This window comes from Cyprinodon tularosa, unplaced genomic scaffold, assembly GCF_016077235.1.
Source record: "Cyprinodon tularosa strain WSP-4 unplaced genomic scaffold, ASM1607723v1 ctg22, whole genome shotgun sequence".
In the NCBI taxonomy this organism is placed as follows: Eukaryota; Metazoa; Chordata; class Actinopteri; order Cyprinodontiformes; family Cyprinodontidae; genus Cyprinodon; species Cyprinodon tularosa.
In genome coordinates, this window is record NW_024038821.1 from 1,932,312 (window position 1) to 2,068,293 (window position 135,982).

Below are 135,982 nucleotides of genomic sequence, written 5' to 3' on the forward strand. Positions count from 1 at the left end.
ATGCTCAGCTGTTCTCCTGGTTTCTCCGTCAAGCCAGGCGCGGTTGTTTTGAGCTTAGCAGCGAATGACTAATGCTGCGTTCACACTGGACGTAGCTGGCGCGACAGAAGCAGCGAGTTTACATGCAAAGTCAATGGTTGACGCGCGTCAAGGCGCAACAAAAGGTCCCGCGGCGCGTTTTGAGCACCAGGCGCAGCACGTCTGAGCAGCTGAAGCAGCGCATCGGGCGCGTTTAACGCAGGGAGAGAGACACAGCGCTGATGATCACTCCTCTTAAACAGTTTATTGACGCCTAAATTAACTTAAAATGCAGAAATCTGCCGGCAGAATATGCAGTTTGGATTATTTAGATGAAAAACACCTACCAGCTGCCGCGGTGAACCGCTGCTGATGAAGGGATCCATACTGTCGGCGCCCCGCTGGTATGTGGGGGTCTGAGCGGCTCCGACAGAAAAAAAATATGGAAGGCAGGATAATAATCTGAATGAACTGACTGCACTGATTACGTTTTCAGGTGTATTTTCTCACTTAAACACATATTAAAACTACTTTATTCCCACTGATCAGAGCAAATATAGCTGCAAGGCAGAGAAAGGATAGTGAAGCTCCGCCCAACGCGCGTCAGAGCCACTTTTGCACCGCGCAGCCAGAGCAGCAAAGCTGCTTCAGCCACGCGTCAGAACTAAACTGGTACAAGCAGTAAAAATGAAGCAGCAGACGCGATTTTGCTGCTTTTGCTGCGTGAACGTAGCATAACTGCACAAAGATTGCCACTGTGCTAGCAACGAGAATGCTTTTAACTGGGGGGTGTAGCAGTTCTCGCCGTAAAGCAAGACTGACTCTCACGAGACTTCTGAGCCTGTGGGTGCGGGTCGGTGCTCCTGCAGTTGCAAGTGCGGTATTTCCCCCACAGACCACCAGGGCGGCCGAGAATACCTTTGTTCAACCTGAAATGACTCATTTAGTCATCCATAACGTTATGGAACACATTAATTAACTGAAAAAATGTTGCATAGTGTCCCTTTAAATTGCAGAACTGGGAGTCAAGACTAAACAATAACCAGTAGAGCCAACATAATTAGCTTATCTTTACACTAATCCATCACATCTCACAGCTTGTGTAGTTTTTATGTGTAAGGTGAGCTAAAATTCCCCATTTAATAATATATAATACTGCTTCCAAATTGATGCATATGTGGAGCAGTCAACCAAATCCTTATTTTCACAGAATTGCCATAAAGAAGAAACTTAGGAGTTAAACAAACCGAAAATGCGGTTTCCTTCATCTGAAGTAGGCTTATGATTGTGTCCCATAATGCTTTGGGCCTATGAGCTGTTGGCAAAGTTTCCCCCCTCTATCTTGTAACATTCATTTTTGCTCTAGAACCCATGGATAAGAGAGGATATAATCTTTGCTAATTAGAGGTACTGAGTTACAATCCCTCACATTACTTGAAGCTAGGAGGAGGTTGATTAGGCTATAGATTATACTTCAGGGTTAAACAAAAAAGTTAACCGCTTCCCTCAGATTGTGGTCAGACTTTGTCTAATGATGAGGGTTTTTAGATTCAGGCTTCATCTGTGGTAATGGATGCCCCGCCCTGGCTTAATGTAGTGAAGATTTAATGGCGCTCTTCCAACTTAGAGGGGCAGAAACAGATCTCACTTGGTGTGTTATACATGCATTATAGTTTAGAAGTTTGAGGAGAGCTCTGCTGGGGAAAAGGATGATATCTGGGTTTACCTGCAGGGCCTGTTACCTTTGCACCCCAGGCTTGAATAAGCAGAAGACAACAAAGACATCAGTGTTCTAAAAATGCCATTTTCCAGGTTACAGCAGAGCAGGTTCCTATCCCTTCATCCGCTCAGAATACTAAAGACCTTTACTGAGTTGCAGAGTTCCTTCTTTTTACAAATAACCAGAGATGGCAAAAGTACTCACTTTCCGTACCTGAGTAAAAGTACAGATACATGTGTTAAAAAAATACTCTGGTAAAAGTGGAAGTACTGATTAAACTTCTTTACTCAAGTAAAAGTAACAAAGTACAGGCTTGTAAATTTAATTAAAGTATAAAAGTAAAAGTAGAAACCACTTTTTTTATGCTGTTGCCTACATTTTAAATGGATGTCTGCCAATAGGACTAGATCTCCGTTGTGTTCATTTTCAATCATCTCGCCGTCCATACTACTATGCTAACGCCGCCGCCACCAAGCTGCAATGATTACTGCCGAATCTGTCGATTCATCTTGTAGTGGTGCGTCAAATGCAATGTAGATTCCCATCCAATTAGATTGAATTTGGTATTGATGACGTGAAAAATAATAACAGTAACTCCACTGAAATGATTCAAAACTAAAGTAACGAACCAATTTTTTTAAAATGTAAGGAGTAGAAGCAAAAAGTCGCCATAAAAATAAGTAGTAAAGTAAAGTAAAAATATCAGAAAAATCTACTTGAGTACAGTAACGAAGTATTTTTACTTTGTTACTTCCCATCTCTACAAATAACTAAACCCAAATGAGGATGTTTCTTTTTTTCTATGAAGTGATTCACAGTTAAAGCAACATGAAGTAATTATCATAAAAAGAGGAAGAAAAGAAACTTGACTGAGAAAAACTTTTTCTACATTAGATCAAAAAGAGGAAAAAAAAAATGTTGAACTGGTGTCATTAAAAGCAGACAGGGGCCCCATTATTACACAAGACCTCTGCCATATTGCACAACTTCAGTGAAAATGTTAACCCTCAAGTGTTTTTGTTAACCTGGTTAACAACCAATAGGAATCACTCATTCTATAATTTCAGAATCAACAGACTGTAGTTTAATAACCTTCTAAACGCTTAGTAAAGTCCATCACTGAGACATATGGTTGTTTCTTCTTCATCTTAAATGTTACGCAGCTGACAGCCTGTGCAGTCCGCTGCTATAATCTTCACTTCTTTTCCACATGTTTCCTGTGCAGGAATGCTTAGTGCAGCTCAGAACGCGTACAGTGTGTCTGTGTGTGGATGTGTATTTGAGCAAACACAAGAAAAGCAAAAAGGAAGGGAGAGGCAGAGTGGGAGTCAGGCAAGGCATATCCAAGGGGATTAAAACCTAAACCACTGGATATTTTTGACCTTGAGGGCAAGTGGGTAAAAACAAAAAGGAGCCAGGAGAGAAAGGAGAAAAATAGAGAGATAGAGGAAGAAAAGAACAGAGCTTTTAGGGGGTGTGGGGTGGGGGTGGGTGGGGGCAGCTGGAAAACCTCTAGAAGCCTCTGCTGAAACCAACCATAAAATTCCAGCTGCAACCACAAAAGCAGGATGAGGACTGACAAGGGTGCCTCCTGCCCACTGTGGATGTGTGTGCAAGACTGTGGTGTGCGCACGTTCACTTGTGTGATTCGTATATATGTGCCAAATGTGATTAAAGGGTCCAGGCAAGAGAGGGCCAAGAAGCAGACGAGTGATGCAATCCACGGAAGCAGAGGAGATGACATGAGGGCGGCAGGAAGGAAGGGAGGGAAGGAGGAATTGTTGCTTCTGGGGATCCGACTCTCTCCAGGAATGTGCTGATGGTCAAATCCCACGCAGAGAAGGAGAGTGTTTTGTTCTTAAGAGAAAAAAACTTTTCTGAGGTGACACCTGTTTTATAGAGCTGCAAATAGCAAACAGATGAACAGTTCACACATTGCAAGGGGATAGACATTGAGTCATTGCCGTTGATCTTCAGCGACACAACAACCAGCTTTCCTGTGCGAGCTGATATCTCACGCTGCAGGCTCTCATATGCTCCTCACATGAGAGCAACGAAGTTCTATTTCAGTACCAGCTACACAATGTCCACAAGCACCCACACAGGATCAGTGGGTAAGGTGCTCGCTAAGCCTGGGCAAATAGTCTATTTATGAGCATCATAAGAGTGGGCAGTAGCCATTGAGCTTGTTTTCTGCCGTCTGAAGTGCTAAGTGGTGTATACAGTTACAATAGACATTCACAAGGACAAGTGAAGGTGGTGGCGGGGGGGTGAGGTGGGGAGAAGGAGATTGAGAGAGAGCTGGGAATAGAGATGGCGAGTCAGAGGCCATTTGGAAAGTAATTTCATCTCTGAATGCTGTATATCTTTTCATCAATGAAAGGAAAGTTTTTTCTGAACCAGGCAGAAGAAAAAAAAACATGTCTCTGTTCAGTGAAACGGAGGCCCTTCAACGGGTGAAGAACAGATACAATTCATAGCTAATTCTTATGAAACATTGAAAACATTTTTGCTGAATAGCACTGCTAAGGTAAAGTTTGACTGTGAGATGCAATGATACAGTTTGTGTTTGCTAAAGGCTTACATGGCATCAATACTTCCATTTGTCTGTCTGTCCGTCCATTCATCCTATTAGCAATGGATGTCAAAGGTCCAGGAGGGAAAGATAAACACCCTTTTCCACTAAAGAAATACACCAGTTTCTCTCAGAAATCAGATTCAGATGCATGGTTAATGTAATAAGCTTAAAACAGGTTTTTGTTGTGTACTTTCCATATCCACCTCATATCTGTAACCCATTAAGCTTTCCAGGAATTGCATATGAGACTTGTGGGTCAGCCCTCCTGCGTGTAAATAGGCGGTCTATCCCGGTGCAAATACAGAAAAACATGGGGGAATTTTAACTTCTGCACTTTAGAAAGGATAATACTCAAGGCTACTGGTTAAAGATTGAATGAGGAAGCTTGAGAAACAACCTGTGATGATAAAATACTTGCTTTGTCAAGCCAACTGCTGAGGTAAAGATACAATCTATTTTGAGGATTGTCTCAAGTTTTGTTTGCTTTTAAATCGATGATAGCTCATTACTTTTATGTATAAGTGAGAAAAGTATCACTCAAGCAGAGACTGCAGTCAAGGATGAAAAAAAAAACAAAGTTTCATGTTGTACAATGTGACTCTTTAAAAAGCTGATATCTCTTATATGGCAATCCCAGCAGTTTTTACTGTCATTACACGGCCACAACTACAGCGCAGCAAAAATTACTCTCTGCATTTAACCCATCCCCTTGGGGAGCAGTGGGCTGCCATTTTTTGTGTCATGGAACCAGTTTGGGGTTAAGGGTCTTTGCTCAGGGACCCAGAGTGGCAGTCTGTGAGAATGGGTTTCAAACTTACAACCTCAGGATTCCAAGCTCTAGGCCTTAACCACCAGGCCACCACTCCCCTAATCAGTTGTAGCTCAATGCTTTACGAAGGATGAGCATTTTCTGATAACATTTTCTTTACAGAATCAAATAAACAAACACACTAAACTCAGTTTAGATGCTCCATTTGTCTTGATTCCTTGTCCAATAGAAAATTATCCACCAATCACACTGAGGCAAGGAGAGTATAGGAATCAAGCATTAACTGAATAAAGGTTTAGGAAAATGACAAGAATAGTTATAGGGAGATGGGAGCTGGAAAGCAGGTAACAATCAACAACAGCAGCATCAGAAAACTGCTCTGCATGCAAACAACAACCAAAAGGCTATAAAAAAAACAAAAAACATTTTAAATGCTGGTGGTTGCAGAGCAGCTGGGTAAAATAATAAACTGAGAAATTGAGGGAAAAGGATAAACTAACTAACACATCAACACAGATGAAACAAAAATGGATGCAAAAGTGTTCTTACTATCCTCTGTTAACACCTGCTCCCAATCTGATTAGCCTGGTCTTTGTTTCTCTCTCCCATATATTTACCTAATGTGACACTAACAAAATAAGCAGGAAAAAAACAAAATAGAGAAAAGAGCAAAAATGAATCAACAATAATTGAACTGTACTAAACTCTAGAGCTTGGCTGCTCTCCTTGCACCCGGACACATTTTCTATTGCTCTCTTCTTATTAAAGCACGCCTATTATGCAGTGTATCTTTAGCTATGCAGGGACTGAAGAATATTTGCTAAATAAAAATTCGTATTTGGGTAACATAAAATGTTGTGCGTTAACCTTCAAAATGAGAAGTGGTTTTCAATCCTGCTCCTTGGTATACTGCACGTGTTTTTTTTTTTCCTCGCTGCCATACTTGACTTAAATGAATGGGTGATTATCAGATTTCTGCAGCACTTGATGACCTGCAGAGAAGGAGCAATCATTTCAAAAAAGGTGTGCTGGAACAAAGACCCAACTAAAACATGCAGGGCAGGGGTCCCTAAGAACCAGGGTTGGGAACCACTCAGACGGACAACCATATTAATGAACAAGTTCAGCTCTTTGGTTAATTTGCTTAGATGAATAATTTCACATTCTTAATCTAATTATCTTTAGCCTTTTTTTTTTTCTCACAGTTGAAGATATTGCAGCCTATAAAGTCATCACTTATTTTTCTGCAAAATTAAATCTCTCAAATGTTATCCCTGTAGTCACTCTGCATGCATATACAAGATTTTGCAATTTTTTTGATTCACTGGTTTCTAATGTTACTGTGAGGTTTCATGGATTCAATCAATATTTTGGACTAGTGAGCTGTGGTGGGGCCTTAAGCCAGTGTAACATGAAAAAATAATGGAAAGGATAAAGGAGATATGCTGGGGAGGTTTAGGATATTGGAGATGTACCTGGTGTGTTTGGTGTATTCTTGCTAAATAAACCAAATCTAAGTTCAACCTATGCTTTAGCACTTCATTGAAAACAAAGAAAATGACTGATGTCTGTTTAAATACCAGTCGGAATGCAATGATGTGTTCTTTGCCAGCAGAGTTCATTGAATGAAGGAGAAGATACCACAGAGTGCTGTGTTGGACTGCAGTGTGATGGTCTGGCAACAACCGTGCGGGGATTTGGGCAAGCACAAAAAGAAGACTGTGGTTATTCTTGGACCTCCACTGTCCAAACTTCCATAAAATGTCCTGGTGTTTATCATTACTGGTTGGGTTCGTCTGTCTTGATTATGAGTCAGTCCTGTTCAGAAGCTGTAGAGAGGTCCTGTAAGGACGCTAACTTAAACTCACTGCAATCGTGTAGAGGGTCTTTTACAGCCAGGACCAAACACTGTCATCAATAGAACAGGTTTGCACTTTTTTTTTTTTTTTGTAGTAAACCTAGATTAAATAATCTGTAAACTTTCTGTTACACATTGGATTTTTCTTTTTATCTTTCTGAAAAAATTGAAGATTCCCTAAAAACAGAGCAATCACCACCTAAAGATTTGCATTTTCTTCACCTTGCAGAAAGCATTTACACCTCATCCGTGTCACTGACGACCTGACGATAAATCTAGGAATTTTATGAGCTTGCTCATGCAGCTGGCTATTATCAGAGAAAGGGTGAAACCTTGACTTTCACAAGCCAACACCCTGCACATCTTTGAGTGACATGACACGCCCTTGAGCGATGTAAAAAGTCAACTAATATCGCTGCTGAAAGTAAATTAAGAAGGACATGATGTTCCCCAAAATGACTGTTTGACCTTTTGTGCTTTTAACGATCAGGAATTATCTTTATCCTCATGATAACACACGTCAGGCAGTGATGAATAGAGCTGTTTCCTGTCTGCTGTTTTCATTCTGACAATGAATATCCTGACAGCATTGAAAGCAGCTTTAATATTCTCCTCTGACATTTTTTAGAAAGCAGGACAAGTTATTTTTGTAGTGACATAAATTACAAAGGTAGGAAAACCAAAGATGAACAAATCCACGCTTTGTTTATTATGATTCAGAGTTGTTTTTTTATTTTATACTTTACAGCAAAAAATACCTTTCAATAAAAAGTAAGCTGCATGTGTTCTTTACAAGAAAAAAAAAACAGTCCTAATAAAAAGCTTCAAAATGTATCTTTTTTTTACTAAAATTTATCAAATAAGAATTTTAATACATTTTAGAAAAAGACCTACAACAATATCAGCCGTGCAGATTTCCCAGAATTCTCATAGTCATAAATTGGCTCTATGTTGCAGGATTTTTTAATCTCAATTGACCAACTAGTAAATTAAGTTTCACCTGTAAGAATTATATGTGGCCTAGGAGTATTTTAATAAAACCTGCATGCACATATTGCTCCAGGTCAGAGCTGAAGTCTGCACATAGTTGGTGTAGGTAGGGAGAAGCATGAGTCACCGGAACAGAGCAGATTGAGGGGTTGCAGAAGTCATTAGGACACGTGTAAGGTATACGGCTTTCCTGAGGAAAAAAAAAAAGAGACGCACACACTTGGCAGCTCCCAAACAGTTCCCAGGTGAAATCTTAAGTAGCTTTCCATAACCCTCTGTAATGACAGCATTTTGCAGACCATATATCTTGGTCTACATGCATGCTCCTCACTTTACCTCCTAATTACTGTAATATTCCCACAGCAACCATCTTACTTTTAGTTTCCGTCTAGTTTAGATTATCATGGGGGATATTACTGGTGTATTTTATTTTTACTGGGTTACAAGTAAGACAAATCTATGGGATAAAAAATTAAGAAATGAGATGTGCATGTTTAAAGCCTCTTTGTGTCATCCAAGAGTGACTAATTTCTTGCCAAGAGGTTTTCACAATCTGTTGATAATAGTGATAATTATTGGCCAAATGATAAGATATCTGTGGATGTTTGTTTGCCAAACCTGGGCAGTAGGAGCTGTCATTGTCCCCCATGCTTCTCTGCACAGAGCTGACTGTATAGTTACAAATTTTCCTTGATGTGCAGTGTGGAAAAATCTGGGCGCGGCTGCTAAAAGGACTTCATTTGCCTGTGCGGACATTACGGATGGGTCAAGCATTCACCAATCAGTAATTTTCTCAGGAACATCAAATATTGCTTACTAATCTAAATCTCAAAATGCAATATGGCCACCCTGAATTTAAAGGTAATGTAAAAAGGTTCTAACTGTGGAAATAACTGTTGTTTACCTGCTCATTTAAATGTTAATATACTGATCAGATACATTGACATTAGCTGGTATCATTATAGTTGAATCAAATATTTACGCTAACTGCAGAAAACACAATCTTCTCTCCTCATTAAATCTGACTGAAGGAACATAGGAGGAACATATTTCTAAATACTAGAATTATTGGAGATTTTAGAATATGTTTAAACTTTCTTCCAATTCAATGTTAAATGTTGTATTTGGCTTCCTTTTGAAATTAAATAGAAGGACCAAGCATTCTGTGCTTCCTTCAGTAAACTGCTAATAATAGTGTCCTGAATCTTTGGCATGTTCTTCTTAACAGAACTTGATTGATATTTTTTGTGATGGTGAACAAAGAAGCAGTGGATTTAAGGTCTGCCATTTAACCCAAAATGTTATCACATCATTTCAAACACTGTAAAAACTTTTGTGTCAAGATTTGGTTGTGGTTTGAGGACCCAAATGCAGAGGCAGGGAGGCAGAGGTGAGTTTCTTGTGGATTTAATAAAAGGTAAACAGACAGCTGAGGCAGGAATCCAAATATCCAGAAATCAAACATGGAAAAAAGTCAAACAAACCAGAAACCATGGAGACATCTCGACGAGGAAGACACAGTGAGACGGAGTTGGAGGAAGTTTGACGAGGAACCAGCATTGAGGAACTACACAAAGAGTGTATTTTGGGGTACTTAAGAGAGGACTAACCAGCAGATTGTGAGCAGGTGTGAACAGAGCAGACTGGAAAGGAGTTAGGGAAAAAGGAGAACACAAGAGGGCAGCAGAGGGCTACAAATAAAAACCTGAAAACTGAAATATAACCAGAAAACACAACAGAATAAGAATAAACCAATAAAACTAGAAAACATGGAGCAAAGTAAAACAGAATACTCAAAAGAAAACATAACAGAACCAAGACTGTGGCATAATGATCAGGTTTCAGCTGTAATTGTAGTTGACCTGGTTGTTGACCACAAATGGAACTCATTTGATTTGAGATTAGAAAGATTAAACATCAGAAAAGCTGCATAAACTTTTACTTCATTATTGGAATGATTGCAAAGTAAGCTACAGCAAAGTGTTATTAATTATTATTAAAGCTAAAGTCAGCGCAGGAACTCACACTTCCAATATATGCTATTTATCCAAGTGGACTCTTTTAACTACTTTATTGTGGTTTTATGCAAATTACTATTTGAAATTTTGAGGAATGGAATTGCTTGCTGAGATGCTGAGAAAAAATTTACATAATTCATCTGATTTAAACAGAGTGAAGTTAAAAGATCAATATACAGACAGAACTCAGAACCAACATGATCAGTTTAAAGGAAGCTAAAGGAAAGTAGACCTTAGACCAAAGCAAGTGTAACGTATAAATCAGCAGAGAACAATGAAACCCAGATAGCTTAATGCGGAGGAGGAGTGGAGGTTGACATTGAAACCGGGTTAGTTTAATCTAAAAGAGGGAGAGCAAATCGGGGAGAATTTAGAAGAAAACGGGGCGACTACTTAACACAGAGAGAACACAAGGAGAACTGAACCAAACAAGAAATGATCTACAAACCATCAGAAAAAAAAAAACAAGAATTAGGACGAAAGTAAAATCTAATATGCACAGATTATAGAAATCCGTAAATGAGAAAGAAGCTCAACACCAAATAAAGGACTGGTTGTGGTAAGACATTAACCATAATAATAAGACACTGTGCTTAGCAGCGATTAGAATGCAAACACAGTGAAAACCAAAGTACAAACATCGGTGGATCAGAACAATCACAGCTTCAGATGGGATCACATTTTCAGATTCATAAAGTTAAACCACCTCGAATTAGTTCCCTGACTAAACTTTAATGAGAACTTTTCATTTAGATAAACCTTCAAATCTCTAAAATCCTGTTTTTAATACATTTAATATACAACAGATGAAATCTAATAGCAGTATGCTGTATACAAAAGCAGGTTTTGATAATAAAAGTTTACTATAACTCACAAGTACTCTGAGAAGCTGAAAAACCATCTTTCTGCCAACGACTCTGCCTCTGTCTGGAAAGGGCTTAGGCAGATAACAAACTACAAGCCTAAAGCCCCCCACTCCATGAACGACCGACAGTTAGCCAACGACCTGAACAACTTCTACTGTCGTTTCGACAGACAAAGGGACAGTCATGCATCCACCCACCACAACACCATCCAAACAGATCACCTCCACCTCCTCCTCCTCAGTGACAACTCTTTCCATAAAAGAGAGAGATGTAAACAAAATCTTCAAAAAACAGAACCCCCGGAAAGCTGCTGGACCAGATTCTGTCACTCCATCCACTTTGAAGCTCTGTGCTGACCAGCTGTCTCCAGTGTTCACAGACATTTTTAACACCTCACTGGCGACATGTCACGTGCCAGCCTGCTTTAAATCCTCCACCATCATCCCTGTCCCCAAGGACCACAGGACTTAATGACTTTAGACCCGTCGCCCTGACCTCTGTGGTCATGAAGTCCTTCGAGCGTCTTGTGCTGTCACACCTGAAAGAAATCACGGACCCCCTCCTGGACCCCTTCCAGTTTGCCTACAGAGCCAACCGGTCTGTAGATGACGCTGTCAACCTGGCCCTTCACCACATTCTCCAGCACCTGGACTCCGCAGGAACCTACGCCAGGATCCTGTTTGTGGACTTTAGCTCGGCCTTCAACACAATCATCCCAGCTCTGCTCCAGGAGAAGCTCTCCCAGCTGAATGTGCCTGACTCCACCTGCCGGTGGATCACAGACTTCCTATCGGACAGGAAGCAGCACGTAAAGCTGGGAACACAGTTCTCTGACTCACAGCTCATCAGCACTGGTTCCCCCCAGGGCTGTGTTCTTTCTCCTCTGCTCTTCTCCCTGTACACCAACAGCTGCACCTCCAGTCATCAGTCTGTCAAGCTCCTGAAGTTCGCAGACGACACCACTCTCATCGGACTGATCTCCGATGGTGACGAGTCCGCCTACAGGTGGGAGGCTGACCATCTGGTGACCTGGTGCAGGGAGAACAACCTGGAGCTCAACGCTCTAAAACAGTGGAGTTGGTTGTAGACTTTAGAAAGAGCGCAGCCCCAGCTACCCCCATCACCCTCTGTGACTCCACCATTGACACTGTGGAGTCTTTCCGCTTCCTGGGAACTATCATCTCTCAGGACCTAAAGTGGGAGCTGAACATCGACTCCCTCACCAAGAAAGCCCAGCAGAGGATGTACTTCCTGCGGCAGCTGAAGAAATTCAACCTGCCCAGGACAATGATGGTGCAGTTCTACTCCTCCATCATTGAGTCCATCCTCACTTCCTCCATCACCATCTGGTACGCTGGTGCCACCGCCAAGGACAAGAGCAGACTGCAGTCTGTTGTCTGATGTCTCTTTAATAGTTACTATTTATAGCAGATTAACTAAGTACTGAATGCACCAATGTTGTTTTTCAGTCCATATATTTCTAATATTTCTACTGCACTTATATTCATATGTGATTAAAGAAAAAATTTCAAGAAAGGAACAGATTCATATAATTAGTTTATAAAATATTAGTAATAAAGATACACAGTATAAGTAATAATTATTAAAACATGCAGCTAATGGAAGAAAACAGAAGAAATCTTTTGGCATCTAAAAACCAGATCTGCTGCTGTCTACCAACTAACATCAGCTGGTTTAATATACACTAAAGGCCTATAAGGAGGTTTCTATTACCAAAGTATCCTACACAGTGATACAATAAAAGCAAAGGAAGCCCTTTCACGTATTAGCTTGTCTACTCACATAAGGTAAAAAAAAGAGACTGAAATTGCAGATAAAGTCTTCCAAATAAAAGCATTAAGTGGTGCACTTAATAAAAATTTTCTCTTTGCGCATTCAGTGCAGAATACCCTCACAGACTGCACACAGACCTATCTAGAGTTCATGTTTTTGAGCTGTTGGAGATAGTGGGAGTATAACCATCTATATAAATGGGGAGAACATAAAAACTCAATTCATAAAGTTAATTAAGGAAGGTTTAAGTCAAAGGATTTAAACCCAGGCAGAGGCATAGCCAGAACATTTCTATAAGGGTGGCCAGGCAATAACCATAGTACACTCAGGGTTGGCCGAAAGCGGATAGGCGCCAGAACCTCAGGGTCAAACTATACTGTTCCAACAGGAAAATTAACGAAAACATCCATATTTTCTAAATAAAGCCAATGATTGTGGCCAATGATTATGTAAGGGTGGCCATGGCCACCCCTGGCCCCTCATCTAGTTCCGCCCCTGAACCCAGGACCTGCGGATGCTGCATTTAAAACCCATGAGATTTTTGCTGGAAGGCAAAATGACTGTCAGCAGATACAGTAGTGAGGAAGCTTAGAGCTATTGGTTGATGTGTGTGATACTACTAATAGTGGCCCTACAGTGGTCCCCCCTTTCAAATGTTGTGCAATCCTACTGAAAAAGTCATTTTCCTAGCAAACATTTGATGTTTTTATGTATAAAAAAAGAAATATCAAACATGAAATATTGCTAAGGAACGTGATTCATTTGTTAACAACTAATGAGTGTAATATTTAAAAGGAAATATATATTTTGATGTTTTTGCTTTTTTAACAAGCCTGAAATCTCCCTTCCTGACCAATATGGAGGAAAGTTCTCTCAGCGCAATGGCGCCCTCATGTGGACACTGGTGTCAATACATAGAAAACGTAGCAGCTTTCCTGTTATTTGTGTTGAACGTTACGGTAATATTAGTTTACACCACAATTAAAACCGAAGAGCTGTAATTAGTACATAGAAATTGCAACCGCATTAAACAATCGGCAAATTCCTGCAAATAATTAAATCGATACAATACCAAATAAAAAACGCGTTACAAAATTAGATGTGCTCGTTTTATTTCGGTAACTTAACGCGATAATATTAGCTAGAGTTTTAAAAGCAAACATATGCAGCTTTTATATTCGGCATCTCAGCTAAACGACTCAAATGAAGCATGAAAACCGCGCTGCTAAGTCACCGGATGTCACTGAAGGACTTCAGCAGGAAGTACGGTACTGCTGCTGTGGAAGTGAAGGGCTGCCATTTTACCGAGCTTACGGTAAGAAAACTTTACTCATGTTGAACGGTTAGCTTCCTGCTGCTCGGTCACTGCTGCTCTCTTTGAGCGCTGTTATCCGCTTCTGTTCAACCATTTGTTATTTAAGCGCCGAGTTTTAGTTTTACATATCATTTTATGCCCTTAGTGCGATGCTAGTGCTAGCATTTACCTTTAGCCGCATTAAACTGCATGATCTGTGGATCAGGAGGGGAATGATTGCTTCTGTGATGATGCAGTCCACCAAAAAGCATGTGACTTTTAATATGCATCTGCATATATACGCATATTAGGGAACTTTTTACTGTTAAAAGAGGCAAACATTTAAATACCCCAATGTAAATCTGACTGAACATCTTTATGTCATCTGTGGTAAAAGTGTTTCTCTCAGCAGGAGCCATAAATGGGGATCAAAGTGATCCAGCTCACCTCAAAGTTCCACCATGAAAACCTTCTGGCTTCCCTGCATCAGATGAGGATGCAGGGGCAGCTGTGTGACATAACGGTGCAGGTGGACTACCAAGGAGATGTGGAGGAGTTCCAGGCACACCAGCTGATCCTGGCTGCATCCAGTGGATACTTCCAGAAGATCCTCCTGGCTCAGGATGCAAACCAGGATAAGATACAGCTATCAAACATGCACTCCACGGATTTCTCAAAGTATCTAGAGTTTGTCTACACTGGAAAGATTGAGGTCGCCAGGAACAAGATTGGCGATGTTCAGGAAGTGGCCCGTTTATTGGATTGTGAGGGTCTGTCGGTGGTTTGCGGTGACGCCTTGAGTGCTGGGGTTCTGGAAAGGCCAGAGAGGAAAACCTGTGGTTCTGAAGGTGGAGGCGAATTACCTGCTGCCCAAAAGGAAGAAGAAAAGGTCAAAGCAAAGGAGCAACATCTTAAACGGCAGCTCTCCCCACAAGAGATACAAGACCTAAAAAAAAAGCTGAAGGCGAAAACGTTGCAAAGGAAAACGACAAAGACGATGAGGAAGCTGAAACTGAGGCTCGGGGGCCGTAAAGTGCCCCTGAGGCGGTTGCATGTCTCTACGAAAGATGATTCCCAGGATAAAAACCAGGCTAAGGAGTCGAGAGGCAAGGAAGAATCTGAACGAGAGAATAAAGACGTGGAGAATGAGGTGCAGGAGCATGATCAAGGCTTAGCTTCTGATGGGGTCCATGACTCAGACTTTGGAGAAGATCCACCAAATGATGATGATGATGATCAAGGTGAGTTACTAACGGAAGAGGAGGATGATGACGATGAGGGGAATGGTAAAAGGCTGTCCAAGGCCCAGTTCAGCTGTAACAAGTGCCAGCGCACGTTCCATTATGAGAAGAGCTACTTAAAGCACATCAGGTAACTTGGTGTTTTACCTGTTTTATTAGCTTTCACAGCTCCTTATGTTTTAGGTGATGATTTAGATGTGTTCTCTATCCCAGCACCTACCACGGAGTAAAAGCACACATCATCCACCGCTGTGAAACCTGCTCACAGACCTTCGCCAACAGCAGCAACCTGAAGATCCACGAGAAGCACGTCCACAGCAATGAGAGGCTTTTCTCCTGCGATTCCTGCACTAAGACCTTCAAACGGAAGAAAGACGTTGTGCGTCACAAACGACAGGTGAGGGGTTACGAAACTCAGCCTTAAAGTCCTCCTTAGAGTTGTTTTTATAAAGCTGAACAGCCCTTCTTGCGTCGCAGGTACATGAAAGGAATATGAGGCATGTCTGCTCCGAATGTGGGAAGTCCCTCAGCTCCAAAACTGCCTTGTTGCTGCACGAGAGGACGCACACGGGCCTGAAGCCATACGAGTGCACCGTCTGTAAAGCCAAGTTTACTCAGAAGTCCGCCCTCAATTTGCATCAGAGGTAGCAGGTTATAACTTCTCATTTCTTTACTGATTTCAGCCCTAAGATGCTGTTTCTGTCGATCTTTGCTTAGTAATTAAAATTTCATTTCATACAAATCTGCGGCTTGACTTTTTCCACATTTTGGCTTGTTCTAACCATGCTCTTTTATTATAAGAAAGTAAAAAAAAAAAAAAAAAAAAACAAGGGATGGACCTGTTCTTTTGGTTCAATGTGCTTAATTTTTAAAGCCAAAACCAGGCTTTGTTGGACTACTCTATAAAGCTGGGAACTCAACGCTAATCCAGACATTTTGAATCGAAAAAGCTTCCTGGATGGGAGGAAGAAAAAACAAAGTCCAGTGGTTTGATTTTTTTTTTTAACCTTTTTTTGGAATCACTATGGCCTGAATGACCAAGAATCTTCACCAGCACACACCCTTTTATGCATTTTACTGGGATTTTATACGATATAATCCACAAAGATTAGCACTGACTCCTGATGTGATGCGATTATTCAGTTTTCCAAATTTTTTTTTATTTAAGTCACCCCCCTTTACATTATGACATTCAAACAAAAACCAAGTTACTTTATAAGTCACCTAATGAGTAAACAGAGTCCAGCTATAGGTAACATGATCTTGGTATAAAGACAGACCATTAGCAGACAAACAGCAGCATGAAGATTAAATGGTAAAACATTGTAGTGGCGGTATCATGCTGAGCAGCATTATATTCCTTAGTGATGGGAGACCGGTCAGAGTTGAGGGAAGCGGGAAGCTTTATACCATGCAATCCTGGAAGGGATGGAAGTTCATCTTGTAACAGAGAAGCAACCCTAAAAATGGAGCTGTAGAATGGAAAGGCTTAGTCCAAAGCATATAAATGTGTTAGAATGGCCCAGTCAAAGTCCAGCTCTAAAAATGCATGTGAATTAGTCACAAATTGTTGTTCTTAGATACTTGATGCAATCCTCAGTTAATCAGATCTGAGGGTTTTTATTTTCATTTCATACTAACAGTGGTGTGTTTCTGTGTGTAGGACTCACACTGGAGAGAAGCCGTTTGCATGTGATCAGTGTGATGCAAAGTTCTCTCAGAAGCACATGCTGGCCTATCATAAGAGATCTCACACAGGTAAAGGTTTTTTTTTCTTTTTTTTCTGTGAGTTTTAACGAAGCCATTCGACTAAACTAACGCTCTGTTGATTCAGGAGAAAGACCTTTCATGTGCGAGTCCTGCGGTAAAAGCTTTGCATCTAAGGAGTACCTGAGGCACCATTCAAACATCCACACCGGCTCCAGGCCCTACAAGTGCGATCACTGCGGCCGAGGCTTCGCCCAGAGAAACTCTCTGAACCAACATCTAAAAATTCACACAGGTAAGGCAATTTACGCACACTTTTTATAAAAATTGTTTGCTCTGATTTATGTTTTTTTTTTTTTTTTATTAAATGAATAACATTTTTCGGAATAGGTGAGCGTCCGTACAGCTGCAAAGACTGTGACAAACATTTCACTCAGCTTAATGCACTCCAGAGGCACCAACGCATTCATACGGGAGAGAAGCCCTACATGTGTGGCCTCTGTAAACGCACCTTTACCGATAAATCCACCCTGCGCAGACACACTACGGTGAGTAGGGGTTCTCTCACAAAACAATAGAATAATCCATGTGTAAGAGGATAACACTCTATTCACGCTATTTTCATATGGCTTTTCTCAAACAGATCCATGGCTCGGATACTCCTTGGAAGAGCTACCTGGTTGTGCTGGAGGGAAACATGGAGGAGAAGAAGTCTCCCATGAAAGAAAAGACAGAAAACGGGGGAACAGAGGAGAAAAAGAGCAAAGCTAACAAAGGTGCTAGTTCTGCTGTAGCAGTGGTTCCAAATCCTAACGATGCAAATAAAACCAACACAGAACCAGTGGTGCTTGCGCCTGAGCAGGTCACTCTCCCAGCCGACTGGGCCACCCATGGAACCATTGCGCTGGTCAGCCACGGCGGGGTCGGTGCCATCACAGTTATCCACACAGAGGTTCCACCTGGGACGCAGATCCAACCCATTGTGGCCACCAGAAGCTCAGGCGCCATTTCCCTAGAAGGTTCAGCCATTGCTGTCCCATTTTCTATTCCAGTATCGGTAGCTCAGGTGTTATCCTCTGAGGCTCCTTCCAGCTCTCTGTCCGTCCCCGTTTCTGAGACCTTGTTAGCGTCGGTCTCAGGCCTCCCAACCGTCCCTGCGACGTCTCTGCAAGCCGTTTTAGATCCAGCTTCAGAGCAGAAGCCCACCTCTGAGGAGGATACATCACATCCAGATATACAGACTGTGATCGTTGGGGAGGTGCATGGGGGAAAGAAAAAGACGGATGTCGAGAATGGTGGACAGAACGAGACAACAGATGAAGCAGAAACGACCAAAGATCAAAATTTAGTGTAGAAGAAACTTTCTCTGGAAGACTGTAAACTGTGAAATTAGGGTTCACACTCTACAAAAGAAGGCATTGGTACAATGACAGATAATAGTCTGTGGGCAGACAAACATATTTGTAATATATCATGGATAAAAAAGAATGCAACAGGAAGCATTTCTATAGGAAATTAAACCAAAATGAAAAAAACTCCCATGACTGAACTTGAATATTGTGGCATGTTTAAAAAAAAAAAAAAAAAAAAGATCAACAGCCACCAGAGAACAAAAATCCCTGATTATGGCTCTCCTTTACGTGTACGTCTCTGTGTAGTAAGAGGGATTTTTTTTTTCTTGTCAATGTTCCTTTATTAAGTGTAGTTATGTTTGTTAAGTTATTATTGGCCTAGACTGATATGTAATCATTTAGGACAGCTGGGTGTTGTGAGGTGTTTGCGTTTAGTGTTTTCTAACTTTTATATCTAGCTGTGGTTCCTTCAATGTCAGAGAGGAAACTGGGAGAAGCAGAGGGCATCAGCTACTCCAGGTTTTATCATCTATATTTAATATTCAATGTTTCATTCAATATTTTAATTTTTTTTGCTTTTACTGGTATATTAGAGTGGACTATAGATATTCTTTATTTTTAATACTTCTTATTACCTCCAACTCCAAGGCAAATATTTCTTTTGCAATTTAAATGGGTCTGGAACCAAACTGGGCTCCAGTTCATTCCCAGAATTTGAAAGAAATCAACCAGTTCCTTTGATAAGCTGTGATTGGTTATCGACAGATCAAACACTAATGTTGCAGATTTTTTAATTGCTGCTAAAACCCTAATTTATCCACTGTGGGTTAATAAATGGTTATTCAAGATTGTTTTTCTTTAATGTGACATAAGAGCATTGAAACACATAAACAGTGCAGCCTCTTTGATTTATTTCAATTTTTTTTTTTTTTTTCATTATAACCAAAATGTGGTCCTGTAGAAAATGTAGCAAGCCATTATCCTGCATCCATGTTTTCTCTGCAGGTAGCTGAGACACATTTATCCACGTGCTCTAGGAGCTGTATGTACACATAAATGAGCCTGTATTTTATTTTGACCCTGTGTGGATGAAAGAAAACCAATAAAATCAAACCTGTACACCTTTTTTTTTTTACATTTATATGTAACAATTTTATGCTTCTAAAAATAGGAACATCAATGGAAAAAAAAAATGCTGAAAATAATTAAACATTTATAGCAATTACAAATACCATGTTTTAGAATATTAAACAAGATCCCCATAAACTCAGATACTACAGTATTGTACTTATCTTTATTAATTTAAACAGGCATACATTTAATATCCACAGCCTATTGTTCCACATGGATTAAAGTGAGGACAGAATTTCTGATCTGTTAAGTAAAAACTTGATGTTCCTAAATCTAATGGATGTACACAACACAATGACATGCTAAGCAACTAGCTGGGTAGAAGGCACACTACATCTAAAAACGCATTCAGGTGACTTATATACATAACCCAGATTACAGCCTCAGAAATAAATAGTAAGGGGCTCTTTATTTAAAATTAAGGAATGCTTTTTGGTACATTTAAGCTATATTTTACAGGTGCAAACACATCCTAGAGTTTTAATAAGGTAATAAAGACGTGATTACGTTTGTTCAGATACAAATATATAACAGTCAACACTTGTGCATATTGTTGCCAAGTTTCAAGAGAAGTTCCTCCATGTGGTGGAAAAAAAGTGGCAACAAATTAGGCTTTGATGCGTCATTCAGAACTGAAAACATGGATCTGATTTTTATCTGTTCCACCTAACACCACACAACAAAAGATTGTTGATAAATTACCCAAAATAAAACAGGTTCACACGCACTGGATAACAAAAAAAAAAGATCCAACTAAGAAATAAAGGTAGAAAACATGCAAAGCCTCCTGTCAGTACTAACATTAGATTGCAAACCCTCCCATGGAGGATTTCAGCTGAAAAAAGGTATGCAGCAATCCTCTAATCGAGGTTAGGCCAAAAGGATTTACATTCTGACTGGATTTGGATGAGCTTGTAATTAAAAGAAAATGTGGCGCTTCTTATAAGCAGTGGAAAAGTTTGAAAGGGACTGCAAACACTGCCCCTCCTGCTGCGATAACAGCGAGGGGAAGTGAGGAGTGCGTTGCAGTGTGCGAGTATTTGTGAAAGCATGCGTGATGAAACTGTCCCCTCTGTGCTGCATCCCCTACCCTGAGCATTCTTTCATTTCAGATCCCCTTCATCACCCTGGATGGTCTTTTTGATGCGCAGCAGAAGGGTGGTGTGCCACTGGTCCAGGCGGGAGATTGAGTCAAACTCCTTCACCTGCAAACGGGACAACATGAGTCACACCATAACTACATGGCTTTCAACAAGCACTCTCTAATCACAAATCCCATGTGTCACCTTGCATACTCAAGGTGACACATTGTGGTGGCAGCATCGTGCTGTGGGGATACTTTTGTTTCTGTAAGGGCAGGGAAGCTGGTCAAAGCAAAATAGATGGAGGCTGTGATCTAGGTTCTCCTTTTAGCTTGATCCCAGCCCTAAATATCCTGAGCTGGTTTAGATTAAAGCTTATGGCACAGTCAAAGTTCAAACCTAGATATATTAAGCCTGGTGCATGCAGATGCATTTAAACCAAGATAAACTGCAAGTGTATTGGTTTCCTCATGTGTAAAGCTGGTACAATAAATAAAAAAAAGTTGAATGGGTGTGAATACTTTTGCAACAGATAAAAACGGGTTAAAATAGGAAATATAAAGACTCACTGCTTCTGTGAAGGCCTCGCTGTTCTGCTCCTCATGAGCCTCAAGAAGTTTCTGTTTAAAACAAACACATTAAAACCAGAGAAAGGAGCAGATCAAATAGAATCCTTCAGTGATTAACTCAGAGTTACCTTCAACAACTTGCATTCTCTGGAGTCTGAGAAAGCAGGGAACATCTCTTCATATTTCTCAACAGCAATCTGTTCAGGCAGATTAGATTAAATGTTTAGCCTCAGCAGCGCCATAGATAAAGCCTTGCCGAAGCTTCCAGGTGTGGACTAACCTTGGCGTTGAGCTCGTCAACAATGAAATGACACAGGGATGCTTTAAAAAAATACTCTTTGGCGCTGTACTTCAGCAGCGGGTTGTCCATGGTGTTGGCTCCAACCTTGGGAACATTCAGATCAGGTCAAATGAATCAAAACACGAGAGGTTGATGAAAACAAGTAGTTAGGGATAAGAAGTACACACCTGCTCATAGATCTCTATGGCCTTCTGGTATTGTTCCAGTTGAGCACAGTAGGCTCCCACTTTCAACAGACATTTATTTGCAGAACTAAAGTGAGAAACAGAATACACAATAAAGTCTTAATAATGTAATGTTTCAGTTGTTCACATCTCAGCTACAACATTTATTAGAGCTAAAGGGAATAGAAACATACCAGAGGAAGCTAAATAAATAAAATAAAAAACAGCTGCAATCTCCCCCTGAGCTTCAAGATGTTCAGCAGGACAGAGTTTCCCAGGCTGCTTTGTTTAACATTCCCCTTTAAAAAAATGCAGAACAGGAGCTGCTACTAAAATATGCAACAAGGGATGTTATAGCTGAAGGGATTGGCTTTGCTCATCTTTTACTGTGCTTTTCCAGGACAAAATCAGATGATGTTTTAGGATCTAAAGAGGCAGCCTAGGAACTGATGCCATCCGCAGTGAGGTTTTCAAAAATATTTTTGTGTAGACCAATGATTTTAAGATCAGTCATCCCTTTCTTTTTTTAGAAATAAATCCTCCTGTCAATAAAATATTATTTGCATAGGAAATACTTAAAGGCACACCGCAGACTTTGTGACCTAAAGAGTTGACGAATATGAGTCATTTTAAGTGATTCCTCAGGCCAATAAACGCTTGACACTCAATCCAAATGGGGCTCCCCTCTTGAAATACCACCTATGTAAGTTAGGAGAAGAAACACTGTCGTTGGCCAGGTCTTGTGACGTGGAAGAACACATTGCTTTAAGGCCAAAGGCACTTATATTGTCATGGTGCTAAGGCTTTTATTCTACTCTTTACCGCCAGACAGGCGGTAAAATCCTTTGTCTGCCTGGCTGTGTGTTTCCTGGACAGGGCCGCCTTTTACAGTTGCCTTTCATATCTCTGCTTCTGTCTCCTTGAACCCCAGTTTTCCTCGGCGGATGGCCGCTCACACCAAGCCCGGTTCTGCTGGAGGTTTCTTCCTGTTAAAAGGGAGTTTTTCCTCTCCACTGTCGCTACAATCATGCTTAGTGTGAGGGATTGCCTTTGAGTCAATGAGTCGATGCAATCAACGGGTTTTCCTTAGATAGAAAACTTTGAATCAATTTGACTGGATGATCTGATAAATTGTAAAGTTCCTTGAGATGACCTGTTGTGAATTCTTGCTATATAAATAAACTAAATTGATGCTCAATGTTTAGAATAAGCAAAATGCAGGCAGAGAAAGCTTGCAGGCTACAAACAAAAGCTAACTGAGACGCCCCTTTCGACCCAGTGGCTGTTCGGTGGAGCTCTGCCTCTGGTCCAGCCTGCCCCACCGACGTTCTACAAAGAGCAGCAACATTTCTCACGCCCTAAAGAGCTGAACCTAGACACCTAGCGCGGTCTCCAAACAAAAGACACGGGAGGCTGGCCGGCTGACTGATTGTTTACTTTTGCTACAGTATTGCCACGCTTGTAGCCAATAGAAGTGCTAGATGTAAAAGTTATGAGTCTAGCGCCCCTAGTGTCCAAAAGTTACATGTGTGCCTTTAAGTTGTTAATATTTGATCAAAATAAAAAATCTAAAATATGAGTCTGTTTTAGCTTATTTCTCATTGGCAATGTTCAATGGTGGGTATGTGAATATTTAATAGATTGACACCATACAGAACTGTATAGGGTTAGTCATTTTATATATATACACACTCACCAGTCACTTTATTAGGTACACCTGTCCAACTGCTCAATCACTTAATTCCTAAGCAGCCAATCACATGGCGGCAACTCAGTGCATTTAGGCATGTAGACATGGTCAAGACAATCTCCTGCAGTTCAACTTGAGCATCAGTATGGGGAAGAAAGGTGATTTGAGTGACTTTGAACGTGGCATGATTGCCAGAAGGGCTGGTCTGAGTATTTCAGAAACTGCTGATCTACTGGGATTTTCACGCACAACCATCTCTAGGGTTTACAGAGAATGGTCCGAAAAAGAAAAAAAACATCCAGTGAGCAACAGTTCTGTGGGCGGAAATGCCTTGTTGATGCCAGAGGTCAGAGGAGAATGGCCAGACTGGTTCGAGCTGATAGAAGGGCAACAGTGACTCAAATAATCACCCGTTACAACCAAGGTGGGCAGAAGAGCATCTCTGAACGCACAGTACGTCGAACTTTGAGGCAGATGTGCTACAGCAGCAGAAGACCACACCGGGTGCCACTCCTTTCAGCTAAGAACAGGAAACTGAGGCTACAATTTGCACAAGCTCATCGAAATTGGACAATAGAAGATTGGAAAAACGTTGCCTGGTCTGATGAGTCTCGATTTCTGCTGCGACATTCGGATGGTAGGGTCGGAATTTGGCGTCTACAACATGAAAGCATGGATCCATCCTGCCTTGTATCAACGGTTCAGGCTGGTGGTGGTGGTGTCATGGTGTGGGGAATATTTTCTTTGCACTCTTTGGGCCCCTTGGTACCAATTGAGCATCGTTGCAACGCCACAGCCTACCTGAGTATTGTTGCTGACCATGTCCATCCCTTTATGACCACAATGTACCCAACTTCTGATGGCTACTTTTAGCAGGATAATGCGCCATGTCATAAAGCTGGAATCCCCTCAGACTGGTTTCTTGAACATGACAATGAGTTCACTGTACTCAAATGGCCTCCACAGTCACCAGATCTCAATCCAATAGAGCATCTTTGGGATGTGGTGGAACGGGAGATTCACATCATGGATGTGCAGCCGACAAATCTGCGGCAACTGTGTGATGCCATCATGTCAATATGGACCAAACTCCCTGAGTAATGCTTCCAGCACCTTGTTGAATCTATGCCACGAAGAATTGAGGCAGTTCTGAAGGCAAAAGGGGGTCCAACCCGTTACTAGCATGGGGTACCTAATAAAGTGGCCGGTGAGTGTATATATATATATATATATTAAGGGTGTGCAAAATAATCGTCATGACGATGCATCGCGATTCTAATTTTTGTGATCTACTGCATCGATTCTTGAAGGCAAGAATCGATTATTTAAAAAAAAAGAACAAATAAAATACATTAAACTTATCCTTATTTTCTTATTTTAAGTTTGATAAATCCTAAGATCTTTTTGTCAGTGTGTCCACGCCAGTAATAGTAATATTTCTGTCCAGTATTTGTTTTCATGGCAACACCCCCAAAAGTTGTTTCAATAAATGCAGCTATGAAGGAATTCAGTTGCTTTCAGTTATGTATCAATTGAAGACACGATCCAGATCATACCCAGCCAGTCAGCCATTGGTAAGGGCTGTATCCTTTTCCTACAGTGTTCAGTGAAAATATCGCAAAAGCATTGCGATGCATCGCAATATTTCAAGTATCGTGATGCATCGTGATAGAATCGCATCGTGGCATGTGAATTGTGATTCGAATCAAATCATGACTTCCTTGCCAATACCCACCCCTAATATATATATCCATACATTTTTCCCTAATTAACCAGATCTATGTTATTTTTCACTCTCTTTAAGTAATCCTTGAAATAGTTTTAAATTAATAACTCAAGATATACTTGATAACTGGGTTAAAAAAAGTTACAGAACCAAAAAAAAAAAAAAACATACCTGTTTGATTCCTCTCCTTTGTAGTAGTCTGCTGCTTGTTCATAATGAGCAATTGCCTTTCCAAAAAAAAAAAAAAAACATAACTTTTCACAATTTTTTTTAAACTAAAATATTAAAAGCTGATGAATCTAAATAGATTTTCCTCCACACATCCTCTGACTGGATTACCTTTTCGATATCCACCAGCTCAGACTCATAGATTTCTGCGATACTGATGTGATGTTTGGCAGCGATGGTAAATCTTCCCTGGAGGAAGAGGGAACAGGAGAGCAAAAATCATTACCGACTGGATCTATCAACAGACGCCACGCAGATCAATGAAAGTGTCCTCTTTCCTGCTTAATTCAAGGCACCGTCCGGTAGCATGTGACTTATTTAAGTAGTCGTACACCATAAAAGTAAAAGATGACGCAATCACATTTGGATTTAGGGAAAAGAAAAAGCTAAAATAGGTGAAAAAATGTGATGCATATAAACAGATGATGATGTAAACAGCAAAAGAAATCCCAATCTACATCCAGAGACCTTAATGTCAAATATATTGACATGAAACCAGACACCAATGATCACATTCTAAGTACATCTTACCATGTCTGTGTATATATCGACGGCAGCATTTAAACACTTGATTGCCTCTTAGCAGCATAGAGGAAAGAGGAGGGAACAGTTAGACGGCAGGTTACAGCTATTCTGGATGATGACTCATTTATGTGAAACACTATTTCTTCATTGTATGAGAGAAATGAGCGAGATAATGGAAAATTAGTTATTAATTATTAATCAAGAGGTTTTTTTTATCTTTTACTTTAGGAATATCAGTATTTCAATTTCAAAATTATAGATATAATAATTATAAGATGATATTTCTTTCTAGATAAATGTGGCAATATATACAGTGTTTATAAAGTTTCGATAATGAATCAATAAGAGCCTGTTTCTCACATCAATATTGATCTTCATTGACTAGTTAAAGTATAGATGCAAGAACTACTGATTCTCACTGAGCTTAAAAAAATAACTAAATATCCTGCCTCAGATCTGATGTTATATGCAAAAGGTTAAACAAAACACACAGAAATCATGTTTTCCTCCTTTAGTTTTATTTTGAGTACATTGAAGCATCAAAATCCTTGATATGTAAAGATGTAAAATAGATGAAAAGGTTCATGCTAGCCAGTCTTTGTATGCGTTAACAGCAACAGTCTTACCATTTGGATCAGACTTTTTGAAAGCATTTCCTGCATCGATGAAACTGGTCGCACAGTCATGCTTGTTCTGCAGCTGCATATGCAGACGAGCAGCTTTGCAGAAGGCATTTCCAGCAGCTAAAAAAAAGAAAAAAAGAAAACAGATGTTTCCAAACAGACTCTACAATTTAGCTTACACTCTAACTTCAGCATGTTTTTTGTTTTTTAACTAGACCAATGCAACATGTATAATTACGGCCAAAAAAAGTTTGATCTCACACCCTTTAAAAGAATGCTATAATGTTAGGGTGGACATCCATTTACCGCTCCAGTTCTTGGCCATCTTGAACATGTTGGCAGCTCTGCAGTACATCTCACAAGCCTCCTCCACTTTGTGGTGCCCTCTAGGGAAATAAATAAAAAGAGCAATAAGAAAAACTCTTGTAAATGTATATAAATCATCTTTACCAGTTTTTTGTATAGTTGTAAAAGCACTCAGTTTGATAAATCATGGTATGGGTTTTTAAAAAGATGTCACATTAACATCAGAAGGTTTAATGTGTTTCACTTTGATTTAATAGGATAGATAGTTAAACAGAAGATAGTAAAACATCGCTTTTAAAAAGAAATATTCTTAAAAAGAGGGGGAACCTTTGCATTCAGCCCTCTGGAGTATTACTTCTACAGTTGTTGCAGTTACATTGTTTGTGTCTCTCTCCACAGACTTACATCAAAATATAGAAAATTGTGCCCAAATTGCTACTTTCTGCTAATTTACCACAACTCTAGGGAGCAGCAATTTTCAAAACTTGTAACAAATTATTTCATCTTAAGATTTTTACAGTCTTTTAACTGTTTTTTTTCCCCCAGGATTGACCAGGATATAAACCTATGCATTTTCTGCATACCTCTGACCAAATTCTCCTGCAGAAGATGTCAGTTTCACATCATGATTGCATCTCTGCTGTATGTGTCTGTTGGAATGGTGTATTCAGGCTGATATAAAGTATTATGTTTCCCCTCAAATGTTGCAGTTTTGTATATAAAGCACAAAAAGTACAACTTTACAGAGGATGTTCTTTACATGTTTCCTAAACGTCCTTCATGACTTGTGGGAAACTATATATTTAACTTCTATTCATTCTTCCATAAAGAAAGGATTTAAAGAGTGTAAGACTGTTACAGCTGATTCTCGCACCTGATTAGAATAAAAAAGGATAGAAAATCCATTTATTGTCCCACAATGGGGAAAATCTGGTGTTTACAGCAGCAAAAAGACCATAAAAAAATGGTCACACAAATGTGGACTAGGGGTGTGCAACATAATCGTCGTGACGATGCATCATGATTCTAATTTTTGTGATCTACTGAATCGATTCTTGACGCCAAGTATCGATTCTTAATTTTAAAAAATGAATAAATAAAATACATGAATGGTTGGCGCACATCAGCCAAAATAAGTGGAATACAACTTCCAGTCCAGTAGATGTCACTGTGGATGTGTTGACGCCCGCTGCCTTGTATCACAAGAATTTCCGGCCACTGGATACTGCGACGAGTCATTCAGAAATAAAAACATGGACTGAGAAAATTCGCCCGGCTCCATCACATTTCAAGTCAGATGTTTGGATGCATTTTGCTTTAAAAACAAAGAAGGTCAAAACGAAATTGATATCACGCATGTAATTTGCAAAAGGGGAAATGTCATACATTTGAATGTTTTCATTTCATTGGTTTAAAGGACCACTCAGGCCATGTAAACAGCACTGATTATCCTTATTTTGTTATTTTAAGTTTTATAAATCCTAAGCACTTTTTGTCAGTGTGTCCATGCCAGTAATATTCTGTCCAGTATTTGTTTTCATGGCAACACCTCCAAAAGTCGTTTCAATAAATACAGCTATGTATGAATTCAGTTGCTTTCAGTTATGTATCAATTGAAGACACTATCCAGATCATACACAGCCAGTCAGCCACTGGTAATGGCTGTATTTTTTTTTCTAACAGTGTTCAGTGAAAATATCGCAAAGCATTGCAATATTTCAAGTATCGTCATGCATCATGATAGAATCGCATCGTGGCATGTGAATCGTGATTCGAATCGAATCGCGACTTCTTTGGCAATACCCACCCCTAATGTGGACCTTAAAAAAAGTGTATAAAAATAACATAATAGTAAAGAGTTAAAAGATAATCCATCCATCCATCCGGGCTGCTAAGTGGCACAGTGGGTAGCAAGAAGGTTGTAGGTTTGATTCTCAGCTTCTGCATGGAGTTCTCCCTGTGTGGGTTTTCTCTGGGTACTCCAGCTTCCTCCCACAGTTCAAAAACATGTCTGTTAGGTTAATTGGCTTCTCTAAATTCTCCTTAGGTGCGAGTGTGTGCGTGAATGGTTGTTTGCCCTTTGTGTCTCTGTGTTGCCCTGCGATGGACTGGCGACCTGTCCAGGGTGTACCCCGCCACTCGCCTATTGACTGCTGGAGATAGGCACCAGCACCCCTCGCGACCCCACTTGGGATACAGCATGTCAGAAAATGGATGATTGATTGATGGAAACCGTGTACCTGGAGAATAAATAACCCATGTACACCTATGGACATTTCTACAGTAATAGATATTTGAAAACAGCAGCAATATCAGAGATGTGCAAAATGACAGCAGCAAGTTATTTAACTGACTAAGTTAGAAACTGCAAAACCAGCATGAATGTAACAACTTATTGAGGGTGTGGGGACCATTACAGTCTTACAGCTGCTGGGAGGAAGGATCTGTGATAATGCTCCCTGGTACATTTAGGGTGCAGCAGTCCATCACTGAAGGAGCTCTCCAGTTCTGCAACAGCTTCATGCATGCATGGGGTGGGAAACATCCAACAGAGGTGTTAATTTAGTTAGGATCCCTTTTGTTTCCCTCCTCCTGCACTGAGTCCAGAGGACATCCAATCACCGAGCTGATTAATGGATCTTTGGAGCTCTTCAAATGTTACATTTAGGACTAGTCTTTCTCAACTTAATAATACTGCACAGATCTGTAGGGGGAATCTTATCTTGTGCTGGGAAGTCTGAAGCCTCTAAAACACCTTTAGGGATTAACACACGTTTTACTAAATCAATTAGTTTAGAAGTACAAATCCAGGGATTATCTGGGGATTAAATAATGTAGAGACTATTTTGTCAAACATGTATATGAATTTACGGCAATGTTTTCAATTTAACGGCATTTTTATTCAAATATAACTGATAATGTAGCCAAAAGCTGATTAAATCTAAACTTAAGTTATATATTTTTCTGTAAACAACTCGTTAAAGTAATATGGTAGAGTCAAAGTAGAATATGGCACACAATCACAGCTATGAGGCTGCATGAAACTAGTACTTAAATGCTTTGTTTACACTGATAACAGCTAACCTAGCTAACCGACTTAAATGGTTTCTGCTTCTATTGTCATGTCTATCTAGTTATTTTCTTTTAGTAAATTAGAACAATATTCTCCTGTTAATATTAGAGCCTGGCTCTAAAGAATGGTGAGGGTTAATATAGGCGTCGTGCCAAGTTTGCTGCTGACACTTAACGGCCGTTAGCTGTTCTTTGGTGCAGTGCTGCTGTCTTACCCTCCAAACATCCCTCCCAAAAAGGAGCCGGAGGACTTGACTTTTTTATCAGCGTCGGCCATTAGCTGAATGGCTTCCTTCTCTTTTCCGGAGTTGTCCATTTCTTTAGCCTAATTAAAGACAACTTGCAGCTGCAGGAAATTTTAAAATGTACCCGCAGAGGATTCAGTTGTGTACAGTAAGGATTACAGTCGATTTAGTGTAGGCGTAACCCAGCTTGTGGCTTTTGGAAGCGGGGCATTATGGGAGATTGAGTTATTTACAACGCAAAAACACTAGGTGCTTCGGTAGAAGAAACTACGACTCCCATGGAAAGGGTGGGCTATTTTTATTTCCCCCGCCGTGTTACGTAAAATGTCATTAAAGTTTCGTTTTTAGATTTTTTTTTTTTGTATTCAACCGAACGAATTTCATCTGTCTTTAAAATGATTCCAAGGATTTATGCAACATTTTTATACATCTGGAATTACAAGAAAAGCCCGACAGCTTGCTATTTTGCAAGTTCTCAATCATCCAGCAGATGGCGCTAAAACACCATTAGTGGGTTTCAGAAACTGAACCCCTCTCAACCTATGCATTTATATATGCAGTAGTAGAGTTTGGCAACCTATGGGTAATTAATTAATAGCTAATTTAATGGCTACAAGACCCTGGTCCTTTTGGCTGTGTGACAATGCCATCAGATTTTCCAAATGTTAATGATTTTGATTATGATTAAAAGTTCCACCCTCTAAATATGCTTTACTGTTATATATACAGTTCAAGGGTGTAACGTTGTGATGAAAATTGATGGGGACACTCGGGTGGAGGCTGATGGACCTACAGTTACTTGTTAAAGATTTTCCAAAAATGAGCTCAGATATATATTTACTGAATGCTTTCCTATTTTTGAGAACACAAGAGAACCATAAAACCTGGATATTTATATTTATAGATGATAGAGGGATTCCTATTAGTGCATTACATATATGGGGCCGAAAAACATTAACGTATAAAAAAAATAACAAATACCAGTCGATTCTGATGCCAAAATTGATAAATCCTGCATCACTAGAACGAACAATTTCAATTCCATCCATCCATCCAGAAAAATATGGATATTACACACTCACACACTGATGGTGGCAAGCTACATTGTAGCCACAGCTGCCCTGGGGCTCACTGACAGAGGCGGGGCTGCCGTACACTGGAGCCACCGGGCCCTCTGACCACCATCAGTAGACAATGCAGGTGAAGTGTCTTGCCCAAGGACACAACGACACTGAAAGTTGGAGTCGGGGCTTGAACCGTCAACCCTTTGATTTCAGGGCAAACTCCTACATCCAACGCCACTGTCGCCCCCCCAATATGTTGTTGATATTTTTAAAGATGTTACGGCTGCAGGGGGTCTCTGCTTTTTCTTTCAGGGTCCTGGAGGCAGGCCTTCTGCAGGTGTTATGATTTTTCCCCTGATTGGTGCTCTGCTGCTTAAAAGCTGTCCTGCTGCAGCAGTCAGGAGGCTTTTTTTCCTCCTCTCCCTCTTCAGAACTCCAGTTGGTTTGGTTTGGTTTGGTTTGGTTTGGACTTTATGACTGAGTTTTGTTAGGTTTGTTTTGCGTTTGTTTATTTCTAATTGGTTATGGTTTGTATTAATCTGTTTTGGCATCTTATTTCAGGCAATTCTTTTTTCAGTTTTTACTTAATATAATTTAATAAATTTCCTTTTTCATTAACTCTAAAATCCTTGTGTGGTCTCCATTAATGTTACCCCACCTAACAAGCCAGGTGGACGTAACAAAGAGTAGCAAAACTGAATAATCATTACGTCTTCTCAACAAAATATCTAAATAGTGCTGATACATACACTTTGGGGATGTTTCAGTAATCTATAATTTAATTGAAAGTATAAAACCTCATCATTGAAACAGAAAAGCTGAAGGCGTTGCAAATATAAACAGTGGGCAATGATGATGAACTTCTACCAAAGTTCACGGTGATACTGCTTAGATACAGTCACCAGATGACTTGAACCCTGACACCATCAGTGCTGCTGGCTGATATTGACTGTTACGTATTATTAGCTAAAGGTTAAACCACACATATGACAACTGGTATGTTATTTTTTTCTGTTCCTTGCTTTTTTTTTCTTATCAATAAAAGCTTACAAATGAATAAATATTGATAGTTTTGCATGTCTTGGTGAATTTCACTACCCCTTTGTTAATGACTGTGAGCAAAGACAATACTGATCATGGTTGAGACGTGCTTACCTTCACCGATTCAAGCGATTCCTCTTTCCTCATCATCTGTGCGTCAGTGAAAAATGATGTAATATTTCGGAGCAAAGGATTCCTCAGTCCTTTCATTCCTGGTGACTGTTATCTTTGAACCCTTATTGATCTGACCACCTACAACAAACTGTCATGTGAAACCATTATGGGACAAAACTTTCGTTCATGTAATTTCAGCATAAAATTAGCTTCTATTTTATCGGTCACACAATACAAGAACATTCTTTTTTTGGTCTCTCTTGATTTCTGATGTTTATCATGATGCCCCTAAGTATGAATATAAAACTGTAAATTTCTACAATAAAACAGCTGGCATCCCCGCTCTGCTTTATAACTACAACATAATATTTAATGCTTATTTTTTAAACTCACATTCTGCACCCATGTGTACTTCAGTAAATAATAGCTTTTTTTATTGCTCTTTATTAAAGAAGTGTAACCAGGCATTTATATTATCAGCGCTTTAAATGATGTCAGGTCATCACTAATTAAAACAGTGCCTTTTAGGTAAGCAAAGTCTGATGACGGTTTGAACTTTTCACTACCTGGCAACCCAAACTTTATTATCAATAATTAAGTCTGAGAGAAGATTGTTATCTTTTGTGGTTCAAAGACCTCTGGAAATGAAAGCAACACAGCTGTTTAAATGACCTAATGACACCAAAACTCATTTTATGCCGGTTTCCTAAGAAGCAGGATGGTATATTTAACTGCAATTGAATGTTTGTGGCTCTCTGGAAACTGGAGATACAGGGAGTGTCCTTCACATTCCTGATAAAGCAGCCAAGCTGGTAGATGTGACCTAGTTACCGAGAAATTATTTAACTTACCATTAACTCCGTCACTCTGATATTTGCCTTACTTTGTTTAAAACCCACTGTTCTCACACAGAGGTCACAGGTAGTACTCATACTCGTAACACTTTTGATAAAGTTGTAAGATAATATATATCAATGCGAGTTAAAGATCACTTGGTGCAATTTCATGGATTGCAATGATAGTATGTTTGTCCATAGATGCCTACACCCAATATCACATCTTGTGGCCAAAATATTGAGTTCATAGAAAGAGATGGGACAGACTGAAAAATGAAGAAAAATTGGGTTGCATCTAATATTCATGGTAATATCAGCATTAATATAATACATAATATGGAAGGGCAGAAAAAACAAAAACAGACACTAAGGGAAAAAAAAATCAAGAAAAAACTAAATTAACATGTGGCTATTTATGCATCATCTAATAGCATCTAAAAATATAAAAGAGAGGGGGCATGAGAATCAAGTTTTTTTTTTTTAAACACCGCTTGCTGATTCAACATTAGTAATTCTTAAAGTGTCACTGAAAATGTTAACACACTTTCAAAAATTCCAGGTATACCATGAGCCCTAGACCACTCTAAAAGTACACATGGTACAAGAACAAACATGTTTGTTAAAGCTTCATGCTTGTAATTCCCATGTTTTGAGGCAACGTTTCAGGAAAAGAACACTTATCAAAGATATTACGAGACAAGAAATGGGCAAATAAGTTTATTTACACCTGGGTTAGTATGATACAAATGGTTCAATTACTCATCCATCCATATACATCAACATTTACATACAAGGCAAGCATGCAGTTATCTTACACTACTGATCAAAGACAGATACTATACAAAAATATAACAAATGAAGATAATGTGGCGCAGAGGTGACACAGATTTAACAGGTTGGAAAACGGCCCATAGATTTCTACAAGTCTTTATTAAATGAGATAGCTCATGTTGAAACAAAAAAAAACCTGGAAGAAAGGAATTCCCCTAAGGCTGTGGCTGACGTGGACTTTTGCAAAAACATTCTTCTGCTTTTTCTCAGATCAAGTACATATGAAGCTCAATAAACCAGTAAATAAAAAAATGCTATGTTGAACATTAGCCAACACTCAAAAGTCTTAAGGCTTGAAAATGTGGAACAGAGACTTAATTACACATCACAGTGAGGAAGTTAATCATCTCCCTCTGTGGATTCAAAAGTGCATCAAATCACTCCACTAGAAAAAAAAAGAAACTAATTAACAGCAACCAGCACATTTATCAAATTCCACATGCTTCTGTGTGGTTCGCAGAATTCAGCTTTGACCCAGCACTTTACTGATATGTGATAACACACATCATGTTATTTTATTGTTATACATATGGATAAACATGTGTTCAATGGCTACATGCAGGAAATCAACATTTTACTTGGATCCAGAAACCTGGCTGTAAAAATAAGCACTTCTATGCCTGACTTTACATTTTAACAATTGCTGTTTGTAAAGGTGTAATAGCCTATGTGAAAAAAATAGATATTTCTAAATCAGCTTGGTCTGTTTATGCTTTTGGCTAAATTTCCAACTTTTAAAATTGGGATACAACATGTGAGGAGAGTAGGAAATAAATGTTAACCACACCGGGAGGTACATTGTAATGGAAGAGGGGTGAATCTAGCCAATGATGATATTAATTGTATTTTCTTTTTCAAATGCAAAGAGTTAATTTTATTAACCAATCTTCTTTTGGTCATTCTTAGTGAACATGTGCAAAAAGTTTAATAATATGTAGTTGGGATTCCCTATGAAGAGCTGAGCCCAGAATCTGACTCTGCGCTTCCACCATGAACCTTGGAGGCTAAGCATGGCACTGAGGAGCAGGGAATGGAGTAGCAGGAGCAGGCAGAGCTCTTTAGGGTCTCCTCTGTAATGACCTCTTGCAGGGAGTGTTGCTCTTCTACCTGGAAGATGTCTGGCTCTCCTTGAGGATCACAGATACTAGAGGGGGGAAAAAAAGGAAAGAATTGTTTAGTTAGGATAATCTCCTAATGATACCGCTGCTTTCACATCCAAAACTTCTCTTTGAACGAGAATCTTCAACAAGTAATTGTTCTATATGAAATCAACGTGCTGCAAAACTAAATCTATATTATTAAAATGTACTGACAATAGAAAATAATATAAATCTATACTGTAGTAAGCCAGAGTTAGTCATTTGTATCTTAAGTTTCATACATTTTGCAAGATGAGCAGTTTGGCTTTTAACTTTCTTTACAAACATTTTCTTTACAAACATGCACAGTCCTGTAGAATGATTGCACTGGTTGCTCTTCTGCGTGCAGCAGCTTCAATTGATAATGTTTTATTGCATTCCTGGATATCAACACCCAAAGGTTTCAACACACCCATTCCTAGATTAACACATTGACTTTGGGCCAAGTGCCATTTTACATGCATTTTTAGTTAATTAGCTTTCTGATATTGGGCTGTAAAATCCTGCAGATTAAACTAGGGCAATCCACCATATTCCTGGTAATGAAAAAACACACAAAAAAGAAAAACAAAAGCTATAAAATGTTGTTGACGTTAAGACATGTTGGTTTCTATAAGAATAATATAAATAAAACAAATACAGGGACATGGATTGTTGTCTTAATAAAACCTAAATACTGGAGGAGGTTCAAAAACTGAGGGCAGATAGTCAATAGAGTCAACAGTGAAATCGCCACTTAGTTTAACAGTTTAACACCACTTAGTGTTTGTAACAGTATAATAGTCTTGCATGTAGATAAAGTTTAACTGACACAAACCTTTAAAAAACAAAAAGCTTATAGCGATCTAATTGAAATTATTACAAAAAAAATGAACATTTATAGTTAGGGATGCTAAGACTTTCAAGTTTATGTTTTGTTATGTACTATTCATTTCATTAATTGTATAACAACCTACAAACAGTTGAACTGTCTATATACTGAAAAGTGAAGCATGTCTGTCAAGAAGAGGACAAGCCAAAGAAGCAACAAGTAGGGGAGGGGTAGCACTACATTCCTCAACACTTCGAACAGCCTGAGAGTGTTTGTCATTATGCTACTTTTTCTGCTATTGCATTAAAAGCACTTTAAACGACAGGAACAGTGACACAGAACCAGGAGATAATAACTGTTCATTCAAAGTGCTAATGGCTGATGGCTAGTTTCCAAAACGAAATACTATATGGTCAGATCATCCAACTGCCGTTAAACAATGGAAACTTTTCATGTGAGGAATAAATGCTCCTTGGGTCAAGCTAGTTTAAACCATTGCATATTAGCGTATATTGTTTGTTGCAACACTTGCATAAGTATCCTTTATGCAAATCTAATTAGAAATGACAGATCATCATTCAGAAGGCAATAGAGCATGCTCCAATTTCATGCAAGTAAAGAGCAGATTGATCTTTGTGCCGATACCAGTAAAAAATTCAAACTAAAAAATCATCACAAAAAATGCCAAACCAGCAAAAATGAATGGGGAGGGATTTTATAGCATTCTGAAACCGATACGAAGCGGCGAAACCAGGAAGTGTCCAAGTGTTTATTAGAGAACAAAATGATAACTATGGCAGTTGACCAATCAACAAGGAAGTTTAAAGAGTTCTGCAAAGTTAAAAGATCCTTTCCAAAGGTCACAAGTAACTTATGATAAGTTAACCGCCTCATGTATCATTGTCAAGAAACACTGCTGAGCTCCAGCAGCATTTGATGCGTACGATTCATTCAGTGCGGTCTAGGACAAGGGGTGGGGAATAAAGAAGCTAAGCGGGGTAAAGTGAAGTAAATTAAAAATCACAGTAACTAGAAAGACATTACAGGAATCTGGAGAACTTGAGTCAAAATATGGCAGCAAGCTTTCACAAATTCTGTAAGAAAGAGGCACAGTTAGAAAATAACAGCGTAAAGATGTGTTTTATATAAACCAACCACCAACTTCACTCTGCTTTCTGCAGAGGTCTGCAAAAGTCTGGGCCAAAGTGCGACACAAGTATGGAACAAATGTCACTGCATGGAGATACACAGAAGTGAAAAGGCCTCACCAAACGCCTCTGCTGACTGTTCAGTTTTCTAAGGACCAGAGGGATCTGTTTAACTCCCACGCTTTACATAACAGTCCTGGCAAACCATGTTTGTTCATTTCACGCTCAAACTAGTCGATAAACAATCAGGTCTTTCATTTAAAAAGCAAAGCAGGTGCCAGATGATCCAAAACACTGCCAATGGATTATATAAGTGTAAAATCTCTGAAAATGAGGCTAACTGTTTACATAAACCACTTGAAAAGAGCAGCCACTTGGATCTTGGCTGCTTAGCAACAGCGTTTTCATTTGTCTACAATAAAAGACAAAACCAGAAAAAAACACTTTTTGGAGCAGCAGAGGTAGACTGAAATAAAAGCTTTGAAATCTCATACAACCGTATACTGCGGCTTTAAGCCACATTCAAATGAATTACTTTAATGAAATTTAGATTAAATTAAACGTACAGTTTGTTCTACATTACATTTCATTTTTAAACATTTCAACTAAATGAATAAAATCAAATGGCTTAATTTTAGAGAATTAAAAATCTAAAGCATAACCATGATCCAACAGGCCACTAAAGGGTGTTTCATCTGGAAATGAATAAAGCTAAATGTCCGAAGAAAGCTGATTTTTTTATATTTTAAGGAACGACTGAAAAAAAATCTGCATGCGGTCCGAGAAGCAACATAAAGTAATGACATTTCCACTGTTTGACGTTACATAACCAAATATTGTTTAACCTGACAGAACAGGCTCCCTGTGTGACCACTATTTGAACTCATTGCTCCCGGGTGGAGACAGTAAGGCTAAACAACTCCTGCTATAACAACACTGACTCATTATCCTCATAAAAAGATGCCAACTGTCAACTCTGCTAATCGTAAACATTAGTAAAAGGAGTTTATGATGTAGCAACAAGTAAACAAGCCTTTTGGACAAAACCTAGTTATCTGACAAAAGGCTGTTTGAAGCAGAAACGGTCGGGACAATTCAAATATGTGGCGGCATAATTTTATTCACCAGCAATGCTATCACATTTCCCATATTTCAAATTAAATTGAAGTCTGTGATGTATGCATTTGTGCCTGAATAACACTGTGTTGTTTTTTTTTTATTTTTTATATGTAATATGAACCCAAATAAAGAAATATAAATTTCGATATGACTTTTACCTATACTATCCAGCCCTATTGCAGAACCAGACTTTTTAGCAATAAAATAGAGCGCATTAGAGATTCAGAATACAGCTGGGTGATATTGCTTAAAAATCTAATCCCCAATTTTCCCTAACAAATCCGATAAACAGATTTTTTTTTTCCCTTACTTGTTTCATAATAAAAATGAAAATTGCTTTTAAAAATTTGCTTTGTTTCAATCATCCGCCTGGAAAGTTACCGTAATTTAAAGGCTAACGGAATTCCAGCTATGAAACATGCTTGTAAAATAATCCTATTTTAGAACAAATAATGAAACTATAACACTAAATGTTTGCAGCTGGTGGTAGTACAACCTGAACTCCCTTACCAGTTTATGCGTATATTGGTAAATATAAAAAGTGATCAATTAATGACAGTCTTGAGCTTTGGAAAGCCAAGGAGGGATTAATCGATATAAAAAATAAATACATAAATAAATTCTATTTTTTTATTTGTCCTACAAAAAAAGTGGATGTGAAGCATTACTTATTCATACGTTTTAATTTTAAGATGATCAAACTTCCTGGAAATGTTCAATGTATGATAAGTAGGTTAAAAAAGATGAATGAAAGCTGCAGCAGAGCTTCATCTTTTGTCCCATTTACACTAACCTTCTGAAACCTACTGAAATCTGTGTCGAGTTTGGATCAGTTAACCGTGCAAAGCTTGGTTCTTACAACAATTTACACATCACGATCACATGGTTCTTCACGTCCTATTGGTGGTCCACGATACTGCAGCTCTCAAGGTGGGAATTAAGCAAACATTCAGGAACTTAGATGCCTGGATAGCATCATCCGCCCAAATTTCAATGAGAGCCTCAGTCTCTACATCATCCCAGATCGCACCACGCTCTTCTGAAGCCATTTATTGTCAATAGGCTGAGAAGAATTTCGTGCTGTGAGAAGTTGAAGAGATCTACGAATTACAAAGCCGGACATGCCGGAAAACCCGCAATATGGGTCAGCTGACTGTAAATAGGAGATGAAACGGTCTGCTCATGCGCTCTTTGCTTTCAGAGAATAGAGCCACAACTGAACGTGCCGAGCCCTACTGTTGAACTAGTACTAGTTTTAGCGCGGTTCGGTTGCATCTGGCACGGTCCAGTTCAATTGCATTCCATTTACACCAAACAGTTATGTCAGCTACCATGCTCGGACAATTCTCTGCACAATTTACAAAAGGTTTGTGTGAATGGGGCTTTAGGGAAACCTTGTGCTGACAGCAACAATCAGAATCCATCTATATACCCAGTAGTTGTTGGAGAGTGATGAAAAACAAGAAAAAAAACCCCACCTCTTTCACAATAAAAACTAGGTGCCGTTAGTTTAATTTTACTAGGAGATTAACCAAGCTGCTTAGTCTGACCGGACTGAAATTGAACCGCGGAAAAACACCTTATATCACTATTAAGCACAGCAGAGGATCAGTGATGCTGTGGAGCTGCTTTCACTTCTAAATATCCTGCAGGAGTGCATGGTATCAGAGTTTCTGAAGAATCAAGTGTTTTAAATTAGTTATAACTCTTATAATTAGTATTTAGTGGTACAAAGACCCTGTATATGACAAAATTGATGTGCAGCATAAATAAGATTACAAAAGAATAGACTGATTCCAATGTTGAACCTTACCTGTCATAGATGAGCCCATCGATTCCTCGCTCCCTGAGCTTATTTCTGATAGCATGCTCGTTGTTGTCATCTCCCCAGCCAAACACCACCAGGCCTTTAGACCGAGCCTCCTCGATGTAGTTAAGGTGCCTCAGCAGCTCCTCTGTGTGGGCGCTGATTCCCTGTAAGAAATCAAGTTCATTAAACCTAATCTAACATTTTTTTTAAATTATCATTTGTAACTGTGTAACCTAAAGTGTGTAAATCACTCACCAGGATATTCTCGCTTTGAGCGAAGCTGATGGCAATTTGCGTAGTTTGACAGCGAATGTCCATCAGCTCAGGATATTTTTCTGATACTCCCTGAGTCAGGAAAAGAATGGGGTACTTGTTCTGCTTGAGTCGCACCCTGCAGGCCAAATAAAAGACACAGAAAAAGCTGATTGGAAAATACTATTTCAAATAGATCCTGCTGAGGCGTCTCTAGCCTCACTGGAAAAAATCCCTATGCGCATCTTTTGAGGTAAATTGATCCTTTACAGGCTTCATGAGATACTTTTCAGTTTAAAAGAAGAATAAACTGCCTTGTGTGAACTTACATTGTGCAGATATCTGGGTCAAAACATGAGAAGATAACACGCCTTTTTCCAGCATTCTGCATGACACATTTAAGAATAATGTCCAGGAAGGTATTCATGTTGAAGTATGAGGACAAGTTCCCATCCCAAGTTCCATCCTGTGGAAATAAAGTGTTAAAGCATCAGCTTACGATACCACTTTATTTGGTTTCAAAGTGTGGTTTAAACTCACCTTCATTTGGCTGATCCATTTCAGTTCAATGTTAAAGCCAACATTCTCAGGAACAGCTTGAAAAATCTTTGAGGAGGTACAGAAAAAGGTGAGCATTTTCTGTGGGAGGGCTGCAAGCTGCCTTCCGCAGCGTTATCATTACAGCATACTTTACCTGCGATAGTGAGGGGAATGGCTGATATTCATCAATTTCCTCCTCTTCGTCCAGGAGATCTACAAACAAAACAAAACGGGGGATGTTCAGACGTCATCAAAATGATTGGCTGATCTGAACGCACATGATCTCCTGTTCCTCTTTCATGTGATGCAAGGTGACGTCAGCAAAGTGATCTTTCAACAAGAACTGAATCTAGGTCACTAAAACCTGCAGTTTTACACCAAAGGTCTGAGGTTTGCATAATGATACTTTTTTACAGTCAAGGTCCAGAATGACATGTTGGTTTTATTTATTTCCTCTTTTTAATTGACCAATCTTATGGAATAATCAACATAATTTTTTTCAGCATTAAGTCAGATTTGCATGAAATACGCCTTTAAAAACAACTTTTGCTTTGAGTAAAATATGTTTTTCTCCCTCCTTTTCATTATCATTTAACCTAAATTTCAGGAAACATAAACCTTGTTCAGTCATTATCTATCCTAAACTGGAAGAGCTTTCTTTTGGCTCCGTATTCTTGGGATCAACTGGATTAGACTTTCCTCCCCCCTCTACTATAAGCAGATATATATATTTTTGTTGCATGTATAATGTAAAGTGGCTCTCTCAGGGTTAAATCTGGATCTCATCTCTAAACACATGACAAAAACATTAAAAAGGTTTCCTCATTTTTCTATTTCAACAGACAATCAGCATAATTTCTTTCCTAACAAACATGATTTTTACTAAGATTCGTCTCTTCTTCAACCAGAACTTCTACAGCAGCCCATAGAATCCTGCATTAATTCTGCAGGTTTCATGGAAAAGCTAAAACAGATCAACATAAATATGTGAAATAAATTTTGACACCAAATGTGGGTCCATGAGGGCTTCATTTATTGTCCATTTTAGACCAAGCTCTAAAATTCATCACACAGTAGATTATATAACAAAATCAAGAATATAAATTTCATCATGTGACACAGGGCTACCCCCCAGCTATTACACAACTGCCCTTTACAGACGCGCTAATTCAATCTTTATTACAAGATCCAGACAGGATAGTGGGACAAAACACAATTCTGCTTACCTTTGTCATCACTTCCTGTCATGGCCGTGACATGGGCCAGCTAGGAGAGACACAAATCACATTTAAGTATGTTACCATTACAGCAGGAAAAAAGAACAATACGCATTTTATCAATGATCCATGGGCCAAAGCAGTAGGAGAAAGTTTAGTACTGAATCAAACTGATGAGTGATCGCCGAGGATACAGTAATAATCCAAACCATTTCAGGTCCAGCATATAACCAGTGGCTGTCATCTATCCACTGATTAACACAATGCAGCATATCTGGATCCAAGTCTAACTAATATAAATTCACCCGAATGTGAAACCAGTGGCAAAGGTCTGCTAAATTGAATAATCAGACAGAATAATCGCTAAAATTCCTAATTTAGGAGTACTGTATAATGGTGTCATGGTGCTATAGACTTTGTTTGAGGAATAGTCTGGTGACCTTCCAGCAGGGTGAGCAAATGTTTAAAGAAGAGGGTCAGTCTGGATTGACAAACAGAAGGAGATATACACAAAAAAAAAATCACACTGCAAAGCAGACTGGCCCCTAATGATATTAGTATATCTATAACGTATTTTCAATCAAGCAAAATAATTCTAAAAAACTAGATGGTTTTAATTGGTTGTATAATTATCCTTTCCTTAGATCCTGCCTCCTTCTATAGCCCTGATAAGTCAGATTGATAGCCCACGTTCTAAAAAGCAGGGAATCTCTACAATCCCATTTAACAAGTGCAGTTTACCTTTAACAGCTGCAGCTGATCAAATGTCAGGTCTTTGACAGGAACCTCGATGAGCTCCAGAGTCTGGTCATTCTTCTTCTGCCAAGACAGGACCAGAAATGTCAGCGGCAAAAAGCCACCAGAAGTGTGAGCAAAGAGCTGCCACTTGCCTTTTTGGTGGCGATGCAGCATGTCAGGTCGTGGTATACTATAGGCACAGCATCCTTAGAGAGGTGAACATCAAACTCCACAAAGGCTACACCCTGGAAGTATATGAACAGTGAGGCAAGTCTCATACAAAAACAGCTGCATCTAGACAATTACCACCTTAAGGACTTACATGTTTAGCAGCACTTGTGAAAGAAGCAATTGTGTTTTCTCTGACTTTGTGGTGTCTGTAAAACAAGAACAACTGATAAGTCATCTAAACCCACAGGCAGTTGAAATGGGGCTAGATTTGAGTTCTCAACTTAAAAAAAGGAGAAAATTAATCTATTTATTTATACATTCTATTCATATATATATATATTTGATTGTTTAAAGGGATATTGAAACACAGCAGACAATGATTTCCTGCAGAAGATGAGGACCACTTAAGTGACCCAGCAACACACGGACTGGTTTCTTTTATCACTGAACACGTTAAAGGCACACTATGCAACATTTTTCAGTTAATTAATGTGTTCCATAACGTTATGGATGACTAAATGAGTCATTTCAGGTTGAACAAAGGTATTCTCGGCCGCCCTGGTGGTCTGTGGGGGAAATACCGCACTTGCAACTGCAGGAGCACCGACCCGCACCCACAGGCTTAGAAGTCTCGTGAGAGTCAGTCTTGCTTTACGGCGAGAACTGCTACATGCCCCCAGTTAAAAGCATTCTCGTTGCTAGCACAGTGGCGATCTTTGTGCAGTTATGCTACGTTCACGCAGCAAAAGCAGCAAAATCGCATCTGCTGCTTCATTTTTGCTGCTTGTACCAGTTAGTTCTGACGCCGCGGCTGAAGCAGCTTTGCCGCTCTGGCTGCGGTGCAAAAGTGTGTCTGACGCGCGTTGGGCGGAGCTTCACTATCCTTTCTCTGCCTTGCAGCTATATTTGCTCTGATCAGTGGGAATAAAGTAGTTTTAATATGTGTTTAAGTGAGAAAATACACCTGAAAACGTAATCAGTGCAGTCAGTTCATTCAGATTATTATCCTGCCTTCAATATTTTTTCTGTCGGAGCCGCTCAGACCCCCACATACCAGCGGTGCGCCGACAGTATGGATCCCTTCATCAGCAGCCTCTGGCCTGGTCGCCTCCTCGCGGTTCACAGCGGCAGCTGGTAGGTGTTTTTCATCTAAATAATCCAAACTGCATATTCTGCCTGCAGATTTCTGCATTTTAAGTTAATTTAGGCGTCAATAAACTGTTTAAGAGGAGTGATCATAGCGCTGTGTCTCTCTCCCTGCGTTAAACGCACCCGACGCGCTGCTTCAGCTGCTCAGACGTGCTGCGCCTGCTGCTCAAAACACGGCGCGGGACCTTTTGCTGCGCCTTGACGCGCGTCAACCATTGACTTTGCATGTAAACTCGCTGCTTCTGTCGCGCCAGCTTTGTCCAGTGTGAACGCAGCATTAGTCATTCGCTGCTAAGCTCAAAACAACCGCGCCTGGCTTGACGGAGAAACCAGGAGAACAGCTGTGCATATTTACGACAGTGCACTTTTACATTCGCCCTCTGGGGGGAGCCTCTCTGGAAAATCAACACCGGTTGCATAGTGTACCCTTAAGGCTTTAAAGAGTTAAGTTTAAAGTTTAACCTCTTAATATCCACCACATTTTAGGAAATTCTCCCCTATTTTGCATATCCAAACGGAAAAGCAAATAACTTAGCAACTGTAAGCCCAAATTACATGCGATACATTATTTGAAAGCTAACACCTTCTAGTTTCTGAATATATACACGAAAATTGGGTGAGTAAAACACAGTCCAAGCTGCATCAGTTCAAACATATTCTCGAAAATAATAGGTCTTTTTTTGAACAGCAGTTATAAAGACATGCTTGCTTGTTGCTGCTGCTTTGTCATGTTACATTTTGACTTGCTGCTATATCTGTTACTTGTGCTTTGGTTCTCGCTATGTCCATAAAATGAATTAGGTGGTTGAATTGTGGAGAATCTAAGCTTTCCAATGATGTCTAACGTGTCTATATTGGTAAACATTTTACCAGTGTAATTGTCATGCATTCTGAGTTATTATTTGTAAACGCTTTAAAACATGGTGGGTTTTGAGAGGTTATATTAGTTAACAGGCCACAACACCGTAACTACCACTTTCTATGCTATAAAAAAAACATTGTTTGGAAGTTTAGAAAATACCTTATTACCACATTATGCAGACAGTTAAGAGAAGAAACTAAAGGCGCCCCACCAACAACCAATTACACAACAGCTTTTTAAAACTAGTCCCAAGAGCAACCGTGTTGAGCATTAGAAGCTCTTCACTACTTCATTATGAGTCTGCTGAAAATCCTCCAGGTAGAGACTGACTGGACAACTCACTTGGCAGCATGTGAGCTTCCAGCTCCTCTGTGACCCACATCTACAGTGCTTCTTTTTTTCCAGTGCTTTGTGTACGATGAGCTCATGTCCCACTGCAGCCCCTGGATTGGCCGGATCACCAGGTAATCCACTGAAGGCATGAACAACAGTAAACAATGGGCTCCACAATATCAGGATATGTATATAGAAAATAAATATATATATATATATTCAAAGCAAAAAGCTTCACCTCTGACTTTCCCAATTGTCTGCCTGGAGTTTCGTCCCATTATGGGAAGTGTAACTACTCCTGAATCTTTGCCACTCTCCAAAAATGAGGAAGAGAGGAGGCAGGCTGTCCCAACGTGTCCAGGAAGGATGTCTCCCTGGACTACATGCTCACTCAGATCCTCCTGTAATCATGATCAGGATCAGTATCCATGTATAAGTACCTTTTGACAGAGTTATCAGAAGAAGAATCACCTCAAAAAACTCAAAGGTGAGCTCCATGTTGTCAGGGTCCATGGTGTGGATGCTGTACTCAGTCCATCGAGACGGCTCCAGGGCATAGCCACACTCCGGCTGAGAGTGACGGGACTTGTAGCCATTTTCAGTGATCAAACTGATCTCCAAAGTAGGGGTCATCTTGTGCGAAGAGGAAGGGCTGAGTTCCTCTTCTTCGTCCTCCTCTTCCTCAATGCCCTCCAACGTAAGTTTGATCCTATATGAACAAAAGACAAATAAACCCTTAAAAAAAACTAATAAACTGTACGTTATGTTTATCTACTTTACATCCACAGACATGCTGTTACTCTTACTTAAGCCTATAGTACGAAACATGGTGTACTTTCTCAGCAGTTACAATTTGAACCCAGCAACACCCTTACCTGAAGCGGGACTTCTTGAATTTCTTCTTGGTAATTGACACTGGAGGCCTCTTGGAATAGTGCAAGCGCAGACGAATGTCTGTTTGGCATGTCAGCCATCCTGAGTCAACACATTTCACCCCATCTGCAGAGATAGAAAGCCTGTAATCAGGGCGGTGGCATGACTTTATCCACCATGAATGCTGAGCCTAGAGGCTGCAGCTGTTTCAATAGCAGGGAGGAGGCTAAGCTTTAGTTTAGTACAATGTCCCAACCATTATAAAAGAGGCAAAAGCCTGAATGAGCTGCCTGCAGAGACTTTGGAGCGATGGAGTACTTATCTCTAATTTTTTTTTATATCCTGCCCCCAAAAAACAAACAAAAAGTCAAAACTGTATTGCAGGGATTTTGTGCTAAACCAAACAAAATGCTGAGCATAATTGTAAAGTAGCAGCAGGATTAAAGGCAGTTTGTAAGCTCCCTTTAATCAAATATGAATTAACTGTAAAGAGAGTAATCCTTATATGAATAAGGTTGGAGGTTTGTGATGCTAGCACCATGCTGTTTGTGTTCAGCCAGTTAGGCTGCTGTTGAGAGGCTCAATGGTGGTAATTAAATCCAAAATTAAGCCAAAATGGACAAAAACAGAAAAACTTAACGGGCACCACAATTACTACTTGTATAGAAAAGACGGTAATAATGAAGCAAACTTACTGTGGAATCCAAATTCCCCATCATCAATTGTCTGTTCTGCTGCTGAAATTAAAGAGAAGGAACAAAAAAACAGTTTGAAGTCTTTGAAACGCCACAGAAGTTGAGGTCCGATCAAACCAGAGCAAATTTTCACAGCGGGCCAAATCTGCACTGCTCTGAATTTGAGATGCCTCAACTTTAAAGTGAACATAAAAATCTATTTATCGTAACAATTAACGTTATTTAATGTGAACAGGAGACAGAGGTTACCTTAGCTCAATCTTATGACAGAGTTAGCAAAAAAAGTAAATCAGTCACAAAAGGAACCCAGAAGTTGATAGTCAAACACATCAAGCAAGTCATGGAGGTGGCTCTTTCTATCTGGCTCATGTTTAAAAGGCTTTCTTTGCATAAAACCAACACAATGGCTGATTAGCTTAAGAGATCTAATAACAGCTGCCCCACAGTGTTTCCTCTGTGGCTTGTAGATTAGTGCAGCAAGCACTTTCACCAATCCCCCTCAAAGCATCCACACAGCGTCAAAAACAAAGCAGAAGTCTATAAATTACAGTAAGACTTTTTGGGGAGGAAACACTGCAGTTATTTGAAACTTAAAACAAAAACACACAGATCTTTCCCAAGTGGGTTATTCTACAGAGTACAGGAGGATTGATTGTAATAAAAACTGCTAACCCCAACCAAACCATTTTTTTTTCTTTTTCTGTCATTCTGGTTTATACCTGTGGGTCTCATCGTGCGGGGCTGATGATGGGTCTCCCACAAATTGACTACGACTTGACATGGACCACCTGCACTCTGCAATTCCAATGTTGGGTACAATGTTAGGGTTTTCAAGTCAGATACACAAGAACTACCGTTCAAGCAGGTCGCAAAGACATCTTTGGACCAGAGAATGAGAAAGCAGATAGATCTCTTAGAGTCACCGATCCCCCTGATGGATCAGGCACCGACCGTACGTTGAATCTGAAAAGGGGATTTGTTAGTGAAAGGATAGCCAAAAAATTAAAAACTAAAATTAGCTCTATTAAGTATCCGAATATCTATAGGCAACGGGATTATCTTTTGCAAAAACAGTGCATGTGTAGGAAAAGAAAAAGCTAAAAAAAAAAAAAAAAGGTTGGGTTCCTTCCAATAAAATAAAAAGTGTACTACAAAAGTTAAACCTAAACCTTATACCATAGGTGACTTCCTCCTGCTGTACTGCTGTCAGTAGAGTGATATCAGTTTGGGTGAAAACATGCTAAAGGATGCCTCATTGAAGGCCTGCCGAGGTTCCATGTGACGGATTACAACAAAGCAGCCAGTCAGTTGTGGCTAGACCTTCCAAAAAACAGACTTTAAAGTTGGTCCTGTTCACACCCACAAATACCGCTCCACCTGCATGTCTAGATCACTTGGTAGCTCCGACAGAGGGGCTGCTTTACACACATCTCATCCGTACATTAGTATTCTAAGACTGTGACATCTGACACATGCTACAAACTACTAGCTTGACACTGATAGAGAGCAAACAAAGGAGAATCGACAGAAGGAAAAAAAAAGGCCTTAACTGGCTGTTAGAAGTTGCTTTACTGGCTCTACAGGAAGAGATTGGCTATTTTCAGAGTACACTGATTTTTTTGTTGCTCTGCTTACCTTGTTCAACCCTGCTGTAAAACTGAACCTAAAGGATTAGGCTTTTTGTTTAACAATACAACACAGCGTTTCTAAAGTCCTGTGCAGCTGGTGTAATGCAGTTTAAATGGCTTTCAGGGCATAAACGGCAATCTGTTGAGCAGACAGAAGCTCAGTAGTGCCAGGTGTGAACAGGATGAACAGGGAGAGATGAAAAAACAATTCAAACACCTAACATCCTTCCAAGTCAAGAGAAATACATTTCAAAGTACTGCCAACTTTAAATAAACCATCACAATAAAATAAATAAATCATGTTGAACCTGCCAGCTCACCTTTGACTGTAGGAACAAGCCCTTGAAATAGCGATACTGGGAAACAACTCCTTTGGGCACAGAGATTGTTACTGTCCATGTGTTCCTGTGATTAAACAAAGAAGCCGGGGTTTAAATTACAGACACCAACAATCAAGATTGAAGGCTTTAAACCTGTGATCTAAAGTGGACTGTAGCAATATGCAATGCTTTACATACCCTCCATCGACTGGTGGATGTAGAGTTACAGCTTTCTGATAGCTCCACTTTCCCAGAGCCTCACAGCTGCCGACTATAGCAATCACCTCACCTAGAAACGGGCAAAAAAAGGGCATTCAATACAAGAAGAGTTTAGATATCACTTCTATAAGTCATTCATCAGATATCACAGGATCCTAAAAGCTAATCACTAACGCCTCTCTCACATGTTGGGTACTGAATCTGTAAAAAGAAAAAGGTTTATACTTAATCCCATCATCTAAAACCTTTTTTTTTTATAGTGCCTAATTCTGTCTATTATTATTTATGTTGTCCCTTTCACACATCCTTTATCTCTTCCCTCTATCCCATAGTTCTCAGTGTACTTTACCATTTTCTTTTTTTACATATTAAAAAATGGCATAGTAACTTTGAACATCCCTTTGAAAATTTTCCTCTGCTTTTACTCTTTCCCTTTGGGAACAGTGGGGTGCCGCTGTGGACCCCAAGGAATCATTCTGGGGCTGATGAAAGATCTTAACTTGCTTCCTTCTTTTCTTTCCTGTAAACTTCCAAACTCTTTCTTTATTCCAGTTCTATATATTTATCTAGATCCATCTATATATATATATATATATATATATATATACACACACACACAGATTATCTGTGCTAAACTACATGTGAGCACTAGAAATTTAATAAGTCTGGAAACAGAGAATGTTTTAGGTTTAAACATACCTGGAGAGGTCTCCCCTCTGATGGCAAAGGTTACCTTGGTGGTCTCCATTGTTGAAACAGGCACACAAACAGACTGGCGATGTAAACAGGCTGCAAGACAACAGCGAACTGTTAGTGAAACAGCCTTTCTTGTGTATTGTTCACCAGCCCCCAGAGAGACCATAAAGCTCTGAGAGGATAGAGATGTTGCAAGACTGGCCACGTGTCTGACTTAGACTGAAAACAACAGAGCTTCAAGCTGTGATGTTAGTGACAACCCAGCTCCTCCAACGGTAAACATCCTGTACCATTATATATTAAAACGCCCAGAGCGAAAATAGGAACATCTTTAGAATACAGGAAACTTAGCATGTGATAAAAATAAACTGTTAATTACCTTCTTATTTAAAGTTCGGAGCCGTTTCTGGGCACAGCAGATGGATTCGCAGAGAGCCCCGGTTTATCTATCCAGCTGAGAGGCGCCGGTCTTGTCGAGGGGAAATTGAGCCAGCTGGCTGAAGCGTTGCCATTGCCGCTCAGTTCATCAGCCTCCGAATAAAGATGGCTTTAACAGAAAATAAACAAATATGTCCCGGTCGCAGGCGTGAGACAAAGCGATAACTATCGATAACCTTAAACCCCGAGTGAAAACGTTGCATCATCCACATGCATTGTAGGAACTAGGACAAAGACTCACGACCGACTGCAGCTTCAGCCTTACGGAATTTGCAACAAACATCTTCTAACTCTTGAACCGCTTCGAAAAGACTTCCGGTAAAGACTTTCAAATTAAAATCGATTCACCTATACATTTAGTGTCAAATATAGCTCTCTTTTATTTAAAAGCTGAGTGTGAAAATTTCTAAACTGCATGACAGGAAAATTTCTTTGAAATTCGTTTTTTCTGGAAGAAATAAGAAATGTTAAAACCAACCCCTGGCTCTAGTGTTCAGGTTCTAGTAACCAGACTATTCCATGGTAACGGAAAAATTAACCGCACATATCCACACACTCTCAGTTATTAAAAAGAGAGCGATTTAGGCTAAAACTGGCGTGTTTTGAACTCTTTAAAATCCTACTTTTATTCTGAAAACATTTTTTCCACATTCCATGTTGGTTCCGTTCCTTGCTTCACGAACTGGTTTATACCGCCCTGCTCCGGATCTGCGGCGTGCCCCTGTGATGCATTCAAGGTCCTTTGAAAGCAAAACTAACAAATAAAAAAGACGCAAAGCAGTATGCCTATCTAACTTAAACGAAGTTGTAATAATCCAACGAAACATACTTACTCATTAAAAAGTCTCAACATTTTTCTAGCCTAATATATTTCATGGTACTCTAAAGTCAAACGTTTCCAGCTTTAATAAAAGTTGGAAACCGTTTAAGTGGATATTTAATAGATATATATTATATGGCTTACTTAATACCAATGACTGATCATGTTACTTGGACAAGTAACTTTATCGCTTGGACTGTTAAGTAGGACTCTGAACTAAAACAATGGTTTCTTTGAAATACATTATAAAGCTGACATTGGAATTTACGTGCTTTTCGCAATGCGACACCAAATAAGTTGATTGTGGTCCGCTCCGCCTCATGTGGATGTATGGCGGAAAAAAACACGCTTAAAATGTGTGCATTGCCATGATGTCATAGGGGCAGAATCGATAACTTTATACAAAGTAGCCCTCTTGGAGATTATTTACCCATACTAATGTTTAACAAACCCCTCATTGTCCCAACTGGGGGAGATACGCCCAATTTGAATAGGAGGAAATATGTTTGATAGTGACGCCATGAACACCGCACCCTTGACTGGTCCTCGAAAACACATCCCTGCTTGCTCCCACCCTCTAAACAGAAATAGTAGTCTTCCTCGAAAGCGTCTGTCTGGAAAGCTGACGTCTAAATATATAGACGGTCGTTTTAGGTTGCATGGATCACTATTTTGTTACAAAGTAAAAATGTGTCCAGTTATTTTGCACCACTTTAAAACACAAGGACAGCTCGCACTTGAAATGTGTTGACTATAATTTGAATTTTGGTTCTAATACTTAAACGCTATCTGTATTGTAAGGTTACTCTTACAGATGAAACGTCTAAATTATGTTTTGACTGTGAGCTTATCTACTTTCTGACCTTGTACATCAAATCAACATAGATAAATTGTCACTGGGTAATGTCCTCTAGTTAGGCCTACCTCACATGTTTTCTATAGTGCTGTAGCTTATTAAACCACTGCATGTAAGTTTAATATTTATTTTATTAACTATACCTATTGGTTATGGATTTATGCTTCATAAAATGTATATAATTTGCAGAAAATGTTGTTAACCCTTTCCAGGAAGATGTGCTCTAAACCTTGTTTATTCTGGGCACCTTTTGCTGACGTATATCTTATAGCCCAAACAGATTTGCTACAAACTGAGCAGAATTATATATTGAAATGGTTTGTTGTCAATGCTGACGTGAAATGTCACCTACATCCTCGCCAAGCAAACAGTCATTAGAATAAAAATACAACAGGTTCTATTATTTGATACCATCCATATATTTGCATTTATGAGATAAAATCAAAGGATACAGTCCCAACTGTTTTTTTGCAGGGAACCAAAACAGCTCTTTCCTTTTTAGAGACATAGACCAGTATCAGCTATTGCAGGCTAATAAAGACCTCAATAACTCCCCATTATTGTTCTTATGATTCAGTTTGCTTTTTTCTAAGCCATAACAAAGTTTTATTCATCCACTATGTAAAGCTTGGAACTCAACGCTAATTCTGACATTTTGAATTGAAAAATCTTCCTGGATGGGAAGCGAAATGTCTTCAAACTTGGAAACCAAGTCCTTTGGATTGTTTTTTAATTGTTTTGGAATGACTATGACCTGGATGACAGAGAATCTTGAGAAGAACATCCAACTCTCATTGTTACAAATACCTATTGAGTCTTTATTTTAACATATTTTATCCTGTTTGATGCAGATAAAAGCTGTTTTTTTGCTCTTCATCCCACTATGGCATCAGATGAGATTTGATCTTTACACTAAAGATCAGAGTTTAGTCTCTAGCTCCCCCCAGTGTTTAAATGAGGGTAATGCACCAAACAGTAGCAGTGCAAAAGAAATAGCTGTTAAAGCTTAAGCTGTTTAGAAATTCAAGAATTATTGGAAATATACCTAAAATGTAAGTTTCAATGTCTTACAAAACTACTAATAGTAATATTATTAAATAAAAAGCCATTTTTTATTATTGTTTTTTTTTATTTTATTTTCTAGATTTGCTTACTCTTTTCCTCTGCAACACATATGAAATAAGCTATTTTGTCAAGCAGAGACAACAATTAAATGTTTTGGCTTGCTTGCAAGGCTGGATCTGATTGTGGCTGAATTATTTTTGTAAAGTGGAATGGGAAAAAAAAAAAAAAAGTCATTATGAGATGTACACAACTAGACTGCCCAAGGTCTTGGATTGTTTGAGCACCATCAGTCTGACCTAGAAAAAAGTGTAAATGCTTTTGATCAAAAGTATGAAGCCAAAGTTTTGCAGGTTTGTAAAAACCAAAACTACAACTATAGTGCAGGAGCAAATTAAAAGAAAAAGGAATAAAAGGATAAAAACAATAAAACCATAAAGCATTATAAAAATAAGCATTTCAGGACTCTGCAGTAAACATATTTTAACAGAAATAGGAGTAAATTCCATCTATTACATTTAATGAAATTATAATAAACCTGGTAAATAACAGAAATGAAATGGATGATGAATGGTGAACAGTAATGTTAAATTAATTGTATTGTACTTACATAGCGCTTTATCAAGTCAAGTCTTGAGAAGCAAAGCTGCAATACAATCAGCGCCACCAGGCCATCTGACCACCAAGGACACAGGGACAGAGAGGGACAGAGCAGGAGCTCAACCAACAATTCATAGGTTGCAGGACAAACCCTTAAGTCCTGAACCACTGTCACAATCAAAAGGATGGACTGCTGATGAGATGGAAATAGTCAGCTAGAAGTCTAGTGGCTTGGTTGGTAAATATAAGCATTTGAGCTGACTGCTGGTGGATAAAGAGAGAAACCTTTAAAAGCACAGTTTTCTCGTTGTTTGATTAGCAAAATTTCCCAGGATAATGATCTGGCAGAAGCCAGATCAACTGAAATGAAAGCAGTCTGAAGTTACTTCATTCATAAAACCCAAACCCCTTGGGGAAGTGCCTCAGATATTGGAACTGAGGTTCAATAGCAAGAATGGGAAAGAATGGAAGTAACTCTGAACCTGTGACTCATCTGCAGAGAGCACATGTTCCTGCTCTCTTAATGGATTTGATTAAAGTCAAGCAGAAGAAATTCTGGGAAAGGCAGGTGGTCCGCTGGGGAGACTGCTGGCTGAAAACGATAGCTCGGAAGCAAGTATGGTGTCAGCTATGAAAGATTTAATAGAGGCTCTTTACTCACTGATCTATGGACATATCAGCTGAACATCTAGCAGGAAAAACATTTAGAATTCAGACTCATATATTTCTTTAAAAAAATATATAGTGAACAGTCAGGTTGAACAGGGCCAGAGTCTTTACTAAAATGATGATCTTTGAAACAGAAACTTTTGTTTGATCTGAAATTGATAAGCATGTTCCCCATCTCAAATTTCTGCATAGAGCAGTAAAGGGGGGAATGTTTTGCTGAAGGAAACAAAATTGACTTTTTATGTTCTGGAGAATTGTTGAGTGGTAATAATGCAAAGATGGTGCAAATAAGTTTCAAACAAGTTATTTTTGATAAACATATTAAAAATATTGTTGCAACTGAAACTGACTGCTCCTTTCATTGTAATCATACAAAGGCTGGTTAGAATGGTTAGAGTCAGCATAGCACATTAAGAGGCCATAGTTTTTCTGAGTTTGGCTATTAATGTTTAAGCAGATCTACCTGTCACACCATGAATTGAATTTTTTATAAGGACCATAAACATCTAAGGTCTGAATGGTCTCTGATGACCTCTTGTGGGCAAAAGGAGAAGTGTCTACTTCAGTACAGATTGATGCCTGTGATTTCCAATATAGATATAGTCCCATTACTCATTTGTTTACAGAAACATCTGCAAGCAGTATGAGTAGTATGACTATGCCATATAAAATATAATATGAGTGGATTTGTTTCTATTGCTATTATTTTCTTTCCTCTTTGTTCAAGAAAGTATGATAAATCCATTTTTTTCCCTGCTCATTAAACATCCCAGTGCCTCTAACCTTCAGCATACTGATTTAATGATGTTATATATCCTTAATGCATTTTTACTTTTGTGGCTTTATGCTTTAAGAATGAATTTATTTAAAAAAACAAAAACAAAAAAGCAAAGTGCAGTTTTGAAATATAAAGTTGCTCAATGAAATAACATTTCTGGAAATATTTTTTAAAAGCTGTTTTTTCTTTAAACTTATGTTAACTTTAATCCCCTGGTTTGTGTTTCCAGAGATCATTTAGAGTTGTGTGTCTCTTTAGAATCAAACTTGATTCATGAAGGTGATTCAGCACTCTTTATCATAGTTATGGCTAAAAGATAAAAACTAGCATTTGTTGTTATTTTATCAGTGTATCCAATATTACTCATGGCTTATAAGCTTTGAAACAGATGATAGAATGAGGAAAGGAAAAAAATAAAACCCCTTCCTTATGCTGAACTTTCAGGCCGAAAGAACATTTGTGAACTAATAAATTAAAGTTATCTCAGATTAGCACTGATTTCTCAAATTGCATTTCAATTAAAATGCAAATAGCTCTCTGAGGATGATATAAAATCGTTTGAGAAGCATTTTCTTTCCAGAGCATCAGCAGACATAATTCAATGTGCTGTAATATGTACTGAGTTGTGCAGCATATAAATTGCAAAATACGATGCATATTGTTTGGATTGAATGGTAGAGCAATAGTGGAAAGGTGGGAAATAGAATAGACAAGTGGATTTCAATTCAAAGACTATATGAATTGTTTTTTTTTTCTTTTTAATGCTTTTTTTCAGTATTTAGGGGTCAAAGCTTTGACGATGAGAAGCATCTATTGCCACTGTTAATTTGAAACCTCCCTTCCTGGCAAACTGGAGACTAAAATTTTTTGCCCCCTTCTTTTGAAAAACTAGCCCAAAAATTTTAAGGTTTGTTATGTCTTTAAATATCAGTTTTCAAGTCTTGTCACAACTTTGCAAACATTGAGTTTTAAACCACCCCCATGTTGCTCCAGCTGTATGTATGGATTATACATGTGGTGTAGTATAAATATTCCTTGTATAAAAAAATAAATAAATAGAATTTGTTCTTTTAACATAAAAATTATAAGTAAGTTTAAATTATATCAGTATTTTGCAAGATACTGCAGACAAATTTGTATTATCTGATAGCACTGGGCCATGCAGAAATAGGATTAGAGTGGGCTATGAACCACTGACCAACAAGCAAAATGGCTTTTGGGGAGAAGTGCATAGGTCAAAACATTTCACCAGCTCCCATCTGCCTGTCAGAGTCGGTTAGACAGAGGAAATTAACATGGAGACAAAGAGTTGGGAGCATGAAAGTAAACAGGAGAGATGGAGAGGATGTGTTATCTGTGTCTGTAAGGGAAACACAATGACAGCTCGAGCTCCGCTGCTGCTGCTGTTGCTGTTTTTTTTTTTAGCAGCTGTCTGTATGTGGTGATGAGGATCTATGATAATAGATATAACCTCAGGCTGAATTTAATTTCCTTTGAAAGGGGAAACCGAGGAGCACAACATTCTGGTTTTCAGCTTCTGCACCATGACTTATTAGAAAGATAAGAAAACATGGCACCAGTTTTAACAGTTTAATCATCAGTTCTCTTTTTGGTCCTGACAGAAGATGAGGAGGCACCGTTCAATGTTCTGTGACATTATTGAGCCGCTATTTTGTTAAAAGAACAACAACAAAAACATTAAATATGTGAATTTTAAGACAAATGAGGTGAAAGCAAGGGGAAATACATTTATTCGTGATTTCACTAATGGTTGCATTATTAGCAACTTACAGTGAATGTTAGTGATCAACCAGCAATGGAAACTAGAACTGAAAGAATATTTGACAGAAAAAGATGCCTTTTTGTGACCTAATGAAAGTAAAAACTGATTTTATTTTAAAGTTTAAACTCTTGTAATTTGCTCGTCCCCCTGACTCTGAAGCATTTCATCTTCTGACTCCGGACTGTTCTGTGGGCAGAAGGGGATATAACGGACCCAGGACTGGCTTCGAAGGCATGAGGTGATTCCAAAAGGGAGGCTATAGACCTCTTCTGATGCCAAGGCTTGACTGGAGTCTTCAAGATGTTCTGTGTTCCAGGTGTGAAGGCCACGCTCATGCTTGGATCCTAAATGAGGGTCAAATGTATATTTCACAAAGCAGTTTACAAATATGTTGATAATTGGCACAAAAAAAAAGCCCAGTTCTGGTCAGGCATTCTTGCCCATTATATTGTAAAAACATTTGTATCCCCTAAACTTCCATGTACTTTTTTCAGGATTTATGATGCATGAAAATTAAGCAGCATAGTGTTTTAAAGTATTTTAATCACTGAATTAATCCTTTACAAATGAAACTCTGAAAAGTGTGGCACACACTAGTAAGCCCCCTCTACTCTATTTATTTTCAATACCTGATCAGTATTAACAAAGGTTGAAATCTGCCTAGGGGTTTTCGACAGGATACTGGAACTGTGCTGGATTTGCATCTTGATGTGAAAATAATGTGTAACAAGATTAATTAAAAATATTTCAAATTACCACTTTAAATCTTTACATTTTATCTCACACATCAAGCTCTAAATCACTTAAGGTTGCAGTATGAACAAAAAAAAAAGGAGGAAAATCAGAGATGGGTCATTAAACGGTTTTACTTAACGGTATAGTGGAGGATTTTTGTGAATTTTTGAAAAGACCCGCCCTCTTCACTTTGAAAAAGAAATGCACATGCACAACCCTGTACCCACTCCCAAGAAGGAAAGCCTATTAAACACGTGCAAGAGCATACACAAGCTCATTTCTCCTCATGCATTCTCTCTTTAAATGTTGCTGTTTGCATAGCTCATACAATCTTACTTAGCAAAAGATTTGTAATTTTTCCACTATCTCAGACTCACCACTGGTAAGTGAAAATGGGGACGAGCACTAGGACATCCTTATGAAAACATATCACCAGAATGATTGACAATTAGGAGAACCACTTATTTTAATGATCCACTAAGAAAAACAACATCCTCCACTATACATTTAAGGTAATTTAAAAATTATGTAAAGCTGTATCCTTGTTTAAGGATACAAATATACAATAATTAAGAACTATTATAGGACATAGAGATTATAGGATTATTATAGGACAAAAGATGAAAGTCTAAGATAAGCTCTAGAGTATACCCTGACATCAAACAAGTGAAAGTTTCTACAGGCTAGCAAGTGATTTAGCACAATAAAATTGAAGTATTGCAATGAGCAGACCTGCAGCTACGCCAGTTATCCTGCTGTCTTTAAGCAAATTTGGCTCAGTTTCCAAATTCACGGTGTAATATACACTATATTGCCAAAAGTATTTGCTCACCTGCCTTGACTCACATATGAGCTTAAGTGACATCCCGTTCCTAATCCATAGGGTTCAATATGATGTCGGTCCACCCTTTGCAGCTAGAACAGCTTCAACTCTTCTGGGAAGGCTGTCCACAAGGTTTAGGAGTGTGTTTATGGGAATTTTTGACCATTCTTCCAGAAGCGCATTTGTGAGGTCGCACACTGATGTTGGACGAGAAGGCCTGGCTCTCAGTCTCCGCTCTAATTCATCCCAAAGGTGTTCTATCGGGTTGAGGTCAGGACTCTGTGCAGGCCAGTCAAGTTCATCCACACCAGACTCTGTCATCCATGTCTTTATGGACCTTGCTTTGTGCACTGGTGCACAGTCATGTTGGAAGAGGAAGGGGCCAGCTCCAAACTGTTCCCACAAAGTTGGGAGCATGGAATTGTCCAAAATGTCTTGGTATGCTGAAGCATTCAGAGTTCCTTTCCTTGGAACTAAGGGGCCAAGCCCAGCTCCTGAAAAACAACCCCACACCATAATCCCCCCTTCACCAAACTTTACACTTGGCACAATGCAGTCAGACAAGTACCGTTCTCCTGGCAACCGCCAAACCCAGACCCGTCCATCAGATTGCCAGATGGAGAAGCGCGATTCGTCACTCCAGAGAACGCGTCTCCACTGCTCTAGAGTCCAGTGGCGGCGTGCTTTACACCACCGCATCCGACGCTTTGCATTGCACTTGGTGATGTATGGCTTGGATGCAGCTGCTCGACCATGGAAACCCATTCCATGAAGCTCTCTGCGCACTGTTCTTGAGCTAATCTGAAGGCCACATGAAGTTTGGAGGTCTGTAGTGATTGACTCTGCAGAAAGTTGGCGACCTCTTCGCACTATGCGCGTCAGCATCCGCTGACCCCGCTCCGTCAGTTTACGTGGCCTACCACTTCGTGGCTGAGTTGCTGTCGTTCCCAAACACTTCCATTTTCTTATAATACAGCTGACAGTTGACTGTGGAATATTTAGGAGCGAGGAAATTTCACGACTGGATTTGTTGCACAGGTGGCATCCTATCACAGTTCCACGCTGGAATTCACTGAGCTCCTGAGAGCGACCCATTCTTTCACAAATGTTTGTAAAAACAGTCTGCATGCCTAGGTGCTTGAATTTATACACCTGTGGCCATGGAAGTGATTGGAACACCTGATTCCAATAATTTGGATGGGTGAGCAAATACTTTTGGCAATATAGTGTATATTCATTTATGCATTATGTCTAAGCATAAAATGCAAGGTTTTGTTGTGTCCTTGATTAATCATTGATGGCTGTTTACACTTATCAAATGATTTTCTCAATCAAACTATAGTGCACCATGTAAATATATATAGTATACATGGAAAATTGGGTTATATTGTAAAAACAATCCTCAAAATGTTAAAAGTTTAATACTGTTACAAAAATGTATGCATTTTATTCATTGTTGAGCTGACCTGTAACCAAAAAGAAAACAGAAAAGCTAAGAAAGAAACTGGAAAATCATTACAATGTATTACTAATCAACGAGTGCTAAATTAGCCTAACTTTATCCTTAGATCAAATCATAATATCACCTCAGAGTGACCAGAATAAAGCCCATTAGAGGCATATGTTAAAAGACTTGCAGCTGTTATTGCAGCAAATTGTAAGGCTGCAAAATATTATCTTATGCAGACTGCACTTTTCAGATTTTTATGTGTGAAAAGAAAAATTATTTTATGTATTCTTTTCCTTCCACTAATGTAATAAGCAATTATTTGCATTGGATCTATGATATGAAAAGCTTGAAAGTACATTTAGATTGATATAGTAAAAACAAATGTGAATAAGCTAATGGGATAACTTATGTGAGGCATGCTGAACAATTGCAATGAGTCAACAGCCACACAAGCGAGTGTAAACACTCTAAAGAACACTGGTTTTCGCTTATTTATTTAGAGTAAACTCACTTTTTGTTATTGATTCTTTATGTGCCTAAATTCAAAGTAAGAGGCAAGATAAAGCTTTCTGACAACTCTCCACTTCAGCTTACCAGGAATCGTGTTATCTAGGAAGAAGCCAAGGAACCCTCCTATAAACATATGGGTGGTGAAAAGCACACTCAAAACTTGGTCCACCTCTTTGACGCCTGTGTCACATGCAGAAAGGACAAGAAAATGAAATATCAACTTGGTTTGGTATATACTTCAGCTGTTCCTCCATTTAAAGCAGGAACAGCTGAAGTATATAAATCAGGTAATATTCCACACACACACCTGTCTCTAGAATGCCTGGGTTCTTCGCAATCCAGTTTGGAATGACAAGCGCAGTAAAGATGGAGAACCCAAAAACAAAGATGTTCCGAGAAGAATTCATATCTGTGAACTAACCCCCCAAAAAATATTACTGAACTCACCACTACTGGAAAAATGCATTTGTCAACAGCAGATAATAATGATATACAGATCCTTTTATTACCTGCAAATTTGAAATTCCAGCAGCAGATATGACACCAAACATGATCAGAAACATCCCTCCAATGACAGGAGTAGGAATGGTTGTGAAGATGGCTCCAATTTTGCCAATCATTCCCATCAAAATCATGAGAAATCCACTCAGGAGGATGACAGCCCGACTCCCCACCTGTAATCAAAGAACAAAAAAAGGGATTATGTTAAGAGTATTTTGTGAAAGAGGAGAGCTGCATTAGTTTAATATATTTCTGAGGGAAAATTTAAAGCTACATTGAACACAAGAAAGTAAATTATCTGCATTTTCCACACTCACCCTTGTGATACCAAGAGCTGCCACGTTCTCACTGAAAGATGTGGTGCCGTTCCCTGTCCCAAAGGCCCCTGCCAGTAAAGAGCCAATCCCTTCGACACCGATCCCCCTGCTAATGGCATGCTTTGGAGGAGGAGGAGCCCCTGATAACTTGGCGCAGGCGTGGTAGTCACCCACAGACTCTGCCATCGAACATATTATTCCCGCCAGAATCCCAACAACAGCAGCCAGGTTTACGGTTGGAATCCCCCACTTTCCTGAATGAGAAGTCAACTTCGCTGAATTGGTCTTTTAATCAATCAAGCTTGTTTTTTTTTGCTTAGGCTACATACCAGGGTATGGCAGTGTGAACCAGGAGGCCTGGCTAACCACATTTCCCTTCACATCAGTGCGTGCCAGGTGACCATATTGAGCAGAATCAGATGGCAGGACGTCAAATATGGTGAGTAGGTAACAGACTAACCACGAGACAGCAATGCCCAGCAGAATCTAATTGACATCTAATATGGATTAGAGCTCTGATAGTGACAACTTAGTAAATTTTAGTCTTAAATGACATGCATGTCACCGTATGTGAGCAGAAGATATCGTACAGGCATGATTTGAAAGATGTAAAACTTTGAGATTTTCTCTTTTTTGGTTTTGCTGCATGAAGGGACAGGAATGGGGATGAGACGGAGGTACTGAGAGAAGATGATAATAAGCCCTGTTGTCCTGTGAGTAGAGGAGTATGATAGCATGCAAATAAAAACACAACAACACAACTTTAGAAAAGAAAAGTTATATAATGTATTTTACAAAGCAGATACTTACAAAGCAGAAATGCCCCAGTGGCTTCCAGCTTTATCTCCGGCTGAGTCATACAGAGCCAGGCCTATAAGAGACACTGTGGGAGCGATGGTTAAGGGGCCAATGAAGCGCATGAGGAACCCAATGAGGCCAGAGAAACCAACAAGAATCTGGAGGACAGATGCCACCATGATAGAGCCCTGCAGCTGTGGACAGAAACACAAAACACAAAAGCATGAGCATTTATGCCACTCTTTCACTCTATTATGATCACAACTTGTTGTAGTTCCAAGAATAGAAAACAAACACAGTGCCACTAAGAAGTACTCACTACCCAGTTTCTTTTTAGATTGATCACTTTAAAACCACTTGTTTTAGTGGGATTTTATGTGACAGGCAAACACAAAGTACTTTTCCGTCAAGGATGCACAATGATAAAATAATGTTGCTAAGTAATATCCTAAAAGGTGTTCATATTATCCAACCTCATTTTCTTATGCCAATAAATGAAATCCACTACAACCCATTGCCTATTAAATAAAATCCACACACACAAGCTAAACTTAGTAGAAACACAACTGCTCTATGAAGGTCTCAGAGGATTGTAACAATTGTAAAAAAAACTTCACGAAGACCAAGAATCCCAGTAGACAGGAATTAATAATGTCGTAAGAAATATTAAACTAGGTTAGTGTTGGATTAGTTTTTCATATTTCTTAGTTTGTTGTATTCTTTTATTTTTTATCATTAGGTAGATGCTGCTGTTCTGTTTATCCATTGTGCTTAGTTCTGACATCACACAGACACCTCATTGTCTCCATAGTCTGCACCTCCTCTATCCCCTATATAAGCTCTTTGTTGGACATAAGTGGTTGCTGGATTATTCCTTTGTCCTGCCCAATCTTTATTACATGTTCTAATTGTTGTGTTCTCTTGTCATGCTCCAGGCCTGGGTTCAGGGATGGGTTGTCTCTCTCTCTCTCTCTTCTCTGCAGGGTGGACTGGCAGGTGCTCCTCATCACTGCTGATTTCAGCCCTTCTTAAGGAGCAGAGACCAGGAGGAGGGCGTCAGTTCTTTCTCGCTTCCAGCGTGAACCTGAAATCCAAGCCAGAGAAATCACAAGCCAGGGAGCTGGACTCCTCTGATCGCCTGCCTGTCCACCCTCAAAAACCATCTGCACAAGAGAGACTGAGGGAACCGCTGGATTGCACTGGACCACAGACTTCACCCCCCTGGCTCCGGGCAAGCCTCCCACTCTGTGAGTTTTGAGCTCTCCACATTCTTACTGCCACAGGCTGTTTCTGACCACCTCCTTCGCCCTCCAAGCAGGCCAGAAGATACCAAACCAGTCATCACCTGTCTACCAGCACTTTACAATAAACCAGTTAAAACTAACTGTCTGTCTCCATGGTTGCTCTGATCCCGAGTCGTTCTTTTCTATCATGACAGAAAGAACTGACCAGCCTGACTCAGGGGCGCAACTTCGGAGCGCAGTTTCCCACCAGGGGTTATTGCTAGGACAGCATGAGGCTCTATTACAATCTATGAGCCAACAGCAGGCACAACTTTGTCAAGCCATGAGTTTACTGACTCACGAGATTCAGGACCTAAGAGGACAATTAAGCATGAATCAACCTACCTCTCCTTCTCCCCCAGCTGTCCAACCTCCCGCTGATATCGCGCCGCCTTCGACCTCTGGTGTCGGGGTGTCCGCACCTTCTCCAGAACCTTTCTTTGGTGAGCTGAGTAAGTCCAGGGGTTTCTTATTGCAGTGCTCCTTAGTCTTCTGTCGTTCCCCCAGTCTTTTCCAGATGACGCTGGGAGGATTTCCTATGTTGTCGGTCTCCTCAGAGATAGAGCCTTGAGTTGGGCGGAGTCATTTATTGATGAAACGAGCATCCTCAGTCTTAGTTATGCTGAAAGAACGTTCTCCTCCTCGTTAAGCGAGGCTGCTAAGAGACTGTGGTCTCTGAAACAGGGAGGCCGCTCGGTAGCCGACTTTGCGGTCGAGTTCCGGACCCTGGCTTCTCAGACAGGTTGGAACGCCCTAGCTCTTAAAGCGGCGTTTCTTAATGGACTCACCGAAAAATTAAAAGATGAATTAGCCACCCGAGACAAACCCTCAGACCTAGAGGAACTGATCGGTCTAGCCATTCGGGTGGACGATCGGCTCCGTGAAAGAGCCCGTGAGAGACGGGGACAGGACCCTCTTCCAGCGCAACGCCTCGCCCCTCCCTCCTCGGTCACGCCTCCTAGTTACCGTTCGACTCTCCCAGAGAGCCAACCGTTGGGCGAACCCATGCAACTAGGCAGGGCTCACCTGTCCCCGGAAGAAAGAGACAGGCGTATGAGGGCTAAACAGTGCCTCTACTGTGGCACCTCTGGGCATTTTCGTTTTGACTGTCCCGTCCGCCCAAAAGATCCAGCCCGCCAGTAGTCCAGGGGATACTGGCGGGCGCGTGTTCTGAGACCCCCGCTCCCTGGTTTCTTTTACAATCTGTTATTTGTTTCCAAGAGTCACAACATCCGGTCTCAGCCCTCATAGATTCAGGCTCAGAGCAGAATCTTATTGATCCAGCCTTGGTTAACAGACTTCACATACCTGTTCGTTTGTTACCATCTCCAGTCTCAGTAGTTGCTTTGGACGGCAGCCCCCTAGTCACCATTACCCATCAGACACTTCCCCTTAAATTCATTTCTTCTGGTAATCATCATGAAGACCTCTCTTTTTTTGTATTTCCCACCAAACACTCTCCTGTTGTTTTGGGCTATTCGTGGTTGGCAGCCCATAACCCTCTAATTAATTGGAGGGAGTCACGAATTGAAACATGGAGCACCAGTTGTCTGGCTTCGTGTCTGCAGTCAGCCCTTCCCCGTTCTTCAATAGACCCTGTTTCCCCAGAGGTTCCTCCTGATCTGTCCCAAGTTCCATCTGATTATCTTTACCTCCGGCGTGTGTTTAACAAGGATCTAGCTCTAAGCCTCCCCCCTCATCGTCCCTACGATTGTTCCATCGATCTCCTCCCAGGGGCTCCCCTGCCGTCAGCCCGTCTTTATAAACTGTCTCATTCTGAACAGGGAGCTATGGAGAGATATATAGCAGAGTCACTGAAAGCGGGCATTATTCGTCCATCATCCTCCCCTGTTGGGGCAGGTTTTTTCTTTGTCCAAAAGAAAGATAAAACACTACGTCCCTGCATAGATTACAGAGGCCTCAATCAGATAACTATCAAAAACAAATATTCCTTACCCCTTCTGGCTTCAGCCTTTGATACAGTACGTGGAGCCACAATCTTCACCAAACTGGACCTCCGCAACGCTTATCATCTGGTCCGTATCAGGGAGGGAGATGAGTGGAAGACGGCTTTCAAGACACCGATAGGCCACTTCGAGTATCTGGTCATGCCTTTCGGCCTAACTAATGCCCCAGCTGTCTTCCAAGCCCTCATAAATGATGTACTCAGAGACTTCATTAATCATTTTGTGTTTGTCTACATAGACGACATCCTCATTTTCTCTAGAGACCCCAAACAACATCGGCAGCACGTCCGCCAGGTCCTCCAGCGGCTCCTAGAGAACCGTTTATTTGTCAAGGCAGAAAAATGTGAGTTCCACCGTGAGTCCATAAGTTTCCTCGGCTTCATCTTTGAGGGTGGACAGGTGAAGACGGATCCAGCCAAAGTCAAAGCTGTGGTCGACTGGCCCACACCCAAGACCCGAAAGGACCTCCAACGCTTCCTTGGGTTTGCCAATTTCTACAGAGTGTTTATCAAGGACTATAGTGTCATTGCCTCGCCCCTCTCAGCCCTCACTTCCACCAAGACAATCTTTACTTGGTCTCCTGGAGCCGATCAGGCTTTTCGTTTCCTCAAGGAGAGGTTCACAAAAGCCCCCATCCTGGTTTACCCTGATCCTTTGGCCCAGTTCACCATGGAGGTCGATGCCTCGGATACCGGGGTCGGGGCCATCCTGTCCCAGATGTCTGTCTCTGATGGCAAGCTCCATCCCTGTGCTTTCTTTTCTAGGCGTTTCACTCCAGCCGAGAAAAACCATGATGTGGGAGATCGTGAGCTGCTGGCCATTAAACTGGCTCTGGAGGAGTGGCGCCACTGGTTGGAGGGGACAGAGTTGCCAATTATTATCTGGACAGATCATAAGAACCTTTCCTACATCCAGTCTGCTAAACGCCTGAACTCTCGTCAGAGCCGTTGGGCACTTTTTTTTTTCACGTTTCCATTTTACCATCACCTACCGCCCTGGCTCCAAAAACGTTAAACCAGATGCACTGTCCCGACTGTTTCCTGCCACCCCTGATTCCACTGATCCAGAGACCATCATCCCCAAATCCTGCGTCATTGGGGCGATCGCCTGGGGATTGGAGAAACAGATTCAACGGGCGCTGGAGAATGAACCTGATCCTGGAGGCGGCCCTCCCCGCCGACTCTATGTCCCTTCTGCTGTCCGTTCCCAGGTAATCCGCTGGGGGCATTCATCTAGGTTCTCTGGTCACCCTGGCTCCAGTCGCACCATTGCCTTCATCAGACGATATTTCTGGTGGCCGTCCCTAAACAGGGATGTTTTTGAGTTTGTTTCTGCCTGTCCTGTCTGTGCCCGCAACAAATGTTCCAGCAGACCACCTTCTGGCCTCCTCCAACCTCTACCCACGCCTAGTCGTCCGTGGTCACACATAGCCCTGGATTTCGTCACTGGTCTACCCCCATCCAATCACAAGACGGTCATCCTCACCGTCATCGACAGGTTCTCCAAGGCATGCCATCTGATACCACTGAACAAACTTCCATCTGCTCACCAGACTGCCAGACTTTTGTTCGACCATGTGTGTAGACTCCATGGCTTGCCGACGGAAATTGTGTCTGACCGTGGCCCACAGTTTGTTTCCCAAGTTTGGCGTTGTTTCTGTCAGTGCCTGGGGGCTAAGGTCTCACTTACATCTGGATTCCATCCCCAGTCTAATGGTCAGTGCGAAAGGCTGAATCAAGAGTTGGAGAACACCCTCCGTTGTGTCTGCTCCCACAACCCCTCCTCCTGGAGTCAGCTCCTTACATGGGTGGAGTACTCACATAACTCGCACATTTCAGCAGCCACTGGATTGTCCCCCTTTGAGGCATCCCTAGGTTATCAGCCCACACTCCTTCCCTCTTCCTTCCCTGATCCAACCTTTCCATCCGTCAGGTCATACCTTCAGCAGTGCCGCAAAGTCTGGGATCAGACCAAAGCCGCCCTTGAATGTACCTCCATTCGAAACAAGAAGTTTGCTGACCGCAAACGCATCCCGGCGCCTATCTATTTCCCTGGACAAGAGGTGTGGTTGTCTTCTAGGAATTTTCCCCTATAGGCTGTGTCAAAGAAACTGGCCCCTAAGTTCCTCGGTCCCTTTAAGATCGCCCGCATCATCAGTCCTACAGCAGTCCGGCTCAGGCTTCCGCCTCACCTTCGTGTACACCCTACTTTTCATGTGTCTCAAATTAGACCTGTCACCTCTAGCCCGTTATGCCTTCCTTCCAGACCCCCTCCACCCGCCCGGATTGTGGATGGTCACCCTGCCTTCACGGTTCGACGCATAGTGGCTTCTAGGCGTCGTGGCCGCGGCTTCCAGTTTCTGGTGGATTGGGCGGGGTACGGCCCTGAGGAGCGGTCCTGGGTTCCTCGTTCGTTCATTTTGGATCCCGGCCTCATCTCAGCCTTCGAGGCCTCCTCCACTGGACGGCCGCCAGGGGGCGTCCGTTAGAGGGGGGGTGCTGTCATGCTCCAGGCCTGGGTTCAGGGATGGGTTGTCTCTCTCTCTCTCTCTTCTCTGCAGGGTGGACTGGCAGGTGCTCCTCATCACTGCTGATTTCAGCCCTTCTTAAGGAGCAGAGACCAGGAGGAGGGCGTCAGTTCTTTCTCGCTTCCAGGGTGAACCTGAAATCCAAGCCAAAGAAATCACAAGCCAGGGAGCTGGACTCCTCTGATCGCCTGCCTGTCCACCCTCAAAAACCATCTGCACAAGAGAGACTGAGGGAACCGCTGGATTGCACTGGACCACAGACTTCACCCCCCTGGCTCCGGGCAAGCCTCCCACTCTGTGAGTTTTGAGCTCTCCACATTCTTACTGCCACAGGCTGTTTCTGACCACCTCCTTCGCCCTCCAAGCAGGCCAGAAGATACCAAACCAGTCATCACCTGTCTACCAGCACTTTACAATAAACCAGTTAAAACTAACTGTCTGTCTCCGTGGTTGCTCTGATCCTGAGTCGTTCTTTTCTATCATGACATCTCTTAAATTTCCCACATTGTTTATATTTGATCACTGCTGCACTTTATGGAATAGAAATGTTCATTTAATGTCTGGCAAGCTCTATTGAACCTACCGTATTTTCACGACCATAAGGCGCACCGTACTAAAAGGCGCAGTCTCAGTTATGTGTGCCATTTCTGTATTTAACACACACATAAGGCGCACCGGACTATAGGGCGCGTTTTTTATATACAGGTACATATCCTCTACTACCTTTAAATACCTATACTGCATATTTAAAAATACAGCGGGCCCAAAACTGAGTATGATTGTGCTTTATTCATGTATTTATTACAAAGTATTAATCAAACTTGGGAGCTGGCCGTGAGACAGACACATCGCAGATGACACAGCGCTGTGATCACTCCTAAATTAACGTAAAATCCTGAAACCTGCCGACGGAATATGTTCGCTTTTATTACCGGTATCCTGGTGCCTGCAGTTTAAATTATTTAGCTAGATGAAAAACACCTGCCAGCCACTGCATGAACCCGGAGGCTACCCAGCCTAGAGGCTGCTGATGAAGGGATTTCTGCTGTCGGTGCACCGCTGGTATGTGGGGGTCTGAGCGCCTCCGACAGAAATAGATAATCTGGATGAACTGACTGCAATTATTAAGTTTTCAGGTGGACTTTCTCACTTAAAAACATATTAAAACTACTTTATTCCCCCTGATCACAGCAAATATAGCTGCAAGATTTAGATTATTTAGATGAAAAAACACCTGCCAGCCACCGCGGTGAAGAGGAGGAGACCCGCCCAGAGGCTGCTGTTGAATTAAGTTTTCAGGTAGAAAAATAGAGCGGGAGCAAAACTGAGTATGTTTGTGCTTTATTCATGTATTTATTACAAAGTATTAATCAAACCCATCAAAGTCATCATCCTCTGTTTCTGAATTAAACAGCTGCGCTAAATCAGACATGCCAATTTCCCCTTCTTCGCTGTCAGTCACTTTCCGTGCAGCGCGGCTCCTCAGAAATAATGCCTGCTTTTGCAAAAGCTTGAACAACAGAGCCAGCAGACACGTTAGTCCAAGCATCTACAATCCATCCGCAAACGGTGGCGTAACTTGCCCGGCGCTGCCTTCCACTTATCCTGGAACTGTGGTCTCTGTCTGTCACCCATCGCTCCCACGCCGCTCGCAGCCTTACTTTGAACGGCCGCTTCACACTGATGTCGAGCGGTTGAAGTTCCTTTGTCAGACCCCCGAGATAACGGCGAGCACAGCGTTTATTTTTTTTCACCATGTTTTTCACATCGGCTGTGAGATGGGCACGCAGCGATGGTGATGCGTGGAAAAAAGCACCTGGTCTCCTCACATACCTGCCTCAGCCAAGCTTTCATCATCTCCTCATCCATCCAGCCCTTTCCATTTGCCTTAATATGTCATCAGAGTGCTGTGTCTGTCTCGCTGTCAGCTCCCAGATCAGCTTCTCTGATTCGTGGATGCGGCGCTTCCAGCAGCAAAACTTCAATTTTTCCATCTCGATCAGCAGCAGCGCGTTCGCGGCGCGCTCCCGAAGCTCTGCGCCTGCTGCTCAAAACGCGCTGCGGGACCTTTTGCTGCGTCTATACGCTTGTCAACCGTTGACTTTGCATGTAAACTCGCTGCTTCTGCTGCACCTGCTGCGTCCGGTTCACAGCGAGCGCATTAATTTGTTTCACCATGTTTTTCCACATCAGCTGTGAGATGGGCACGCATGGAGTCAGATTAACAGCGATGGTGTGGTGATGAGTGGAAAAAAAACACGTGGTCTCCTTACATTCAGCCACTCTTTCATCATCTCCTCAATGAGGTGGTCTCAAAAGTCGCACTTGCAACACACATAGGGCGCACCGCACATTTTGAGGGGAAAAAAAGACGTTTATGTGCGCCTTATAGTCGTGAAAATACGGTAATTCCGTGTTGTAAACACTCTGTGTATACAAAATGACAATAAATATGGTCTAAGCCTAAGTCAAATTATTATTGGGAATTCACAAAAGGATTTAATACATTTCCTTATTGTTTCATCCCTACACAAGACTTATTTTTTACCCCCACAGCTTTCATGTTTGTACTTTACAACCAAAGGCATGAAAGTTAGGAAATAAAGACTTTCCCAAGCTTTTAACATCTTTGATAACTATGAAATCTGTCATTCTGAAATGAGTCTAGGCTGGAACAACCACAAACCTGGCAAGACAGAACCATTCACATAAGATCATATTCAGAGAAGAAGCAATGATCCCAACCGCAGCAGAGACAAACAACTCAGGTGCATTAATTTGTCAATTTATTTTGCACGCTATAAATATGAAGTGGCAAGAACTGAGCCGCCGGCTCAAAATAAATACTGTTTTTAAATTGTCATGGGGCCTATGGAGTACACAGCAAACCCGTGGACAAGGATACTTTGGTCAGATGACACAGATATTAAACATGTTGTCTTACCTACATGCAAAACAATATGTGACGCAAAATAAACTTTACATCACCCTGAGCACACCTTTCATATGATGAAGCAAAGTGATGGCAGTATTATGCTATGGAGCAGGAGTGTAAGGTGAGGAGAATATAAGTGTAGGCCTGTTATAACAAGATACAACATGTTGGAGGCTTTAAAAGACTGATGCTCAGGTTTACCTTTCTGCAGGACAATAGCCCTTAATGCAAAGCCACGATGGAGGGGTTAATATCCAAACATACTCAGGTGAGAATATATAACTAGACTTAAAAATTCATCTTCTGATGCTTTCCTTTTAATCAAACTTAGCTTGAGCTATTTTGCCCCTAAAACATGTAGAAAAACCATGAATCTGTATTTGTGCAAAGCTCATAGATACATATCGTAGCTGTAATCACAGAAACACTCAGAAAGGCTGAATCTAAATGCATACTGGATATTATAGATATTAACTTTTATTTGCAAAAAAAAAAGAAAAATCAGAACCTTTACCTTTAACTTTACCATTATATGTTACTTTGTGTTTGCCCTTAAGAGAAAATCGCAATAAAACACATTGAACATGACAAAATATGAATAAGTTCGATGGATAGTAACACAGTTGTAAGAAACTGTATCTGAATAAAGGAATTTGTGTTTTGGCTCACAGTTCTCAAGCGTTTCTGCCACTCTTCAATAAAAACAGGGGAGGAGGTGTTGACTAAACTGGCATTCTGGGTCCAAGCCGGGCACTTCCACTCTGGTGTAGATAAAATGGCCATAGCTGGGGTCACCAAGGCAAAAGTACCTCCCTGCAGGATAGGAAGTCTTCAGGGTTTAAGAAAAAAATAGATGAAAAAGAATACAATAAACCCATTTAAGTCTCAAGATTTGCAAGACTACAAAGGGACATAGAAAGATTTCAAGCCTGATCATTTTATTCCAAGTTCAATTTGCATTTAATAAAATAATAAATGGAAAACAGGTTTCCTACGCAGGAATGTTTTAGTGGTTTTAATGTTTGCCAAATAAAAAATGATATCTGCCTATGTTTAATTTTAAGATGTTAAGCCATCTATATTTTTAGCATAACCTAACATCTGCTAAGAAGAAGAGAATGGAGAACCATTCATCATTGTCTGTCATTCTAGTGAAAACTGAAGTGCTTATTCTACCTGGTTTAGCCAAAGGGAAAAAGTTGAATGGAGTACTGTTTTCAGTTGATGGATGGAGTTCGGCAGAAAAAGGATCTAAACATATATAGTTACATAACATATAATTGGCTTTGTGCAAGTTTCCATAGAGATGCTTAATCTGGTTCTTGTGAACTTCCAATATAATGATGTCATCGTTTAAAACACAAAGGCTGTTCAGCAAATTTTGTGACTCTGAGCCACTGTTTACTAACAACATTTATAAAAACCTCAGGAGCGTCTCTCACCTGACTCCAAAAGTAACCTGCAGAATTGTGCAGAGGCCAGAAACAAAGAATATGTTGTTGATTAGAAGACCCTGGGTGAGGGTGTCATGCTGCAGGCATAGTCCCTCAGAGAGGATGAGAGGGATGGCGATGATCCCACCAAATGCTGTCAGGTAATGCTGTGAATGAGAGAAACATGAAACTGGATGTGCTGACACAAACATGACACCCAAAAAGAACTTAAAATGAGGATGGTTGAGGCATGCCTATTCTGCTTCGCTATTCTAAATACTTCACTGTAATTTCTATGTCTAAATTCTAAATTGAAGCCATTATTCCATCATAATATGTTGGCATATTTTGTGTATTTTAATCCTTGTGTCATTTCCTGTTATATTTCCATTATGTAATCTCAGTTTCCCTCAGTCATATGTTTCAAAATCAGCCATGTGGACTCATTTGGCCATGAGGATAATTAGATTTAACCTCTGACATGATTCAAACGTATACCAGAACCTGTCTATCAGTAGATAGTGCAGCCACCTTAAACACTACAAATCAGAGAGCACTGTGCTGGTGCAACAGGTGCCTGTTATTTTCCAGTTGGTTTCACATGTGATTATATCAGGCTTTGTTTGTTCCAGATTTAGTGTTTAGGTAAAACTTATGTTTGCCTCATGTGAAAAGGTTTATTGGTATGTTTAGAAGAAGAAAGTAATTGGATCTTATTTGTAGCCTTTTTTTCTTGTAGAAATATCATGTCCAACTCACCTCTTAGTTTCAGATTTTCGCCCCCTGTAGGTTTGAGTTTGACGCTACTGCTTTAGTTATTTTACCAGCAAAGAAGTCATGCATTAATTTAGACCGTTTAACCCTCCAGTAATCAACTTCACCACCTTTTTGGTTCATTTGATCCTCTGTTGATGTTTTCTGAGCATCTGTTTTGGTACGATATAAAACCCAGTAAGCTGACTTTACTTAAAAAAAAAAACAATACAAACTTTTTGCCAATAAAATTAATTTTATTGAATTTAAAAATAGTACGGTCAAGTTGTACGCATACGTTTTCCACAACTCAATTCACTTAAGTAGAATTAACTTATGAGGATAATCCTTTGGAGGAACTATCCGTTAGGAGTGTCCTGTTTAGATCAACATTTGTTCCTTAGATAAGGCTGCAGGCATGGATGTCTCCTCATCTGCAAACCTGTACGATGTAAATGTGATGATGTGGCAGAATGGAGTTGTATAAAAAGCCTCTTTAAACTCTTTAACAATCGGGGCCACTTTCCAAGAAGTTACCCCAGGGGTAAGCAGCTGCCTTCTGTAAACTCTAAGCAACTTCTCTGATCTGAGTAAGATTACAATTTCAATTTTCAAATCTTTAACACAAACACATCTGTATAGTCTCTGGTATTCTACATGAGCTATATGTTTAGATTAATAAGCTTAAAATTCAAAAGAGGACGATTCTAACATTGGCATAAGCAGTGCTAAAGATTCTCCCAAAAGCTTGTAACTCGTGTTGCCTTTCTCTTTCCATCTGTTTATGTTTCCATTTTAGAGTCCACTCTAAATATAAACAGGAAAAAGTTGAGAAATATTTGAAAAAAAAAAAAAACCAAACATTTGAAGCTTTTTGAATTTTTCTATGGTTTGCAGCAAATAATTTAATGCATGAACTAAGTAGGCCTCTACTTCGTTAAAGTAAAAAAAGACAAAAAAAACAAAACAGGCAGTCTGCAAGGATGTGGCAGAGGCACGAAATGGCTAAACTGATCTGGAGCCAAAAATGACTTTTTTTCCTTTAGTTTCATAGTACAGTATAGTTCTACTCATTTTAAAATGATTTAACTGGACTGCCTAAAATCTAAATAATTTAAGTTTTTAAATGTAAATAATAATTAAGTTGGGCAAACTTAATTAAATAACTTGCTACTAATCAAAGCAATTAATTTAGGTTGGAGCTGTATTCCCCTTATAGAGCTTGGTAGTGGATTTTTCATTAATGATTCCCTTAAAACATCCTTATGAGCTTTCGGTCAGTGTTAATAGCTAAACTTGTTTTGAACACACTTGGGTTATGGGTTAAACATAACAGAAATAATTTGTTTCATTAACCAGCTCTTTAAATGTTCCTGACCTGGTAACTGTTATTCTGTCTACTATTATATGCTTAAACTGAACTCTAAATGAAGAAAAATCTATTTTTTCTCAAACATTAAAATAACTTTTCATAACAAAAGTTTTTTTTTCTTCCTGAAATTCAAGGTATTCCCCTATCCCCCTATGTACATTAAGCAACTTTCAGCTGGTCTGGATTGGGAAGTTAATAACCCTGCTGGGAATCAAAAGTGGAAAAACTCAAGATAATCATAATTGAGCTTTATTCAACTCACATTGGAGAAATTTATCTCTGCATTTAACCCATCCCCTTGGGGAACATTGGGCTGCCAGTGTGCAGCACCCAGGAAGCAGTGGGGGGTTAGGGGTCTTGCTCAGAGTGCCAGAGTGGGAGTGGGGCTTGAACTCAGAAATCGCTGGATTCCAAGTGCAACACCAAACACCAGGCTGCCACTCCCCCATAATGTCCAAGCTAATTTCAACAGATGATACAGATGATAAATTCTACATTCTCCTCTCAGACTATATATCTCAAAGTTTAAAAAGTGGACAATCAAAACAATCTTTCCATTTGATCTGGGAATCCGACCAGTAAAAAGGGAATTATTTAGCTTCAATCCTATAAAATACAGCTTTTGACCAATTTGTTAAGCAATGGTGTTTTGCCTAGAAGTAGGTGTATTATTTATGCTTTTCCATAAATGAGCGGACACTTAAAACTATGAGATGTAGATTCCTGTATGTTCTCTGTTTATTATTTAAAAAAATGATTCACATATGTATTTAAATTATTAGTGGTAACTGATTAGATTTTCATTAATTAGTGAGATTATTCAAGGAAAGTCTTGTCAGCCAAAAAGCGGGGAAAAACCACCTGAATGGCCAGGAAAATACAAAGGTACCAAGGAGGAACGTCGGTCACACAGTAGGTGGGTTTATTTCTGTCTTCTGTCGCACAGCTGCTCTGGCTGGTCTCCTCACTGACCTCCTCATGCATCTGTAGTACCACATGCAAAAAAAGCAAAAAATAGAAAAGAAATGTCTTTAGCAAAGCCAAGTATATATATATATAAAAAAACAACAACAACAAAAAAAAACAGAATAAATTGTGAAGATTTAGGAGATGACATCTATGGACTGCTTTACTGAAAGTTTCTACATACAGGTGCTGGTCATAAAATTAGAATATCATGAAAAAGTAGATTGATTTCAGTAATTCCATTTAAAAAGTGAAACTTGTATATTATATTCATACATTACATACAAACTCATATATTTCAGATGTTTATTTTGTTTAATTTTGATGATTACAAATGACAACAAATGAAAATCTCAAATTCATCATATCAGAAAATTAGAATATTGTGAAAAGGTTCAAAATTGATGGCCCCTGGTGCCACACTCTAATCAGCTAATTAACTCAAACCACCTGCAAAAGCCTTTAAATGGTCTTTCAGTCTAGTTCTATAGGCTACACAATCATGGGGAAGACTGCTGACTTGACAGTTGTCCAAAAGACGACCATCGACACCTTGCACAAGGAGGGCAAGACACAAAAGGTCATCGCTAAAGAGGCTGGCTGTTCACAGAGCTCAGTGTCCAAGCACATTAATAGAGAGGCGAAGGGAAGGAAAAGATGTGGTCGAAAAAAGTGTACAAGCAAGAGAGATAACCGCACCCTGGAGAGGATTGTGAAACAAAACCCATTCAAAAATGTGGGGGAGATTCACAAAGAGTGGACTGCAGCTGGAGTGAGTGCTTCAAGAACCACCACACACAGACGTATGAAAGACATGGGTTTCTGCTGTCGCATTCCTTGTGTCAAGCCACTCTTGAACCACAGACAGCGTCAGAAGCGTCTTGCCTGGGCTAAAGAGAAACAGGACTGGACTGCTGGTGAGTGGTCCAAAGTCATGTTCTCTGATGAAAGTAAATTTTGCATTTCCTTTGGAAATCAAGGTCCCAGAGTCTGGAGGAAAAGAAGAGAGGCACTTCATCCACGTTGCTTGAAGTCCAGTGTAAAGTTTCCACAGTCAGTGATGGTTTGGGGTGCCATGTCATCTGCTGGTGTTGGTCCATTGTGTTTTCTGAGGTCCAGGGTCAACGCAGCCACATACCAGGAAGTTTTAGAGCACTTCATGCTTCCTGCAGCTGACCAACTTTTTGGAGATGCAGATTTCATTTTCCAACAGGACTTGGCACCTGCACACAGTGCCAAAGCTACCAGTACCTGGTTGAAGGACCATGGTATCCCTGTTCTTAATTGGCCAGCAAACTCTCCTGACCTTAACCCCATAGAAAATCTATGGGGTATTGTGAAGAAGAAGATGCAATACACCAGACCCAACAATTCAGAAGAGCTAAAAGCCACTATTAGAGCAACCTGGGCTATCATAACACCTGAGCAGTGCCACAGACTGATCGACTCCATGCCACGCCGCATTGCTGCAGTAATACAGGCCAAAGGAGGCCCAACTAAATACTGAGTGCTGTACATGCTCATACTTTTCATGTTCATACTTTTCAGTTTGCCAACATTTCTATAAATCCTTTGTTTTTATTGGTCTTCAGTAATATTATAATTTTCTGATATGATGAATTTGAGATTTTCATTTGTTGTCATTTGTAATCATCAAAATTAAACAAAATAAACATCTGAAATATATGAGTTTGTATGTAATGTATGAATATAATATACAAGTTTCACTTTTTAAATGGAATTACTGAAATCAATCTACTTTTTCATGATATTCTAATTTTATGACCAGCACCTGTAAATAAGCATCAAAGCTTACATGGAGACTTGTATATATATATATATATATATATATATATATATATATATATATATATATATATATATATATATATATATATATATATATATATATATATATATATATATATATATTTTTTTTTTATTTTTTTTTTTTTTTTCTTTTTTTTTTTTTTTTTTTTATTAGTGACAGCTACCCAACCTTTATCACCACAGCATATCATCTTTCTACTACCGACATCAAAGTGCAAGGCTTGTGAGTTTACTTAAACATATACATAATAAAATATAGAAGGAATAAGTTATTTTGAAAAAGTGGCCAAATATATCCGAATGATGCTGCTGTAAACACTAAGCATCGCAAGATAGGTGTGATTCTAATAACAGAACTTGATACACTTCCGCCTCACTAAGTAAATCAAAGCAAAAGCACAAGCACGTTTTCTATAAATCTACAATTGTACTTACAAATGCAGGGTTGTCAATTCCATTGCATTCCTTCTTTGAATTCATTACAGCTATGAAACAATGAGCTACTGTAGATAATTGTCAAAAATAGATTTGTGCAAAAAATATACCAGGTTATATATAGAGGTGACCAGAGGCACAGAAGTAGAGTTGGATTCCAAGAAGAAGAGACACTAACCACTGTTTCTCCAAATCATTAATAGATCTGCCTCACCTTGATCCCAGAAGGAAAACCTGGTGCAAGCCTTGTACATTCCTTATCACCTATCGCTGTGTGTAAAAATACCAGGGAGGGGAAAGTGTTCTTGCCAACACAGCATACAATAATAGTGATTTACATAACGTAAAAGAAGAAATTTAAAACTAATTGTAGTTTTAAATAAATAATCTTTTTCAAATCTCAAACAAATTTGTTATTTTGGTTTATCGGCTAAGAGATCAAGTAAAACACATAGATAACCTTTTACAGCCGGATTTTATGTATATGGTGGTGATTCAAGGCTTGAGAACTTTAATCTCTGTGAGAGCTATAAAGTTGTTTTTCAGTGTTAAAAATATTAGAATTTAAGCTTTCAAAACTGAGTCTATTCTTTTTTGTCTTGGAACAAGAGGGTTACTTATCTTATGACCAGATCCCTAAGACAGATATAGGTTAATTGTCTATTTTATGATAGCTGGTAAGTTGTTAACACAGCTACAGCACAGACTGGGTTAATCATATTCAAAGCAAGTGCCTAAAGGGGATGGATGGGTTCAACGAAGATAATGGTAGATAATGATATCGTTTTCATGTATGTTAAAGGAAAAAAGGAGTTCCCCACCTTTATATTAATATTATAACCTCAGTATAGAATATACACTCACCGGCCACTTTATTAAGTACCCCATGCTAGTAACGGGTCGGACCCCCTTTTGCCTTCAGAACTGCCTCAATTCTTCGGGGCATAGATTCAACAAGGTGCTGGAAGCATTCCTCAGGGAGTTTGGTCCATATTGACATGATGGCATCACACAGTTGCCGCAGATTTGTCGGCTGCACATCCATGATGCGAATCTCCCGTTCCACCACATCCCAAAGATGCTCTATTGGATTGAGATCTGGTGACTGTGGAGGCCATTTGAGTACAGTGAACTCATTGCCATGTTCAAGAAACCAGTCTGAGATGATTCCAGCTTTATGACATGGCGCATTATCCTGCTGAAAGTGGCCATCAGAAGTTGCGTACATTGTGGTCATAAAGGGATGGACATGGTCAGCAACAATACTCAGGTAGGCTATGGCATTGCAACGATGCTCAATTGGTACCAAGGGGCCCAAAGAGTGCCAAGAAAATATTCCCCACACCATGACACCACCACCACCAGCCTGAACCGTTGATACAAGGCAGGATGGATCCATGCTTTCATGTTGTGGACGCCAAATTCTGACCCTACCATCCGAATGTCGCAGCAGAAATCGAGACTCATCAGACCAGGCAACGTTTTTCCAATCTTCTATTGTCCAATCTCGATGAGCTTGTGCAAATTGTAGCCTCAGTTTCCTGTTCTTAGCTGAAAGGAGTGGCACCCAGTGTGGTCTTCTGCTGCTGTAGCCCATCTGCCTCAAAGTTCGACGTACGGTGCGTTCAGAGATGCTCTTCTGCCCACCTTGGTTGTAACGGGTGGTTATTTGAGTCACTGTTGCCCTTCTATCAGCTCGAACCAGTCTGGCCATTCTCCTCTGACCTCTGGCATCAACAAGGCATTTCCGCCCACAGAACTGCCGCTCACTGGATGTTTTTTCTTTTTTGGACCATTCTCTGTAAACCCTAGAGATGGTTGTGCGTGAAAATCCCAGTAGATCAGCAGTTTCTGAAATACTCAGACCAGCCCTTCTGGCACCAACAATCATGCCACGTTCAAAGTCACTCAAATCACCTTTCTTCCCCATACTGATGCTCGGTTTGAACTGCAGGAGATTGTCTTGACCATGTCTACATGCCTAAATGCACTGAGTTACCGCCATGTGATTGGCTGCTTAGAAATTAAGTATTATTGAGCAGTTGGACAGGTGTACCTAATAAAGTGGCCGGTGAGTGTACAAACACAGCTGTTCTGTGAAGGCTTTAAGGTTTGTGGAAAATATTACCTTCAACTGTTTCTCCTTTAAGGGAGCTGGTGTCTATCTCCAGCAGTCTTTGGAAGAAGACGAACAGCATCCTCACTTTATTGTTATAGCAGTGTAATATGCTGTAATAACTAAGGACAGAGGGAACCAGTATTCAAGGCAAGACAGACAGTGGGATAACTCAAAAAGCGTTTATTTAAAGTCAGATCTGCAGATCTGTAGTAGCAGTGGCTGGGGCGTCAAAGGTAGGAACCTCTACAAGACAGAACCACAGGTTAGTGACCATGATAATCTGATGGAGGATGATTATGAGTTAGTCACCAACCTGGTTTTACCTGGTTTTACAGTTCAGCTTTACAGTTCAGTCCATGCCCAAAGAAAGAGGACGATTCCAGGCGGTCGGCTGACAAGAGGAAGAAAACGCTGCCAGAGAGTTCCAGACGCTGAAGCCTTGAAGGCTGCAGAACTGGCAGGAGATTAGATACAAACAGACGAAGGATGGCAGGATAATCCAGAGGACAAAGTCAAGAGGCAGATGCAGGTTAGTCCACAATAGAACCCAACAAGATCCAAAGACAGGTCAGGCAAACAGATCAGAATAGGAAAAAATCAAGCTCAAAGGTACGACTACAGAAAAGGGTCAGAATCAGACAATCAGAACACTATTAAAAATGCTAGAAAACTCTAAACACCAAAGGCTCAAGAATAATTTGGCACTGATGGCTTGTAGGCAGAAGCAGGCGGATTAGATGAGCAATAATGAAAAACTGGGCAGAGTTAGGCAGGTGAATGAAATGAGCAATTAGACCAGCCATCAGTGCCAAGATCATGACATATGCAGCTAAAGCTGAACACACAAAAACGAATGGCAGCTAAAGGTCAAGGGATAATAAGATCAATATTTAGAATTGAAATGATAGAGGTGAATCTACAATGTAAGTGTAAGGCTTTGCTGCAGGTCTTAAATGTAAAATGCATATTACAAAAGAATAAGCTAATCCTAAAGATGTAAGAAAACACAGTGGACAGGTCATCAGGGGTACATATATGGAGGGGCCAAAACCAAAGAATTTTCCAAAATTTGAACATCTTACAGAATACTTTTACCACATAATTTGTTTAGGAACATGCAAAGCCACACACCTGGCAGGAGATGAATGTCCATCTAATCTGACAGGCCAAGAGAATCATGAAGACTCTGTAGGAGCTGCAGAGATCCATGGCCTAGAAATAAGTTGTGCCTTTCCCCGACCCACTGTCGGTGGATGAGTAACTAGAAGAAAAGTAAGAGACAGCAAAAACAACAACCGAGAAAGGGACGGACACAAATATAAGCCAGTCCTGGTAAAAAAAAATGAATATGTTAAAAACATGCAAAGAGTGGGAAGCTGTTCATCTTCCATTAGATAATTGATCCTGCGTAAAAGTCTTAAAGAATATATTTGCACTCAAAAGTTGTTATACACTCACAAAAATATTTCACTGAAATTTGAAGATTATGTAACAAATTCCCATCTACTATGTTTAGAAAAATTTAACACAAACCTAATAAAAAACTTTACATGATTCATATACATTTTTAGAATAAAGTATATTTTTTTTAAAATACCTAATCATAAAGTTTATGAGTTAAAGTATATTTACTTTAAATCATGACTAATCAGTGTATTTAACTCAATTACATGAAGTTAATTGTTTGAAATAAATAAAAATAACTATTATTATTATTATGCAACTGAAACAATAAACTTTATGTTTTTTAAATAAATACACTCGATAGTATTAATTTTAAAGCACTATATTTCTAAATCCAAAATACATAAACCTGAAAATTATGTGTTTAAAACAAGTAATCTTTATTGTACAAATTAATAAGAATCCTGTAAGGTTTATTTATTAGGTTAGTTTTCAGATTGTTTAAGATTTTTATATATGTAAAATTACATAAATCCATAAAGATTTGGGCGGAATATTTTTGTGAGCGTACATATATATATATATATATATATATATATATATATATATATATATATATATATATATATATATATATATATATATATATATATATATATATATATATACAGTATATATATATATATATATATATATATATATATATATATATATATATATATATATATATATATTTATATTTGGGAAGTAGAACATGGAAGCATCTGTAAAACGTCAGAAATATGCATTTCTTAATGCTGGTCTATCAAATTCAAGTTGAATTTATTAAATTTAGTAATGAGGATGCAAAATTACAAAATGTTTAAAAAGAAATGAATACTTTTGCCTTTTTATATTGCGGATCCCTACTCTTGGTGCTTCAGTAAACATTGAGTCACAAAAACTTTTGTTTGGTTGTTTTCCGAAGTATATGTCAGTTCAGTCCATAGGGGAGTAGTGCACACTCACCTTTTCTTACTGATCTAGGTTAACAACAGTGGAAGAAACAGTACCACGGGCTAGGAACAGGTCAGAGTGACATGATTTTTCTTGGCAGAGATGCAACACAAATGTGACACCAACACTAGTGAGTGCTTTGCAGTTTTCTTTGCGCTATTTATCCTGCCCGTGTTTGTGATATACATAGAAAATCCTGTTAACCCTACATGTTTAGAGTTATTAATATTCCACACAGAAATCTCTGCACCTTAAGCTTAAATGTTTCTTGCTGCAGAGTAACACATCATTAACCCAGGGTGATATGTTTTTAGATAATGTGACTCCATCATTTTGTAGTGAAGTTTTATATGCTCAAACAGTGTTTCAAGAAGAAGGGCCCTCTTACTGCAAAGTATACCAGACTGTAAGTATTTTGTCCTTCTTATGTTGATACACAAACTACCTGCAAGTAAATCCACTGTGATTTTTTTCTGCAGGATTTTCATATCAACAGCACCACTGCACCAAACAGACACACACCGTTCACCAAATAATGGGAGACGATGCTTTTCATAAAGTGTTACAGCTGTAGAAACTGCTGCTTTACTTGCATGGCTCAGTTAACATCACAATGACTGAGATACAGTTCAGTTTCTTTCATGCAAATCTGCACACATGCTTACATGGCAGTTACGTGATGACCTCTGGCAGGTAAAGATGGGACAGAGAAGTAAAAACAAAACAAACATTAAACCAACAGAGCAGTGGAAATTATGAATTTAATGTAAACTGAAATCTTTGTGGTTTTAAAGCAGCCTGAGAAGAAATTATGAAGCTCCTCTTGAAAGCTGAACATTTTAGTTAAAAGAAATAAAGCTGCAAATCTCCTCTCGTTGTGGACTAGATCATAGGAAGCATATTAGGAGTATAACTCAAACATTATTTCTCTGCCTGGTACTAATGGGTTTTATCCCTTTTTTCTTTGATGTGGTGCTTTTGCCTCCATTTAACACAGGATCAGCTGCCAGGTTAACTTGACCTCATGTGCAACGAGACATATTAATGTAAAACCGCAGCTTTCATCCAACTTTTTTTGTCCGCAACACATTTATGCTCCTTAATATAAGAGAAAAAGGACTTTTCAAATAAATTTTAAGTAACAGCTTTAGTTATGTCCTGAAAGGGACACAGAAAGTGCACAGGTAATTATACCAGTGATGCTTTGCTGCTCTGCACCTTAAGTGATATTTAGAAATTGTTTCAAATGGTTTATTTTCAATATGTTTATTATTAACCTGTGGCAAGGCCCATCTTTTGTATAATTTTCTCATGAAACAAGCCCTGCAGGCTAGATCAAACAAAAATAAAGCTAAAAATGATTAATGCTATTAGATTTGCAAAACTACAACTCTGTATTTTATGCAGTTACCTGACAAAGTGATTGAATTTTTTCCCCTCACATATTTGGAAGATTTAACACAATAAAAGAACTGAATGAGTTGGACCTGCTCAAACATGAAAAGACAATAAAAGGGGATACAGCTCCAACTTATTGAGTAATACCCAGGGCAATGTTTCCTAATTATATTTGTGCTGCAGGGGAAACATTTTATCCCATCATTCAATAAAATTCTGCTTTATAGTTAAACATTATGAATAGAGTCAGGTAAAAAAAAACAACAACTTTTAATTCTGCTTTAATTAGAGGAACATCTTGCACAACTAAAAAGAAAAACTTGTCTGTATGTGCCATTTTGTGCATTTATAACTTTTTGCCACTACCTCTGTGTATTGTTTTATTCATGTGGAGTGCTTCATTAAATGGTTTTGTCTCAGTAAAATGTTTATTCCCACAAGTTATGTAATGGGAAAATAACGACCAACATAATTTAAAAGGCGAATAAATCAGGAATAAGGCAGGTCAGGCCATTCTTTATAAACATATACATATAAATATTAGAAGCTAATGGATGAGCTAAAAAGAAGTAAGCTACCATTTGAATGTTGTAATCTAGAAGGTTTTAAACTGACTTAATTTATCCTCGAAAAAAACTGATATCTCTGAAATGTCTTGTTGTCTGAACTTTATTGAATTCAAGAGTCTGAAACCTATCATTCATACATTAACAATGCAATGTTTAAAAAAGCTAAATGTATGTTTTGATATGTAGCAATATTTACTTTACCGGCCTCTAAAATGACAAGAATTCACTTCAACAATTACATGTAGCAAACTGGTGGGGGTCTCACAAAGCATGCTGAATCAACCCCTGCACCTGCAGTAGCCCCATCCCTCTAGTGCAAAAGCACAATTATGCAAGTATCTACCCACACACCACGAGGCAGAGCACCTGTGGCTTTTCTGTAAAAGCTGTTCTGCACTGGCAGCACTTTTCTACACTTCTGGATCAATTCATTTTTCATTGTGTTTAGGAGAAGAATCCTAATAAAGGCCAACTGGTGGTGGGTGATACTCTGACATTACCCTTTCCTTGCAGAGTGGAACAGAGTATCGATGATGCTATTATACTGTAATTTTGCACCTGAGGTTATATTTTGAAGTGAGCAAACCTCATGCTTGGTTGTTTTTATTGATTTTTAGCTCTTGAAACCAACAGTAATGTATCGCAGGTCATACATCTCAAACTGAACAGCTGTGCTGCGTTCTCTTCATAAACATGACTGCACAAAAAGCAGTGATCCGCAGCATAAAACACCATGTTCCTGTTTTATTGAGCTGTTTTGGAGGATGTAATCAGGCATGGCTGGACAAATCAGAATGATCTGTGTTTCACAAAAATGAGCCATCAGCAAAGTTTCATTTTTTGCAACTCCGATGAATGTCCGTGAGCTAAATGATTTCAACTTTTTGTCACTTTTTTGCCTTAATTTGAGTAGATGGTCTAGCTTATTTAACAACTTCTCAGTTCAGAACACTCTGAAAGGAGATTTATGGAGAAAGGGCAAAGAAAATCCTGCTTACACTTTCTTGGAACTTGGGGGCTCCTTTCCAGGATGGTCTTGGAATCTACTGGGGTACTTTCCCAGAATTGTTATGCTACCAAATGGATACTTTGTAGGAAGTGATTCCCGTTTTCTCTGCCTTAACCTGACCTGGCTTCACTCCTCCCCACCAATTGCCAAACATTTCCTTTACTTCTTTCTGTACTGGCTCTGGCTTTTATTGGCCTTGCTCAGGACTAGGCACCATCAGAAATGAGAGGAATTAGAAAAGCCAGCACCAGTAGTGTAAAAGGAGTAAAGAAAAATATTTGACAATTAAGGTGTGGAGTAGAGCTAGAATAAGTGGAATGTGTGGAACAGGGAGATAACTGGGCCTTTCTGGAGCAGAGCTGAATTACATTCAAAGGGAGTCATTATTAGGCTTATGGTTAGCTCCTTGAAAGAAACCATCCATCAATTTTTCCTGTTGAGCTGGCAAGGGGTGCTGGTGCCCATATCCAGCTGTCAATGTGCAAGAGGCAGAGTACACCATGGGCAGGCTCCCAGTCTATTGCAGGGCAACATAGAGACTAACAGGGAGAATTTAGAGTTTTTGGACTGTGGGAGGAAGCTGGAGTACCTGGAGAGAACCAGCACATGCACAGGGAGAACATGCAAACTCAATGCAGAAAGACCCCATAATTAAATCACACTCTAAAAAAAAATAACATATTGACTCTGGAATAGTCATAGAAATAAAAATCTTTTGGAAAGTAACCATTAAGTTTCTTTTATATCCCAGGAAAGTACCTGTTAAGTAACATTCAAGTGATATGCATGTATGCTTGTAAGCTTAAAGGTATTAGTCAGTGAGTTAGTTTCATTAAGCCTGACCAACAGTGGTGTTTGGCCTTTAGTTGAGCCTTTAAGACATATTTTGTAGAATCAAGGAGAAATAGAAAAAAAATTGAATTGGCGGAGGAACTGAAAATCGCAAACAATTTGATAATTTTAGACATTTTCAGGAAGGTTCAAAATCCAAAAACTTAACCTCTAGGTTTTATGAAATGACATTCCATAGACTCCTCCAAATCTTCCAAATGTATGTTTTTGAACATAACCAACTTTTCTACTGAGCACTGTTGAGTCACTTCAAAGCTTTTCTGAGCCTTTCTGAGCTAATAAAATTTTGAACTTCACACTCATCATGTTGAGTGTAGTCGTTCTTTACAACTACTCATCTTTTAATACTGCAAAGGGATTTAGCAACAATGTGCATCACATTAAAGAAGCAAAAATTATTAGTGATGACTTTGAAGATTAGCAAATTATGATGACAAATCAGTCAACATCTTAGCGTTAATTCCAAATGACCTCATCCTAAAGATGTACCTGTATGGCCTTAGAAAAAAAGAGAATAGATAAGGGTTTTCAAAATAGTTCTGGCTTGTTGCATTGCCACCATTAATTCACATTCCTTTTCTTGGGAATAACTACTGATTCTATGTCATCTCTTTTTTATTGCCAAAAAAACAAATGACTGTCATACATGGGATGATTCACAAATCTACTGTAAGGAGGATCTTTGTTAATCTAATTTTAATGAGATGCAGCATCATGTGTATTGTATGTGTCTTTTATTTTTATTTTTTTTACTGACTGTGTTATGTCCTTGTCATGCAACTCTAAATTATTGATGTGATGATTACCCTGACTTTATATCAAAAACATTTCTAAAATATGATTTGCCTTCAATTAATTCCAATTATCAATGTGGTATAGTAAAATTAATACAGGCCAACTAAAAATCCAAACAGAATTAGAACATGGGTTCCTCTATAGGTCCTACTCCTCTTTCGTCTGTTATCACCCTCTTCTGCTTCCTCAGTTGGCTTTGCTTCCATCGTTGTCTGATAAACTCAGTTAAACATGTCAAGTAAAAAAGCCTATTTGGGGGAAGTGTACATCTGGAACCTGGAACGGGAAACATAAGCAGAGATGTCCTTAAAGTCTCCCTCTGATAAACTAACCATATTAACATGGCTATAATATGTTTTCAGCTCCTTCAAAACATCCAACACAGCAATAGAGAATCTGTTTAAAATCTGCAGTACCCCATTATCTTCTCAGGATGGTGAGGGCAGACAGCTTGTGCTTTTGGCTTTGCCCTGTGGGGCTATAGAGCTACAAAGTTGGAACCAAAATGATTGCATGTTATAAGACAAGCAATCGGCAAAAAAGGGAACGCAGAAAACATAAGGTCAAAAGAGAGGTGAACGAATGAGCTTTTGGGGGTATGAGGCCTTCAGGTGCCAAAGGCTATGGGGGGATCTTTGTTTACTTGTCAACTGAACATACCTGCGAGCAACACAAACCTTGTTTAAACCTTATTTCAATACCTTACAAATGTATGAAACATTTCCCTCAACTCACTAATATGAAATTAATACATTCACTTGAAATTGAATAACAAAAAAGTAGTGCATCGCTGTAAAATAGAAGAATCTGATCAAATTGAGTCAATATAAGGTAGCAACAACTACTACAATTAATACTGTAAATCATTTAAGTGTATGTTTCTATAAAGAGACTGAGTTGTTGCTGTTCCCTCTTAACATATAACTTTAGCTTTAGTCTAAACATGTATACCGAAGCTCTAGGTTTGTTTAGAATTCTCAGGTGTTTTCGTAGCCTTTAAAAGGTTTTATTGCAGAATTATCCCTCATCTAACTCAGCTGCCTCCCAATTACTCTGAACTGCTTCCATGGACATGCTGAAAAAAATAAATAAAACTACTGCCAGCACCAGGTTTAAGAAGTTGCTTGGAAAATACAGTTTAACAATCCAAGAATATATAATTGGTTTACAGAATGGCAAGTTGAAACGAAAACAAAGATCAGATGCCCAATTAGGCTTTTGAAAATAACACAGTATGAATATAATCTCTCGGGGTAGATGATAAAAACAAATCCATTAAAGCCTGTGAGATCAAGTCTACTGGATTATTAAAGATGACTAATAGTGCCCTAAAGTCTTTTCACTTCTGTGACCTTCTGCTCTTCTGTTTAATTGACACTGATGTTAAATGTTCCTCACAGGAGTGATAACATTAAGTAGTTTGAAGTCAGCGCTTAGACAGCAGAGCAACAGAAATTAGATTATGTTCTCTTAAAATCTCCTTCAGGTTCAAATGTTTAACTGCTATCAATAGGAGTAAAGCTCAAGAGTCACACTGACCCACGATCGGCTCTTAGGGGGACTTTCTTTGAATTTAGGGTAGTATTCAATGAGACCTTTAAGTTTGAAATGAACTTTTTCCTAAATTTCAATAGAAAATTCTATCCTTGTAGGTTTTGCTAAAACAACATAGAAATAATTAAATTCATGTCTGATGAGCTACAACTCTATTAGGTTTTGCTCTATTCATTAAGGAAATACAGGTGCTGGTCATAAAATTAGAATATCATGAAAAAGTAGATTGATTTCAGTAATTCCATTTAAAAAGTGAAACTTGTATATTATATTCATACATTACATACAAACTCATATATTTCAGATGTTTATTTTGTTTAATTTTGATGATTACAAATGACAACAAATGAAAATCTCAAATTCATCATATCCGAAAATTAGAATATTACTGAAGACCAATAAAAACAAAGGATTTATAGAAATGTTGGCCAACTGAAAAGTATGAACATGAAAAGTATGAGCATGTACAGCACTCAGTATTTAGTTGGGCCTCCTTTGGCCTGTATTATTGCAGCAATGCGGCGTGGCATGGAGTCGATCAGTCTGTGGCACTGCTCAGGTGTTATGATAGCCCAGGTTGCTCTAATAGTGGCTTTTAGCTCTTCTGAATTGTTGGGTCTGGTGTATTGCATCTTCTTCTTCACAATACCCCATAGATTTTCTATGGGGTTAAGGTCAGGAGAGTTTGCTGGCCAATTAAGAACAGGGATACCATGGTCCTTCAACCAGGTACTGGTAGCTTTGGCACTGTGTGCAGGTGCCAAGTCCTGTTGGAAAATGAAATCTGCATCTCCAAAAAGTTGGTCAGCTGCAGGAAGCATGAAGTGCTCTAAAACTTCCTGGTATGTGGCTGCGTTGACCCTGGACCTCAGAAAACACAATGGACCAACACCAGCAGATGACATGGCACCCCAAACCATCACTGACTGTGGAAACTTTACACTGGACTTCAAGCAACGTGGATGAAGTGCCTCTCTTCTTTTCCTCCAGACTCTGGGACCTTGATTTCCAAAGGAAATGCAAAATTTACTTTCATCAGAGAACATGACTTTGGACCACTCACCAGCAGTCCAGTCCTGTTTCTCTTTAGCCCAGGCAAGACGCTTCTGACGCTGTCTGTGGTTCAAGAGTGGCTTGACACAAGGAATGCGACAGCAGAAACCCATGTCTTTCATACGTCTGTGTGTGGTGGTTCTTGAAGCACTCACTCCAGCTGCAGTCCACTCTTTGTGAATCTCCCCCACATTTTTGAAGGGGTTTTGTTTCACAATCCTCTCCAGGGTGTGGTTATCTCTCTTGCTTGTACACTTTTTTCGACCACATCTTTTCCTTCCCTTCGCCTCTCTATTAATGTGCTTGGACACTGAGCTCTGTGAACAGCCAGCCTCTTTAGCGATGACCTTTTGTGTCTTGCCCTCCTTGTGCAAGGTGTCGATGGTCGTCTTTTGGACAACTGTCAAGTCAGCAGTCTTCCCCATGATTGTGTAGCCTATAGAACTAGACTGAAAGACCATTTAAAGGCTTTTGCAGGTGGTTTGAGTTAATTAGCTGATTAGAGTGTGGCACCAGGGGCCATCAATTTTGAACCTTTTCACAATATTCTAATTTTCTGATATGATGAATTTGAGATTTTCATTTGTTGTCATTTGTAATCATCAAAATTAAACAAAATAAACATCTGAAATATATGAGTTTGTATGTAATGTATGAATATAATATACAAGTTTCACTTTTTAAATGGAATTACTGAAATCAATCTACTTTTTCATGATATTCTAATTTTATGACCAGCACCTGTAAAGTTAGTAACAGATGAAAAGGATTTGTTGATGATTTTCTTTCAGTTGTGTTTTTAGAGCCACATATACATTTAAACTTTTTGATTTCTAAAACCGAACAGATACTTGCGTTCAATTACTTTACAAAAACTAGTTTACAGCTACTTTAAAAAAGAATATTATCTAAATAAAAAAAGACTTAACAAATAACAAACTGAAGTGTTCTTTAAGACAACCTGTATTTCCACATAAAGGATTTTCTGAACTTTTTTGTCGCTAAAATCTTCATCTTATGAACAGAGAAATAAGATCTGCTTCCAATCGCTTCAGCATCTGGTCTCCACTGTTACATTAAACACCAAATGTTTGGTTGAATCTGTGGAGTGTTTCATATTTTTTATCGAATTGATTTAAGTGAACAATACCAAAAGGCTCCATGGTAAAAACTTGCAATCGCTGCAGCAAATATATACTTAAAATCAGATCAAATAGCCAGAAATGAATTGCCTCCGACCAAAGAGGGCAGTGTCTATGCTTGTCTGTTCTTTTTGAAATGTCATCAAAGTTTGCCGGTTGTTAAAAGCCAAACACAAAGCTTGTCATGACCAAAGATCAAAGCTCACCCAAAGCTTTCATGCACCAATAGCATTGCTTCCATTGTCAGCTGCTTGTCTTTGGTTCATGTTTGCAGACTGATCCAGGATTAAAGGGGTGGCGTTGTTGTTCCAAACAGAAACTAATCCTAATTCAGACAATGCAAAAACATTGGGCTCTACATTTCAAATCTCCTCTGCAACACCTTTATACTCCTATATTTCTTTAAGGCTCACTAAATTATTCATAAGGCTTGGAAGAAGAGCACAGACTGAGAGCCAGAGACAGAAAAGCATACAATAATGCACACATTCACAGAAACACACTGATTTTGTTGTGTGTGAGTAGTGTTCTGATTTAGTGGCTCAGTGGTTTTTATACTAAGTAGATCCATCATGTGGACCACTCGGACAAGACCTTTTCCACTGAATATATCTGCAGTCCTCCTATGAATTACACTAAAGACTGAGGCGATCGACAGCTTTAGATGAACATGAACTGCTTGAATGCACAACAGAACATCTGACTTTACAGTTTTATGCTAAGACCAGTTTTTATTTTACTCCAGTGAAGGCTGTCTGCTGTAACGAATATCTGTAACCAGTCATGTACCCTTGAGCAGTGCACCCAGGCAGATTTATGGAACACAGAGCTCCCATTTTGCTTGCAGCCTATGCAGTTTCTGGTATCTTGGTTTTTAAGACATAATTGAATTTGTACGTGCTCTAGCAAACAAAAAGGTCAATGGATGCTGCGTAAAAATCTCATCATCACGTTTTTTCATCATCACACTAAATCATCTTAACTTTTGGATTTCTACTAGGTTGAACATGGTTTTTAATTCTCTGTGACTGAAGGTGCCTGCAATGAGAACTACTGTAACAGGGGGCTGCAGGAAGGAGCGCAAAGTCCAGACATGAAGTGCCAAAGAGATGATCCCATGAGCTGTCATATTAGATGTTGTAAACCATGGCTGAGTTTAGTGTGTTCGAGCTCTGGCACCACTCATTTCAAATCGCTCCAGTCTGAGCTGTTCAATCTAATTGAAAATAAAGTTAAAGAGAAATGTTATTGATATGGCCTCAAAGTCTCAAACACAATTAAAATCTTTGCAAATATATTGGGTCTAAATCAGCCCTTCATTCCTATCATATTTCTTATTAAATAGCAGTTAATTGTTTTTTATGTTTCATCACTTGTATGGGTGCTCAGTTTAACTAAGAGCATGGGTCTAAATCCACTATGTAAATTTACTAAAGTTTCCTATCATTATATGAAGTTTGCGATTAAGTGAATATAACTTAAAAGAAAACGATTTTTGGCAAAGTCTATCATACATTTATTTGATTAATTATGTATGCATTTATTATGGCATACAGATGTTTGTTATGGGAAGTATTATCATAAAGCTGTCTAATAATAGATTAGTTATTAAATAATTTACAAATTAACTTACTTTACATTTTGATTTTCAGTTGAAAATCCTGTTAAATAAAGGTAAGTATCCCAAAGTTAGCTTAATTCTGTATCTTGGCTTCAGGTTGCACTTAGGCTCCATTGAAGTGTTTAGTTTTTATCCACCTGTGTTTCCTAATTTCCTTTCAAAAGTCTATTTAAGTTTTGTTATTTGGTCTTACTGTACGCTGATGTAGCAGTTTTATTTCAGTTGCATTTCATTTCAATTCTGATGTAGGATTTCTTTCTTGTCCTCCAAAAACACTGATATTGACATAAAATAACGTATCTATGACAACTTGAGGAGGTTTATTACATATCTGAGAAAATAAGATGTATCAAGTAAATTGCAGTGATATGTAAATGAAAGACATCACATGTTTAAATCTGTAACAACCATGATGTCACAATCACCATTGCTTTTTAACTATAGATTTACATACTTAGGGGGTTTTTGATTGTTTGTTTTTTGTTAGAGTTGTCTGGCCTTATGGGGCAGCAGATTGCAGTAAACCCTGCTGGTAACCTATTCAAAGAGTGTTTCTATCAGGGGCTTGTGCAATCCTAATACATAGTTATTAAAAGAAACTTATTTTAGTTTCTTATTTTTTATTTTATTTTTGTAGATAAATAATTTCTGCAATCGTTTGATAACCAAAAGTTTACATACAGGTCATTCTTTATGGTTGTAAGATTGTATAAAAAAAAAACAATTACGTTTCTTTGACCTTCCTTGTCCGGTAGATATTCAGTAATAATGTGTTTTTGACTATTACAAATTGGGGAAAATAACAACAAATCAAAAACAACACATTGATAGAAAAAGAAAAATTAGAAGAACACGTATGTCAAATCCCGCTTGCGCTGAGGGAATACCCTGTGCGTAGTTTAGCCAGTAGGGGGCCGTATCATCGATCACTTGCATGCGGTGTTTATATAAGCAGTCTTGTGCAAAAACAATAAATAAATGAGTAAATAAATAAAAAGTTCTGGGAAAATATATTTATTTATGTTAGAATGGTTGATTATTCCTAGCATTAGTAATAATAGAGTCATTGCGAAGGTTAAATAAAATTTCTTATTTTTTTCAATAATATCTCTTATTTTTTCCCAAAAATGAATTTTCAGCACAGTCCCTGGTGTGAATCTTTGCCAAGTTATCATATTGTTCAGGGCTTGGGCTTCGGTTTATGTAAGAGTCTTCGTGATTTTGTTTTATGCAACACCCCCTGTCCCACCAGGCATATCATGATGAGCTCAACATAGAAACTCCAACTGCAACATCCTCTAAAAAACCGTGTAAGTTGTCACCTGGATGCATCGTGACACTGGCCACATTAGAAAAATTTAGTCCCGAATTAATATCGACCTAATGCGAGTATCGACTTTCACTCAGGTCACTTTCCTTTGCAGGTCTAATGAGTCATGACATTATCCGAGCCCCGAGTCTTCCTCCCACGCTCCTCCAGCCCACTCCCCTCCTTTATTTGAAGGCTCTCCTCGGCTGCAGCTTCCAGTCAGCGCAGCTCTTTCCTGCCGCTGCAGAGGAATCAGAGCTGATGGTACAACTGGGTCCCCTTTTCTCCGGTTTCTCTTCCACAAGATGAAACCTATTCTTATTGTTGTTTTGACACTCCTTGCAGGTAAGGATGAAGTGGGCTTGTTTAGTTAGTTTCGTGTTGTAACATGCATGAATATAATAGTTTATAAGCAGTTCAGCACCATGGACAGTGGCAGCGCATGCAGCTTCTCATTCTGTCTTTTTTCTTTATTTAACGCAGAAACTGTAGCGCTTCCCGTTGGCAAGGAGAGGCAAAGAGAGGACGTGGTATGCTACAATAGTTTAAAACTTTAAATAATTGCATTATTAAGTCATTATTGGGAACAGGATGATAAAATTTCTTTGATTTCTGCAGGTGGCACGATGTTTGGTTGAAGTCTTGTCCAAAGCGCTCTCCAAGCCGGACGTTCGTTTAGATCAGCAATGCAAAGATATTCTCCAAGCAGGTCAGTTGGGATATATAACTCGGGTATAAAATATTGTGTTTTTGTCCCTTATTGGGCTTAACTGAATGGAGCTTAAAACTTTATTTTTGATAGACCACAGTTCAAGTACCGCATTACTTATGGAATGTGTATAACAAAATAACAGTGTATATAATTTTTTTTACATTAAAATGGCTCATTACCAGTGAGGCAAAACACAGGGTATACTGTGAAGTTTTCATACACTTTTGTGTGTGTGTTTCTTTTACAATTTGCCCCCATTTAAAACACAAAAAAAAAACAAATAGCATTTCTCTTACATGTTAGAAAAAAATCCCAAAAGATTAGGTGAAAGGACAGGGATCTTTAGTTTTCATAACTTTGTGTGAGTAAAATTTTACAATAAATGTCCAACCCTAATAACTACATAAGAACCACATTTAATCACATTCAAAGACACAAAAACAACACCCTAGTAAATATGGTGTGTTTATGGTTAACATCTGTTTTGTATCACCTGCATTGCTTGTTCTAGTTGCTTGTTCAAAAATTGAAATCTAATAAGTATTTTAATTCTTGATTTTAAAGCCCAGATTTAAATAATCTGGTGTGTAACAGGTCTGCTGTTTTTTAGTCTCCATGATGCCTTTTTGTTTCCTCTAGTATCTTGTTACAATCCGGTGAAGCCTTCATAGAAACTGTTTTTACACTTAGAGTAAATTATAGATTGGTAGACTCATTAATTTCATGGCTAAAGAAAGTTGGCTTCTCCGATTTTAATAAAGGGTACCACTGCAAAGAAGGCTGAATAAAAACAGATTGAAAAAGTGATGATTATTCTTTCCCCTTCACTGGGTTGGGTTGGTCTGTTCTCAGGTGCAACACCTCAGATTAGGTTTGCAGGCCAGTGTAACATACTGTAAATGTAACATACTGTAAAATAAGACAATCTAGTCCAAATTTATTTCTTTTAAAAGTTGTCTTATTTGTTTTTTCTTCATAGGGGTCAAATATGCCCCAGTGAACAAAAAGATCTCTGAGGGGTTTGTAACTCAGGAAGATAACTCTCATGCAGGGGAACCTACGGCAAAAACACCAGATGTCAAAGATATCGAGGAACTCCTGAAATCCGTGGAGGAAAAGAGGGAAACCCCTGAAGATGAGCAGAACCAGGAATCCTGGACTCTGTCAGAAAAGAGAGATGGGAATAAGGATGATGAAATACGAGAGAAGAGGAGTGGCTGGAGGCCAGGAAGGTTCCATCAGAGAAAGGGCAAACGAGGAGAGGACGACTATGACCGGAGTCAGGAGAGTTGGGCAGGGTTGGAAAGGAGAGCCGAGGATGGAGAAGACGATGAAGAAAGCGAAGAACGAGAGAAGAGGAACTGGAGACCTGGGAGGTTCCACCAAAGAAAACACAAGCGCGATGAAGAAGATGGAAGAGAACCAGAGGAGTACTGGGATGTGGAGAAAAGGCAGGATGATGAGGAAAGAGACAAGCACATGTGGAAACCCACAAGTCACTATCATCACAAGATTACGCTCCAGAAAAGAAGAGATGAACCATCAGAGGGTGAAGGATATGAAGACCGTAGTCAGGAATCATGGGATATTGACAAGAGGAACTGGAGGCCAGGCAGGGTCCACCAGAGGAAACACAAGCGTGATGAGGAGCTGTCAGAGGAAGCTAGAGAAGAACCTGAAGAAGAACGAAGCCAGGAATACTGGGACTTTGATACTAGAAGAGAGAAGAGGAACTGGAGGCCTGGCAGAGTTAACCAAAGGAGACACAAACGCGATGAGCAGCTTCCAGAAGAAGCTAGAGAAGAACCTGAAGAGGAACGGAGCCAGGAATACTGGGACTTTGATACTGGAATAGAGAAGAGGAACTGGAGGCCTGGCAGAGTTAACCAAAGGAGACACAAACGTGATGAGGAGCTTTCAGAAGAAGCTAGAGAAGAACCTGAAGAGGAACGGAGCCAGGAATACTGGGACTTTGATAATGGAATGGATAAGAGGAACTGGAGGCCTGGCAGAGTTAACCAAAGGAGACACAAACGTGATGAGGAGCTTTCAGAGGAAGCTAGAGAAGAACCTGGAGAGGAACGGAGCCAGGAATACTGGGACTTTGATAATGGAATGGATAAGAGGAACTGGAGGCCTGGCAGAGTTAACCAAAGGAGACACAAACGTGATGAGGAGCTTTCAGAGGAAGCTAGAGAAGAACCTGAAGAGGAACGGAGCCAGGAATACTGGGACTTTGATAATGGAATGGATAAGAGGAACTGGAGGCCTGGCAGAGTTAACCAAAGGAGACACAAGCGTGATGAGGAGCTTCCAGAAGAAGCTAGAGAAGAACCTGAAGAGGAACGGAGCCAGGAATACTGGGACTTTGATAATGGAATGGATAAGAGGAACTGGAGGCCTGGCAGAGTTAACCAAAGGAGACACAAGCGTGATGAGGAGCTTCCAGAAGAAGCTAGAGAAGAACCCGAAGACGAACGTAGCCAGGAATACTGGGACTTTGATACTGGAAGAGAGAAAAGGAACTGGAGGCCTGGCAGAGTTCACCAAAGGAGACACAAACGTGATGAGCTTTCTGAGGAAGCCCGAGAAGAACCTGATGAGGAGCGGAGCCAGGAATTCTGGGACTTTGATAATGGAATAGATAAGAGAAACTGGAGGCCTGGCCGGTACCACCAGAGGAAACATAAGCGTAATGAAGAGCTCAGACAGGACAGCAGGGAAGGACCAGAGGAAGAGCGCAGTCAGGAGTATTGGGATTTTGACAAAAGAGAACATGAAGATAGAGAGATAGAAAAGATGAAGCCCACTCACCAGTATCACAGCAAGGGGAGCATTCAGAAGCAAGAATCAACAGAGGAAGAGATGGAGCAGAGGGGGGATTCAGAAGAGAACACAGCAGATGAAAAAGACAGAGATGAAGCCCTGAGGTATTAAAAAAAATAGCTTTTTTATTTGCTCTCTTATATGCAGTAAAGATTTCATATAATCAGAGAGCTAAGGTACAAACAAACTAACATTAAGTTGTTTGTATGCACTAGCACAGCATATCTACCATCTAATTAGTTAAATTTTTTAGGTACCTGCTTGAGAAGCGTAATCCCTGGATTAACAGAGGCTATTACCACCCTGCCTGGTTCAAGAGAAACTCAGATGAACCTGCTGCAACATCAACCAAGGTAAACCTCAGAATTGATCAATTTAGTCTATTCTTTTAGCCTCTCTTTATATGCTAAAGCCTGCAGCTTTGCAGGATATAATGAAGGATTCCAACATTTTAGAGGATGGATAGAAATCCTCAAGTGCTTTAATGATTGTATTTAAAATGTTTCCTTGTTCTCTTTTATTGTTTTAGATGGATGAACTGACCAAACTGCTGAACTTCAAGTTAAACCAGCTGGCTAACAACCCCACCAAAGAGGAGGTGAAGAGGGGTTTACAGCAGAGTGCTCACTCCACATGAGGTTCAAACATGCTGTCTTTAACCAAATATCCCAAAATGATCATTGAATTAGACTTAGACTTCCTTTATTGTCATTGCACAAAAAAAAAAACACAAGGTGAATCTTGACATCGAAATGTCGATTACTTGGCTACCAGTGTAACAGAGCTAAGACCTTATTCCTGCATAATAATTATGTTTTCTATAACTAAGAGCTAGCTATATACTGGGTAAAGATGTATATATATTTACACATATATTTTGCACTATATTGAATATTCAATAAGGCAGCAGAACTTATTTTCAAATTAAAAATTTTAACAGCAAATCTGAGAATAGAGTGCAACCAAAACATATCAGCTCTGTAAATATGTTCATCACTCTAATGCCATAAAGCACATCTCATTGCAGAAAGGTTTTACTGAGAGCTAAAGGCTAATTATGGAAATCTCCAGCTGGACGTATCTTAGAACTCAGTAAGATTATGTCGAAATGCAGAGGTCAGGTCTCAGAGGGTGTAGACTCTGCCTCACTTAAATGCACCATTGTCTCACTTCCGCACTTCTGCTCTGTGCGACTTCACAAGTGTATTTTATGACTGCTGCAGTAATCACACCAATGAGCCAATGATGGGAGTCTCTGAAAGTAATCAGCCCAAAGATGTTCATAAACACTGTGGAGGACTTCTGCCTGCTGAGGCTCATCTCAGACACTAGAACAGGAAAAACAAATTACCAAAGCAGCGTCAAAATGATTCATTGGTTCCACAGCGCTGCATTTTGCAGGATAATAAGGGAATATGTAACCCAAGTGAGCCATTAACCCATTAGGTGTCCTCCAGGCGCAGGGACGAGTTTACATTGATAATGTAGCAAATGTGAAAGCAGAGCCAGTCGGCAGAATATGCAAGCTCTGCTGCTGCCAAGCAATTCCCCACAGCATTGTATTCCTTATCTATTGACATAATGCAAATTATTCCATTTTTTTTGGCAAGTGTACACCGAAAAAAAATTATTTTCATTGATCATATGGCTACAATTAAATGCAACTAACAATCTTTTATTCTGCTTACTGGTTCTGGGGTCAAGGATAAATATGAGTTCAATTTTTAATTATTCAACATGTTACAGTCTGCTTGGAGCTTTGAGAAAATTCAGTAGCAGTTCTGTGGTAATTGTTAAAGAAGTAATTTTTTCTCTCTACAGGAGAAAGAGCTGGAAAACCTTGCAGCGATGGACATGGAGCTGCAGAAAATCGCAGCCAAGTTGCATGACAAGACTTCATAGTCCTGAAGCCTTTTACTACCATCTGTGAATAATGTCAAGTTCTGTCTGTCTGCCTACTTTATGTGTTTAGCGTTAAAAATGAAACAAAAATAATCAAAGAATTCTTGAAACATTTTAACCAATGTATTCAGTGTTTTTGTGATGTTATGTCTAATTAAAGCGCATGGGAACGGCTTAGATGTTGATAAATGTTTTGTGACAATGAGACAAAGTACTGCAATGTATTCAAGAGCTCGTTCTGTTTGCACTCAATAAAAGGAGTTATCCTGGGACCAAATAAAACTCGAATTTATTACTAGAATTAAAGTAAATTACATTCCATTAATTATATCCTCGACATATCCAGAGAGATCTGCTGTCCTGATGTAGATCCAATAAAACCACATTATTAACCACATTGTTTGACAAGTTACTTAAATAAAAAGATGGCCAGCCAAAAGATTTAACACAAACTTTTCACTTGAAGAAATAAATTCACCTGTCTGAGATGACCTATTATGGGCTAACACTTTCACTTCTCAGCGGATGTGAGGACAAAGACAGGATTAGGTGCTCCGATGGATCCAAACCAGACACTTGGACTGCTTTATTCAGTTCAACAGAGTATAAAGAAGAACCACTGCAGGTGGTGCCGAAGTGCCTGACAGATCTGATCTCTCTGCACGTGTTTAATTCTCAGAGTCTTTCACTTTTTGTCTCTTTGGTGCCGGTTCCTCAGCTAGCCGGGAGGCAGCCGGTTTGGAGTGGTCAAATGCAACTGTTGTTCCTGAGAGGAGGTAGCCCCCGCCACCGCTCATCAGGAGCAGAGGATGTGTCCTATCAGGCAATACCTGGAGACAAAATACAGACCAGTCAGGAGGAATTAACTAGGAAGGAACAGCTGGAAGAAATAGAAATAGGTCGGAACAAGTCTATCTATTGTCTACTTAGAACCCCAAACTGGCAGTTGGAAAGACATTTTTATTCTACTCGTGACAACGAATGAAGATAAAAGGATAGATTAACATGAGGACTAATGGAGAGATTAACTAAAAGACTGGCAAATCTACAGTTAGGTAGACAAAATGATTAATAGATTGGTTAATGAATGAATAAATAAATGGACAAATGTATTAATTGATAGGCAACTGATAAAAGGAACAGACTGATTAGGGGATGGATAAAATGTATTTTTCTAATAAAAATGAACAGTAAAGTGGATTTTTGGCCTAATATTCAGGATACAAGTATTTACCTGGTAATGCCTGAGCCAGGTATCTGTGATCATGAGGTTGACAGTCCCACCTTGTTCTTTGAGTTTTGTGTAGCACTCAATAAGTGTCTGCAGATGTCAGAAAAAGAAAAAACAACAAAGACTATAAATGACTAAAACAGAGGTATTAAAAAAAACAAAAAAAAGCAGCAGGTCTCTTATTAGGGGATTTTCTGCTTTCAATAGAGAAGACATTCTAGAATCACAGATACTCTGCAGGACACACAGAAAACCTTTAACAACAATGAGAGAAACACGACTGATCCTCATTGTCCCATTAAGCCCGTCACACCTTGACGATTTTGTCAGAATATGCCTGATGCACGGAAAATCTGGTTAAAACGCTGCCGTACAGTGGATAACTTACGGGTCAGTTTTGTGTAAGTTATGAGCACACTGAAGTACGCTGGCATATGCCAGCATATGCTCATACGTGGGCCCTAAGTTACAGTTAAGTTATGAGATCGTTAAGTGTAAGTTCGTCATAAGTCGTTGTGTCTAGCTTATCCAAAACCTATGAGTAACTTGTGCATAACTTATGCGTGACTTATTGAGAACTTATCTCTAATGCATATCAACGTATTGTTCCAGACGACTGCTGAACGTCTTTCTAACTTACAGCTACTGTAAAATGGCATATTGGCAGCGTTTTGGTATAAAGGGGGGTTCATAAGTGGAAGCATCTGTAATCCTCCAGGCTTCATGGTGAACAGACGTTACACAAGAGATGGAGGATCCGGCTGAGACAGGAATACATACTAGCTGTCCTCCAACATCAGAATGATCAAATCAATTTGACTCTGTTCCAGTTGTAGGGTGACCGCAAAGGTGAGTGTGATGGATCCTCCCTGTGTTCACGCACCACAGCCACAATCAACAAACTTCCTAGCAGACATGACATTGAATCTGCTCTGTCTGCAAACCTTCTTTCTTTTACTTTTTATTTACATATTTATTTCTTTTTTGGCGGGTGGTAAACAGCAGTTAGGTTAATACGGCAATCAAAGAAATCTTTTTATGAAGGCTGGGCGCCTCCAGGTGCATCGCTGCCCCGCTCAGGACACTGGCCTGTGCATCATTTCATGGGCATTACGCTGCCGGGCGTTATGCATAAGTTAGGCTGTCGTTGGACAAAAGTTCTGGACTCATTATAAATGCTCTATGTATACGCCCAGCGTATGACAGCGTTTTAGAAGATTCTGGTACATCAGGAATACACTGGCTAAATTGTCATTGTGACAGGGGCTTTAAATACAACCTCAAAGACGTTGAAGAGATCCAAAAACCTAACACTAAACCAAAGTTGAAAACATTAGGAAAACTAAAGGCTACACAGTCTACATAGTTTTTTCCCACCAATGGGTGAATCAGGTTGTCACTTTTTGTTCTTAGATTTGCAACTATAACTGATATACAAGCTGACTGAGCAACACCGCTAGCTGCAAACATTTCGTTTTTGATATTTTCATTGTTTGTTGAGAAGAAGAGTTATTTTACAAGCACTTTCTTAGCTTGAATTTGGTTACTCTTCAAATGAAGGTCACCTCCATGAGGAGATGGTTGAAAAAAAAATGGTAGATTTTAAAATAACTTATGTCATTTATCATTTTTTATTTGAAACTTAAGGTTAACAAATTAGATTTTTCAGTCAAATCACCCAGCTCTCCTTTATAGTCGAGCATATCAGTTTTCTACAACTTGTGACAAAATGTAGCATTTCCCACATTATCTGTCAGAGGGATGGAAAAGGGAAACTAATGTCAGCCAGTGTGATGAGCCAGTTGAGTGTCTAGCACCACTTCCTCTCCATCAAGTACCCACCACACACCAGTCAGTACAGCAGAGTGTGGCTGTGGTGTTTCTTGCAAATGTTTGCTTTGTGTTACATATAAATATGTATATTCAGGGCTGTTATCCTACTAGATGTTCAACCTCAGCCCAAATCTGTTCTTTTGCAGCTTCTATCAGGTTTTCCATTTGTATTGTCCTGCATCTAGCTACAGCCCCTCACTATCATATCTTCCCAGCTTCCCTGTAATGCTTAAAGAACCATCCCTGCATCACAATGCTTCAAGTTTATGGAATAAAAGCATCTTTGCAAAGCTCTATAACCCTGAGGATAAATGTTTGGCAACCATTTACTCTGAACAAATAAAATAAGAGGCAACATTCTCTTACCTCTTTGTACTGAGAATAGACTACAAAAGGCCGAGATGGGGCGAGGAACTTAAGCAAGCCCAAAAGAAGAGAAGAAGGGTGAAACTGACTTGCTATCACCAACCTGCAAGTGTGGAAAAAAAAACAGATGATAAAGCAAATATGTCTAACAAAAGAAAGCTATGTGAACAGCAAATTCTTTAATTGGAAAAGTGCAGAAAGGCAAATTGGTAATTGAGCTCATCAGGGCTTCAAGCAGCATCGTCCACACAGAATGGGTTTTTATAGCTGGATTAGATTCTATAGAAAAAGCTGATTTAGGGCTAATTCGAAAACTGTTCTCTGTGTATTGTTTATTGCCTACCGTAAAGCTTCAATGATATAGAGAAGTCTATGAGCAAACAAAATCAATAGTTGTACTTGTGCTGCAGATGTCACCTTCTTATAGCTCTACCATCAATCTTAAAAGCTAGAAAGTCTTTTATCTTATGTGGGAGTTAACTGCAAAGAAATCAATTTGTTCACCTTGGCCGAGCTCTGCACAGTAATCGCTCCACACACATCCAGCTTAAGGCTAATTATTTTTATGACTATTATGGACAGTTAATGATTTAATCACTCATAATTTTTTTCCTCCATGGCTTTTTTTTTTTTTACTACCCATCACTGATTAAAGTGGGCAGAAGAGGCTGATGCAGAGAGCAGCAGAGTGATGTAGATGAACTATTCTGAATGCAGACGCAAATAATCCAAGACCAACCCATCAGCATTCCTGCCTTCCAGCAGGGCAGCTGCAGCCGCCAACTTCCTTCTCTTCTCTTCCAACTTCTCCTTTCTTTCTTGAGCCTAAAAGGTAGAAAAATATCTTAGCCGATATAACAAATACCATTTTAACAGAAAGTGATAACACTTAACATTAGAGATACCTTTGCTTCTTGCCGTTTCTCCTTCTCCAGTTTCTCCGGGTCTTGGCCCACATCATCACCAGTGTTTATCTCCATATTCTCCTCCTGTGGACTCCCCTCCTGTTGTTCTGCCTCAGGTTGGTTCTGCTCCTCCTCTGCATCCACTTTCACCTGCTTTTCCCCTGCAATGGTTGGAATAGAGAGTAAAGCTACACAATCAGTACATGAACCGAGTGAGGATTTGGAAATGTAAAGTTCAGCTAACCAGTTCTGAGAACAAATAAATAAAAACAGACTAAAACATATTAAAAGGGTTTTTTTCCTTAACACCAAATGGGTGCATGTAAGAAATAAACCACCTCATAGTGATCATAGTTATCTAACAGAGGGTATTTTGATCACTAGAGGTAAGATACTGACTATTCACACAGTAATCTCTTTTTTAAGTTTTTAAATCACGCATTTTATCCTTATGTTAGTATAAGTCTCCTATTTTAAATCATCCACTTTTATTCTAGTTACATCTATTCTATGCCACTTCAATGTCTTTCTTCTACAGCACTTTGAATTTTCTTGCCATTGAAATATGTTATATACATCTATATAACTGAGAAGGGAGGAAAAAAAGCTAAAAAAAAGTTTTTTTATATCCTATATTTAGGATATAAATATATCTATATTTTACATCTGCCTATTACACAAACTTCAAATGACATGCATTAAAATGTGTAGCTGTATAATAATAGACACTGTTTAGGAACATTTGGGCAGAGCTGAAAAGGTAAAAAAAAAAAATCTTGGTTAGCAATGGTAGCTGAGCATTAATTTGTAGAAATTCTGTCTAACATAAAATCAAAAAAAGAATGCCCAACCTTCAGTGGGGTCTTTGGCACTGGTGTCCAGCTTCCCTGCCAGCAAAGCGTTGACATGGCAGATTGGAAACTCATGCAGCATATCGTGAAAATGTGCAGGGAAGCCAAAACACTCCATCCCCGCCCGCACAGGCCCACCTCCTGGGTACATCTGGATCACTGATCCATAGCCTGGATGGAAAGGGAGGAAGAAGTCATTAACTAAAGGGTAAAACAGAGGCATTGGTCAAAGTCTACAATGATAGCTTGTGCAAAAAAAAAAAAAAAAAAAAGCTTAAATGGATAGTGCACACAGATTGCTAAAGAAAACTTGCCTCCCATTCTCTCCATAATGGCTCCCAGTACAAGCCCAGCACAGGTGTCAAATACTAGAACTTTACTGCCGGCGTGGATGTTTGCTAGTGTCAGCATCTGCGCCAGAGTGTCATATCGTAGATGGCTGCATCACATTAAACCCCGCCCCCAGAAATAGAGTTATTATCATACGGATGTGTGAGAAAACTCTTAACGAGGGTGATTCTCACCAGATCTTCCCTGGTTCGCGGCCGTGGTACATCATGGCTATGATGCGACAGGTCGGTTTCAGAACCGTTACTGTATTTTCATATCTAGGAGCACAAATGATGGTAACTGATGAGAACAGCAACATTAACACATTTACATTCATTTTATGGCTGCATCTAGAGTCTGTAAGTGTTAGTGACTCACTTTTTCTTCTTCTTCTTTATGTACTTATCCTGGGCATATCCAGTCTTATTGCTAAACGTCGAGCTGTTATCTATCAGCTGCTTGATGATTTCCTGAGGTGCAAAAATATTTGTATTAACTCTCCTTTAATATTAACCATAGATCCACTTTGAATCGGAGGTGACCAGCATTGGATTTTAAATGTGACAGACTTAAAAAATAAATAAATAGTCCAGCCTTTATCTAATCAGTGAATATACAAAACCTTAACTTCTGTGGTTTGCATAAACAACACCACCTTTGGATGATAAAATGTTGGTAACAGAAGAAAGTTCAGTTGTTTTCTGTATCAGTTCGGTGTTTAAACACCTCAAAGCTCTTTGCTATGGAGGCATGTCATGTTGTTCATTTAGGAATTCATAATATGGAATTATTAGTCAGCGGATACAGAATTATTAACTTATTATGTTTGATTATCTTGAAAAGCATCATGTATGTGATGAATCATGTTAAATAGGGCATTTCCAGACTTTCGGAAGTCACAGTAAAATTATTATTATTATACAGTTGGACACATTAAAGCCAGTTTAAAATGTATCTGTTGCAATTGGTTTGTTTAGAAATAAAGGGAATCATGTTTTCCTGCTGAAAAACTGCTTGCTTTCTCCTTCTCACATATGGTGTGATGTCCCCTCTAGTCCAAAAAGGGAAAAAAAACAAAAAAAACAAATAGAAATGATCAATCTTGAAAGAAAGGTTCCTGGAAGCTCCTCAGAAGAGAAAATAAAAGATTTAGCAATTTTACAAATCATAGTTTATTCCTCTTAATTTTGACATTTATTTTGTAATAATGGGACTATAATCTTTCTCATGAATGATTAAATAAAATGAAAGGATTTTTACTTGGGACTTATTTTATTTATCCCATAAACTTTCTCTTTTTAGTGATTTGTAACTTAGTGGTGTTTTTTTTTTTTTTTTAAGTTGCAGTTTATTGTTTAAAAAGTTCTTCTTTCAATTCATTCGGAAAGAAAAGAAAAAAAGTTGTCTTTTTTCATAGTTGTTAGAGAAAAACAAAACATCCAATTAAATCTCTTCTGGTCAGAGATTTAAATTGTTTATTATTGGAATGTGGTCACAATCTCACACATGTACAAAATGTATATTCAGAAGTCTCTAATTCTGAATATACATTTTCTTTTTAAAAGAAGCTGTCTTTACATAGGACACAGAGCATATAATGAATGGCCTACCTGGAAACTTATTAGGAATTCCAATTCTCCCTAAGGTACTTTCCCATTTACCTTATCCGTTAGGCCTTGCTCTTTCATCGTCTCAATGTCATCCCGAGTCAGTTTCTGGGATTTGCCGTCATCAACAATGTGTCTGTTGTCTGTTCCCGTCACCTTCACATCTAGGAGCCACAAAGAGAAGTCTCACAATAGGGTTTCCCCCCCATACTAACATTTCAATATTCATATTAATACTGTGGAAAGTATTTGATACCAAAGGAATATCAAATATCAAAATCTTTATCAAAAATAATAATAAAAAAATAAAAATCACATTTATTTTAACATGGAGCATTTATTTTTAGTTAAATCAGAGAAAATTGGACAATATTTTAAGTTTGGAAAGAGTATTATCCTTTTAATTAGCAAATACTAAAAACCTAAAATATACTGCAGCAAAAGAATGCAAACAACACTTGATACCTTGACAAATGAATATAGAATCCATAGTATTGGAGTATCGATAATAGGCCTGCAGCTAACAATTATTTTGCAAATCGATTAATCTGTTGATTATTTTCTGATTAATCGATTAATAATCGGATATCAAAAGGTTATTTAAAAAATACTTTTTGCACTTGAGGAGTTCTGGATAGAGCATATTGATAGAAGAAAAAGATCTTTAACTTAAATGCATAATATTTCCATATCTTTTTTTTACAACTTTGGTATAATTACTGCTCTAATTGGTTCGCTCTGTCAGCAAAAGGCATGTTTTAGAGTCTCTAAACTGCAGTTAACGATTAATCAATTACTAAATGATTTGATTTATTTCAATAATCAATTAATCTGATTGTTTCAGCCTTAATCGATACATTAGACGTCTCCCACAAATAGAGTGATCCACAGCCCCAAAAATAGTCTGAAATGTTATAAATATGCACACAGGGTTTAAATCTAGGTGTCCACTGTATGACACACCTGTGGAGCTTTGTGTTTCCTCGTCTTCCTTTGGTTGCAGGGTTCCTCCAGAGGATATCTCAAATGTGGTGCTGTATAAATGTCCCACAACGTTATCCAGCAAGATCCACTGCTTCTCAAATATCACCTTCCTGTGTGTGAAACAGCCTTTAGTCCTCCACCAGATAAACAGCCGATTTACCCCTTTTATAATTAGCCAACAATGAATTAACGCTGGTGTTTATTTATTTTTATTACAACATATCAGACTTACTTTTTCCGTTGAATTTGCACCGCTTTGTAGACGTCTCCTCTTTTTAATACTATGTGATCCCCTTCTTTGATTCTGTACTCATAATCATCTTCACTGTGCGCCATTATAAACTATGCGGACCAGCATAGAAACACAGCAGACACATAAACAACAAATTCAGCCAACAATTATAACGCTATATTAGTAAGAAAAGTCACAAAAAGGCACTGAATAACACTAAAGCATAAACAAAGCTGCCCTAAACAGTTATTCCCACGTGTTAGCTTCCACTTCCCTAGCTTCCGAGGACTTATTAAAGGAAGGCGGGCTGTAGTTGGAATGACGTATGAGTAAAGCTGCATCTGATTGGCTAGAGAGATGTCAGTCAATCTTTTGGCCAATTGGCGCGAGAGGAGAGTTAAACTGTGAAATGTTAATAAAATAAATGAAAATGCAGGGTTTTCTGCATGTCCAAATAAATATTTAGTCAGCTTTGAGAGGGCATGTGCCAGCAATGTGTATATACTTAAAATTCATATACAGTGCTATTATAATATTAACCCATCCTTAGACATTTCCCTTAGTTAAGGCATAGGGCAAACAATTGCAATGTTTATGCATTTAGATACATATCTATGCAAACGTTTATTTTTTACACCTCTTTGTCAGGTTTTTAGGGTGCTCCTACAATTAATCTAACTAAAAATAAAATAAACAGGGTGAAGAATGTCCCAGCATTGATCTTATAGTCTTATATCTTGGCATATCCTACTAGTAGGTGCAATTCCTCAGCAAATATATTAGAAAGTGCAAATTTTACAGCGAGTATATCTGTGTTTGGAAAGTAATCAACATACTTCACAAGGATCATTGGCAGATGACTATAAATATCATGCTCAGGGACTTTGGGTGGCAGTCTGTAAAATATATTATTATATTGTCTGAATATATTGTCCATTGTATTTTTATCTTTAGTGGTATCTTGGTTTAACTCTGCCCTTTGTGCTCTATTTAAGCTACTGGAACCAGAATTTCCCCGAAGGAGTAATCCCAAGGTATAAATAAAGTTAAGTCTAAGTCTATATGAATTATTATAAGAAGCTTTATAGGCTTCCAAACTGAAACACTAATCCAAAATCTTGACTACTATTCCCCAAGTCTTGTAGAATAGTTAGACGTTTCCATGCTGAATTTAGACACTTGAGAGCTTAAGGTCAAATTAAAAGTTTTACAAAGGGTATCCTTTGCTACCTAAGAAATGGGTTAAATACAAAAACAGAAAATTGTATTGAAATGTACAAAGTTTCAATGACAGACTGATTATGATGAAGGGGTTCCCTTAATGGCAGCTAATCTACTGTAGTTTTGACTGTATTCCAAATAGATTAAACCATAAAAGATTTCCTGCAAAAATTGTACCTGCTCAAAAATTTTATCACTCAAGAAAATATATTAAAATCCGTTATACTCCTCCTCTGAAGAGAAACATTATTAATTGCTTGGTAGATGCTGAGCTATATATAATGTGGATGAACTGTAGATTTAGTGATGCTGGTCAAAGGCAAAATCCCTAAATTAACGTTATTCTTTTGGCATATAGAACAAGGAAGGAGTAATGATGATGTAGAGTAGTGATCAGAAAAGTGTAGAAATATCACAACACCTTTTTTTTATTTTGATGAGTTTAGGTTTGTCAGAACCCAGAAAAGAACATTAGCATTAATAGTTGGAGGTTCACAAACTAAGGTGACTGTAGGTTTAGAGAGTTTATGAAAGCTCTAAAAAAAACTGTAAAGACATGGCTTTGTAATCTTCATTTAAGTCGTCAGATCATGGTAAAATTCAAGGAAATCAGACAAGATTTCCGAAAGATAACCTTAAATGCCCACATATTTGGTCCATCTATTCAGTCAGGTGTGTGAAGATCCCATAGTAATCCAACCTAACTTAAATCTAGAGCATCAGGGTAATGTTCAGCCATCATAACCAAAAGAGATTAGCTCTGTGTCCTTGTGACAAATGAGTGTTGGAGCTAAATGTGTCTGTATCATCTACCTTTAAACTGTCAGGCACTGACATGGGCTGAGATACAACTCAGAGAGAAAGAAGCTTCAGACCTAAATGAAAAATAAAAGCCAGGCTAGGAAGTACACCAAGGGTAAAACCAACAATACTGGAGATATGTCCTGTGGTCTGATACTACCAGAAAATAATTTTGTTCTAATAAAATGAGTGTTACTTGTCTAAACATAGGGGGGATATTACAAACCTGTGCACACCATCCCTAATTGTAATATCGGAACTGGCGCCATTTTGCTGCTGGGATGCTTTTCTGCAGGAGGGACTGCCCTTCCAAGAACAAATACTGTAGATATAATCATCATTATTGTGAAAATATTGTGGCAACTTAAAAAAAATTATAAATCCAATCAGCAAGGTAAATCTTGAACACAAAAGCACAAAACATACCACAAAATTATTCTCCAAGTAGATAAATTAAGTGTTTTAGGGGCGACCATCCCAAATGTCTGGTCTCAGTCTTATAGAAAATAGTGTCCATAGTTTAGCAGGTGGGTGTGTGAAAAGTAATATTGTGAGAAATTTTCAGATGGATACTCAAAACATTTGACCAAAGTTGCACAGTTTAAGCTATGCTATGAAAAAAATAGCAAAAATATGTGTACAGTTCTGAATTTGTTATTTAAAAACTGTCTCCCTCTAATTATTCCTGCATCTATAAAATAGAAATACCTAATCTGATCTTAACTTATCTAAAGATGTTTATTCAAATTAAACATCTGATACGGAACAGTGTACTTTTAACTGTATAGTTAGTGATTTGATAAGTCAACAGTTAGTTCTAAATATTTGCTACATCTCATCATGGTAAACATAGCTTACCAAAATGGAGGACTGAAATTTATTTAACTTATTTTAAAAAAAGCAATGAAACATAATTCACTTGAAATCCCTCCATTGATTTTAATGTCGTCTCACTTTATTGGAGGAAACACACCTATTTGATGTTCAAAACAGCAACCTTATCATACATATCAGTTCATCCATGTTTTAAAAAGACAATCCTTGCTACATATTTACATTGGAGTCATTATGTTGTGTATAAATGGCAAAAAAATGATAAAATCAGGATATGGGGCTGTGAAGGAAAATGTGTTAACATGATATAGCCCTATTGTTCATTTTCCTCCACAGTGATTTGTTCTACACCTATGGTTAACATTGCAACAGTCGTTTTAGACAATACGGACAAGAACATCAGTACAAAAGGGGTGGGTCAAGTTTTTCCTTGGTCAGTCTTGGCCTCCAGTAAGTTTAAGGAATAGTTCTTCATCTAGTGTTTCATTTTGGTCTTTCGATCGTGTGGATAGGAAGATATAACCCCCGATGAACTCATGGACCACTTTACAGTCGCAGCTCACACAGCAGAAGGCAATGCTCACATTCTGGTCAAATTCTATGGTCACCTGAAATCACATACAATATAGAATTGGTTTTTGCAGCTTTGTGAAGCCATTTTTGGGGATAAACACTCAGAAAGTATATCATTCTATGTAAGGGGCCAATTTCTCACTTGTTTTATTTCCCAGTTGACGTTCCATTGCTTCATGTTGGCAAACCTCCAAGTAGTCACAGGCAAGCTAGAGGACATGTCGATACGAATCATTCGGTTATATGAAATCCCCAGAATTTCATCCTTCTTGCTACCTTTGAATCTGAGAACAAAATACATGAAACTGTGAAAACATTTATTTATCAAGTTTAATGCCATTTTATATGGTACCAAAATATGTGCCATCTACCTGACAATGTAGTACTTAATGCCAAACTCTGGCAGTGACTGCCAAGCCTGGATAAAGCGCATCTTGGCCTCAACCAAAGAGAGCTTTGCTATGTTCTGGTGGGCCTCCAGGATCCGTGCTGTCAGCTTTACCCAGCCATAAGAAGCAGAATTAGCAATAACATTTGACATCAGATATACTCGAGGAATGTGTCAAACAAACCTGCTTGGTCTTGTGCTTTTTGGTGTAGCGAGGGGAAACAAAACATTCAGCATTCATTTCCATGGCATCAAGGTCCGGAGCTTCCTGACCAGGAGGGGGCGCCAGGCTTTTCATTTGCAAAAAAGACAGGATGTTTCTCACTTCAGACTTGTAGGAGCTGTAGGCCATCGTCTTGCCTTTAGATGCTAGAATGCATGCAGCTTTCCACTTAGCATATTGTGTTTCCTGCACCAGCGAGAAGAAAGTCCATCAAGAGTTACATGTGTAACAGTTTACTTCATGCCAGTAATAAAAAAATTAATTAACTAAGATAAATACAGTAAAACCCTTGAGTGAGAAAGTGGGCTCTTACATTATCACATCGGATATACACTTCATTCATCCCATCCGCAACTGGAAGCAGGAGCTTGATGCCAAACTTCTTCTCTGTGACATTGACGTCTGGGACCACCTCACATCCTGTTAATTCAAGATAAAGAAAATTAAATACACCCAAGAGCAAAAGCACTACTTATTTAGCTTCTTCCATATTTCAATCAATTCTGACAAGTTTCACCAAGTCTGCTAAAGGAATACAACAATATTAACATTATTCTTTCAATATATTATAAAATAACAAATTGGAAAGATTGATCAAAAACAAGTTAAAAATAGCCAAACTCGAATAAATGAGTGTTTAATGCTTTGAGCCACTGACCTCGGAGGTGAAACTGCTCGATTGGTTCCCCGATGGAGGCTTCCTTGTTTTTAAAATAAGAGATATTGGTGTCCTTGAACACAAACCAGTACTCTTTGAATGGCCGTAGAGTCAACTTTTTGGGCCTGTTTTGACACACATGGATTTAGGAAACCCAAACAACATTAACAGTTTGTAAGACTGAATTTGTGTTCTAATCAACACAGACTCCCTCTGCAGAACATTTACCCAGATGGTCTCAAAGCTGCTGAATTTGTCATAACAACATTTCCAGACACACGCTTGAGTGACATTAGATTTGTTTCCACAATACATTTAGATCTTTTGATGACACCATTTAGGCAAATACAATAGGCTTGCTGTAATTCAATTAAATATGTGTAAACAGAGGGACAGAGGAAATGCTAGTGGCAGATATATAAATCTCAATAATCAAGCATCAGGGTAATTTTTACCTCAATAGCCGAAGGGTGTCTGCCAGCTCTGGAATGTCTGTAATGTCCTCCTGGAGGCAACAAAACAACATTTAGTCATTGTTTTACATCTTCCTGGTATGATTAGTGAAGTCATGGCTACTAATAGCAACTTAAATCAGGTGTTTGGTTGTGACTCATCTTTAGCCTAAAGTTTCCCTTGGCTCGCCCCGAGTAGTTCAAGGTTCCCAGAAATATATTTACCAGGATATTGTCAGTGTGGCCGCCTTCAAGGGTCACCTCCAGGTTAGACAAGGCAGCCTCTACTTCGTCGATTTCTGGCTCGCTGGAGTTGTCCATGGGCTCACTTGACGTGGTCAGTTTGCAGATGTGATACTGTGAAAAAGATTATGTTGATTACAAACAAAGACGAAGACAGATTTCTTACTTACAAAACCTTTAGGGGGTTCTTTTAGTAGATTGATGTAGTTATGAAAAAGGATATTTGAGTATAGCTGTAACACTTAATCTTAATCTGTGGTTTAGAATACAAGCAATCAACTTTGTTGGTAACTGAAAATGTGCATTACAACGAAACTTGACTTCTGAATTTAACCCATTCCTTAGGAAGCAGCTTGGAGCGCAGATCTGGGGCTAAGGGTCTAACTCAGGGATCCAGAGTGGCAGGCTGTAGGGTTAGAACCTGGCACTCGCAGCCTGGGGGGGCTAAAATTCTTCAAGAACAAACTTTAGTTTTTTTCTCTCTTCTGTTTCTAATCTGATCTCTCTCTTTCTCTCTATCCCTCCTCTTTATTTTCACAGACAGGTTAGGATATTTTTTCATGTCCTGACAGGCCTACTTTTATATTTAGATATCTAATCTAGTATCCTCCATTCTAAGCTTAAACATACAAAAATTATGTAGCCCTACTCAAAATCAGTTAAGCCCAATTTACTGTAGCCCTGAAGACGTACTTACTTATGATTACAAACTGTCATTTAACAGAGTGGGGCAGTGTGCAGTTCTTGGATGTAAATTACCTGTTAAAAAGTTATTCAATTTCAGCTATTTGGTTTTAGTACACTAACATTTTTACAGCTCAGGATGGAGCATCTTTCATAAAGGTACTCAGATGTTGTTTTTTAAGATGTAGCCAATATGAAAAGATGCAGTCCACAAAGCTTGTGCTATTACAGAACAATTATTATATGTCCTTTAGATTATGTTATCAAAGCCCAACAAATAGTCCACGCAGTTACATTTTAAAAATATTCAGCCCTTTTAAATTTAATTCCACCTCTTCATATTAAAACTGTAGTATTTTAGTGTATATAATTGGGATCTTATTTAATACAAAAAAAATAGAAGCATGATTGTGACACGAGATAGAAAGGATGCATTTTTTTTAGCTTTTCTATTAAAAACTACAAAATAACAAAACAGCAAAAATATATATATTTTTTAAGTAGTTGTTTTAAGTCTCCTTTACTCTGCTTCTACTAAACAAAATCCTGCCTTTAAAAGTCACCTAATTCGTACATGGATTCAACCTCTGTTTAATGCACTCTAAGAATTTTCATAAAAATACAGCGGTAGAAGAGTATTAAAATACTTTTTGCAAGAATTTTATTATTCACCTTTAGTTGATTTGGTTAGGAAAAAAATTATCATTTAAAAAAATTTACCCATAAAATTAATATATTAAATCTGTGAGTGGTTATAAAATATGTCCAAATCATCTAAACAAGTGTATTTTTTAAGAATTGTACATTAGAATAAAGATCACAAGAATAAGATGTGATCTGCTTTATTTTCTAAATTGTGAAGTTAAGGTATATTTGTGTAAAATATTATTTATTTACCATTTGCATTTGTTTATTATGATGTAAATCTGGATTTTCTTTACAAAGTAATGCATTAACTGTAAGGAAGCACCTGTAAGGAAGCAAACATCAGCATTTCTTCGTCTGTGCAGTCTATCTCCTCTAGCAAGATGGACCACCGGGCCTGTTCGTACAGCTGGGTTATCCTGACGCCGTCGTACTGAAAATACAAACAAACACGCTGGTTTAGATCTAAAATATCTTAGTAAGACAGCAAATCTTTTCTTTGAGAGAACTTCCACCAATAAAATGTTTATCTTCTGTTCCATTAGAAAACACCATCTTACTTTTGGGTTGAGATCAAAGAAGACATTGTACTTGAAGCGTAGTAACAGTTTGTCGTCATCCTGAATGTCTTGCTCCATGAGTGAGCGAGAGGAGTTCAGCCACCTGTCAACAAACAGTCGGATGACGAAGGGATAAAAGCATATATAAAAAACAAGCTGAAGGGTTTTTGTTTTTACCCTGCATTGTTGGTCGCTTTGTCCATAAGTGACTGCGGCTGGTAAAGCTTGCTTAGCTCTGCCGGGGGTAGGTTTAGCTGAGCCTCAGCTAAGGGGTTATCTCCAAACCAAATGCTGGTGGCAGACATGGGCATTCCGTTCTCTGGGTCATAGGTTGCCGTCATCGTATTGTACATGGGACCTTATTTGATAATAATTCAACATTCACAAACAAGGTTATGGGATATAACATAAGATTTGACTTCACTGTGTAGTTCTAAAGGACCATAGATCATTCACTTGTAGGAGGTAAGCAGAAATGACTCAATAAAACAAAATTCATTATGAGAAAGCAATGCTGAAAACAAACGCTAGACATAAACTACTCAATACATAATGACAATCAAAGATTGACAGAAATTAAATTCCCTAAATTTCCTACAGATTTAAAGCTTTTAATTCTCACATTACTACAGCTTCTCACCAACTCTCCTGAGCTTCCCAGTTTATGGTGCACAAAATCCCCCTCAAGGTATCTTCTGCTACCATGTTTCTAGGTGGATTCAGTGTGTTTAAGATGCCTTATAGTGTGATCTAAGTTTTGATCTAATCCAAAGAGAGCATTTTCTTCCACTTCTAGTTTGCTGTTCCCCCCAACAAGGCTTTTAGTGAGCTGCACTTTTATTTATTTATTTTTTTAATCTGGTCAATGTTTAAAAAATGATAAGATTTGAGGAGTGCATGGATAATATTTTCCATGTCGACAGATTCTCCAACTTGAATGAGTCTCTCCAGGTTGAAATTCAATCCTTTTAGTCACATGAATTTATAAATGATAGTACTTTTGGTACCTGTGCAAAACAAAGCATGTCCAGAGTTGATCTTGATGCATAAACTATGTGAAAGAAAATAAAGGAAATATAGATGTCGCTGAATCATTAAAGGCTGACTCTAGCACTTGATACATCAAACTGATAAAACTAACTTCAATTCCATATCTTCTTGATTTAGTTGGAATTAAATATTAATTGAATCCCCTAAATATTAACTTAAAAGAAATAAAATATTCCTCAGGCATTACTTCTATCAATCTATTATTTTCCAGTTTTACTGCTAAAATGCTAGAGATGCACCGACCCATCTTTTTCCGATTAGATAGTCATACACGGGCCGATATCCAATACGAACCGAATGCTACTGTTGAATGAGTTAAATGTATTCTTTGCCACGGAAGTAAAGGCATCCTACCTGATAAATAACATTGTTATAAAAAAGTAACAAATTAAGACAGATATAAATCATCACTAACTGCTGTGTGCGCTCTGTGCAATGATGTAATTAGTGTTGCAATCATAAAACTGAAATCACCAGATAGGCGTAACTGTATTGCTGCATATAATATCAATAAAAATATAAGGACTGGATCAGGATGCTAGATCAGTGTCATTCCTCCAGTATTCATTCCAGCTATTTTGCCAATATTTGAGCCCATATCCAATCAGACCATAGGATCAATGCATCTCTATAAGCTGCTGTACCAAACCAGAAACCAATGTGCTGTGAATTACCTGTCCCTCCCTTTCCCAAGTTAAGTGAGTCCCATATGTCCCAGATGTCTTCCTGGGTTGAGTTCTTGTCTTTCTTCTTTTTCTTCTTACCGGAATCATAGGGGGGTTTAAGCAAAGAGAGTTCCTCTGATCTTCTAATGTCTAGAATGGAGCAAATAAGGAGACGTTTGAGATTGTCAGACAACGCAGTACATGTCATTTTGATTTATTTTTTTCAGTCAGAGCTGAAAAATTCCAGGTTTGGGTATTTATGAACTAACTGAGAACTCTGCAGATCTCCTCAACCGCCTTGAAGACCATACTTGAGAAGCAGACTGTCATTCTGATGGTTTTCATATTGGGCAGCTGTAGCAATAGTGGTTTATGCTGAGGAGTGTAGCGCAGGTCGGCATCAGCCTGTGGAGATTAGTTATACAAGTTTTAGAAAAACATTTCTCCAACTGTTTTTGTTATAACTATGCTCCATAGTGTCCCTAAATAGCTTATTATCCATTAATGTGCACAATTTACCAAACAATCACTGTAAAGGTTTGGTATATTAATGTTATTAACACTAAATGGTTCGTGCTCAACTGAACACAGTAATAAACAAGCTTTCAGACTGTTTAAAGATGGCTATGATTCTGTTTGTAGCCTCCAAGGTCAGCTATAAAAAACAGCTCCAGACCTTTGAAACCTTCAAGCCCAAACAGGATTTACTTATCTTGCTTTGGCTAAAGGCATTCCCATGTAAGTAGGTTATATGGGTCATGTTATGGGCTTTCATAGTTTACCTGAATCCCATATTTGTCCAATGTCCAGTGAGTTTTGAGCAGCCAGCATTTTCTCTGTTCCCACCACAGTGCATGATCAGACCAGTCCTGTTGAGCCTCTACAGGAAAACATATAAAATACAATTTGCTTCACTACAATACAACTTCTATTTGCTGATTTACATGTAGGATCTAAAATTCCTTCATATTTACACTAAATTGGGTAAGGTAATTTATTTAAAATAATGATTATGTTATTTGAAATTTTCAATTTATCACATAAAAAAATTGAATACATCTAATGGAATGTATGTGATAGACAAGAATAAAATATTTTTGTGGATGGAGCAAAGGAGAAAGCTGTTTTCTTGTTTTTAAAAATTAAAATATTAACAAAAAAATATGCTGTACATTGTGATCAATGTCATTAGATTATATTCTTTTAGGAAATACAGAGGAAAGATGCAAGTTTTCTCTTGTATGTCTCTACTAGGTTTGTCTTTTGAGTCTTAATCAGAGAGATTGGATTAATTTAAATTTGAAAATCTATTCTCAAGTCTTACGATGAATTCTCATATGGACGAATATGGACTTTCTATATGACTCTCTAACCATCACTGTCCCCAACAACATGACTTAAATAACATGCTGCTGTCATTTTTGCACATCTCTGGTGTTGCTGCTATTTTTTCCACATATCCAATACTGTAAAAATTTCCACGGCTGTATAATGATTATTTTGTTCTCCAGATGCACTGTACAGTACAGTATTTTATTTGTTTATTTTATTAACTCTGCCACTTCTTCTGTTAATTTTATACACTTTAAAGTCCACATTTGTGTGACCACTTTTGCTATAACCTTTTGCTGCTGTAACACAATAATTTCCCCATTGTGGGACAATAAAGGGATATTCTATTCTATTCTATTCTATTCTATTCTATTCTATTCTATTCTATTCTATTCTATTCTATGCTATTCTATTCTAGTGTATGAGAAATCAAATTGAGTCAATTATTGTGATACTCCATCAGACAATATTGGTATTGATTTAAAATACAGCTGAAACGATCTTTAATGTTTAAAAGTATTCATAGACAAACATTTAAATCTGCAGTTGCTCATCGTCAGCGCACCCACCAAGAGCTTATTATTCAGCTCCTCTGCACCGCCCGTAGCAGAGAGACAACATGATCTGAGATTTTCCAGAGCTGAGTTATTATAAAAATCATAATATAGTCTTTGTTTCTGTATCTGAATAAATCGTATTGTAATTTAATTCACATCCTAATGACATGGAATAGGCCATTTTAACGCATAACTATGCTTGGACCCAAATCGTTCCATTATAGCTGTATGTTTAGGGTCAGTATCCTGGTATAAAGAGAAGCCTCCAAGAGGTTTTATACCCCAGCTCCACTGTGGATCATACTCCTTCCCCTTTCCACTACTTTGTGTTTCTGTATCACGTAAAACCCAAATGAAATACATTTAGGTTTGTAGTTGGAAAATTCTGACATATTAAAGGGGAATCTATAACAAAGGAAGTTATTGTCCACAAAAGACATAATTTTTTCATATTTCTTACTTTCAAGCCCTTTGGCTGTTGATGCTGACTTATTTATCCAAGAAAACCTGTTTATTATTCAGAGTTGATGTACTTTTAAACTGCTGGCAGCAGAAATACTCCTTGTACCCACTTGTGTGTAGGTGGTGTGGCTTAATGAGTCTACCTGATATCATCTTGCATTACTAGGCTGAAATCCATCTGTTGATGACAAGATGTTTAGTCATCCTCTAATGCCTCATGAGTTTGATCTAACTCACCGAAAATCCCCCCTCATATTACGTTTAATAGCTCCACCTTGTTTACGGAAGACTTCAAGAAGAAATCAGATAAGGCTCTGACTATACTTTGCCCCCTTCACATGCCAAAGCATTGTGACTAACATAGCAGTGTAGAGAAAGGGCGTGGCTCGACAAACACAGCTGTAGCAGCAGAAAAAAGCTAAGTTAAATACAGCAAGTATGAGAAGCAAAATAACAGATTTAAACGCTAAACATGGGCAAGTTTAAACGAATGTGTGTGTTTTTTAAAGCTATTCAAATATAAACAAAGCTAGAGCAACTTGTCATTGATTTTTTTAAACTTACTGATTTTTTCCACCAGCTTAAGCATGAGCCCTCCGATGTGCAAGTCACCTTTCACCCTGAGTTTGAATTTCATGGACTCGTCCCCTTCTTTCTGATCCACCTGCACAGACAGCTGCCATGATGTTTCCCCAATCGCAGCAGCTTTGAGCATGGCTTCGTTTAGAGACATGGAAGTGCAAAAAAACAATTATACGCTAATTATTATGGGGGCAAAATTAGTCATCACAAAAAGGAAAAACACACACACACACACACACACACACACACACACACACAATGTTTTCAGTTTCTTGCATCAATAAAACATGATGAGTCTCCCCTTGAAGTATTTTGTTGGGAAACATCTCGAGTGAAAAATGTTCCCCAACCTTATCACTGACACATGCAGTCTGCATCCAGCCTCTTGTGAAACAACTTTGTCTCACTACTGCAGTGTCCCTGCAATGATACTGCAGACCCTTGAACTGCTCCTTCTGTATCAGCCAATACATTTTAATAGCAGGGAAACATACAACCACGGTGGCATAGCCCTTAAAAAAGCAATTAGACTGCAAAACTCAGTTTCTGAAATGAGGCAGATCTGCAGGACGATTGGGTGTTTTTTAATAAAAAGAGAGAAAAGATGAAAGACTTGAAGCGTGTAAGTAGGGGGGAGATGAATGGGGGGAGGAGAGCAGAGGATACTGGCTGTGGAATGTGACGAGCAGGGACACGAATCTGGTGCAAGAGGGAACACAGAAAACAACAATCAGCCCACACTGCACCAGGCTCTGTTAATCAGATGTCTGAAAAAGGGTGAATAAGCACACATAGACACAACCCAACCTAGATTATAGTGTAATCACAAAACAAATACATGTTTCATTCTTGTCCCACACAGCTCACTGGAAGTGAGTACTGTGTGGATCTGCTGAAAGATTTAACGAACACAGTCAATTCTCTTTGTGCAGCTGCAGGGTATAGTTAAAAATGTGAGCCTGCTGGGGGAGACTTGTTGAGATGTGTTACAGCATGGTGGACTGGCACCCAGAATATTACACTAGCAACAGAAAAGGAGCAGAAAAGTTGAGTTATTGATATTTTGTTTAATACATATGATATAGGCTAATACAACATTATTAAATGTTTTCTTTTATACATAAAAAATTTAAGATAACTAGACAGCATAAACACAGTTTTTACATCTGATTTACATTTTGAAAAAGTAAAACCAACAAAGTTTCAGATTAGGTTGAACAAAGAGTAATAAGCATGTATTTGCTCCTCTGGTGGCCTATAACTGGACTGTTGCTGCTTCAGGTATGGAGGAGTCCAGCTTTAATGAAACGCACCTGGGTGTCCTCGGCTAAACATAAGGGGGACGTTTTCCTCTCGGATTTTAGACCAAGTTACTTTGAATAGAAAAGCGCTCTTACCTTGAAATACGTTTTCTGCCAAGAAGCTATTATTAGAAAGTTTCTTTTCAAGCGGAATGAATCGGGGAATAAAAGTTCCAACGGGAGTGAAGGAACAAATAAAAACACGCCCAGTTCAGACAGGTAGGGAAATGACAGGAGGTGGAAACGTAGAAGGAAGTGACCAAACAGACGAGGTGAGTAACGCTGACTAACAGGTGAGTTTGTTTAAAAACAGAGTGAAGAAGATGTTGCTGTGCTTTTTCCCCCTCATTTGTACTTTTAACTTAAAAAACTTCCTTCATGTTTAATAAAATCAAATGAATGACGACGATATAAGTTTCTAAACGCGAGTTTGTAAATAAAAGACAAAAGCTAGCTTATTTTATGAAGACGAAATGAAGATGAAGTGAAAAAAGAAATAAAAAAATTAGAAAATATGCAGTAAGAAAGAAGAAATTCTCATAATTTTTTTAGTACATATATAGGCCTACGGAAGAGGATTAGGGCCACTCAAAAAAAATAAAAAAAATGTCAACTGGGGGGGGGGTTGTCAGAATTCTGACTTTAATCTCAGAAATCAGAGTTTAATCAAGTGAAAAAAGTAGGAAATATGCAGTAAGGCAGAATAAATTCTCATACATTTTTTAGGAGATATATATACGGAAGAGAATTAGGGCCACTGGAAAATACTGAAATATACTGAAATAAAATAAAAATCTGTTAACTTTTTTTTTCTTTTTTTCAGTGGCCCTAATCCTCTTTCATAGATATAAGTGAAATTCTAACTATAGTGAGAAAAAGAGAAACTAAAACATATGATGATAGTGTTGGGACTGACATGATGGTTATAAGAAAAAAACAAAAAAACAACTGAATGTATTTTTTAAAACATTTTTTCACATTTTTCTGTCAAAACTGGCAAATTTCCAGATAAAATGCAATTAACAAAATATTTTAAAACGGTGATAGACATCACTTTTTTTTTTTACCATTAATTTACCATTAATAACCAATCTCAATGAACCCCCGATTTTGAAGAGTGCTTGAAAAATGGTTTGTTCGTATATTATGGTTATCTAATTTTTGAACAGAAATATTATTCAGAAATTAGTTAACTGTACTGAAAAGAATAATTTGCAGAGTGGGAGTCAGTATGGGTTCAGATCAAATAAATCAACATTGTTCCATGACTGGGATTAAATGAAGAAAATACAGTAAATATATTTACAGATTTAAGAAACTATGGAGAGGGACAGTTTATAACTGGCTGAGTATCTAGTTGCCTGACTAACCAAAAACAATTTGTAGAGATAAGAAGTGGAAAAACGGATCTTAAAATATCATGTGGAGATCCCCTAGGTACAATGCTAGGACCAAAGCTTTTCATTTTGTATATGTGAGAGGTCTAAAATTTTTACATTTAATTCTGTTGACAGATGACAGTAATTTATTTTGTAGGCCATTCAGAGTGTTCTGGAAACAACACGACTGAATGATTAGTTGAAGGAATAGTGGCATAAAAGGGAAGCCTATAGAGGTGGGGAGTGGTGGCCTAGTGCTTAGGGCATAGAGCTTGGGATTCTGATGTTCTGAGTTCTTACTAGGGCTGAATATTCTAGTCCAATCCAATTGTATTTGCTAAGCACTTAAAAACAACCACAGCTGACCAAAGTGCTGTACACAAAAGTAAATAAATACAATAAAACACTACAAATAAAAAAAAGAGTCTGACAGGACAAACAACCATTCATGCACACACTCAAACCTAATGAGAATTTAGAGAAGCCAATTCACCTAACAGTCATCTTTTTGGACTGTGGGAGGAAGCCAGAGTACCCAGAGAGAACCCATGCATGCGCAGGGAGAACATGCAAACTCCATGCAGAAATCTTCTTTCTGCAGCGCTACCCACTCCACCACTGTGCAGCCCCCAATAGTTTCAAGGCATGACAAAGTAAAATAAAAAATGTAGCCCAGTATCACACCTAAACAGTTTTGCCATTGCAAACATATTGTACTAACAATAAGATTATGTCATAATAGATTATAGAAACCTTCATCAATGCTTTTTTATCAGCATATTTATATGTGTAATCTACAACTGCAAAACAGAATTAAAAGGCTTAAAATTTATTATTAAAATCTATCCAAGCAACTTGTAATATTATATTGTCTTAAAACAAAGCAAACCTTGGGATATTTTACTGACAATGACCAATCCAGGCCTTAGTTGATTAAACATAGCAAAACTGGGCTATTGGTTAGGCCCCAGAATATTAGGCTATCAAAGAGCAAACCATTGAATTTGGGTATCAACATGCATTCTCAGCATATAACACTGTTAAAAATATGCCATGTTTTTTGTCATAGTGTGGAGGTTAAACATAGAGGTAAGAAAGGATGGGAAAGGATCAAGAGTTAAGCGAGAGCCTGATGGATAAAGAAAAAATAATTATTAATACCCTTTACAGTTATATTTAAGATGCATTTATTGAGCACAAGTCAAAGGCATGTGATTGCATAATTTTAAGTGTAACTAGTGAATGAACTAGTCAAGACTGAAAATAAGTGCACATGTTGAGCGCAGTATGTTATGTTTTAATACTGTTTTAACATTTTAAAATTAAAACTGTTTTACAGTTTTGTAAACAGAATGCAGGATTATTTTTGACGAATCCGTCTTACTTCTAATCATTTCTTGGTAATGTAAAATATGAAACAAAAAAAAACAGTATATAAAATCATTTATATACTGTATAGGGTATGTCTAATTGTTACAAATGCATGCTTTAAAGTTCTTGTTATTATTATTATTATTATAACCTTTTTTGTCTCTGGTTGTTATAAAACTTGAAGGAATAAGCATTTATATCTTGAAACTGGAGGTATTATTAAGTTGGAAACTTATTGTTTGTGAAGTGTCTGGCCCCAACAGGATGAGTAATGTTTAACTTCAGCCAAACCAACCCACCTTTCTTAATGCCCACACTTTGGTCAATGAATAAGTGCTATGAATCACTTCAGCTCATGTTATATTGCTTATTTATGACCCAACAATAACGCATAATTCACACCAATGGCAACTCTTTTAATGTGACATCTGTGCATAACTTTTTCCATCGTTTGTAGCTATTTTATTTATAAGACGGTCCATGTGTCACTTTTATTATTTGAATGCCCTTTTATATGTGTTAGGTAAAATTATATAGTTATCTAGTTATTACTTCTTTTGTAAACATGTGTGACAAGGTGGCCACCTTCTGGTTTAAGTTTGTAAGAACATAGAGGTTTTTTATATTTGGTTAAACTTGAATTTAAATCCTAAGCTACAAGTACTTCTCAGTTAGAATATAGTCACATAGCTATTTCAAAAATTCAGTCTGAAAAGAGAAATTTTATATAGATCCATGAGATACAGATTAATTTATTCTAAGCATTTATTTCTGCCGGTTTAGATAATTATGTCTTACAGCTCATAAGAATCCATACTGTGCAGAATATTTACATGGAACTGACATGGTTTCCTAAAATTCTCACTGTTTTAAAACTTTGACAACATACTAAAGAAAATAAAGACAACAGAAAGTTGGTACATTAAGCGACAGTCCACTCCTTTATCTCTTTTATACCTTCACCCTCCTAATATGTGGTTACCCCTTGATATTCTGTGCATTTTTTAAGATTTTTTCCTTCCACTGGACCTTCCAAACACTTGCTTGGATTTAGCAAGAAATGAGCAGCCAGTTTCTTTAGTAAAGCTTTTTTCTTTGTGATTTCCCCACCCTGGGGCTTGCCTGTCTACTACCCTACATACCATTCAAGTCATAAGACTTTTTTTTATGAACGTACAGCAGAAGCACAATATTTTTGTAATAAAATACTTTTTTTTTATCAGCCTTATGTCTATATTCTGATTTTTTTCTTTAAACAAATTGCATTAGCTGTATGCCAAAATTATTAATATTAACAGAATTAAATTGCCTGAAGTATATCACAGCATGTCATTTGAAATTATGAGATATATATTCATGTCTTACTGAAATGCAAGTGAGAGAATTTACCTTTTCATTCATTTTCAGATTGATTTAGATGTGGATATTTGACCAGTAGTCTCATTTGTAATGGATTTAGATCCACACTCTCTCTTATACATTTAATTGTATAAATGCTGCTAAAAACAAAACACCTAAGAGTAGCTACATTTTATCCTTACATACAGTGCATCAATCCGTTTACATTGCCTACACTTCTAAGACACATGAATCAAAATATTGAATAATGTTTTGTTTTTTTCCCCCACATGATGGCACCATCAGCTCACAGAAAAGTCATGTAGCCGCCTGGATATAAACTTTTTAGTGACAGCCCTTGTTTTCCAATAGAAACCCTGGCATGCTTCATAGTTTCTATTTGTGCTTATAGGCGATGTGCTTTCTTGACACATTTGTCTGCATAAAGTTAATGATATTCATTGTTTTCCACATATCAAAACAAAAAAGCCATTCAAAAGTGTCTTGCTTTAAAGCCTTAACCAGCTTGATTATGATTTTCAGATTACACAAACCATCCCCATTAACATTTTTAGGTGTTCCTTTAAGACAAAAACTTGGCTCCTTTTTTTCCCCATACAGAAAAGATGAGTTTCGCTGCCAATATCAGTGAAAAAAAACAACCCCTCAAGCTAGTGACTATTCAAGGACACTTTGGCTATGTGGCTGGGTACTAACACACAAAATTCACCGCAGGCACACAAGTTGAAGGACACTTTCTCTGACCGTTTGACCATTTTGACCACACCCTAAAGAACAGTTGTAGCAAACATGGCTTTGAATGTGTCAAAGCTTTCTGCCCTTTGCAGAGTTCGGTGCTGCCACACAAGGTTGTCTTAAGTACTTGCGTAAGAGGAAATTTAAATTCCATGACAAAACAAATAAATAAACTCTGAACCCCATAAACCTTGACACTGATGTAACAGCACATGGAAAATAGTGTAATTTGGAGCCTTCAGATCTCGGCAGCACGTCCACGTCATCATCCCACCTGGGATTCAGCTGGCAACTTGGTGCACAGAGTTTAAGCAGAAGAATAAGGACAATGGTGAACATTATTGCAGTGCCTGGGAGGAAGATTAACCGCAGTCTTTAGGATGATGGAGAGCGAGGGAAGGAAAACTTTTGGAGTGTGGTTTCAGACACAATAAATTACATCTACTACCTGAAGCTGGTCTGAACCCACTTGGAAGCGGGTGGGAAACAACATCTGTAGAAGCCCTCGCTGGCGCTCTGTATTTATGGAAAGAGAAACCTCTCGGTGACCTGGGGACACGCTTACCCAATTAGCAGCCTTGCCGACGGATCAAATGGTAGTGAAAACATTCACTGCCGTGACAGAGACGCATCACAATGCTCCATTCATGCTGCTGAGTCGTAGGCTTTGGGGGTTAGGTAAATTGGGGGTGTTGGTGGGGTGGGTTTGTTCTTTTAGGCACACAGTGGATAGGTGGGATTGGTGAAACTGAGAATTAAATATAACAAAATGAAAAACCTTACCTTACCATCCACTGACTCGTGATTGTATACCTCTCTCTCAAACCTAATGTGGATTTAGAGGTTAATATTGTATTTTCTACAGTATTACTGAGCACCACTCACCTCGACCTTCTATATTCAGTTCACATTGATCCATGCATCTCCTTGGATACAGTCCAAAATACCCCCACTTGTCTATCCAGAGGGATAAGGGCTGAGGGGTTCAGAAACCATGAGAAACATTATTTGAAGTGAGGCTCTTGACAGCACAGGGCTCTGGGGAAACAAAGCTACACTGCCTTATGGGCTGGAAAGCGTTACAGGTCGGATTTAGTTTCGTTCTTTGAAGCTGTAAAAACCATTGCATGTCTGTTTCCTACTTTTCTTTCATAAAAATTGTTTTATTCTTATTTTGCAGACATCTAATATGTCATTCTACAGAGTGTAGAAAAAAAAAACGCACCAGCCAGGTTTGTAAAAGCACTTGTATTCGACCTGAATGTTTACCTCTTCTTGGACAGTCTGAGATGAGGGGATGTCTCTGAGAAATTCTACTTTATTCATTATGGAAATGAGCAAGTGTTTATATGTTAAACCAAGACCCACTACATTCTAAATAAATGTTAAAATTTAAGTTTAAACTCTGAAGTTTGTGCATTTATCTGGGTCTTTTTCATTTCATTTGACTTCTCTTCTGTCGGCCTTTGCCTGAAAACATCTGATGGAAATGAAGCTTTTTCATGATGTTAGGTCAGATAGCCATAAAATACAGGTTGTCAGCCCAGTGTGACCCTCACATCTAAAAGAGAGGGTTTTTTTCTGAACCGTGGTTTGGATCAGGATATCAGGTATTTAAATATTGTGCTTCTTTCTGAAAAGTGGCTACTGTAAGCAGCTTTACTCACAGAGTATAGGTTTACCTGTCACTAACTATATTTCATATTGTTTATTCTTTTGTATCCTGAAGCATAAGAAATGTTTGAATAAATATAGAAATATTGTTAGATTGTAATCCTCAGCCTCAGGCGGATATTAAGCTGCTTTAAAACTGAAAAGCAGGTGGAGAAATTATATTTTTCTGTTTCCACAGTAAAATGTAATTAATTCAGTGTGCTCTATGTGTCTATTTCGATTTTAGGCAGGTGTGTGTAAAAGTTTGAAGGTCCTGATACATGACAGATCTCACATGTTCAGCATATGAGCAAGCAGGGCGTTGTGCTCCTTTCCTCTCTGCATCAATTTGGAAACTGGTTGTGAATGGGTGCCATTTTGGTACATGCAAATATAAGTTGACTCCTCTTGTATCAGCTGATTCAAGTTGGTGTTGATTTTGGACTGACCTTAAAGGCCTGAGGGTAGAAAGCCGTACTGAGAGTTAGAAAAGGTCGCATAAACTCTAGCGGGATTACTTTACCAACACTTTCCATGGCTGAGATCCTGTGAATAGATCCATTGTGGGTTGGGTCTCTGCTAGCGGAAAATAAACCCTGTCAGGATCCAGTTCATTAGCACCTAGTTTACTGTTTGAAGTTGGTTATTTTTCCGGTATCTAGAGGGAAATCCCAGATATACATGCAGCTGTGTGCACCATTGTGCGTGTTTGTACTGTATTTTTTTCTTGCATGTGTATTAATGTGCTGCAGCATAGTGTGTACCTTTATAAATGTACAAGGCCCATAGGATCCACAGGGGGGTTTCCAGAGCCAATGGTTCAAAAGCAAATAAAACTTTTCATGGTGCAATAAATTATATAGACAACTCACAGGAGGCACATTGGTTACACCTTTAAGATGGGAAACTACCCTGAAAATGTTGCAAAATATATGTACATAGGGCCCCAACAATATTAATCGTCACAAAAATCTCAATATGTGTTTGCTGTGTGTTGTAAAAGTATTTATCCCACTCTAACTTTTCACATTTGTGATATGAGACCACAATCTTCAATGTATTCTACTGGGATTTTATGTGATAAACCAGTGCAAGAAGAGGACCATTAATGAAGTAAAGTCATAAGCGTTCCCGTTTACAGTCTGCCACACTTACTGTATATAGCATGTTTATGGAAAAAAGGAGCTCTGATCTTCAAACATGGTGTTGGTAGTGTCATTCTGTGGGGAAGCTTTCCTGCAACAGGGTAGGTGGTTGGAGCAAATGGGAAGATAGGTAATGTTTGGTTTTGCAAATATGTGAAAGACAAAAATATTTGGTCATATAAAACCAAAATAAAAAATTTTGCCTGCACGTAAAATGCTATAACACACCAGCCCACTGTGGAAAGTTTTAGAGCATCAGGTTGGCCCAAAGTCTGGACATAAATTTAATTGAGGATGTTGGGCCAGCTTTAAATATTGAAAAGCAGAAACTCTGTCTGAGTGAATACACCACCTGCTTAGAAAACCTGATTTCACTTCATAACTAAGGGCTTCTTTGTGTTGGACTGTCACCGACTGTAGGAAAATACACCTCTGTTTGTGCTTGCGACATAGAAATTAAACAAAAGACTTATTGTATTTGTAGATAAAATACAGCACTCATATAAAGATTAGCCAAAGCTAAATTGGCCATTTTACCTTCTTGACTTGTAGAGGAAATGGGTACAAGTCAACAAAGCTTTATTAGAGGAATATATTTATTCTTTTGAGTTATTCTCCTGTATTTCTAACTATCGTTTGAGAGAGTGCCTGTGTGTGTTTTTGCTACTTTTTCCCTTTGTGATCTGTTTGTTTGTTGGAAGCCTTCCCTCTGCCTCTGGTCAGACAAAAGTGCTGCGTTGAGCAAAACCTCCACACTACTTTTATGGTCGGAGTGGACCATCCTATTTGTACATGCTTAAATCAAATTAGACCAGCAGCTGTGTATAGCGGTCTTTTTTCAGTGTTGTGTTTTTATTCTAAAAGTATGCGATGTAAAGTTTAACTCACAAATCTCGAAATATGTTGTACATTTTTTAAAAAAAGTGAAGGGATGAGACTTTATGCATGTTTTCCTGTCTATCGTCTACAGATATGTTTCTACATGAAGAAGTAAGGGGAGCTGCAGCCAGATAAAAGTAAGGTAAAAGAACAAAAGGGGGTTGCCCTTCATGTGAGGGGATGACCAAGTGATGCCAATCCTTCTCATGAAATGCTGCTTGTTTGTATAGCTAGATCTTAGGAAATGCTTTTTAACAAATTATGTCATAATATTACAGTTAGCGTTTAGTGAAATACAAACAAATATATTAAACTGTTACAGTATATTTGCATTCTTAAAGTTGTCATTTTTTTCAATAATTTACCAAACAAAGTAAAATATGTAAATCAATCAAGAAGAAATCCTACTATATAGGCATAAAATAGAGTTAAACACAACTAGCAGTAATGCATACTTAAAGCTGTGGAGTGCAACAAGGTGTAAAAAGGGACACATTTAGCAAAAGATGATATAATCAAAACTTTTGTTGACAAAATGTTTTGTCTTTTGTTCTTTTAAAAAGTGATCTAAAAAGGAAAGGATAATGGTGCAGAACTGCCCCATCGGTAATCTGAAAGCACAGCAAAACTCCTCCAGTTTGTGGGACAGAAGTATCTGGACAACAATAACTAAATTACCTCCTGCAATTATGTTTAACCAGCTTTTTGGCCAAGATCTCTGTCTCTCTGTGTATCTCTATCTATGTACAAACAGATAGAGATGTTTAAATATGTTTTGATATATATAAAGAGTGAGAGAGAGAGAGATATTTGATTTTTAACATAACATTTATACATACAATAAGTTAAATTAACATTGTTAAAAACCTGATCTGATTTACAAAAGGTGCTTGTTGTATTTTAATTCCCCCTGATCAGAAGTCGTGCATAAAATCCCCTCAAATCCCCACAGTTGTACAAAAGCATTTCAATTTCTGGTGGCTCTGTGGAGGTGAAACTCCTGCCCGATCCTGGCCCTGATGTTACACTTCCACAGAACTGCAGCAGCAAGTAGAGGTCCAGCTTGCAGTCTTTCTCTTCTGGATAAATAAATAGTGGTTTTTGCTTTAGCAATAAAAAATATAAAATTTGTGATTTTAATTTAGTTGCTTTGGAGTAATGTTTACCATTGATAAAATGCAATTGGTAAAAACAACCCCAAAGAGACTAAGAATATTCATCAAAAGGTTAAAAAAAGTAGTCAACCATGCACAATCCATAACAACATGTAATAAAATGTCATACATTTTTTCATTTAGAAATCCAGGAGCAATATATGATACAAACAAAAAAAATAAGAGTTTGTTGCAATGGCGCAATGAAGGATACTCCACTGAAGATCACCGGACCGTTTCGTTATTGGAGGCTTACAAAAAGTCCTCCAGTGGGGTTTCTCTCCTCCAAACTTACCGTCCCACACAGTAACAGTTCTTCTGTGCAGAGTTTTCATGTTAAGAATTTGAAGTAATGTCTAATACAGTTCTTATGACCTGTGCTACACAAATCCTTTCTAAAGTTTGTGTTTTACAGCAAAGGACCACTGTCTTCTGTAAAGAGAGAGAGAGGGGGGTTGGCATTACAGACTGTGAACCTAAGCTGCATGTGTATTTACTGTACACTGAGACAGAGCCACTTTATGCAATGGGTTCAGACTTGCTTCTATATTGCTTTAATATACTGCTGTAGTCCAGTGACAACCTAATGAACAGCTGGCTTTCCTTTGCAGAATACTGTTTCTCTTACAGATGTTTCTAACGGCGTCCATAACTATTTCCCCTCAGAGGAGAGCTGTAGTTACTGTAACTTGTTAACTCTTCCACATGGTGCCCTTAGTTATACATAAAAAAGATCAGAGTTTTTGTTTCAGGTTTTATACCGTACTAGTCGAGAGTAATATTGCCCAATTCTGGTCACCAGATGATTTCTCTGCACATCTCTTATTCTGGTTAATCTTATTAAACTTGCTTAACAGTAAATGTTGGGCGATTAAATGGTCAGATGGAGGAAATTGAGGAATCATTTTGACAACTTTGCTGAATTGAACCAAACTGGTTTTGACTACTTGATTGAGCAATTTGTTACATAAATTCATATATTTTAATTACACAGATGAAACACCACTTTGAAAAAGCTTCAACCACAACTTTTATGGCTAATTTAAAATTGACTATGAAATAATTGCTATTCCTAAATCCCATACATTACAGTATACTTTTTGATTCTTAAAATAAATATCACACACAGGAGTGATTTCCATGGATCAGTCAAACCTCTCTTCATGTCTTTAGACAGTTTGGAAAAGTGGTAGGTAAATATATTTTCTGACAGTGTGACAGGAATAAGAAATAGACCCAGCTCGGAATTGAGTTCTGCTAATCATCCATGATTACAGGCTTGGGAGCCAAAATACATGCCATGTGAAAGAGGCTGTTTTCATCTGCATGCTGCTGCAGAATGACTGGCTGACAGTGTTACCTATTCTCCTGGGGGCTCTCACTCTCCTGCTTCTCTTTGACTGGGCTGCAGCAGGTCTCGTGGCCCCTAGGGACTGTCCTGGGAGACCTGGACAACATTGGCAGCAAGCAGATTAGTTGTGTCACTTTGCTGTGGGAAACCTGACAAAAGCATCTCTTGTTGTCTCAAGCTGTTTGTGGTGCTGCTTTCCCAGTCCTGTGGAAAGGAAAGGACAGCCAATGACCAAAGCCAAACAAACCTGGTCCAACTCACCTGCACCGTGAATGTAGAACTGAGTGACCCAGATTTGGATGGAAACCATTGCAAATATTTCCCAGCAAAGTCTGTGGAAGAAACATTTAACAGGGCCTCTCAGCAGGGAATTTAACTAACTGTAAATGACTTTGACTCCATTTAGTTTTTGTCATTTGTTCCTAAGTAGTAAACATTCACATTGCCATCAAACCATCTAGTATGCAGCTTTTTAAATTCTAAAATGTTGATTTAAGTGGAATGAAACCTTGTTGCTCAGTGAGTTAACTTCGTGAGCATGTATTAACCTTGTTGCTAGGTAAATATTTTTATGGTGCAACAGGGAAACTGGTGGTTTTTGCAGCATTGTTTTTGCAGGACAGTAGATGTGATTATTGCTTTTACCATGCACGGATAGTGGTGGCATTGCAAACCTCCTTACCCTAACTACATCTTAGTTTAGAAGCAAGAGCCGAGCTGCAAAAAAAATCTGGCCTTGCCACAGAAATTGAATTATATTGGCCCAGAATGCCTAGAAATAAAAAAACAGCGACCTTGGGAGCGATTATGCAAAGTGAAAAGCGGTTAAACCCAGGGCTACTGGTTTTTCATTCCATCCAAGAGGAAAAAAAAAAAAAAAAAAGAAAAGGCCTGTTTTTGCAGAGTTTATCCAGCTTAATAAATATATTTGAGCATTTATTCATACAATGACAGTTGTAGCTGTACCTCATTCTTGCCATGTTGTGTAGCTCTTTGTGTTGCGCAGCTGTAAGAGGGAACACTGCTTCTGGGGAGTTTATTAACACTGTGGTTACTTGATGGTCCATTAAGCCTTGAATTAAATTCTACAACAGATAACACAGTGTTTTACTTTTACTAGACATGTATGCACTGACAACACATTCAAATAATATGAAATAATCTGATTATGTTTCTGTCCACAGAAGTGCAAAAAAAATATTCCTTAGATATGTTTTCTTTTTGTTTAAATGCTATGTAGGACACTAATCAGAAACCTTTTGCATTCAAATACACGCAATTATTATCTAATACTACATAATACTGTCTGAATAGGCTTTTCAAGTCCTTAACTTAAATTATCCAAACCACTTATACAGCAGGATCTGGGCAGAATGAACAAAAGAAATGTTTAGATAAGGATATACACCATTTTTAACTTTCTGTCAATATGTAATAGAAGGTCAAAAATGCTTTGACAGTATTATATACTACATTTTAATGTACTATATCTACAGTAGTTTTTCATCATCATCACTAAAGGCCCACCTGCAGGACAGAGAAAGCATAAACTTTGCTTCTCTCACTGACACAAACACAGATACAAATATCCCACTAGCTAGCTTACCATAATGCAAACCTTAAGCCTGTTTTGTTTGCTCACAGCTGAGGCTCAAAAGAAAGGCAGGACCGGCGCTGAAAAGGCCAGCTTTGACAATTTTCACACAAAGAGTTCACTGTTGGTTAACAGTGAGCAGCCTGTTTCTGGGAGGTTTGCACTGTTTCTGGGGCCCATTTCATGGAAGAGTTAGCAAGGCCAAAGGCAACCCGTGAACTGGAGTGATAGTTATGGCCTTTAGGGCCAAACCTGGGACTGGCCCTGTTACTTTCCCCCTTTTTGCCCCCGCCCTGTAACGAAGCTTTTACAATGCAGACTGGGGGCACTGGGTGCTGCAGGTGTCCTCTCATAAAGGCCCACATCACATGGCCTGTTGGACTGACTCAGCTGGCATGTTTGGGTTCTTTTCTTCGTCACCACAGGTGTCAAGACAATGCTGTGGTTAGTGCAAGACTGGTTCAGTTGTTGTTTGTAACTGTATTTTCTGCAGCTTTATATAAACACAACAATTTTAACACACAAAGATCTTTGCCAATGTATTTATACTTGAACTGAAAGTATTTCATTAAGTCACACCCCAAACTTTAATATATTTTTTGGCATTATATCTGTTAGAGCAATTCAATTCAGCACATAACTTTAAAGGGAAAATACTGGTTTTATATTTTTAGTACAAATGTAGAGTGACTGCAGAACTAAGTGACCCAGAAAAGTGCATGTGTGCCTAGGGTGGTGGCTGGGGGGAACGTGTGCCTTCACTCTCCTTTAATAATATCCCTCAGTAAATTCAGTCCAGTAATTTGGCTTCAGAAGTAATCTAATTACTCCATATCTCCATATTATTCCCATGTCTAATTTAACATCTGTGTATGCCCAGAGGCCTTAAAGGATTGTTAGAAAATAAAGAATTCTAGAGACCAATGAGTCAAAAGGAAGTTTAAGGTAGGATTAAGCTACAAAAGTGCATTACAAAAGTACTTTTGAGGCCGTGATCTGTCCATTTAAAACAGTATGATGCAACTGCAAACCCCCTTAGGCATGGCTGATGAAGAAATATGCTTACAAGCAAATACAATCTTCATGAGAAGCAAGCAATTGGCCTGTGAAATTACAACTTTTATCAAAAATCTAGCATTTATGGATTGTTAATATTGAGTTACAAGAGGTCTGGATTGAGGATTTCCCTGAGCTATTTAATAGGCACAGCAAATATGTTAGAGAAGGTGCTCAGGCCCATTAGGCCAAAATCAAATCTGTTGGTCTATATTCAAATAGCTATGAGTAAAAGCAAACTAAAAGTTATCATCATCGTGTACACACCACAGTGTTGACAACAGGAAGTCTTCAGATAATTTGCTGTAGGAGAGAGCTTCTCTTATAATAAGTTTAGTTTAAAGCACAACAATGTGTAATAATGGCCTCAAAATTGATGGCAAGTCTGGCAAGACTTGAGAATTGGCATTTAGAGATGGTCTAGATCTCTAAATGCCAATTCTCAAGATAGTCTAGAGATGGTTAGATAATGGTCTGTACTTATATAGCACTTTTTCAAGTCAAGAGACTTGACCAAAGCACTTTACACCACATTCAGACATTCACCCATTCATGCACATACTCACACATTGATGGTGACTACCTACATTGTAGGCACAGCTGCCCTGGGGCTCACTGACAGAAGCGAGTCTACCAGCATCAGTAGGCAATGCGGGTGAAGCCCAAGGACACGACACCCGAAAGCCTGAACTGGGGTTTAAAACAAAAACCCTTCAGTTGCAGAGCAAACTCCCACATGTGACGCCATTGTCACCCTTGTATGTCTACCACTGTTGCCAAAGTTACTGTGGAAAGAAGAATAGTCGAAAGGATTGCTCTCTAGAGGTACATACACTCATAACTCTAATTGCAGCAATCGGTTCTAACACCTGGGCTACACACAAATGCATGTTGTGTCCTTTAGTTAGCATAATAGTTAAGAACTATATTTTTCCTCCTTCATCACATTTATGCACCATTTATGTTGATCTAACAAAATTTATTCTGTGCACTTAACCCATCCCCTTGGGGAGCATTGGGCTGCCATTGTGTAGCGCCTGAAGAGCAGTGTGGGGTTAAGGGTCTTTGCTAAGGAACCCAGAGTGGAGGCTGTGGGGATCTAAGTGGGTACTTGCAATCTTCTCAGAGCACAAGTGCACTGCTCTAACCACTAGGCCAACACTCCCAACAGCACTCCAAACTATCTGATAAAATCTGACTTAATCTTTTTGTGCTGAAAAAGTACCAACATGGAGTAGTGTAGGTGTAAATGTATTTAAAGAAACAGGTTACTGTAATACATTCAGATAAGTCTATGAATTTTATTTGATTAGTTGGCTCCTCTGAATCTAAACACATTAAGGACAGTAACCTAGGCGATTTAATATTAGAAAAAAAAAAAATAATCAATTACTCCTAAAACATTGCTTGGACTTCAGATTGTTTCTTGGTGGTATCCTTTACAGCGGTGGGCCAAAGATTAACCATGCATCTGTCTTTTATATTTCTTTAGGAAGCAGAAAAACTGTATAGCTAATGGATAATAGAGGGAATTCTCTGCTTTTGTTTTATTTAGCAGTAATTGAACGGAGGACCTAGAAATACAGTTTCTGCGGTAAGAAGGCGAAAGAGGAAGAAAACACACGAGTAAAGACTAGAAAGAGATTAATATACAGGCTTCTCTCCTTCTAACCACAGAGTGGGCATAAAGAGCCCAGCAGCTCATTGATGTCAGCTGTAGCTGTGCCTATCCTTTATTTTTCAGTTTGGTTTGGACAGAGCAGGCGGCCTGGTCTGCAGGAGTTGGGAGGACATGGCCCAGGCTTTCCCACATCACTCACGGGCCCCTGATAGGCGGTCACACAGGCCGATAATGACAGGGTGAGAGATTTAGTATTAAAGTCGCCTCTGCTGCCTCCTCTGCTCCTGTCTGACGTCAGAATGTTAAATACGGGGATGAGAGCATGGTATGGCCTACAGGATAGGGAGTTAGACCTGTCTTAAGTATAGAGCTTTGTGTAAGAGAAGCCTTGGACTGGTTCCACAGGACTGTTTCCATGGACTCACACTATAAACAACCATGGCGCATTTGGGATTGCAGTTATAGATTAAAGAATTGTAATGTAGAAAAAACATGAACTCAGTAAATGTGAATTGCAATACGACTGAGGATGGGAGGACTTCTTGAAAACATAATTCATTGAAAGAGCTTGAATTTAATGGGTGGACTACAAGTTAGTAAAATATTTCTCTTCAGTTTCAGCTTGTTCAGATGTTTTGGACCTCATTTTATTTGCCATTAAATCCTACATTCCAAAATAGGGTGCTTTTCCTGATTATTAAGTGTGTTATTTGAAAACTGCCTTGATTTTACAGTTTTAG

General features: G+C 38.8%; 7 protein-coding genes across 14 annotated transcripts; 2 read left to right on the forward strand and 5 right to left on the reverse strand.

Annotated features, from left to right (window-relative positions):
- The first annotated feature begins 13,790 nt into the window (after positions 1 to 13,790).
- gzf1 (GDNF-inducible zinc finger protein 1) lies at positions 13,791 to 18,323 on the forward strand. 3 transcript variants are annotated; one of them, XM_038286048.1, is made up of 8 exons: positions 13,791 to 13,926; positions 14,318 to 15,276; positions 15,360 to 15,543; positions 15,624 to 15,790; positions 16,810 to 16,904; positions 16,981 to 17,148; positions 17,244 to 17,401; positions 17,497 to 18,323. In XM_038286048.1, exons 2-8 carry the CDS (start codon positions 14,327 to 14,329, stop codon positions 18,205 to 18,207), a joined length of 2,433 nt encoding a protein of 810 aa, XP_038141976.1. In that variant the 5' UTR covers positions 13,791 to 13,926; positions 14,318 to 14,326; the 3' UTR covers positions 18,208 to 18,323. The 3 variants fall into 3 exon arrangements, with proteins under 3 accessions (XP_038141976.1, XP_038141977.1, XP_038141978.1); XM_038286049.1 differs by having other exon boundaries at positions 13,862 to 13,926; positions 14,315 to 15,276; XM_038286050.1 differs by having other exon boundaries at positions 13,899 to 13,926; positions 14,303 to 15,276.
- Positions 18,324 to 19,328: 1,005 nt separating this feature from the next.
- Positions 19,329 to 30,059, reverse strand: napbb (N-ethylmaleimide-sensitive factor attachment protein, beta b). The gene is made up of 11 exons (XM_038286051.1): positions 29,838 to 30,059; positions 26,551 to 26,630; positions 26,248 to 26,364; positions 25,628 to 25,674; positions 25,208 to 25,285; positions 25,040 to 25,095; positions 21,456 to 21,540; positions 21,268 to 21,372; positions 21,116 to 21,184; positions 20,988 to 21,038; positions 19,329 to 20,541 (listed from the first exon to the last, which is right to left on the reverse strand). The coding sequence occupies exons 1-11, from the start codon at positions 29,936 to 29,938 to the stop codon at positions 20,440 to 20,442; spliced, it is 891 nt and encodes a 296-aa protein (XP_038141979.1). The 5' UTR covers positions 29,939 to 30,059; the 3' UTR covers positions 19,329 to 20,439.
- A 3,564-nt stretch (positions 30,060 to 33,623) lies between these two features.
- On the reverse strand, positions 33,624 to 50,208 carry gpcpd1 (glycerophosphocholine phosphodiesterase 1). Of its 5 annotated transcripts, XM_038286021.1 has the most exons (21): positions 49,853 to 50,208; positions 49,477 to 49,566; positions 48,757 to 48,847; positions 48,559 to 48,643; positions 47,330 to 47,405; positions 46,611 to 46,652; positions 45,918 to 46,041; positions 45,514 to 45,751; positions 45,281 to 45,443; positions 45,052 to 45,181; positions 42,850 to 42,904; positions 42,680 to 42,772; positions 42,531 to 42,608; positions 41,799 to 41,838; positions 40,727 to 40,785; positions 40,573 to 40,638; positions 40,362 to 40,498; positions 40,036 to 40,171; positions 39,784 to 39,944; positions 36,748 to 36,797; positions 34,724 to 34,897 (listed from the first exon to the last, which is right to left on the reverse strand). In XM_038286021.1, the coding sequence occupies exons 2-21, from the start codon at positions 49,523 to 49,525 to the stop codon at positions 34,857 to 34,859; spliced, it is 1,914 nt and encodes a 637-aa protein (XP_038141949.1). In that variant the 5' UTR covers positions 49,526 to 49,566; positions 49,853 to 50,208; the 3' UTR covers positions 34,724 to 34,856. The 5 variants fall into 5 exon arrangements, with proteins under 5 accessions (XP_038141948.1, XP_038141947.1, XP_038141951.1 ...); XM_038286020.1 differs by lacking the exon at positions 36,748 to 36,797 and having other exon boundaries at positions 33,624 to 34,897; positions 46,611 to 46,649; XM_038286019.1 differs by lacking the exon at positions 36,748 to 36,797 and having other exon boundaries at positions 33,624 to 34,897.
- A 6,223-nt stretch (positions 50,209 to 56,431) lies between these two features.
- On the reverse strand, positions 56,432 to 77,350 carry LOC119784122 (solute carrier family 23 member 1-like). Its single transcript, XM_038286026.1, has 12 exons — positions 77,115 to 77,350; positions 74,745 to 74,867; positions 71,768 to 71,925; positions 70,995 to 71,154; positions 61,626 to 61,807; positions 61,406 to 61,526; positions 61,145 to 61,301; positions 60,816 to 61,069; positions 60,507 to 60,671; positions 60,305 to 60,413; positions 60,082 to 60,177; positions 56,432 to 56,823 (listed from the first exon to the last, which is right to left on the reverse strand). Exons 1-12 carry the CDS (start codon positions 77,157 to 77,159, stop codon positions 56,600 to 56,602), a joined length of 1,794 nt encoding a protein of 597 aa, XP_038141954.1. The 5' UTR covers positions 77,160 to 77,350; the 3' UTR covers positions 56,432 to 56,599.
- A 15,660-nt stretch (positions 77,351 to 93,010) lies between these two features.
- Positions 93,011 to 98,652, forward strand: chgb (chromogranin B). Of its 2 annotated transcripts, none has more exons than XM_038286041.1 (7): positions 93,011 to 93,280; positions 93,419 to 93,465; positions 93,554 to 93,644; positions 94,627 to 96,577; positions 96,727 to 96,826; positions 97,003 to 97,071; positions 98,295 to 98,652. In XM_038286041.1, the coding sequence occupies exons 1-7, from the start codon at positions 93,241 to 93,243 to the stop codon at positions 98,373 to 98,375; spliced, it is 2,379 nt and encodes a 792-aa protein (XP_038141969.1). In that variant the 5' UTR covers positions 93,011 to 93,240; the 3' UTR covers positions 98,376 to 98,652. The 2 variants fall into 2 exon arrangements, with proteins under 2 accessions (XP_038141969.1, XP_038141970.1); XM_038286042.1 differs by having other exon boundaries at positions 93,016 to 93,280; positions 97,003 to 97,111.
- A 276-nt stretch (positions 98,653 to 98,928) lies between these two features.
- On the reverse strand, positions 98,929 to 107,016 carry trmt6 (tRNA methyltransferase 6). Its single transcript, XM_038286043.1, has 12 exons — positions 106,715 to 107,016; positions 106,462 to 106,592; positions 105,553 to 105,662; positions 104,270 to 104,361; positions 104,086 to 104,169; positions 103,876 to 104,000; positions 103,562 to 103,732; positions 102,711 to 102,871; positions 102,545 to 102,630; positions 101,806 to 101,908; positions 99,610 to 99,696; positions 98,929 to 99,205 (listed from the first exon to the last, which is right to left on the reverse strand). Exons 1-12 carry the CDS (start codon positions 106,816 to 106,818, stop codon positions 99,044 to 99,046), a joined length of 1,416 nt encoding a protein of 471 aa, XP_038141971.1. The 5' UTR covers positions 106,819 to 107,016; the 3' UTR covers positions 98,929 to 99,043.
- A 2,634-nt stretch (positions 107,017 to 109,650) lies between these two features.
- On the reverse strand, positions 109,651 to 120,199 carry fermt1 (fermitin family member 1). Its single transcript, XM_038286116.1, has 16 exons — positions 120,042 to 120,199; positions 118,627 to 118,779; positions 116,494 to 116,591; positions 115,981 to 116,116; positions 115,721 to 115,861; positions 114,174 to 114,354; positions 113,997 to 114,099; positions 113,762 to 113,869; positions 112,090 to 112,221; positions 111,868 to 111,917; positions 111,413 to 111,537; positions 111,068 to 111,174; positions 110,716 to 110,940; positions 110,515 to 110,639; positions 110,286 to 110,427; positions 109,651 to 110,178 (listed from the first exon to the last, which is right to left on the reverse strand). Exons 2-16 carry the CDS (start codon positions 118,775 to 118,777, stop codon positions 110,005 to 110,007), a joined length of 1,998 nt encoding a protein of 665 aa, XP_038142044.1. The 5' UTR covers positions 118,778 to 118,779; positions 120,042 to 120,199; the 3' UTR covers positions 109,651 to 110,004.
- Between the last annotated feature and the right edge of the window lie 15,783 nt (positions 120,200 to 135,982).

What these genes read in the sequence shown, in the direction of transcription:
- gzf1 (XM_038286048.1), top strand. Translation starts at nt 14,327, where the DNA reads ATGGGGATCAAAGTGATCCAGCTCACCTCAAAGTTCCACCATGAAAAC. An exon ending in GCCCTCAATTTGCATCAGAG is followed by an intron (nt 15,791 to 16,809) that starts GTAGCAGGTTAT and finishes TTCTGTGTGTAG; the next exon opens with GACTCACACTGGAGAGAAGC. An exon ending in ACATCTAAAAATTCACACAG is followed by an intron (nt 17,149 to 17,243) that starts GTAAGGCAATTT and finishes TTTTCGGAATAG; the next exon opens with GTGAGCGTCCGTACAGCTGC.
- napbb (XM_038286051.1), bottom strand. Translation starts at nt 29,938, where the DNA reads ATGGACAACTCCGGAAAAGAGAAGGAAGCCATTCAGCTAATGGCCGAC. An exon ending in TTGGGAGGGATGTTTGGAGG is followed by an intron (nt 26,631 to 29,837) that starts GTAAGACAGCAG and finishes TTATTTCCCTAG; the next exon opens with AGGGCACCACAAAGTGGAGG. An exon ending in GATGGCCAAGAACTGGAGCG is followed by an intron (nt 26,365 to 26,550) that starts GTAAATGGATGT and finishes TCTTTTTTTTAG; the next exon opens with CTGCTGGAAATGCCTTCTGC.
- gpcpd1 (XM_038286019.1), bottom strand. Translation starts at nt 49,525, where the DNA reads ATGGAGACCACCAAGGTAACCTTTGCCATCAGAGGGGAGACCTCTCCA. An exon ending in GCTTGTTCCTACAGTCAAAG is followed by an intron (nt 47,406 to 48,558) that starts GTGAGCTGGCAG and finishes TTGGAATTGCAG; the next exon opens with AGTGCAGGTGGTCCATGTCA. An exon ending in AATGGATCAGCCAAATGAAG is followed by an intron (nt 40,499 to 40,572) that starts GTGAGTTTAAAC and finishes TTATTTCCACAG; the next exon opens with GATGGAACTTGGGATGGGAA.
- LOC119784122 (XM_038286026.1), bottom strand. Translation starts at nt 77,159, where the DNA reads ATGAATTCAAAGAAGGAATGCAATGGAATTGACAACCCTGCATTT. An exon ending in GTATTTTCCTGGCCATTCAG is followed by an intron (nt 71,926 to 74,744) that starts GTGGTTTTTCCC and finishes TCTCATTCACAG; the next exon opens with CATTACCTGACAGCATTTGG. An exon ending in ACATCTTTCAAATCATGCCT is followed by an intron (nt 61,302 to 61,405) that starts GTACGATATCTT and finishes GATGTCAATTAG; the next exon opens with ATTCTGCTGGGCATTGCTGT.
- chgb (XM_038286041.1), top strand. Translation starts at nt 93,241, where the DNA reads ATGAAACCTATTCTTATTGTTGTTTTGACACTCCTTGCAG. An exon ending in CAAAGATATTCTCCAAGCAG is followed by an intron (nt 93,645 to 94,626) that starts GTCAGTTGGGAT and finishes TTTTCTTCATAG; the next exon opens with GGGTCAAATATGCCCCAGTG. An exon ending in CTGCTGCAACATCAACCAAG is followed by an intron (nt 96,827 to 97,002) that starts GTAAACCTCAGA and finishes TTATTGTTTTAG; the next exon opens with ATGGATGAACTGACCAAACT.
- trmt6 (XM_038286043.1), bottom strand. Translation starts at nt 106,818, where the DNA reads ATGGCGCACAGTGAAGATGATTATGAGTACAGAATCAAAGAAGGGGAT. An exon ending in CGCGAACCAGGGAAGATCTG is followed by an intron (nt 104,001 to 104,085) that starts GTGAGAATCACC and finishes AATGTGATGCAG; the next exon opens with CCATCTACGATATGACACTC. An exon ending in AGAAACGGCAAGAAGCAAAG is followed by an intron (nt 102,631 to 102,710) that starts GTATCTCTAATG and finishes TCTACCTTTTAG; the next exon opens with GCTCAAGAAAGAAAGGAGAA.
- fermt1 (XM_038286116.1), bottom strand. Translation starts at nt 118,777, where the DNA reads ATGCTCAAAGCTGCTGCGATTGGGGAAACATCATGGCAGCTGTCTGTG. An exon ending in GCCACACTGACAATATCCTG is followed by an intron (nt 111,918 to 112,089) that starts GTAAATATATTT and finishes TGTTGCCTCCAG; the next exon opens with GAGGACATTACAGACATTCC. An exon ending in AAAAGCACAAGACCAAGCAG is followed by an intron (nt 110,640 to 110,715) that starts GTTTGTTTGACA and finishes GGCTGGGTAAAG; the next exon opens with CTGACAGCACGGATCCTGGA.